The sequence below is a fragment of the Pyrus communis genome, chromosome 1 (assembly GCF_963583255.1).
Source record: "Pyrus communis chromosome 1, drPyrComm1.1, whole genome shotgun sequence".
NCBI classification, from domain to species: domain Eukaryota; kingdom Viridiplantae; phylum Streptophyta; class Magnoliopsida; order Rosales; family Rosaceae; genus Pyrus; species Pyrus communis.
Window position 1 is genome coordinate 16432310 of NC_084803.1, and position 141574 is coordinate 16573883.

A 141574-nucleotide genomic window follows, 5' to 3' on the forward strand; every position below is an offset into this window, starting at 1 on the left:
CATTCATGTTATTGGTTTTTATATATAACCACGGCCAGTCCAGATACTTTTGAGGTCTAGGGCGACGCCAAAAAATGTGCCCTCACTTCATTTAAAAAAATTCTTTGTTTTTACACGTAAGACATCGATAAAATTATATTTAGAAAAGCACTTCAAACTCAGTAATTTAGAAACACAGAAAAAACTAATTTATTTTGTATCGAGAGAAGGAAACCAAAAAACTTCAAGCTTACAAGTAGATAGATTATGAGTTTTGTCTTCCATCTAAACTTTTAAAGTGTTTTTGTATAAATCGTGAGGTATTTTTTTTCTTATTTACTAACCTCATCAATATAAGACTAAAAAAATAATGATATTTTTGAGTCTTTAAGGATATGTATAAGTAATGAATGGGCACCAAATTAAACCTTTTGATGAGACGTCATATGATTTGCAAATTTGGTCTAAAAATTTAGTCTACGCATTACCCTTTGTTGAAGATTAGACTTGAATTGGAACGAATGTTTAAAAATATCAGCCCACATAGTTACTAGCTAGTAATTAAAAATAAGTTAACAACCAAACAAAAATTCTTAAAAATTGAAAAAAAAATAAATATGCACATAGCATGTCAAATTTAGGACCTCTCGTTAAATTTTAAATACAAAAACCATTGCTTCTAATTAAATTTCTAATCATTTAGCCAAATTTTATAAATTTATAATGTTATGAAAAGAAATTTGTAAAAATTAGAATTAATTAAGCACACATGGTGTTTTGAACCCAAGCCCTCCTTGTTAATTTCAAACAACAAAATCACTAGTTCTAGTTAAATTTCATTGTCATTAAACCAAATTTTATAATTGTATACTCTTATGAAAATGTATATAAATATGTCACACTAATAATTTTGGCGCCCCTAATTTTTTGGGCCCCGGACAGTTGCCCTGCCCGCACTAGGCTTGGGACGGCTGTGTATAAAACTATATGTATCTTTTTAATCATGTGGTCACTAATTCTATAATATAGATGGATAAATTAGGTTCTCATCCCTTCTTTTACTATTCCATTGATTAAAACCTTATTCATTTTCAATTTTTGATCAAGTTCCTTGAGTATTAATAACATCATTAATTATTTCAATAATAAAAAAAATTTATAAATATTTTAGTGTTAAAAATGTTACAATTAGTATATTTATATTATGGCTAAATTTTTTATTATATATTTTTATTTTTAGTTTGCACCCATTTTTAATTTGTAAACCTTTTTTAATTTGTACTAATTTCCTTTTCAGTTTTAATTTGTATCCATATGTTAATTTATTTTTGTGCCCATATTTTTTAAAGTTTTATTTGTATTTGTGCCGATGTGTTTACCATCACGTGATATTGTATAATTAATCAATGATAGAAAAATTACATATGGTATATTTATGTTTTATGGCTAAACTTTGTATCATATATTTATATTTTTAGTTTGTACCCACTTTTAATTTGCAACCTTCTTTAAATTTGTAGTATTTTCTTTTTCATTTTAATTTGTACCCATGTATTAATTTCTTTTTGCGCCCATATTTTTCAAAATTTCATTTGTACTCATAATTTTTTAATATTTTATTTGTACCCTAATTTATTTATAATGTACCCATTCTTCTTTATTAAGGTACCATTTTTTTTTTGTAAAATGTTCCATTTTTTTTAACACTATGGATACATTCTTTTGCCATTTATTATTTCTTATTGTTACATAGTTTTTACCCATTTATTCAATCAAAATGTTTGAATTTTTTTTATTGTAGCCGTTTCTAATAGTATTATAATGAGGGATTTTAAATTTATAGGATAATAAATCTTATAAAATATCAAACAATTAATGTCAAAACTATAAAAATATAAACATTAATAGTAATATAATGAGGTGTACAAAGTCAAGAGACTTTGATCAAACTTTGAATACCATTAAGGTTTTAGTAAAAAAATGTTAGGAACTAGGGACCGCATCCAAAATATTTCATCATAGATAAATCATATAATTCTTTTACCATTTATTATTTCTTATTGTTACATAGTTTTTATCCATTTATTCAATCAAAATGTTTAAAATTTTTTATTGTAGCCATTTCTAATTGTATACAACTCGTAACACATTTTATTGCAAAAATGACCAAGGGGGGTAGGTATGCATGCATGGACACTTGCCTAAGTATTCAGAAGAGCACGTAGGCACGTTTTTGGGCATGTATGAAGTTTCTGACCTGACATATGCCACATGCCAGACTAGCCAGGTAAGTGTCAAAGTATATCTGTTAACTTGGATGTCCTATTCACAGCTAACTTCTTTCTCTACGTTTAACAACTTTTCGGTGTACTTGAAACCCTATCACGAAACATTATTATTTTTAAGTTGTAACATGTAGAGTATTATTATTTTTTTAATTAATGAATCCTAAAAATAAGGCTTGTCGGCCATATCGTTTATTTTTTTTAATTAATACAACACGTCACTTGTGTTTCCAATACCTATCAAACATTTTTTTCCTCCATGACTTGATTAAAATAACAAATGAAGCAGCTTTCTTGGTCAAGTGAACAGGATTACAGGGAAGACAAGTACAGAGTTAGTGCTGAAGAGTACCTACCAATACACCATCTTTTATCCAACAAACCCACCAAAAGAACATAGATAAAAGAAGAAGTAGTGCACCCACTGTGGACGCAATTTCAGGTACTTTCTCACTCGCATCGTTACCAGAATTGCAAATATTCCACAATATTATTCCGGGTGTTTTAATTAGTGGTACAAATACAATGAAATTAAGTTTTAAAAAGTAGTTCGAGGTTTGAAACAATATCAAATTAAAGCAGTCCAATATTCTCCTTATAAAAAGTAATTTTTGCACTTCTCTTTTTCACTTTTTGCACCTCCTTTTTTTAAATTATGTTCGTTAATTTGTTTTTTCCGATCATTCAATCTAACGACTAGAAAAAAAATAGAAAAAGAAATGCATATCACTTCCTTTTTGCATATATTCAAGTGTGAATAAACACCACCACTAATTACTTAAAGCATACACATCAATCTCTATGGATACGTCTCACTCAAAAGAAGGAAAAAAACAAGGCATTTTAATTTTTAGGTAGAGGAAAGCGAAAGCACATTTGTCTTTAGGAAAATCACATCAAAATGTATTTAGAAAAAGCGTATATGATGTTATTACTTACAATTTTTCCGATACGTATTAGTGATAGTCCGATAAATTAAAGGATCTATATTTTAGGGTTAAATACAAAAAATACCTAAAGTCTCAACCTTCTACGACATTTCAAATAACTACTTAACGTTTTGAAAATTAAACATCTAATAGGTCACGAGGGACATTACCGACATTAAGTGATTCCGTTGCTAGCATTAAATGATGAGTGAACAAACACTAAAGTTGGTTTTCACTGATCGATGTCTTTGGAGTTCTAATCCCTCAAATTGACCCATTTTAGCCAATTTAAACCATGAATTTGCATAGCGAAATGGCGTCGATTTAGAAATTCAAATATCCATAGATGACTTGAGAGTTAAAACAAATTTAATATTTGTTCATTTCATCACTTAACGCTAGTGTGAACTTAATGAATGTTCATTTTTCAAATCTTGAGGTTATTATTTGGAATGTTTTAAAAGGTTATGACGAATTTGAAATCAACCATAAAGAGGTTAGATAGTATAATTTTAGGGCAAAAGACTGTTTACTACCCTCATGTTTCGTGGTTTTCAACATTTAGTACATCAAGTTTTTTTCGTCCCAGAGTCATACCTAAAGTGTAAATTTTGGGATAGTCTCATACATCCGTTAGTCAAATTGTTAAGTCTACTGCTAACTGTGACGTGGGGCCCATGTGGACAATAACTGGGCACCACGTGTCATCGACGTGGAAATTAAAAATAAATTATTTTATAAAATAAAAAAAATTTATATATATATAAATAAATAAATAAAACAAAAAAAAAAAAAAAAAACTTTCTTCATCCCCAAATCCCACCCATGCCCACCCTCCCATCACCCACCTCTTCGTCTTCCCTAAATCCCACCCTCATTCGCACTTAGCCAGCCTCAATCAAACCCCCCAAAATGTCCAATCTGCAACTAAAGACTTCATGCCACAATCTTCAACAAACCCACATCACCATTTGTGACTACCTGCGCCCAGCCTCCCATCACCCACCTCTTTGTCTTCCCCAATTCAGATTTCAAGCTCTCTTTCCCCCTCAGATTACAAAAACCTAATCCCATGTGAATCTGATTTTAAAGGGAGACTACTTAACCCTTAATCTCAATCCTTAATCCGCTATGAATTTACATTGACAACCCAGAAAATGCCACCCCCCATTTCTCATTTTTCCAATCTCTACAAATCTCCCAATTTGTAGAAAGAGAAACAGAAATGAGAGAGAGAGAGACAGACAGAGAGCTTGATGGTGAACGCTGGAGTGGGAGTGTACAGAGGCTACTCGACGGCCAGTTCGACCAGGCCAGGTCGAAAATTGCCGCTCATGTTGAAGTTCCATGGTGGCGGTTGGGTCAATGGAAGCAACGACTTGGTGGCCAATGATATATTCTGTTGGCAGATCGCGAAGCTATGTGATGTTGTCGTTTTGGCCGTGGATTATCGTTTCGGGAGTGAGCTTGGATCTGAGGGAAGAAAGAATGGAAGGTGCGGGTTGGGGGAGACTGGTTTTGGTGGTGAAGGAAGGTTGGGGGAGAAGGTGCAGGTTGCAGAGGGAAGAATGACGGTTGGGGGAGACTGGTTTCGGTGGTTAGAGTAAGCTTGGGGGAGGTTTTGGGGGAAAGGTGGGTTGCAGAGGGAAGAAGGAAGGAAGGGGGTTGGGGGGAAGTAGAAGACGGGTAAGTGATGGAAGGATGGGCACAGGTGGGATTTGGGGAAAATGAAGGTTTTTTTTTTTTTTTTTTTTTTAAATATAAATTTTTTATTTTATTTTATAAAATAAATTATTTTTAATTTCCACGTGGATGACATGTGGTGCCCAATCATTGTCCACATGGGCACCACATCACAGTTAACGGGAGACCTAACAGTTTGACTATTGGATGTATGATTCTAGGACGAAAAAAACTTGATGTACTAAATGTTGAAAACCATAAAACTTCAGGCTAGTAAACAAAGTTTAACCCATAATTTTATACAATAATCCAATAAATCTTGACAATAGTTAAATCTTCCATAACTTGTATCGATACTACTATATAGTATGTACTAATATAGCAAACCTTTTTATTTGATGGATTTTAAAATAATATCTATAAAGATCCTCCATATAGATTTTTCTTCTTAAAAAAATGTAAAATAAAATAAATCACATCACACATGTGACACGTGCAACGTTTTACGATCATTAAGGAGACCAAGATCATGACAGGCAACACCCCAGCGACGGCGAAGCACTGCTAAGGCTGCCGATTGACGGTCCGCATGAACGAAGATGGGCCCACCGTGTGGTTGTTGGTGCGGGGTCAGTTCGAAGATGCATCGGTGCATGGGCTTTTGCATTATTACCTGAGGTTCTAGATCAACTTCGCCCCGTTTTCACACCGTCACCCACCAAAATTACTTAATGGGTGGTGTGCTCTGATTGGCTGGGGACCCTGCATAATCCTCATTATGTTAACATCAGTGGAAACGTTTCCCGTGATCGTTCGTTCTCATATGGGAAAATTCTCTCCATGCTTCTTTCCCGCACGCACCATATATGGCTTGTAGCCTGAGGTGTCCTTGTATGACTGGGTGAGAATCTGAGAAGACGAATATTATTGGCTGCTGAGGATTCTCTTTGTGAGGATCTAGGAAATCCTTTAATCATGTTCACTCATTGTAAATTTTGCGATCAATTGTCATTAGGCACTATTTGTGTTTTAAATAAAAAATTAAAAATGATTTATGAACTCACAAAAAAACTCCGGAGAGGATCCTCATTCATTATTGGCTATTTCAGCAGGCTATGTCGCGCGTATCTAAGGCGTGTCTTAGCAAGTAATAAAGATCTAATGAAACAATGTATATTGTACCCAATATGATTTCGAACATTGTGCAATCAGTTTTTGTCAAGTACTATTTATTTTTATTTTTAAATAACAATATTTAAAATGATTTCGAACCACACGATATACGATGAATGGACACGATTCACGGATCTCTCGGATCCTCACAAAGAGGATTCTGACTCGTATTTTACCGTTAAACAACAAATGCATCAAAGCAATAAGGGATCTATTTTGCATGCATTGCCTTGCTGCTACGTGGTTGGCTTGGCCCTCTCTCCTTTTGGTAAACCTCAAACCTACGACTATACTAAGGGGATGTTAGAGCAACTCCACCGTTGGAGTTTGCTCGGGGGACAAGCCAGGAAAAAGGGCCCGATAGCTGGCTTCAATGCTCTAGCGTGGGGAGCCCGATGGATAAGCCAGGCCCGAGCTCCGAGCCCGTGAGGAATTGTCAGCCCGAGTGGATGTGACGAAAGGGTTGACGTCAGCCCAATTTTATATTTTTTTCTGTTAGGTGCGTGCACCTCACTCGCGCGTGGGAGCGCGTCACCAGACACAGTTTTAGCTCTTGGGGCCTACGGCGCAGTCTGCCGAAGTTACCGTTGGGAAGCCACATGGCTTCCCACGGTCCGTTCGATCTCAACGACTCTTTAAATTGGATTATCCGATTTCCAACGATAATAAAAATAGAAAAAACTTATTTAATATCAACCGTTGGATCTGAGATCAATGGTTGATATTGTTCTGCTTTATAAATAAATAAATAAAAGAAAAAATAGTTTTAAAATTAAGAAAAGTTACCGTTGTGACACATGGCACAATATGGAGCGTTGGTATTCAATTTTTTTTAAAATCTAACAGCAGAGACTAATTAGTTCAATAAAAATTAAAAAAAAATTTGTAAAAAATCCGAAAAAAATATGAATTTTTTTTTAAAAAATTGTTTTTACTTTTCTATAAATACCTTCTCATTATCATCTACCTTACACCACAATTTCATATTTTCTCAACTACTTTCAATCAAATTCCTATATTTCTCTCAAAGTTTCAATCTAATTTTTTTTCAACAAAATGACTACTGATGCAGGTACGAACTGGACGCTTCTTGAAGATATTGCATTGTGTGCTAGCTGGGTTGAAATTACTCATAGTTCACTTACGGGTAATGATGTCACATCCCGGCCCGGGCGGGATCACTTCCCGGGCCCGACTCTACCGTAGCACGATATTGTCCGCTTTGGGCCCCAGCACACCATCATGGTTTTGTTCTGGGAACTCACACGAGAATTTCCCGATGGGTCACCCATCCTGGGAGTGCTCTCACGCGTTACTCGCTTAACTTCGGAGTTCCCATGGAACCCGAAGCCAGTGAGCTCCCAAAAGGCCTCGTGCTAGGTAGGGATGGGAATATACATATAAGGATCACTCACCTGGGCGATGTGGGATGTCACAAATGAGATGCAGTTGCGAGAAATGTGAAGTCTTATTCATACCAATTATCTTGAGATAATGGGTGGGAAAAGAACCAAAGAATCGATGTCCAGTTGTTGGAAATTACTTAGCCAATCGTTTAGTACATGGAGAGACGCCTTGGCACAAGCCAGAAATAATATTCGAAGTGGGGAAAATTATGCGGATCAGGTAACAATATATTATTTATTTGTTACCTACTTTCATTATAATTATTTGTTTGTATTATTTATTTGCTAACTACTTTCATTATAATTATTTATTTGTTACCTGCTTTCATTATAATTATTTCTTATCCCGCATTGTGTAGCAACTTCAAGTACAAGCTTGGTATGGTGCCAAAACCAAAACCAAAAATAAATCATTCAACCGGTGAGAATGTTGCAATATTGCGCAACGAGTACGATTAAAAATCTTATCGAAAATCCATCACCAATAATTGTCTTTGTGGATTTTATGACAAGTGGCGCAACGAGAACGATTAAAAATCTTATCCGAAATTACAATTAAAATTATTTTGCATTATTTTATAAATAAATAAAATATTAATATTTTATTGCCTATTGCCAGGGCTATTGAAGTGCAACGGTGGAGATGCAAAAGGTGATTACTCCCGTCCCGGATTTTTCGTACCGTAGGGGTAAAATGACAGTTTTGCCCCTAGTGTGTTTGTTTCGTTGTGTGGTCGTTTTGGGGTTTTGGTTGACTGATTTTGGACCACACACACACACACACCCACACTCATCCTCATCCTTTCCCTGTCCCATATCTGTCTCTCTCTCTGTCTCTCTTTTTCCCTTTTTCTCCATATGTACGGACGAGAACCAAAGTGTTCGAAAACGTGGTAGATCGAGGAAGCAACCTACATAATTGTGCTTGTGAGGTTCTTAGAAGTTCAACCATACCCATTTCAGGTAAGGGAACCTTCATTTTCACGTCAAACCCGAGATGTTCAAATCAGGGTACTGTTCATGCACACGTAAATTCATGTGTTTTTGAGAATTTCAACTTTGTAGGAAGCTTGGTGAAGTCCTTAAGAGGCTCGGGGTGGTTCGTTTGAAGGTTTTGGACGTCGGGATCGTGAGTTGCAAGTTTGGCCGATTTTGGTGGAGTTTTTCCGGTGAGATTCCATTGGTTTTAGTGCTTGAAAGTGGTAAGGATTTGTTCCTCTAGTTGTAAGCTTCATTTTGGTACCAATTTCGTGAAATTTGGGTGAAAAACGAGTGAGATATGAAGTTTGGAAAATTTCCCGGTTTTCCGGCGACGGCGACAGCATCGAAGTTTGGTCAGAGAAGACGACGGAATATTCCTTCAGTTTGGACGGAATATTCCTAACGGCATTAATGGAATCTGTCAAACTTAACGGAATATTCCTGACGGCGTTAAATGACACCATCAGTGTGCTAGGCACGTGCCTGCACGTGGGCGGCGCGTGGGGGCGCGTGCGGTGTCAGAAAATTATTTTTAAAATATGGGGTTACGACCCTTCTACATACCAGTGAGTGGGCTTTTGGTTTTCCGTATATACCTATATACTTGTGATTTTCCCAGAAAATGAAATTAAACGTTTATATGTTTTATATGTCATGCAATATGTTTGCCCGTTTAGTTATGCATTATTAGTTGCATATATACATATGTTTGGTGCTGCGGATGCACAAGTAAGTGTCAGATAAGTTATGGTTTATGTTTATGTTAGTAGTGATTTGAGATGCATAGAGAGCTCATAACCTGCACCCCCGGTGTTAGTGCTCCTGCCCATAGTACGGCACAGTCTTTCATATGATGTTCACCTCCCGCACCACACGCTCATTTTGGATCCATGTTAGGTGAACAATCTTGTCGTACAGACCACTATAGGTGGTTCCGACTCGTAGGTGACCCGCGATTATTCGTCCAGTCTTCACGTGATCGTAGCACTTGAGCGTACTTATTTACACCCAGTCCTGTCGTACATACCACTTTAGGTGGTTCCGACTCGTGTGCAGGTGTAGTTAGTGGGTTTGAGATTTGAACTCTAAATTCAACCGTACAGGTCACGTTAGGTGACTCCAGCTGACAGATTTCATGGCATTGATTTGACATTACCTGAGTACTTGCATTTCTATGTAGAGGCATTCGACGTGGCATATTTCTGTGCATGAGTTATATATGAGTGCATATTCTATTTCCTGAGAAACTATACAGGTTTTACGGCGAGGGGTTAGTACTTTTGATATTGAATTGATTTTGAAAAGCTTTGTTTTTGCCCACTCACACTTTCTGTTTTGCGCCCCTCCAGGTTCTAGTTTGGATAGCTTTGTTGGTGGCTCTTGAGGGATTCACGGCATATCTGACAGATTATGACCAGTGTAGGACCACCTTTGGGTGTGTTTATTTAGTGTTGTTTCTCCCGGACTGCACTAGGTCTTCCGTGCTCTGAATATTGTTTTTCACACTTACGCTTGCACATGTATGTTTTCTACTTAGTGTATAGCTTGATTTTTATTTATTCGTACTTTTATTATTATTTCTTAGCTTCCGCACTGTGCACATGGTTACGTCACTTCCACGTGACGGCCAGCATGCCCTGATCTCGGTCAGGGTGTGTCAATTACTGTTCACTAAGGGCAGTTACTGTTTACTGGGTGATAGCATAGTGTATTGCCTGGGGATTTCACACGCTGGAACTGCTCTTAGGCAGACCACATTTTATAATTTGAAATCTTTCTCATAGAGGTAAGGTCCATAATATAAGTAGGTCACATCTCTATTAGAATTCAAGTGAGCTATTTATGGTTGATCTCACTTTGTGAGTTCTGCAAACATGAATGATAGAAATCAGTCCAGACACACGTGCCACAAGTTCTAGTATTTCCCAAATCACATAAACAAGATCCATCTAGTTAGTAAGGTAATCAAGAAAACATTGTTGCTCCAAAACCTCAAACACACTAAATCTTGTAATTCACATCTATGACTTAACGCATTATACTTCTAGTACGACACAAATACATCACAAAACACACCATAAAGTTTACCTCTAGTGTTGCCACTCGTTAAAAGCAAAAAAGGAAAAGAAACCCAAAAGGTATAACTAGGAAAAGCCATTCAAGACACACAATCTAACAACAAAAAGGAAAAAGGGTAATTGAGTCGTTAAAACAATGATTAGTAAGTAGTAATTAAGCACATGAGCTCCAATCACGCTCAAAAGCAAATTAAGATTGTGGCACCAAATCCAAATACCAATTGCATAATTTCCATGCACGAGTTGTGAAATGTGGAATCTGATTCATTCGGGTTTCGGATTCCTTCACCCACAAGTCTTACTTTGGACAATCCACTTTTTGAACCATTCTTAGATGTTGGCCTTCATTATTCTTAAGGTTGTATGCACGCATAAATTTTTCAGTGTACTCGAAACACGGAGTGGTACATCACATGTTATTATAAAAATGAAGGAAAATTTTACTTTTTAACTGTCATTTCACTTGTAAAATGACATATAATGTACCATCTCATGTTCCATGCACACTGAAAAATCTATCTTATGCATGGCTTAATGGCATTGTAACATCAACAACCACTCCTTGAGTCTAGAAGCTAATCATTTATTGTGTTCCACAATTGCTTCAACAAGACTACACTTTGTAAAGTAGATATTGGATACCTCACTTTTCTTATTTCCTTGTCCTGCGGGACATCATCAAACGACTTAATAAAAAAACCGTTCCTTAAAGTCATTTGAGTGATTTTTAGCCATTGTGTGGGGTTAATTTTCATGTGGGGTTAAAATCTTTTGAGCTTAAACTTGTAAACTAGATCAACATACGTCCATTTCCTCATATTGTTCATTTTTATGCATTTGAGAACCATTATCAGTCAGCACTTCAACACAATCACCATGCTTTCATTTCTCCTTCGTCGTGTTTTTTCTTTCACTATAAAGAAATGTGTTCTAACAACAATTTTAAAACATTTTGTTGGAAAATATAAAGGAAAGTATTTTAAGAGATTTGATTTGATTTGGTCTAAATTTCCTTGTCCTGTGGACAAATGTTTGATTGATTTATTTTCTAATATTGCTCTATTGTATTTTTATAAATAACTCCCTATAAAAAAATATTATTGAAGTTGTAATTGAAAATTGTGAGACTGTAAAAAATTCTAAATTTAATAAAATAAAAAAACCCTTTTAATTTCAATAATACTTCACTGCTTTCTGTCGGTGCCCTGCAGGTTAAGGTTGCATATTGCCATATTGAATTCGAGTGAGTCTAAATGATCATGTCTCTTGTGACCAATGCAAAATAACTATGTACGGGGGCACATATTTTTTTTTCGGTATCAAAACAACAAGGAGTGATTCCGCACATTGCTTTCATTTTATTTCTGACTATTGAATTGAACAAATTAAATGATAATCGAGAGGCATGAAAAAAAATTAAAAAATTGCAAAAGGAAAAAAATGAATGTGAGGAAATCATTCCTCAAACACAATATTGACCACAACAAATCAGGAATTTCAATAAACCAAACTAAATCGATCATGTAGGGTTGACTATACTTCGGCCAAATCATTACCAACACGGTTAGTTCAGTTTACAGTTTAGGTCATAAGTTGAAAGAAACGAATAATGTAAAGCTACGTAGACAAACAAAAATAGCACATGGGTTTCATCTATATTAGAATAGATAAGAGGTGAGCAACGTGAGCTGTTTGTCGTGTGTTTAAATTTAAGAAGTCTACAATAGTTGTGACAGAAAGTATTTTGGGCCCAAAAATGGCCCAACACTTTTCCAATCCAAAACCAAACTCAGATAGCCCAATTTTTGTTCGAGTTTGGGTCACACGGTGCAGTTGCTGGCCCAATAACAAATTAGCAGTCTACCTCTCAGTTTTTAAGTTTTCAGTGCGGAAGCCGAAACTCCCACCGAAGCAACTGAAATTTAAATCTCAACGGTAATATGCTTCGACTCCTAAAATCTCTTTCTGGACTCAGCCCCAAGCTACGTTGACTATGGCAGCTGCAATTGAGTTCCAGGTATCGCTGCCACCCGAAAACTGATGGCGGCGCCGATAGGGCTTGGAAACGGAGGAGAAAGAGGATGGTTATATGCAGTTACACAAGAGCAAAGGGCAGCACCTTTTAACCGAACAACGGAATCTCGACAACATTGTTCGAAAATCCGCAATAAAACCCACCGACACCGTCCTCGAGATCGGACCCAGCACCGGAAATCTCACGCTCAAGCTTCTAGAAGCCGCCCAGAGCGTCGTCGCCGTCGAACTCGATAAGCGGATGGTGGAGGTTCTCCAAAAACGTGTTGCGGAGAGTGGTGTTCAAGATCGTTTAACTGTAAGTTTAATGCCGCACCCATGTTCGATGAAATGCCTGAACGAAGTTTTGAGCTTTTAGAATGAATGACATTGGTTAAGGCGTTTGATGATTGGTCTTTTTGTAGGTTATCAATAAAGATGCATTGAAGGCGGAGTTTCCTCGGTTTGATCTTGTTGTGGCGAACATTCCACACGGAATATCTTCGGCTCTGGTAGCTAAATTGGTTTACGGGGCGAGGCCGTTTCGTAGAGCGACACTGCTGCTGCAAAAGGAGTTTGCGAGGAGATTGTTGGCTAAAGCCAGACGACTCGGAGTTCAACTGCTTGGCTGTGAATGTGAACCTGTTGGCCGATGTCGAGTTTGTCATGGATGTGAGCAAGAGGGAGTTTGTTCCGCACCCAAAAGTTGATTCCTCTGTTGTTATAATCCGCCCGAAAGCTGAAGTTCCGAATGTTAATCTGGACGAGTGGTGGGCTTTCATAAAAGCTTGTTTCTGTAAGAAGAACAGAACGCTTGGGGCAACATTCAAGCAAAAGAAGGTGATGGAGCTACTGGGGATGTCCAATTTGGCAGGCTCAAATGGTGAAAGCAAAGATTATATTAGTAGCAGCGACAACGCGAAGATGAAGGAAAGAGTGATGAAGAGGAGTTTTCTCCGTCTTCTTGCTCGCAAATAGGGGCGAGTTCTTTCAAGGAGAAGTTAATTGGGGTTCTGAAATCAGGTAATTTTGAAGACAAGCGGCCTTCAAAGCTGTCGAATGAGGAGTTATTGCATTTACTGGCAATGTTTAATCAAGAGGGAATTTACTTTCATGATCACTCCTAAGAGTGGGAATGCAGAGAATGAAACATTTACTGTTGCTTACACTTGATAGCTATTAGCTTAAACTATTTGGAGGGAAATTCAAACCTTGAGTGTAGAGAAAAGCACACAATTCTAGTAAATTTGGCCACGTCCATACTTGCGATTGCTATTAACCTATTAGCTACATGGTCTCACAATTTCACTCATTAGTTGGGATGTCACGTTTTGGGGATTCTTGAATCCAATCAAAGAGCACATCTCGCTATTAGTATCTGTCTTGTCATGTGACGAGAGAGCTATCCCGATTACATGTTAGAATTTTTTGACATTTTGAGGCTCTTGCACCGAATTATAGGAAAATTAACGTTAATATGACAATATTCTTATGATGCTTTCACAAATAATTGTTTATAGTTTTTGTTTTAGCGAAATTGGTTGAAATGATAAATACCCAAATCTCAATTGATGAAGCAATGACTTTTTTATGTTTTGATTGATTTGTAGTCAGTAATTGATTTTGACTGGTTTAGTGCAATTATAATTTGTAAAGTTGATGATTTCAGTCAAAGTTCCTTGCGTCTATTCCTTTTCGTCATTTTCACCGTAGCTATACCACAGGCCTTGGGAAAATAGATCAATTTATTAAGGCTTTTAGCCAAAATGATCCCTGAGATTTGCATAACACATCACTTTGGTATCTGAGATTGAAAATCAATAGGAATGGTTCCTGAGATTGTCCACCATCCATTATTTTGGTCATTCCGTTAAAAACTCTTTTAAGTGTCTCGGAGCTCTTGGCTGGAAGTTTGGGCAATTTTCAAAACTTCGTGACTCAATTGTATCTTAACCAAATTCGATCCATAATATATCAAAATGAAGATAGGAAAGTGTAGAACAAGATTATACCATTTGGAAGCCAAATGGTTGTCGGAGATGGCCAGAAAATAGCCTAAAAGGTAACTGGTTTGCTGGAAAACTGGCTAGAAACTGGGTAGATTTTAAACATTTGTAACTTCTTCAATACTGAACGAAATCAAGTGATTCAAAAATGAAAATCATACTCTTGACAAGATGAAGAGAATGGTACCTTTCTTGATGGCTAAATCACCGTGGTTTGGCCGGAAAATGACTCGAAAATTTCTGTCTTGGTCTCGAGCTACCCATTCTCTTCGTCTCGTTGAGAAGTATGATTTTCGTTTTTGAATCACTCAATTTCATTGAGTATTGAAAAAGATATGAATGTTTAAAGTTTACCTAGTTTCTGGCGAGTTTTCTAGTTTTCCCGTGGACCAGTCATCTTTCAGGCTATTTTCCAGCCATCTCGGCAATCTTCGGGCTTCCAAATAGGTATAATCTTGTTCTACACTTTCCTATCTTCATTTTGATATATTACGAATCGAATTTGGTTAAGAAACAATTGAGTTACGAAGCTTTGAAAACTGCACAAACTTTCGGCCAAGAGCTTGGCGACACTTAACAGAATTTTTAACGAGAATACCAAAATAATGGATGGTGGACAATCTCAGGGATCATTTCTATTGATTTTCAATCTCAGGGATCATAGTGATGTGTTATGCAAATCTCAAAGACCATTTTGGCTAAAAAACCATTTATTAATTCTCAGGGCACTTGAGTGTTCCTCAAATTGAATGTAAATTTAATCTCATGAACCAAAATGATCAAAGATCCATTTGAATGCTTGATATAGAACATTATTGAAGCTAAATTCATTCCATCAAATTAGCAATTGGGGTTGTTACTCGTACGATTTTACAATCACGCGGAGTGCTTCGACGGGTCATGGTCACCTTGTTACAATTATGGTACTATGCGTGGCTCCACCAGCTTAAAATTAATGGAACGGCGGTACTGGCACTGAAGGCTGCTGTATGCAGCTGAATAAGACCAAAGGCAACATATCTTTCTTGGAGTAGATAACCACCACTCAGCCCAAGTCATCGGATGAATGCAAACAGAAAAATTAATGGATGGGGACTTAGACAAATCCCCACTTGTATAATTGCATTCAACTTTTGAAGGGCAAGATAAAGGAGCCTGCCAAAGGGCCCAAAAGCACCAGCAATTTACAAGATAGTGACAATAACTACCCTATAATACATATATAGGCCATCCACCTAACATGGGGACTTGTTAGATACCATGATTGGTCTTTTATAGTTCGGAAAATGCTAGAATTAGTTGCGCATATACGTGTTAGCAACTCTAACCATACAAGCTTGTGACGCACGGAGTGGAAGCCGGTCCTGACAGCTCATAATACTTGCGATGCCGCACATGTGACCAATATTAGCAACTCTTTGTTTATTTAACAGGTTATGATTTGTACAGATAAAATTAAACATCCTAAGTGCTTATGGATGTGACTGTAATGGGCAGCTTCCTCTTCATCTTGACGGTTGGAAAGTGAACAATGCCATCCTTCTCAGCTACCCATCTGAATTGAAGAACAAAAAAAATATCAGCAAGTGGAAATTGCAGCAATTGGGTTTTATTTAACAATCTTTTAATTAGGAACAATTTTTATACCTATAATTAGTGACAAGATGATGAAGAAAGACTGATAATTCAAGCCTGGATAGCTCCAAACCAGGGCAAAGCCTCTGTCCTCCACCAAATGGTGTAAAACTAGTGTTGTAGTTTACAGCAGCTTCTAATTTCTGTCAAAGAAAACGTATAAGCATAGAACATTTAACAAATTAGAAACCGGTCGTTCTACTTATAATTTGTTGGCTTTGCAGTACAACTAAAGGTCAATAGATCTGATCTTTGATTCGACTGACACCTGATTGGATCATCATTACACCAACTATCCATCTTGCCAGCGCAAATTATCTCGAGTGGAATAATTTGGGCAAGTCAACGGGATAGTTGGTGCGATCCAACTTGACAGTTAAAGTGTTGGAAATTGTTGGCAGTGCAAGGGAGTCTTCGGTATTGGTAAAAGTGAATTGTAAAGAAAATGTGCAGTGTAAATGTTCTTAATCACTCGAGCTACAGGCTCTACGAAAGTTTAGTGGCTGTTGCATTGTATTTAAACTTAAATTGAGCACATCAGATCAGAATTACAAAGTGTTGGGATCTAGGTACACCGTACAAGTCTAAGAGATAACTAAAATGATTTGCAGGAGAATTATCAAGTGATATCAACAGGATCAGATCAATTAAAACTAAAAAAAGAAAGGAGTTAACCTCCCATCTCCATGGATCAAACTGATATGGGTTTTTGTAGTTTTCTTCATCCATATGAACAGAAGTAAAAGAAGCCAAGACACACGATCCTTTTGGTATCAGATAACCTGGAAGAAAAAAAAAACAAAAAAAACCAGCACAAAATCATAAGCAAAACATAAAAAGAGAGATTACTGACACTTGAAAAAAGTCGTCTTAAAATATAACCTGATATATACCTTTGATTTCAACATCCTTTTGAGCTTTTCTCCAAACAGCATTGATGATATTTGCCATTCTAAGAGTCTCACTTATCACCTTAATAAAAACAAATTAATAAAAAAGTTAGGGCAATTGGCTAAAATGAAAACTAAATCTTGACTGTCAAAATAATGATACGTTTATAGACTCATCATTTCACCCTTATAGACCCATCATTCTTTTGAGATGGTTAGTATAGCACTTAAATGTTGTAGAATCATTAGAACAGTCCATTCCAAAAAGTTGGCAACTTCAAATTTAATTTTTAACATAAAAAAAAAAAAAAATAATGTAGGAAATAATATGAAGAATCATTTTATATTCTCTTTGAAACAACTTGTGACTCACATTTTGAGTAAATGGCAAGGACATGTAATCAGTCCATGCATAATTTTCCGAGGAATCAAACTTGTTCTTCTGCCTCTTGAATTCCATGTTCTCCTCCTGCAAATATAAATAAATAATAACAAAAAGCACGCAACAGAAGCTTTCACTTTTAAATCGAAACAAGAAATTGAAGAAAAGCAAGTTCATCTGTTTCCTTTCACTGAAATGTTCATCAATTCTTACGCATATATGGAAACCTACTTTTGTAGATATACAGCAATGATACTAAAAATATCAAACTCACTCAAAAGTATTTCACTTTTTCACCCCCTTTCTCAGCGTTTCTTATTGCCAAAGAGAAGAAGAAGAAGAAAAGAAACAAAAAGGTTTTATTCTGTGACAATGTACAGCATCAAACAGTTGTTAGATTCATCTTCAACGGTGTTCTTCTTCAAATGAACTACCTTTAGCCCTACCCATGCAACCCAACTCTTTTCCGAACTTTTTTGTCATAACTCTCTCGCATGAAAGTGAGATAATCTCGCAAACATAATATATATATATATTGTCTGTGTATGAATGTTGTGAATTAGTCAATATTCGTTTTTTGCCCGAACGCGCGTTCTGGATTCTCAGTTTGACACTCATATTGAACTTTCGCAATGATGTACTTCATACGGTAGGTATATCATGGACTATAAACACTATCAAAATTTAACTAACAATACGGCAGCTGAGCCCATCTAAGGGTCGTATAGTGAATGTATGACTATGCCTGAGTGGTCGAAATTCGCACAGAACCCCCACCCAAGTGGTGGCAATGCTCGGGTGGATTAATTATTATTGGATGACTTTAATTTTGTAATTTGTGCCTATTTAGTACATAAAATTCAAAATTAAATCATCATACTGTGATAAATAGGATGATGAGTGTTCCATTCACTCGAGGATGAGAATATTCATGTTTGTAAGAGTGGTCCTCACCACTCACCAGCAGCCGTTGGATTCAAATCTTACGGCTAAAAACCGTTACATCCCCACAAACCCTCCGTGTCTCACTCAGTGCATGCATTCGAGTTTCCAAATGAAACGAAGGGAACTTTTATAAAAGAAGTCGAATACTTCAGAGATAAAAGTGATTGGGCCCACAGACCCAGTATAAAAACAAATTCTAGCCGTTCGATTAAGAAGCAATGAAAAAGCCTTGTGATGCCAACTGATGCGATATACGTACGTACCCGTAATTTGTCTAACGCCACAGGGCTGTCACTTAGGAACTTGACCGCTAGGGTCATGGCCATGGGAACAGTCTCCTCTCCTGGGATCATCATCTCTATTATATTTCCGGTGATGAAATCCAACGGCAGGCCATGAGTCCCGTTGTTTTGTTCACCACCTTCACGTAACAGCACATCCATTGCGTCTTTGACTGGAATTGTATTTTGGGTACAATTTGTATTTTCCATTGCCATCTTTTTCACCTCTAATATTTTACCCACCATCTTCAACAATCGCTCTCTAGCCTGCCAGCATATGGATTATGATATATCCACACAAATAAGACCAATAATTGAAACAGAACCTAGCCTAAGTATGAGTAGTGGTGGAGTAGCGGAAATCGAACTTGAGATCACGGATGCAAGAGTGAATCAACTGAGCGACAAACCCGCAGTGATAGCCATGCACTGTGAACACATATAATACACGCGTACTTTACCTTGAGAGATTTATACAGCCTAGTTCCAGGGAGCTTGATAGGTATGCAAATTAAACCTTTGATGAACTCTTCAAATTCTCTCTTCAGAAGGTTTAAATCTTCACCAGGATCAACGCTCATTAATACTTTAACCAAAACTTCAAATGTAATCTGAAATGCCCAAAAAGAAAGTGTACATTATCACTGTTCTCACACGTATGATGAAAGAAGAGTACTAAAATACAGTTAGTTGCTAATGCACGCAAACTGATCTCGGTTGTTAATACATGCCCAAAATGCATCAACCCCAAAATTTGCACATGCAATTGGAGGACTTACATTTGCACTTCTCTATGTGAAACGCGTAATGTTTTGTTATCCTGTATCTAGCAATGTTATGTTGTAACAAATTAATATGGTTCTTTTATTATTATTTTTTTTAACCAATTAATATGGTTCACTTTATTCAAAATTTTACTTCGGCATATAAAATGTACTACTTGATCATAGAGACATAGATGGGGGACCTTTTGGGTTTCATCTTGGACGTAAATGGGAGACTGCATGTCTCTCCAAAGAGCCAGGTTGAGATTGACTGAGTTTTCGATGTCGGCGGTGATTCGAGCTTTGAACTGTGGTGATTTCAGATAACCAGCGATGAGTCCATGCACTCTCTTATGAAGGCTTCCATTTATTTGGAGAATTGAATATTTTCCCATCAGTTCTGTAATTGATTTCGGATAAGCAGGAAAGAAAGTATTTCCATGGTTTTGCATTACCACCTTGTTCACCTCAGCATCCGTAGACACTATGATAGGAGTCCCCAAAATGTTTGTCTTGAACACCTTTCCATACCTATACATTCAGAGAGGGAGATTGTTACTCAAAAATTCTAGCATGCTCCGGCTTATGACATGCATTGTATGAACACAGAGTTGAATATACTATACAGTTAAGAATTTGAGCAACCAAGAATCTAACTGTAAAGAATTCCAATACACTATACAATGATGCATATTAAAAAATCAATTAAGAATTTGAGCAACCAAGAATCTAACAGTAAAGAATTCCAATACACTATATGCTGATACATATTAAAAAATCTTATTGCGAGTACATATACACGATCATGTATGTCAATGTATACCATATACTAATGAATACCAGAAAATCACATTGTGTGTACACTATATATTATCAAAGAGCCCATTGCATACTATATATACACGAATACATACTAGAAAATCCAATAACTCATGGCAATTAAATTTGCTACTTTTGAATTGATGACATGATATGTATGGTCATTTTTGTTGGGAGGTTGAAATCTATGGAGAATAGGAAGTGTTGTTAACTTATAATTAGTATAGAAGTGCAGAAAACAATAGAAGTTGGTGGAAGGTCTAGTTTCTAGCTAATCAGTGTATGTAGCAGGCTTTTTTTTTAACTTCTTTAAACTTCTTGGGGTTGCTCCCTTCCCACTCTTGTTTCCTTTTTTCTGCTATGGTCACCATCAGCCATGAATGAAGAAATTCCTTTCTTTTATTTCTTTTCCTTATTTACATAGTTGTTGGTAACACTCTCTGGTTGCCCTGCCAGCCCAATAATTTCTTACTTCCTTTGTTTTTAAATTTTTTAATAAACAATATTTTATTCTGTACTTTTTTTAAATTAACGGTAAGATGTGCATTTAAAAGCGAGAACAAACAAGCAAATACATTACTCTAACCAACTGATCCAACAATTATTTTTTAAAATCATTTTGGGTGGTAAACAAATGTTCTTTTATATGCAATATTTTACTTGAAAAAGGTGGAAGACACATCTGACTTATTATAATAATTAAATATCGAACTTATCATTTAAGTGAATCGAAATTGAGACTTCCTACTTATATGTAGAGAAAAACAGTTGTAAGGCGCAATGTAATGGGTGCATTATTTTTCTTTTTTTTTTTTTTTTTTTTTTTTTTTGTATTATTAAGAGATACTTTGTAAAGGGAAATTTTAACTTAAAACTTGGGGTGGAAAAATAAATGTTATTAATAACAACTTTTAGTTATACCAGTGGATTTTTATGGTGAATACGGTATTACTCTTCAACTCACTGTATCACGAATTTAAACCTTTTCCTCTTCTTAGTGCAGCTTAAAATAATAATATTTCTTAAAAACAACTTTGCTATAAAATCATTATTTCATGTCTCGTCGTTGATTACCACTTTATAATTAAAATATATATATTTGAAAAGAAAAAAAGAAACCCTAAATCATATATATATGGGAAAACGCTAGAGAGACCAATTTTTAAAATTAATTCACAAATCAAACGACGTGTCATCAATAGAAAATAAACATTAATTAACACTAAAGTAATAATTCAATCATCAACATCAATGTCATATAATTTAAAATATTTGATTTAAAATTTTGATCTCCATAACATTAGCCTATATAATGTTTGTAAGTTTCCATCAGTTTTTTTTTTTTTTTAGTTTATTATTATTAATTGGAGTAAAGATGGTTCGAAACTATTACAATAATTTAAAGAATAGAGAATTTCAAATCTGGAATGCGTGAAAACTCAACACTCCATACAATAATATATTGAACCACTCGGTTATCGTTATCCTTTTCTTTCTTCTTATCTCTCTTTTCTGGTACATGTTAAATGATTCCCATTAAAAGCTATACCTTTACCAACTTGAATCTCTTTTACCCACACATGAACCGATCCAACCCTTAACTTTTAGGGAATTAAAAAATATATTTTTATTTATTCAACATCAATTAATCATGGTTGAATGGCTGGGAAAAAAACTACACAATTGAAAAGAACATCATCAAAAAGCAGGAGTTCGTTTTAAGTTCATTGAAGTACAATATAATTAATTGATCTCATGCTACTTGTAATACTATCTCTATCATTGAAAGCATAAGCAGGAGAGAACGTATCTGTTCATATGATCTGAGAGAGATGTGCTTTTAATTAGAATATTTGGATACTTGATGACCATAATTCCCTGATAATAATAATAATAATAATAATAATAATAATAATAATAATAATAATAATAATATGCAGAAAATAGGAAATAGTATTTTCTGACAAAATAATCTAATATTAGTAAGGGTAGAGAAAAGGGAAGAAGAAGAAAGAGAGAATTCTTACAGAGATCTGCGTTTTTCCATGAAGCTGACAGGTCGAGAGGTGTAGCCACAAGCAATGAAGTCAATGGTTTCTCCTATCAAAGGCCAACCTAACTTCCCTTTTGGAACCTGACCCTTTTGATTTTCCCTCTCGTTCTTGTTCTGGTTCTTCTTCTTCTTCTCATTAAACCAGAACAATGATCCTACAAGAATTCCCACCAAAACCCAACATCCCAAAACCCATCCCATCCTCACAAAAAGCAAAAGAACCTTTTGGTTCTCTCCTGAACTCCTTGTGATGTTTGTGTAAAACCCTAGTTGTAGAAACCTAGCTAGATCAAACGTTCCAAACCCTGGAGTAAGCCAAATGGCGAGGATGGATAGAACGATAAGTAGGAGCAAGCTAGGTCCAGAATCCGTAGCGGAGTAACCCTAGGATATTTTGAGCAACTCAACTGCTGCTTATGAGTTTCTCACTGTTCCATGCAACTACAACTAGCTAGCGCTCTCTCTCTCTCTCTCTCAAACACTACAGTATATATATATACACACATAGAGAGAGAGAGAGATTGACAAGTCAATGGAGAAACTACTTGTTTTCGAGGGGTGAAATGAATGAGGGGGATCGACACATATAGAGAGAGAGAGAGATTGACAAGTCAATGGAGAAACTACTTGTTTTCGAGGGGTGAAATGAATGAGGGGGATCGAGGTGGATCGAGTGAGAGATTCGGAAGATCTATGAGGTCTCAACAGTCATTAATGCGGTGGTCATATTATTGTCTTTATTGGGTGCGCCAAGTCCCACGCTTTCCATTTGGTTCTTTCCCCCTAAATATTTATAATTTTATAGAGTGACGATATATAACTAATTTCCCTATCATTTTATATGAAATGGACTAGCAAATAATCTCCCTATTATGCTTTTTCATTTTTACTTTTTGGAAAAAAATTTCCCTCTGCTTTTTCAGGTCATACAAATTTTCTCTCTTATTATTTTTATTCATTGATTTATTTAATTTGAAGGCAATAAGAAAAGAAGGATATCTTAAAGAAAAGAAATAATAGAAGTGCAAAAGTAACTTTTATTTTTTTCTTTTTGACTTAGAAACCAATAGTAGGGACAAACATAAGACAAATAAGAGTAATAGGGACTTTAGAATGATTTTTAGACTAGTATTGAATTACTTTAAGCTAATTTAAAATACGAAAAAAAATCAGAACTAAAACTATAGCTCTGGGATGATTATATATTCTTTGGTTTCTGTAACACTCAGTCTTCACCTTTTTCAAAGAAATTAGTAGTTCAAAATCTCATAAAAATAGTTGTTAAAAGAGTCAAGATGTCACATCTCGACCCGGGGCGGATCACTTTCCGGGCCCACTCCACCACCGTAACACGATATTGTCCGTTTTGGGCTTACCATTCCCTCACGGTTTTGTTTTTGGGAACTCACGAGCAACTTCCCAGTGGATCACCCATCATGGGATTGCTCTAGCCTCCTTCTCGCTTAACTTCCGAGTTCCCACGGAACCCGAAACCAGTGAGCTCCCAAAAGGCCTCGTGCTAGGTAGGGATGAGAATATACATTTAAGGATCACTCCCCTGGGCGATGTGGGATGTCACATTCCACCCCCCTTAGGGGCCCGACGTCCTCGTCGGCACACCACGGCCAAGGTTAGGCTCTGATACCAATTTGTCACATCCCGATCCGGGGCGGATCACTTCCCGGGCCCGCTCCACCACCGTAGCACGATATTGTCCGCTTTGGGCTTACCATTCCCTCACAGTTTTGTTTTTGGGAACTCACGAGCAACTTCCCAGTGGGTCACCCATCATGGGATTGCTCTAGCCTCCTTCTCGCTTAACTTCCGAGTTCCCACGGAACCCGAAACCAGTGAGCTCCCAAAAGACCTCGTGCTAGGTAGGAATGAGAATATACATTTAAGGATCACTCCCCTGGACAATATAGGATGTCACACAAGACATGTGTTCACTTGCATAATAAATTAATAATTCAAATCTCATATAACTAGTTGAGTGATAACATGATATCGACATATTCATAGCTCCACACAATTGATGTAATTTAAATCTCATAAAATTATGTTTATGTTATGTTATCACTCCACTAAGTTTATGAGATTTGATTACTAATCTTATTACTCGTGTGACCTAAAGTACCAAACGAATTACTATTTGTCTGCTAATTCAAATCATGTCACTTTGGATGTTTTTAATTTTGTTTCAATATTTTATCTGAGTTAAGTCGGGAAATCTCTTTACATATTCTAGTTAGAATTCATCCCATAAAGTATAGTAGTCTTTATGTTTTATATGAAAGTAAAGTTATGGAAACTAAATTTGTAAATAAAATTTTATAAACTGAATGACATAGAAGTTGATGGTTTGATTATTACTTAAGCGTTGATAAACGTGCTCATTTATAATGGTAACATTATTTAATTTGTAAATTTTATTTATAAATTTGATCTTGTTAGCATTACCATTTGTATAAAGTTGATGATTTGATTATGGAGTATGCTATCCACACATCTCATTTTACTTCTTACACAAAATTTGATAATTTGTGTCCATTGATCTTTTTCAATTCATCCGATCTGACAATCGAAAATTAAAAAGGTGTGTGAGAAGTAAAATGGGGTGTGTAGATATCATATCCATTGATTATTACTTAATTGTTGATAAACGTACTCATTTCTAATAATGATATATTATTTAATTTATAAATTTTATTTATAAATTTAATTTTCTTATCATTATCCGTATAAAATTTTATAGTGTTGCTACAATACTTCATGATTTTAAGGGCGCCTATATATTAGTATTTGATTTGTTTCTTTAAATATCGCTGATTCATTTGAAATTGTAGGGCAGATATCCCCAAAGTTTTATATCATTCGCATTTGGCAATTCATTTTAAAGTTGCCAAACATGAAACATGTTGATTGGTATGAAATAAATTATGTAAAAGAAAAGAAAAAAAGGAGAAGGGAAGGACAAGGGTGATGACAATTGAGTACTGGCTACTGAGTGCGGACAGACAGGTGTCTAGTCGATTGGACATCAGTAACACTGCTATTATTTTGACAAAAAAAAATTCAATATAAAAAAGACAATAACAATTAACAATGGTAGCACGTACAAACGCCTTTAGAAAATAAAGAAAACGAACAAAAAGTTTAAAAAAAAAATTTAATTTTTATGGAAAAAAATAAATAAAGGTGTAATAAATAGTAACAGATAAAGGTAAAAATATGATTTTTCATTAAAAGAGAACAATATCATAAATGTTTCGTTAAAACACTGAAGAAAATATGGGTTGAATCATCATCATCAACCTCATGTTTATAGTGTGAGAATTGTTAATGGGTTGTATCTTTCTTTATTTAGAAGGAAGATGTCTTAACCACTTAATACTATAATTTAATGGTATTTTTTCACTTATAAATGGGAGATCTTAAGTTTAATTCTTTCTAAAAGCAAATTTGAATCTCATTATCGCTACTCTATTATGAGGTTAAACTCATTCCCTCTCCGTTAATGTAGATAATATCGTTTGTTAAAAAATAAATAAATAAAATATCTTAAATTCAAATTTCAAAAATTAAGAATTTACAATTATTTTATTTCTCAACGCTTTAATGTTGATGTATATCGTTGTATCAAATAAAAATATTGTCATCACACGCTTATTTGTTTCTTTTTAAACTAAAAATAACTCAAGTAGATAAATAGCAGCTTTCGACAACTTTCGAGTGAGTCTATCTTTAGATGTTGACATACAAGAAATTTTAAGATGCACACAAAAGCAATGTCGGATGCTTTCGATTTTCACTCGGCCATTTTATTAAACACCTTAAGTGCATAAAATGGTTACACTCAGACGACCAAGGAGTAATGGGAGGCAGTCCCCAACAATTTTTGAGCCACCACGAGGTCAACTGATTCCGTAGACCTCAATGTGGATCTTCAGTGGTTTGTGTGTTGCCCACAATCTTGTGCATAAGTTTTAAATGAAATTTAGAACGAGTATTTTCTAATTGCAATTACTAAAATGATGATTTTCAATATGTTGTTAATGTTTGCTCACAACAATTAAATATGGATGATCCTATCCACATTTATTTTTACTTCTACATAACCTTCTTAATTTTCGATTATCGAATCGAATGATTTTAAGAAAATTAATGAATAAAAATTAACAAAGATTTCTAAAAAATAAAAGAAAAATGTATGAATAGCACTTTAAATTTAGGGACATACTAAAAAGTTGACTATTTTGAAATTTAAAAAAAAGGGTAAATTACATTTTACCCCTTCAGGTTTGGGATCGATTTCAATTCCTTATAACATTTTTAAAACATTTCAATTTCATACATTTACTTGTCATTTTATTTCAATTTCATACATCTGTTAGAAAATTTGTTAAGTAAACCATTAGTGATGACGTGGAAAATAAGAGGTCCCCATTTGTGTTGACGTGGCTACCACATTTATGCCACGTGGCTAAACACTTAATAAAAAATTTAAAATATTAAAATATTTAATTATAAAAATGAAATAAAAGTCAAAACCTAGTTCGTCTTCCCCACCTTTTTCTGTCACATCCTGGCCCAGGCCCCCACCATATCCAGGGCTCAACTCTACCGTAACACGATATTGTCTGTTTTAGGCCCCGACCATGCCCTTACGGTTTTGTTTTTGGGAACTCACACGAGAACTTCCCATTGGGTCACCCATCCTGGGAATACTCTCGCCCTAACTCGCTTAACTTCAGAGTTCCAATGAACTCCGAAGCAAGTAAGCTCCCAAAAGGCCTCATGCTAGGTAGAGATGGGAATATACATATAAGACTTACAGGATTCACTCCCCTAGGTGATGTGAGATGTTATAATCTATCCCTTTTAGGGGCCCGACGTCCTCGTCGACACACTTCCGACCATGGATTGACTCTGATACCAAATTATCACATCTTGAGCTCGACTCCACTGTTGCACGATATTGTCCGCTTTGGGCCCCTACCACACCCTCACGGTTTTGTTTCTGGGAACTCACGAGCAACTTCCCAGTAGGCACCCATCATGGGATTGCTCTAGCCCAAACTTGCTTAACTTCGGAGTTCCGATAGAACTCGAAGCCAGTGAGCTCCCAAAAGGCTTCGTACTAGGTAGAGATGAGAATACATATATATATATATATATGGCTTATAGGATCCACTCCCTTTGGTGATGTGGGATGTTACAATTTTATTGCTTTAGCCCAAACTCGCTTAACTTCAGAGTTCCGATGGAACTCGAAGCCAGTGAGCTTCCAAAATGTCTCGTGCTAGGTAGAGATAAGAATATACATATAAGGTTTACAGGATCCACTCCGCTAGGTGATGTGGGATGTTACACTTTTCCCCACCCAAGCACACCCCCAACCATATCCTCTATAACCACCAACAAAATCCCTCTGTCACTATTAACACTCGACACCACACCCACATACACTACCAAATCGCAGTAATTGAAACCCAGCAATTCAAATCTGTGTGGTTTGAAATTGGGAATTTTATGGATCCGTCGAAATCGAAAGCCTACGCGGTTGAAATAGGGAAACCTAATTCGTTACTTTTCTTTCTCATTAACATCGCAATGAAGCTAGTTGGGTAGTTCATATATCTGCTCGATTTCAACGCCAGTTGGGTCTTTCAGCACAAAGAGCTTTGAATCCTCAAAAACCCAAAACCATAAACCAAAAAAAAAAAATCTAAAATTTCCCAGTGAGGAAGACGCTGAGGTTGGGGTGGACTATGCATTTCCTAGTGTTAAACAAACCAACCGTTTCTAAGGTAGACGGCGACGGACGACACGCATTAGAGATCGGAGGTGGCCGCGGCGTCAAAGGAGGTGAAGGCAAATAAGAGGCTAGTTCTTGAGGAATACCACAAGATTTTTGAGGCGATGAGGACATTGGATTTCTAGATTTTGTTCGTGTCGTTTTTGTGTTGGGTGGGGACTGGGGGGGAGGGGGTTGCAGGGGAGGTGGGGGTGGGATAGGGGGTTTGGGTTGCAGGGAAGGGGTTGGGGAAGGAAGGAAGATGGTTTTTTGTTTTTTTTTTTTATATATATATGTATATAAAAACTAAATTATTATAATATTTGTAATACATAAAAAATTTATTTTTTTTGCCACGTGGCACAAATGTGGCAGCCACGTCAGCTCTTAACGGATCAATAAATGGAAAATGTAACAGATGTATTATATTGAAATAAAATAGTACTTGAGGTATGAAAATGAAATGTTTTGAAGATGCTGTATAAAGTTGCAATAAACCTCAAACATGAGGTGGTAAAGTGTAATTTACCCTAAAAAAATGATGGCAAAATGAAATGAATGGGTGCCAAAAGAGTGATGGTTTAGGGTCGGTAGCATGTGAATGCAACTAGTGGGTCAGTGCCACTCATAAGTAAGTCATCACCCCTTTTTTTTGCGAAGTATGATTCTTTTCTCTCCTATTCTCATACCGTTCCCTCCCCTCTTCCCACATATTGTTTTTTGTCTTCTTCTGACTATTAAAAAAACTAATACAAAACGTTGACGTGGCTTAACCGTAACCGTTCAAATAAGAGTGAAGGGAATGGGAGGGAGACTAGGAGGGGAGAGAATCATGTTCCTTTATTTGTTGCTTGTATTATTATGACTAGCCTTCATGCACGCGCATAAGGCATTTTTTGAATCACAGCATGCTACACACGACTTACATGTTTTAAATGTATTTATACGCGTAAATTAACAAAAGGAAAGTCAAATATTTGAAGTAAATGAATAATTTTAGATCATGTTAGAAGAAATTTCTCATAAACTAATTAAAGCAATTGAATTCATATAATAAAATTGGTCTCTATATAATTTACATGAAGAATAGAGAAAATAATATTTAATAAGCAATTGATTGAATCACATTATTACTAACCCATTGTAAGACTAAGCCCACCCCTTCTTCCTTAGTGTAAATAATATCGTTTGTTAAAATAATCATTTGACAACTAATTTGATTACATTATTATCCGCGTGCGAAAGACCTTTTTTATAATCGGCATTATACGTCTCTTAAGATGTTTTGAATGTGATTAAAAATAGAGAAAATAATATTTAATAAATAACTGATTAAATCACATTATTGCTAACCCATTGTAAGGCTAAGTGACACACCCCGATCCGGAATGTCCACTAGAACTCCTAATCGAGTTGTGCTGGGTGACATCAGGAAGGTGATGAAGCCATAAAGTGTGATGATGTGGGAAAATGTGAATAAATTTAAACCTAATAGTGCTTAAATACTAGAGTGCACTGGTGAGCAGGAATGAACCCACTTCACACGTGACGTTAAAGCATAAGTAAGTTCAATGGAGTGGATAAGAATTATACCCTCAAAAGTAACCACTTATTCTAAGATTTGCCAAGAATCTTCGTCGATACGAACTTTCAGCAATTAAAACTTGGAGGGGCGTAAAACAGAAAGTGTGAGTGGACAAAAACAAAGCTTTTTAAAAACCATTTCAATTATCAAAGGTAGTAACCCCTCGCCGTAAAACCTATATAATTTCTCAAAAAATAGAATATATACATATATCGAAACCATACTCGAATTAGCAAAATCCACATATATGTCATGCCTCATGGTTTATACTTAGATTATGAGTTAGTATAGTATGCATAAATGTGATTTGACGTTGTGGACGCTCATGTACCAAGTGAGTTGTAGATTGTTTATGTAAATTGATGATTATGTGAGATGTGTTGAGAGCTCATAAACCTGCACCCTAGTGTTAGTACTCCCGCCCGTGGTTAGGGCACAGTCTTTCACGTGATGTTCACCTTTTGTACCATACGCTAATCTTGAATCCAAGTTAGGTGCACAGTCCTGTCGTACAGACTACTATAGGTGGTTCCGAATCGTAAGTGACCCGCGATTATTTGCACAGTCTTCACGTGATCGTAGCATTTTAGCGTATTTATTTACACCCAATCCTGTCGTACAGACCACGTTAAGTGGTTCCGACTCATGTGTAGGTATATTTGTTGAGATGTGTATTTGAGCCGTATAGGTCACATTAGGTGACTCCGGCTATATGGATGAGCTTTAGATTCAGTCGTACAGATCACGTTAGGTGATTCCGGCTAACATATCATTTGCATTGATTGATATCACCTGACTTACATATTTTATGCTGAGTTTAAACTGACACACCCCGATTCAGAATGTCCACTAACACTCCTAATCGAGCTGTGCTGGCCGACACCAAGAAAGTGACGAAGCCATAAAATGTGATGATGTGGAAAAATGTGAATAAATTTAAACTTAAGAGTGCCTAAATAACAGAGTGCGAAATCAAGGTGTGATGCCCGTCACGTGAGGGTGACGACTAGCACGCCTTGATTTCGGTCGGGGTGTGGCACTAAGCCCACCTCTCTTTCCCTTAGTGTAGATAATATCGTTTGTTACAAATATATATATATATATATATATATATATATATATACTTGACAACTAATTTAATCACATTATTATCTGCGTGCGAAATATCTTATAACCTGCATTACATATCTCTTAAGATGTTTTGAACGTTTTTAAAAATAGAAAAATTGAATTACTTTATCGCTAGCCTATTGTGATATATTAATTATTATTTAAAAAAAATCTACCAAAAAAATAATTATTAAAAAAAACACTGTTAAAATGACAAAAATGTTCCTGCATTATTTGACGCATTATTTTAGGATGTCTTTGAAGGTTTTTGTCTTAGGGGCATTTTTGTCCAATTATTTTGTTGAAACTTGGTGACACCAAATCACTGTTCACCTTTTGCATTCTCTTTATATATAGATTCATGACACTTCGATGTCACCTGTTACCATATTCAATATTGATTATGATCTTCATGAACATGTAATCACACGATTGGACTAAGTTTCACATAACAAAAATATCTTTTACAATCAATGCATAATTTTAATAGTTTGTCGTGAATTTAAATAATGTAGCGTCATTGATTGCATGAGAATATTTCTCAAAAGTCCGGATCACATTATTTTCTAACTGCTTTCACAAGTGATTGGTTTGTACATCATTTACTGTTGGGGGCTTTGGGTCACTGTTCTAAAAATCTTCGCCTAGTGCCGCCTAGGCGTTAGGCAGCTGGCTACCGCTCCAATTAATGCTTAGGCGTTTAAAAATAAAAAAAAATGCGTCTAGAACGCCTAGGCACCCGCCTAGCCTACCTAGACCCACCTAGGTCGCGACTCACTTAAACAGAAAATAGATAACTTTCATTTTGCATATTATTATTTTTCAATAAATTGTAAGAGACTTGTTGCATATTTAAATGAACATGCATTATATCCTTATTCCTCATGTTTTCATTATGTTCCAATACTTCATAATATATATGTCATATTATTTTGTAGTTTATGATAAATTATATATATTTTAAGTATAAGTAGACACTTATTTACACAAAATATAATAGATTTACTTAAATCTGTCTAAACTCTGCCTAACCGCCTAGGCACTAAGCTCCAGCCCGCCGCTCGACTAGTGCCTAGTGTATTTTAGAACCTTGTTTTGGGTCAAAAGGAAGTGTCGGAGTTTGGTAGAGATATGAAAGGGTACCACAAGTTAAAAAGTGTAATCATTTAAGAATTTGCTATTGCCAGAAACACTTGTGCTATAAGAGCTTTTATCAGAAGCATGTCAACCTCAATAAAAAAAAAAAATGCAGATGCTACTTAGAAAAGAGATTTGGATCCCATCCGGATTCAAGTTGTGAAATCTTAAGGATTCTCACATTCTAACGATTTATAGTATATCGTGCGGTCAGAAATTATTTTTAATTTATTTATTTAAAATTAACATAAATAGTACCTAACGAAAACTGATAACACAATATACGATGAACGACCATAATGTGAGGATCCCTATGATTCTCACAAAGAGGATTTGGAGAAGATTCTCATCCTTAGAAAAGCACTTGAGAGCACTTTAACATGGACAATGATTGTCTGCCCTCTCACTTCCAGTGCCTTCCTATTTTGTGTGGTCACAGTCAACATTTTATATTGTTTTTTTATAGAAATAATAAGACAAAAATGAATAGTAATATAAAATGTTGACGTGGCTTAACTGTGACCACACAAACAGGAGGACACGAGAGGGTAGACACTCCTTGTCCCTTTAACAGATGCCTCTTATAAAATTTTACAATCCCTTTTGTTTGCATAAATCGAGAAAGGCTTTTTAGCCAAAAACGGTCCTTAAGATTTGCATAATTCTTCACTTTGGTTTTTAAGATTTGAAATCAATAGAAGTGATCCTGAGATTGTTCATCATCAATCATTTTGGTTCATCCATGAAAAATCTCCATTAAATAAGAATAAATGACAAAAAACCCTCAATTTTTTGTCAATTCATTTTAGCATATTGTTTGTTAAATTGAGGATATTTTTATCATTTTGATCCTCATTTAACATAATTTTTTAGGGAATGACCAAATTGATTGATGGTGGACAATCTCAAAGACTACTTCTATTGATTTCAAATCTTAAAGACCAAAGTGAGGAGTCATGTAAATCTCAAATACCATTTTGACTAAAAAAACCATCCAAAGAAATGATCTATTGTGAATAATGATGCAATGTATAACGGCCCTGTTGAATTCACACATTCATGAAAACCAATGGAAAGGCTATTTCAGAACTTCCTGCCACACGAATGCCGCTACAATGATATTTATGTTGTGAGTTGGTTTCTATCCTATTTTAAGGGATTCAAATTTCATAAAAAGAAATTGTAGCAATAGTTTATCAACTTTAACCCAATTGAAATAATGATCCTTTAACTAAAAACTCATGATCATTGATCCCTTAACTCTATAAAACGTGCAACTATAGTCATTTTCTTCAATTTCGTTAAAACTTTCATTAAAATGAGTTACGTGTCACCCCACATGAGGCTGAATTGAGGGCAAAGATAGAAAATCAAATGAGAAAAATTGTAGCAATAATCCTTCTACTTTAACTCAGTTGTAGAGATGATCATTCTTACATAACTCAATTTAACATAATTCTGAAAGATTTAACAAAAGGGACCATACTTGCATGTTTTAATGAGTTAAGAGACCTATGGTCATGAATTTTTAATCAAGAGACCGTTGCTCCTATTTGGTTAAAGTTAAATGACCATTGCTACAATTTTCTCAATTTGATAAATACCAAAATGCATGTATTTTCATCAGACCGTTGTATCAATACATGCATCAATGCAAACAGTTGCATAGCACCCTAACCCTAAACCCTAACCCTAAACCTTCAAAGAGGGAGACGAAACGCCAATTTGAAACCGATCCTTGTTTTACCAGCATCCACAAATTCTCAACTCCCACACAAGAAGCAGCTGCAAGGTCACCATCGACAAAACATGAATAAACTAATCCGTAGGGATATGCTGTGTAAAAAAGTAAACCTAGGGCATCCATAAAAAGCTCGGTTCAACTTCTACTTCCACAGGCGGCAACAACTTCTTCATCCACATTGTTGTAAAACAAGCTCAATTTACTTATTGCAACAGCCTCTCCAAATAATGATGCTCTTGTAGATTTCAATATACGAACTTCAACGTAATCACCCACTACGGGATTCCTTTCCTCATTTGAATCAGCATCTCGACGTGGTAACAGCACGTTAGCAAAAGAAACTCTATGACCTCTATCACTTTTGCCCATGAGTTCTGTATCTGGAGCTCTCTTGTTAGGTCCTTCTACTAAGACAAGCTGGGTAGTTCCCACCTGTGAGTCGTAACACTGACCTGTGCTCTTACGGAAAGCCTCGATAAGTTCAGTCAGCCTCCTCTGCTTCACATCCTCTGGAACATCATCATCGTAGTTTCTATTTGCATGGGTTTTCTCCCTCATGCTATACGCAAACATGTAAGCCATGTCGTAACCAACAGCCTTTACAAGACTAAGTGTGTCTTCATGGTCCTCCTCCGTTTCCCCACAAAACCCTGTAACAAGAAATAAACATGTTAGATGGGGAAACAATGCATACGCTGAAAGAAAAATGAGATATTGCAGCTTACAATCATCTGGTAACCATAAGAACATGCATAAAAACAATCTTGGGCAAAGAAGGCATGCTAGTGAATACATGTGGAAAATTAACAAGAACCAACAATTCTGCTTTTAAGTTCAGATTTATAAAATCTAGATCAAGAACTGAAAGTCTACTATAAAATTATGTAAGGACATTGAAAAAAAGTGAGAATACGATGCAATTCCTGAGTTAGACAGTAACCATTTTACAAAAAAAGCAAGTAGCATAATCTTAAGAAAACTAGAAAACAATCCACATGAAAATAGGACAAACGTAATTAACAGGTTTGCTGGTGGGATTCCCCAAATGTGGATACAAGAAGTGGCTGAGAACTCTGAACTTTAGTGTAAACAAACATGAACCCACAGGTTAAACATCAAAAGGGAAAGAAAAAGGCATGAGTCTAAGCTGAGCCCGAAGGATCAATTAACTGATCTCATGTGCTGGTAGCGTCCAAAATAAAAAATCGAAGTTGGTCATAAAATTCTGATATCTCATAACAACCTTTAAAGAAAGAAACTAGATGTTGCAAGTAAAGCCCTCCTTTCAAGAATATTTGATCGCTACTATTACCTTGTAAAAGATTTCCCACTGGGCACCACAAATCACACATACAGAAATATAGTAGACATAGAAAACAGAAGCTGAAAGTTTCTTCTCACCGAAGGTTGATTGCAAGTTTTGTAAGCAAGATTACCAAAATATATAAAACATTGATAAGAACACTTGCCACATATGAAATCACTGCTGATGCCCACATCTGGGATAATTCTCCGTATCTTCTGCACAAGATCTAAGTATGCCTCGCGGGTATAACCACGACGCATCCTTTCTAGCACTGCGCTACTCCCAGTTTGTGCAGGCAAATGGATGCTTCTGCAGATATTAGGTCTGTCTCGCATTAAATACAGCAACTCATCAGGGAAATCTTTAGGGTGTGGGGATGTGTATCGGAACCTCATCTCTGGATATTCTGTGGAAAGTCGATCCAAGAGATCAGCAAAACGCGAACCAACTTTCTTCACCTTGCACATGCTGGAAAAGCCTTCACTGTATCTCCAATTATTTCCTGTTTCAACTTCCTTTTCATTCTCAGAGGCATCATTGTAGCTGTTTACATTCTGGCCTAGCAGTGTTACCTCTTTCACGCCTTCATCCCAAAGCTCTCCCACCTCCCTCACAATAGATTCCGCAGGACGTGACCTCTCTCTGCCTCTTGTGAAAGGAACAATGCAAAATGAGCACATATTGTTGCAACCCCTCATAACAGAAACAAAAGCACTAATTGAATTTTTGGAGATTCGAACTGGACTAATATCAGCATAAGTCTCTTCCAGCGAAAGAAGAGTATTGATTCCTTTCTGACCATAGTCCACATCTTCTAATAATCTTGGCAAGTCTCTGTACGCATCAGGCCCGCAAACCACATCAACCATTTTGTCTGAATCGAGTATCTTGTCCTTTAACCTCTCCGCCATACATCCCAAAACTACAACTTTTGGAGGACGTTTGGACTGCGACCTCCCTATTTTAACATTGTCCTTCCATTCCCTCTTAAGAAACCAAAAATAATTAAGCCGATGCCACACCTTCTGTTCCGCATTGTCCCTGATAGCGCAGGTGTTAATAAAAATAACCTCTGCTTTCTCAGGAACATCAACGACTTCACTATACCCAGCATTCTTCATAATAGACAGAACGATCTCCATGTCATTAATATTCATTTGACACCCATAAGTCTCGTGATAGATACGACCTATTGGAGCAATTTCAGCTGCAGTATCATTCACATTCCTATACATGAAAAGAAAAAAAAAATAAAAAAAAAAAAGGAAGAAAAACATAGAAACAAAAGCTAAGCATGAGATACAGTGTGCACGACATATAATTCGGGTGCAAGAACATCGAAAGACATTGATCAACTTTCCTCTATGAACTATCCGGACAATTTCTCCTACAAACATGGCAAAACATCACAAATGCACTAGCATTGCTCACATAAAAATTTCAACTTGAACTTGTATCTCTTATAACTCCACAGCCAGCTAATTTTGGATGTTTAAAAAAGCTGCTTTTGTGCAGCAGATTGTACATCAAAGATCATTACTTTAAGCCTTTCTAAGACAAAACAATTCGAATCATTGCATAAATTCCTAAAAAATTAACAACAACATTGTAAGACACTGTGTGTGGGCGTGAACTGTGGACTCACGGAAGCTGGGCTTCAGCACCGGCGAGAGCAGCTTGAGCGACGAAGTGGCGGAGGCTGGGGCCACCGGACTGGACGGAGAGAGAAGCATTGGTGCTGGAATTCGAGAAGTTTCTGGAGATACTGCGGCCAAGACTCCTCCTTTGCGGCTGAGGCGGCAGCTGCTGGCGGTGGTGGAAACTGGACTTCTCCGGTCCCCAATTGAGGAACCTCAGAGTGAAGCGGCACGGCCTCTGGAACTTGAGACGGAGAGCGCAGTGCGGCTGGTTCAGGATCGAGGACAACGACGACGCCATCGACGACGCCATAGGTGAGATTGTGTTCGCGCTTCTCGGTTTTATGCGTCAGAGAGAATTGGATAGGGCCATAGGGGTTACGAATACTGTCAGGAACCCGGTGATGGTGTGAGAGACGACATGTCGTTTCAAATGGGCCGGCCCTACAAGGTTTCTCACTTGTCACTTGAGAATATCATAAATGGCACCTGAACTTTCAGTTTTTTATAATTACCATATGAACTAAATCTTTTTTACAAATAAACATTCAAACTGATAAACTTTATAGGCCATGTAGGTCCATCACCAACATAATCGATATTGTTTTAAATTAATTACCTTTTATTAAGTGGTGGATAATCGTAGTTTGTCACCAGTTGTCCCTCTTTTTTAAAAAGAACAAAAATCACCTATTACTGATTGGATATTAAGTGTTGGGTTTATAAAAAAAAAGTCTTAGTGATATTAGGGGTAAAAACTCCTATATATTGATTGGATATTATTTCGTTGTATTATCGATGTGTGATCCAATTATTATCCAACCCAAACTTCATATTTTGTTACGTTTTGGCATCCAATCTGCTCGATCACCTTATCTATTGTGCCACACGTGACACGAAGCTCAACTTTTTGTAGAAGGGGATGCGACCCGCTATATGTAAGACTTTCCTTGTGTTATGGTCTTTGTTTTTCACTTAAGAGTGATATTAGACGATTAAATTTGTAAACAAAATTTTATAAATTAAATAACATGAAAATTGATGATTGGACTATTACTTAAGTATTGATAAATGTGCTCATTTTATATTAATGACACAACATTTGGTTTGCCAATTTAGTTTAAGTGGACGTGTGACATAGGTGCCGAAGGGTACAAGGGTCTAAAATTTGAGTGCTTAATTGCAAAATCTCCTGATTTCATGTGGTAATTTCACAAAAATGAACATGTTTTAGGTGCTATTTCTGCAAATCTTCCAACATGGAGTATACCAAAATCATTTCCAACTGGAAGCTCAAACTCAGAAACTGAAACAGAAAAAAACTGAACAAGTCACAACAATGGAGAGGGTGAGAGCCAGTAATCGTCTCCTCAGATACTCCTGCAATAAGTCACTCTTTGATCGTCAATATAATCCCAGTTCTCAGAATTCAATCCACAACTCCCCTTCGGGTAATTCACAATCCAAAAGCTCCAATTTTTCTTATCGCTAATTTATTTATTTATTTAATTTTTGATGTTCTAGCTTTTTTTGTTAGTTCGTTTATTTGTTTATTGATGTTCTAGCTGAAATTGCTATGAAAAATTTAAGGCATGTGATTATTTACTATGGTTGAGAAATGCTTCATTTGGTTGATCGGGGATGGCATTGAAGAAAATGTAAAGATGAATTTTTGTTTTGTTTTTGGGTTATTGGAGTTCAAAGATTGTGCTTAATTTGTTAAACTAATGATTTTTGGATTAATTTCTTGTAGAAATAATAAGAAATTGAACTCTTGAATAGGTTATTCTCATGGTTTTGTCAACAAGTGTGGAGATTTCCATCTCTACAATGGTAATCACAAGTGGAGTGTCCAGACATGTTTCGGATTCTTAAGATATCGGGGAGAAACTTTTCGGGATTCTGTCGAAAAGCGTCGTCTTGACTCCCGGTGCCGAGGTTTTGGTTCATTGGCGGCGAAGGTTGAGAGGAACCCGTCTTTTTCCACGTTGAATGCTGATGATATCAGCTATTTTAAGGGAGTATTAGGGGAGAAGACTGTAGTTCAAGAGGAAGAGAGGCTGGCCATTGCAAATACAGACTGGATGCACAAATACAAAGGCTCGAGTAAGCTTCTGCTGCAACCTCAGAGCACTGAGGAGGTTGACTTCTTCCTCTTCAGTAGTCTTATTATTACCATACAAGTTTCCAGGATTCTTTTAACTTTTAAACTTTTAAAAGTGGGACCGGCCTTCTTCCTACCATTGTGGTGAAGTGTGGAAGCATGAATCCTCATTGTTGTGGGTTCGAAGGCTGGTATCCTCAATGGAAATATGATCATACACGTACACAAATCCTTGTTCTTCCTTCCAATGAGGTATTACAAAATACCTCTGTTTTAAAAAGCCACTCAGTACTATGGTCTAGTGGTATTCCTCTTCACTTGTAAGTGGGAGGTCTTAGGTTCCATTCTCGCCAAAGGCGAATTTGAACCACATTATTGCTAGCCCATTGTGAGGCTAAGTCCACCCCGATATTGCCTTCTGTATTTTAAAATATATTACCGAATTAAGGGGTTTTATGCATTTATTTCTTCCTTGCAGGTGTCACAAATTCTTAAATATTGTAACTCCAGATGCTTGGCTGTTGTTCCCCAAGGCGGAAATACTGGTCTTGTGGGCGGAAGTGTTCCAGTTTTCGATGAAGTAATGCGGTTTGTTCTGCTTATTTGATGAATGAGTGGTTGCTGATGGAATTTTCTACCATCTGCCTATATATAAAAAACGAAAGCTATATCTGAATGTTTTGTTGAGACAGATTTTTATAGTACGCATAATCTGTGTGGTTTCGTAAAAAATTTTCACCTGAATAACCTTCGGTGGTGTTATTTTGCAGGTCATTATCAATATGAGTTTGATGAATAACATTATATCTTTTGACCAGGTAGACATGCAGTGATATTTATTTCTTTTTGGCGATCCAACAAATTTTTAAGTCAATTTTACCGATGGTTGCGACAATGGAATGCATGCTTGTAAAGTAATCTTCTATTGCCAACTTTTCAGGTGAGTGGTATACTGGTATGTGAGGCAGGATGCATATTGGAAAATCTGATTACTTTTTTGGACAACCAAGGGTAAGTATCTATAATTTATAATTTTCTTTGCTGATAGGACCTGCACTTTCCAAATATCTCTACCAATATGCTAGGATCAAATGCTATAGAACAGAGATACAGTTTTTATTTTTTAGTTATATCCTCCCTTATAACCTCGTCCTGACCTGCCCACTGCCCTTCGTAATTAAATGCTTCCTTGTAGAATTCTTACCTCTGGTTGCGCAACTTGCTTATAATTTAGTTTTGGCATATATACTGTTTTGAACTGTTAGATTGTTATCAGGCACATTTCCCCTCTTTTTAAATTACACCTGATCAAAATCTTGGTAGTTTTATCCTTGTCATATTTAAGCACTTTATGCTTCCATTCAGATTTACTATGCCACTGGACTTAGGTGCAAAAGGAAGCTGCCAGATTGGTGGAAATGTTTCAACCAATGCAGGTGGTTTGCGCCTTGTTCGCTATGGATCACTTCATGGAAACGTACTTGGTAAGAAACACACATAACTTTGATGTTTGACATTCATCTGCTTCAAAAATCATTGTTTATCTGAGTTTAGAATCCACATAACTTTAACCAATAATTATTGACTTAGGTTACGAATTCTTGTTTTGACTTCTGAAGTATTTTAGAGCTGCTAGAAACTTGGTCATGGTTAATTTTAATGACCTGGTTCTTAGTAATTCTTTTGTCAATAGTTGTTCTGCACTGAAGTATATTTTACCGTATCTTGCAGGTATAGAAGCTGTTTTGGCTGATGGTAATGTTATTGACATGCTTGGAACTTTACGCAAAGATAATACTGGGTATGACCTAAAGCATTTGTTCATAGGTATTTACTGAACACTTCATTTTTTCTTTCTATGTAGAAGACTGCAGTTCTTTTAGTGAGGGTTGCACCTTATAATTTTTGTTTATCACTGACACAGGAAGTGAAGGATCTTTGGGTATTGTGACCAAAGTTTCTATACTTACCCCTCCAAAGTTATTCTCAGTAAATGTAGCTTTCCTTGCATGCCAAGATTACTTTAGCTGTCAAGTAAGATAGTTTCGTTGCACTGGAAATTCTCATCCTTCTTCATAAGTGTTACTAAATTAAACCCAGTAGGATGCAGATGTTGATACCCAGTAATTGTTTTCCCTCGATAATGTTTATCAGAAACTTCTAGTGGAAGCAAAGAGGAAGCTTGGGGAGATTCTATCGGCTTTTGAATTCTTGGATAGCCAGTCACTGGATTTGGTCAGCTTTCTGTGACCAACTACATCTTTTCTTTACTAGTGCATATCAGGCTTTCATCTTCAGGCTTCATCTTTCTTCGCATTTTTGAATTTTGAAGAAACGTGCAGTTAACATATCTATATTTGACTGCAAAAGTATATTACCTCTTCTATTTTGACTTCGATGACAATATGCTCCAGTACAAATATCAAGTGCATAGCACTGGGAAAGTTGGATAATTTGTGCAACGAAATTTGGCTGTTTTTGGACATAGCCTGAAACATTGACCAAAGAAAAAGAAAGCATAACCTAGAAAACCCTGCTGCCTTATCACTGTTTCATTGAAGCTTATTATACTTTACGTAACAGGTTCTGAATCACTTGGATGGCGTCCGGAATCCATTACCTCCCACAATGCACAACTTTTATGTTTTGATTGAGACAACAGGCAGTGATGAAACTTATGACAGGTTGGCATCTTTTTCTTTATTCACCCGCGTGAGTGACAGAGCTTTTACCCTCACTTGTATTATTTTTTTTTTAGCATTGAGGTCTAGTTCCTCACATCTAATTTTTAAATGAATTGTGGTTAAAAATGACGAGACTGACACGCCACTTAAAATATAATCTCCACAGTATCTTTGGTTTGTAATTAACAATAAGCAGGATGCGAATATTTATATAAAACTACGTGAGTTGTTTGGATACAGACAGAAGCTTGAAGCCTTCCTACTACATGCAATGGAAGCTGGTTTGGTTTCTGATGGTGCTCTAGCACAAGACATAAACCAAGCATCATCATTCTGGCGTATTCGTGAGGTAATATTTTCTCCTATTGTGGTTAACGAATGCGATGCTTTGCATTCGACAGTCAGGAGTCGATACGTAATGTTCATATAGAAACTACTTTTTTTCTCTCTGCTAAACCTGCATTTTACTGTCTGTTCCCAGCTATTGTTGTTGACAGTTGATACTAAACGTTCATTTTTCTGGTTGACTGTCTTTAGCTCAATAAAAAAATCTCTATCATTTTCTTGTCATTAACAGCTGTTTAGTACAAGAAGCAATAATTTCAGCCATCATGTCATTAAAACCTTCATGGATAGTCTTTGCCTCAAATAATTTTTTCATATACACAAAGAAGCAAATATTTCCATCTTTTCTTAAACATCTTAAGTATGTCCTTCAGTCGGTCTTCTATTTGTGGTGGCAGGGAGTGCCAGAAGCTTTGATGAAAGCTGGAGCTGTTTACAAATATGATCTATCATTACCTGTTGAAAAGATGTATGATCTTGTCGAGGAAATGAGAAAAAGACTTAGTAAGTAAATGCATCTTGTTTGCTTACGATATGTGAATTATTTCTCAGCTTCTTGCTGCAGTGGCCATGTGACCTATTTAGGGTTGGGTGGTTAGGTTGTGGGCGTAATGTGAACTTGCGATATCTATATTTCTTTGTATTTGGAGGATAGTATTTTATATAATTATTTTTAAGTTTTAAGTTTTTGTATTTTAAATGTTTAGGTGATTCAGCTAACATAATTGGATATGGCCACCTTGGAGATGGTAATTTGCATCTCAATATTTCAGCTCCACAGTACGATGATAGGGTAAGTTCCTTCTACCATTAGTCAAAGAGCTACTTATATATTCAATTTGTTGCGGTGTATTTAATATCGTCAACGAATTAGCAGATTTTGACGCAAATTGAACCATTTGTCTACGAGTGGACTTCTAAGCACCGTGGGAGCATTAGTGCAGAGCATGGCCTTGGACTGATGAAAGCTAATGAGATTTTCTACAGCAAGCCAACTGATACGGTGAGTGTTATTTAAAATGAGATGGAGAGTGACCTGTTTGGTTTCCCTCTGTTTCCCGCTTCGAAGATGTGCAGTTTCTTTATAGAAGTGTGTAAACATATGATCTACATGGACAGGTGACACTGATGGCTTCCATCAAGAAAATGCTGGACCCGAAAGGGATACTCAACCCGTACAAAGTTCTTCCGCACTCCTTTAGTTCCAGCTGAATTAAGGTTTGTGAATAATCTTTTCCGTTCTTAATGTTTACACAATCATTTCCTCAAGACTGGTCTTGCATTGGTTTGTGAATCTAATATGTGTAGAGCAAAAATGGCCACTGACCGACTCAAAGCCAAAACATGGAATTTTAGAGCTGACAAACTATGATGGACAACATTTTCCAGAACATTGGATTCGATGTTCTATAAAAATCTTATGTAACTAAAATTGAGAAACAAGATATCCAACTTGCTACGAGTCTTATATCCTGAATTGTAACTGCTTACCGAATAATGTAGCTCAAGCTTTTAGAGTTACTTTGTGCAGATGAAACCGAGGCTTTCATCATCTTTACCCTCGAGTTGTCTCTTGTCCATTGCAACTTTACACAGCTAACTCATGTTTATGTCAACAGTTCAGTCGCTCTGGCACCCTCGAACTCCTGCTGCTAAATTTCAAATCCTAGCTCATGGCGCTCGCAAACCAATATCACAGGTTGAATCTTCCCAACAACAATTGCTTCGAATTGGAATGGCTTGTTCTCGTATTATGGGATTATGCTTAGTGCATGGTGCTTGCACTTGAGGATTGTATGCTTCATTTCTTGGTGTGAGTTAAGGCCTTTGCCTTTGGTTGTCACTTTCGTTGTACCAGTAATAAGTGGGAGTACTTAGCTTCCGAAAATAATATAAATCAAAAGTTATTGGCTATGGCAAAGCGCGATGCCTTTAAACATTACACGATTCTGAAATCGCACGGAAACATGACACGATTTGATCGCTACTCTTAAGATAATTCTGATCAATGGTTATGATGAGGAGAGGAAAAGAATACTTGTAATAGGTGTTAAGAATCAAACATTGGAAGATTGAATTCCTAATGGACAAATTGTCCGGGAACATTCCATTAATCAAGGTAGTAGTATGCTTGTAACGACTTGTCCTCAGATATTTCGGTTTTTATAATTTTATAGTGTGAATTTAAGAAAATGTCCTTCGGGGAAAAAACGTTGATTTTTGTTGACCTTCATGTCGTGTCACGTAAGGTTCTTTTCCTTGGCGTATTCTTGTAGTACTTGTTGTTACGAACACGTAGGTGTGAACATAATTGAGTTCGGAGTAAAAACGAAGCTTCTAAGAATTTTTGAACGTAAGGGCATTTTGGTAATTTTCCAAGTAGATATATTTTCCACTTCGGACCACTCCCTGGCTGACACTTGGTAGGTTTTCTCCCAGGGTGCCCTTTTCTCATCCCATGACTTCTCTCTCCCTAGAACTCTCTTCTCTCATCTTCGCTCTCTCTCTTACTCTCAGCCTTTTCTCATCTCTCTCTTTGCAAATGCAGAGATCATGCCACACCACACCTTTCTCCTGTGAGCCACCCTAAAGACCACCACCTCAACTCAAAGTTCTCTCTCTCACTTTAACTCTCTCAAATTCTCTCAGCTACCTCTTTCACTCTCATTCTCTGTAAACATACACGCCACATCACTACCACCATTCGCTATTCCGATGAGTACCCCCACTTCACGGACTCTCTCCCCGATGATCGATGATGGACTCACGAACCCAGACCAGGCCGAGAAACCCCTTGTTTTCCCTCTCTCCCTCCTTGCATAGTACCATCACTATGCAAAACCGAATCCAACGAGTTATCGTCATCCTCCACGAAGGTAAGTCACAAACCATCCTTCGATCTTCTTCCCACGTGGTCTAGATTACATAGTTGTTGAATAAAAATGATTTTGGTGAAGGTTTAAACACGAAAACAACTCGGGAAAGTGTTTTCCAGATTTTCCGGTGAGGTCCGATGGCTTTCGAGCCATTTTCCGGCCGCATCTTATTCCCATTTAGGTATATTCCAAATCTATGTCTTCCTAGCTTTAATTTGGTTTTTAAATGGTGAGTTTTGATTAAGATTAGAAGCTAAACAGAGTCAGGGAAGTTTTCCGGCCAAAATTTCTAGTTTCCAAGTTTCTTCTTCGTGGGTTCGGCTAACCCGTGAGCCCAATCGGATCCAACCCGACCCGCAACCCATGATCATACCCAACCCAATAACTAGACCTAATCCAATAACCTGACCCAAACCTTTAGCCTATGTAAACCAAACCCTTGCCTCATTAACACTAACCCGGATCTAACCCAGCAACCGGCCCAACCCAGCAACCCAAAACCCAGATCTGACCTGGATCTAACCCAACCCAAACCTAATGCCCTGTTGTCCATGGTCAGCGTGTGGGTAAGTATGGCGGGCTATCATGGCCAACGCGTGGAGCACACACGCCTTCGTCGAAGGTACTGTGCTCCGCTACGTGGACGGTGGTGTCGGTGAATTTTTGGACAACTTTTCAGGCGACCCATATTGGTACTTGCACTAGCGTGTAGCCTCCTGAGCCGCCACTCCGTGGTGGCGCATGGGGGAACCTGAGGTCCTTTCTTAGGTTTTTCGACGTGCCAAATCCGAATTCATTGTCCGTTTTCCCAAATTTTATCGTTTTGATAGAGTTTTAATAAATGGCCTCCATTTGTGCTTAGGTGCGTCGGTGGGAATTAACACCGTCCTTTCTAGTTTGAGCGGCTTTCCGGTAACAAAATATCTATGAGTGGACCCTTTCTTAACTTGCATGTTTTTATAAAATGCTAGGCTTGTATTCACAAAAAGCATGATTTCATGATTTTACGTTTTATGCATTATTTATGATTTATCGAATTTACGTTTTATGAAAGGTTATGAATTATTGGATTTCCACTTTATGAAATATTATGGATTTACGAATATGGTTTATGATATGATGCTTTGAGCTTTTGAGCTCCGATGATTTGACTTGGAAGGATTATGTTTTACGTTTTCGGTGCTTATCTAATGGGTTATCATACAACACTTACACACAATCGAGTATGTAGATGTATATGGCCATAGGACATAGTTGAGAATATTTATGACATACTCCCAACTTCACTAGCCACGGCCAATGTCGGTGTGTTATGTATATATATGTATATTTCTTCTCTGATGCAACCTAGAGTCGTACAGCTTCACCTTCGGGTGATGGACCTCTATATTTCTTCTCTGGCGTAACATAGAGTTGTACAGCTTCATCTTCAGGTGATGGACCCACTATATATACATATATATGTTTCTTCTTTGCTATAACCTATAGTTGTACGGTTTCACCTTCGGGTGGCGTAACCCGGTGTCATACAGCTTCACCTTCGGGTGATAATTATGCCTTCAAGCCACTATGATACCCCTAGTTGAGTACATCATTGATGTGATTTACAGATGTTCTACAGATTTTCCTTCAGGCAACTAGATTACCATTATTAAGCACTGGTTTACACGTACATGTTTTATGAATGTTTTTCATGGCATGCTAGAGTTTTCAGAAAACCTACTATGTAGTACCATATATGTGTTTTCAAAACAGAGGGTTAGTATGTTCAGAAAGAAAATGATTTTCATATTACTAGTACTATTATTATAAACTTTGGTTCACTCACCTTTTGGTTTTGCTCCCCTTTTAGGAGTTAGAGTCGAGGCACATGATCTTGGCGTCAGGATACATCCGCATAGATATCTTTGAGTCTTCTCGATGTAGAACCCACTTTCTTTGTAATGTCATTTATTTTAAAATATTCCTTTTGTACTCTTCTTGATTAGTTGTATGCTCTGAACACGTTCCTGCAATTGCATACTTCATTATATTCAAATTTACATATTTTACTTACGTTCGTTCTTTTTAAATATAACTTGCATGCATGTTGAAATGGCTTCGTCACCCTCGGGTGTTGACCAGCACGTACCTACCCTGGTATATGGGGATATCAGGGTCGCGGTGTGTCAATGCTAATCCTAATTACACACATTGGTTTTCTTTACATGGTAGAAAGATTCAAGGATACTAGTCTTTTTAGGGTTTTATATTAAGGGCTGGTTTGATATTGTTGTGATTTGAAAAAAAAATTGCTTCTGTTGTGCTGTGAGAATAAACAATTGTGAAATAAAGTAGTAGAGTGTTTGGTAAACTTTTTTCTAAAAATGCTTTTGGAGAAAAAAAAAAACAATATTATAGTGTTTGGTAAACTTTTATGTAAAACAGCTGTGACTGTGTGAAATGACCAAAAAGGGTATAATACTAGATGTGCCATTAATTTAATTTTCTTAACAAATAAAGGTGAATTACTAACTATACTTTATTTTTAAAAGAAAAATATTTATAAACTTTATCTTAAACATATAATCCAACGTTTAACAAGAAATCATAATCTAACATTCAACATATAATCCAACATTTATAATATCTGTTGATGCACAAAATCGGCAGGGACTTTGGTACAACAGAAAGTGTCAAGTTTGTGACCTTCGTTAGGTTGCTCTGGTCATTAGTGTGGATAAGTATGTAAATGAATAGAGATAGGGAAGCAAACAACACAAGATGTACGTGGTTCACCCAGATTGGCTACGTCCACGGAGTAGAGAAGTTCTCATTAGTTGTGAAAGGTTTACACAAATACATAGGTTCAAGCTCTCTTTTAGTGAGTCCTAGTGAATAGTTTAGTACAAATGACATTAGGGATTATTGTGGGAGAATGATCCCCTTTTATAGAAGAGAGTTTCTAGCTTTGTTCTGACATTGACACGTGTCGTGTTGTGATTGGCCTCTGATATTGACACGTGTCGCGCTGTGATTGGCTTCTGATACCGACATGTGTCGTGTTGTGATTGGCCTCCTGGTTGGAGGAAAAGTCTTGTGGGTCCTTGACGGTATGTTGTTGACCGGTACTTAGTAGTTTCGGGATTGGTCAAGTATGGTACAAACAATATCTATTTACTATACAACTATTACTCTTTATCTTTTCTTTTATTATGGAATTATAATTTTTTATTCTATTTTCTTCTCCAAGATTCGATTCTCCTCTTTTGCAAAACCTGTATTTTCTTTCCTCCTTCGCCACCCATTCCCTCTCTCATCCTTTTCTCTTTGTCTCTCTTTGCCATATCTTAAGGAAGGCTGGGTTGCCGACATATTCCGCTCCCTTATTGAAGACCACCACCGCAACAACACCAATCACAATCCCTCGAACACAATCCCTACTCTCTCGATGGAGATTTGTGAGAAGCTTGGTGACTAACTCGATGAGCGACTCAGTTGTCCATGGATGTGAATCGTTGACTTGAATTGGAGAAAGAGAGGATCTGAGTCTTCGGCTATAATCTAAATTGTGTATTGACTGGATATGATGGGTGTTGTGAGGTCCAAACTCGAGAAGGCTCTCGGTGACCAATTTCCAGAAGGCGAGTGATACTTCGGACTCGAGAATTTTGGCAATACCTGCTATTGTAACAACGTTTTGCAGGTTTCAATTCTGCATCCTCCAAATTCAATCGTTTTATTAGTGAAATTTTGAAATTAGGGTTTTGATTTTATCGAAATTGTGTAAATTAATGGTAGAACGAGAATTACGTGCAGCATATGCAAATTTTGAGCTGTGGATGTTTTGAAATTAAGTAACAGAGAAGAGATGGGTGAGGGTAGGTTTGGGAATTTGGAAGTTTCATTTAATGAACACTATTCATCCGTGTTTTGGCGAAAAGAAGCCGGTCTTTTAAAGCTCATTTTTTATGCTTCACGTTTTCAGCTTTTTTCACCCAAAACTGTGAAAATAAGCTGTTTTTAAGTGTTTACCAAACATCTTTTTGAGCTCATCTTTTTTTTATACCAACTTTTTATAAAAACACATCAATACCAAATCAGTACTAAGGAGTTCTGACCTTGTACCTAGTTTATTTCTACCCACCGTCGGCATTAGGCTAATCCGAATGGCTTAAAGAAACTGATCTTCCTTTAACTGCTTAGTGTGGAAATTCAAACACTACTAAAAGCAATTTTCGAGCAGAAAGTTGCCTCAGCTGCCCCTTAGGTTTGATTTGGTTTTTAATTCGGCCGACCATGTAGAATCATGGTTACAACAATAGTTTAAAAACCTCAATGTTAAAAGAGATTTCAAGTTCGAATCTTTCCAAGCCGCTGACAAATAATATTGAACCTAATACATGAAGTTGGGTGAAAGTGGAACCTTAGTTAATAAAATACACAAACTGCCTTTCGGCTTTTCACTTTCTAAGCAAAGTGGCCACTGGCCAAGGCATATACTGAAATAAGAAAGGATAATTTGCCACTTTGGTCTGATGACAACGAATCACGTACAAAGTTGTCACATTAGGATCTAATTCCCAAAATTTATTGAAAAAAAAGAGTTTTAACGAAAAATTCATAGTACTGTTCACTTTAACGAAAAATCACATTTTTACACTAAAAAATCAATCATGGTACCATTCACTTTACCCTTTATTTTGTCCTTATCATTAAAACTCAAAATTTTCAAACCATTTTCATTAGTTTTCCTTTAAAAAAAAGGTCAAATAAAAACTAGAGAGAGTAACCATCATGGCTGAGTAATTGGAAACGAATTTCAAGTTCGTATTACACACGGTACGTCTTAGATTCAATTCATGGTGCTGGTGTATCACATGGTGGTGGTTAGGGAAAGCTGAAATGTCTCTATGAGTCTTCTCGACCCCCAAAATGATGAACTGCCGTGGCGAATAACTGGTTCTCTTATTAGAAGACAAAACAACATCGTGTGGCGAGGCACGCATCAAGAGAGCCTACTTGGCGAAGAAAACATATGCGAATAAAGAATGGGAAGTGTTATTGGCACTTCAAAAATCTCATTTTACACTCCTCACAAGTGTATTTTTCTTTCATAATATAGAAAGTTTGAAATGTAAAATGATATTTTTGAAGGCTAATAAGACCATCTTCAATGGTTGAGCTAAAAACCAAATATTTTAGCCTGAAAAATTTAGCTTTTAGCCCAGAAACAGCTTTTTTGCTCTAACCGTTCTAGCCTAAAATTTTAGCCCAAGATTATTAAAGAATGAACTTAGGCTATTTTTTTGTTAAATTAAATTAAAAAAAATAAAATAAATATGTAGACTATCGTAAATTAATTTTATGAATATTTTAATCTAAAAAAATTTAAATTCCGATAAATATTGGATGGAGTTTACTTCGATTTCTAGGCTAAATTTTGGGGGGAATTTAGCCTTGGTTTAGCATTTAGCCCAAAATTTTCCCTTGGGTTGGATTGGATTTGGAGGAAATTTTGGAGAATAATTTGGCTTTTAGCCCACCATTGGAGTTGGTCTAACAATTGGCTAAAGAATAAGAAAGATATAAAAGTAAAGAAATTGGACATGGGGAACACCCAACACCGGTTGTGAAACCAATCGTGGCCGCCCCGTCCCCTCCCTTTGTCCCTTTCCCCGTCTCCCCCTCTCTCTCCCTCGTTAACACCTCCACATTCTCTCTCTCTCTCTCTCTCTCTCTCTCTCCAAGCATGACCAGCTCCTCCGCCTCCGGCCGCAAGGTTTGCCCTAATTTCACACCCAATCACTTTTCCATGCAATTTCTGTTTCTGGGTTTTGTTTTTTGATTGGGTTTTTGGGTTTTGGATTTTTCAGACTTTGAGTAAGATTGCTTGCAATAGGCTCCAGAAAGAGCTTCTGGAGTGGCAGGTCAATCCTCCCGCGGGCTTCAAGCACAAAGTCACCGATAATCTCCAAAGGTCTTCTCTTTTATTCTTCTACTTTCTGTTTGTTTATCGAGAAAGGATAATTCATTGGAATTGGAGGAATAGTAGGATTCAGAATTTACATAGTCTTATACTTATTGGGTCTTTGGTTTTGGGTTTAAATTACCCCCTTTTAAACTGTTTTGACGAGGGAGATTGAAATTCAACTGCTTAGGGTTTATGTTGTGTATTTTTGCCTTCAATGTTTGTGTTTTTCTGCTGCAATTACTTTGGTTCAATTCAATTACTGTGTTTTGGGGATTTGTGATCCAAAAGGTGGGTGATTGAAGTCAATGGAGCTCCTGGAACTCTCTATTCTAATGAGACCTTTCAGCTTCAGGTTGATTTTCCTGAGCATTACCCAATGGAAGCCCCGCAGGTCTGTGCAAATCCATCTGATTGTGTGATATGAATTTGCTTCAACATATATTTGCAAATTAGTTGTCTTGCGTAGTTTTGATTTTCATAAAGCTGGTGACTTAACTGGTTTTGGTGTGTAAACTTGTGGCGGCTTGAACAGGTTATATTTGTCCCTCCAGCTCCACTACATCCTCATATTTATAGCAATGGTCATATTTGTCTAGGTAATCTATGGGTTTCATTTAAGCTTTTGATATCTGATTTGTATTTAATTACATCACAAAAATCTTTCTTTTGCTGGATTGCTTCACTCACTCATTTGTTGAAACTTGTCCTTATAATGGACTTACATCTTCCGTTGTTGCTTCTCTTTTTTTTTGTTTAATGCATAATTTATCATCATTGTTTGAAACATGTGGTAAGTGTTGCCTGAAAGTGTTGTACCTTTATCTCAATCTCTTGCTGCAAAAATGTAGTTTTCAGCTAGCTAAACAAATTTTGTTTGAGATAATAAATTATTTTTCTGGTATTGCCTAGTAAAGCTTGGCAATGGAAATCCAACTGAGTATTGATTTTTGCTGTAGGTTTGGTTGGTCACTGCCTTTCTGAATATGTTCAGTCTGTTAACTGAGCTAAATTTGTATTTACCAGAGATTTGAATAATTATAGTAGATACTAAACCGGGGATGGTATACCTTAACAACATCTTTAGGTTGTCATTACTTACTGCGTGCTGTATCAAACAGTATCTTGAACCATTATGAATCCAATGAGTGAAAGTTTTAGTTATACTGTATTTAAGACAATATATTGTTTCATTTTACCCTCACGGCCTCACATGATGTGATCTATTGTTGATATGGAATTTTGTAGATATTTTGTACGATTCATGGTCACCAGCCATGACTGTTAGTTCCATCTGTATTAGCATTCTCTCCATGCTATCAAGCTCCACCGTGAAGGTTTGTGTTGTACTTCTCTAATTTTTGCATTTTTGGTGATTTCAGTTCTTTTAACTAGCAAGCTAGATCGTGTCCCGTCATTTATTCTGCTAAAACATTCAAACAGGGAAATAACCAATCATTATTTTGTGAAAGATGGACATTCTGATTATGAATTAAATGGTCTAATAGATTGTGAATATTTTGGGGATGCGTATCTGAAGCCCTTTTGTGTATGCCTGCAGCAACGCCCGGAAGATAATGACCGGTATGTAAAGAATTGTAGAAATGGCAGATCTCCCAAGGAAACGAGGTGGTGGTTCCATGACGATAAAGTGTAATAACCATGCACTGTCTTCCGTCATTTGTCAAGAAATTAGAGTAATTGGCTTTCCTGTTCGAAGGACAACGAAGACAAACGAAAAGAAGCAATTATCCCAATTGCTGAGTAACTCTTATAAATTGACAATGCCCGGTACTTGTAAAGAGAAGGGAACAATTTGTGTTTCGACTGATTTGTAAGGAACAAACTGAGGTCAGAAGTTGGTATAAGCTTTCATAATTTAAGCCCCTTTTCTTCCTGAGTGTTTTTTCTAGACTTAAATGCTCGCCTCTCGTAAGGGAAGTGATTACTGTTGGCATGTGTCTTCCTGGATTGTTATACCATACTAATACTGTCGTGTGTTGAGTGTTTTTCGTGTGTTTTCATAGCAAACGCTTTATTGGAGGCGTTCTAGCTGAGTATTTTCAGTCTTGTGATTGTGTATGATTAGTCTACGTATACTCGTCTCACGAAACACATTTGCTGCTTTAGGGATTTGTTACCATTGATGAGAAGTGATGCTGCTTTTTAGCTTTAGGGATTTGTACCAATTTGTGTGCAGTATTCAGGTTAAGTCGTTTATTTTCTGAGCAACTCTGGAAGTGAAGATCTGTGAATCTCTTTCGTCTTTCAAGGTATACAATTTTTCTTGAATGTGCAATATTCAGGGAAAGTTGTTCAATTTAGCACACTGCCTTGCTGTAAAACGATCAATCTCTTCTTCCTTACATGCCCACGCACACGCATGATCTCGTTCAGCAGCCATCAAAATTCCATCTTTATACTTGAGAGCCACAACAGATGTACCTGTTACATATGGGTACCTTCAAGCAAAAAAATTTTAAAAAAATAGCAACACAAAAAATCTAAAATTAAAGGATTGAAATTTTCATACAAAAAGCTAAATCCTCAAAACCCCAAATACCCAAATCCCCATACAAACCAAAATACACATGAAAAAGTAAAAATGAAACATTAAGAAAGCATACAGGGTTCTCTGCGAGCCTTCAGGATTGCACAGTAGGCCGGGTTTGGATTGGTTCGACTCCACCAGCTGCTCAAAGATAATTAGAAAAGTTAAATCAAACTAACTAAGCAAAAATCTGGGATTTGGGAAATCGAATGGGTGCTTGAAACTTACACTCATTTTTGTTTAGGGAGATTTTGAAATCGCAGCTTTAAGTTTCCCGCACCTCCGTTCTGTAGTAATTTGCTCTGGCCTGCGATGTGGGCTTCTTTGGTACATTTGAATGAGTTTGTGACCAAAAATACAAAGAAAGAGGGTACAAAAAATTATTATTTTCTTTTCGCTCAATAAATTGCAGGTTAGTCCAGGTGGAAATGGACTGAAATTTTAGGCCCAACAATATTTTATGACCAGCCCAGTTTATATAATCTGATAGCTTTGAGTCTACGTTGTATTAAATTAATAAAATAATTAAAAGAAAACAACCCCACATTGGGAGAGTTAATAACCATTTAAAACAAAATCATAAACTAAAAAAGAGCAAATTATGCGTTGCCGCAAGTTAACGCTTGTGGGAAGAGGCTAGTGATAATAATATTTGAATCTATGTCACTAACATTTTGGTAGGGTTTCGATCTGTTAGTGACTTGGTGTTTAAGAACATTTGGGTTGGCTTAAGTAGCGTGGGAATTTGAGATTGTTGAGAATGAATATCAAACTGATGAAATGAGGGACTTTGCATGTGTTTATAAGTAATTAAGTTACTTTTTATATTGTCAATTGATTGATTTTCTGGTAGAATATCAACTTTTGTTAGGGATAATGATAAAGAATTACGATAGTTCTAGAATTTAATTTTCTCGTGGTTAGTTTGGCCCTAATACAGAGAGTAAGAAATTTTCCTAACTGACGTGTTATCTTAATTTTAAGAACATATTTACTTAACAAAAATGAAAGAATAGTAGAACTTAATTTAAATTATTAATCAATCTATTACATTTCGTCTTTCCGTGTATTTAACATTTCTCTCACTATCCCATCATTTTTTTTATTCTACATCTTTATTTGAATATGAAAACAATAACTATAAACTTTATATTTTTGCAAAGGGACATGACCTACTCAACGAAGGACTGGAACGGCTCAAACTACAAGTCTTGTTATGTATCTCAAATTCAATAAATCACATATTTATAGTCTGCGAGCCTTGGTGTAGTGGAAAAGCTGCTTCTTTGTGAACGAGAGGTCATTAATTTGAGTCATATAAGCACTTCTTTTTTTTTTGCAAAATAAAGGTAAGACTGTCACATCCCAGACTCCAACCTCTCGGATATTGTCCGCTTTGGCATTCTGGGCCTGGACTATGTCGCAGCCACCCAGCTACCGCACGGTTTTGTTCTTGTGGACCGTAGTCCACAAAAGGCCTCTCTGAAGTTAAAGCTCTGGGCATGGATATATAAGGCCCAAAGACCACGCCCTCACGGGCGATGTGGGATACTACAAAGACTGCGTACTGTAGACGTTCCCCCCCTCCCCCTCCGACTCTCGCACAATAGAAAAATTTGTTGGATTGATATTGTCCTTTTTAAACATATTTAAGCCCTACAGCTTGCTATTGCTAAAACTAGTTTTGTAGTTTTAGAATTTTCAGTTTAACCAGCCTTTTATTACGAGCGAAATTACTACTCTAAAAGCTAAACTAAGGGATGAGGAGAGTATTTGAATCTAGAGTGAACTGAATTGAAAAGAAATTCCATATTCATCAAGGCAATCCACCATTTTTTTTAACAAACAATAATATCTACACTAAGGGAAGAAGGGTAGAGGAGTGAGCTAAGCCTCACACTAAATGATATGAAAGTTGATGATTAGATTATTACTTAAGTATTCATAAACGTGCTCATTTTTATCGGTGGCATATAATTTAGTTTGTAAATTTTATCTACAAATTTAGTCTATCTAGCATTATTCTTTAAATATTATTTATAAATAAGAAATAACTTCGATTGATGTGCTCGAATGCAATTAATTAAAAAAAAATTGCAAAACTAATAAATGCAATTAATATTAAGTTGCAAGCTCCATTTTTATTCTCTCTCAAACATTAATAGGAAAGTAATTTTTATACGCCTTTTAGCTGCTCATGGACTTTTTTAAATTTTAGTCTTCAAATTAGATAAACTAAATGAGCATGATATACCCAATTAAACAGGTTAAAATGAGGTGTGTTTATCATTTTCTTATTAATATATTGCCAACCAATTAAAATTCTTTTCCAAGTGCGATTAATATTGTCCTCCTATATATTTCCTTAAACAAATTTTTTTCTTAGTTGTATAAGCTAATTACATACTCGATTTGCAATTTAATTGGTGAGCACGCAAATATTTTAACCAAAAGGCCAAGTCGTATCAGGATAGGATTTTGGGGTTTTTGGCTTGGGCAGCAAGTATAACCAACCCATCAGCACCTCTATAAATCGGGCTGATCAAGGCATCAGAAACCCTAGCCTCTCTCTGTCTCTTGGTATTCAGCAGAAACCCTAGCAAACACTTTATTCACTTTCTTTGTTTCAATCATGGCCCAGTTCTCCAACTCCTTCGAACTGTTGGGTGCCAGAGATTTCCAGCAACTCATCGTTGTGGTTGATGAGAGGACTGAGGGCTCGTTCCTGGAGGAGTCGAAGAGGAAGGCGGCCGAGGAGGAGAGGAGGAAGAAGGAAGAGGAGAAGCAGAAAGTGCGACTCGATATTCAAAAAAAATTATGTTACGGAGGACAAAGGAATTCTACTACTGGATCCTACGACAGCGGGAATCGGTATAACCAGCAGCGGGATTTCAATTCACATAGATTTTCTTCTAGGCCTAAAACCGAGGATGCTATATCTGTGTCTAGTACTACTAGTGCTGTGTCGCAGATATCTTTTGGGACGGTTAGTAATGGCGGTTCTGGCGTTGATTTGAAGCGAAATATCAATGGGGTGGAGAAGGAGGAGGCTGAAGCTGTTGTGGAAATCCAACAGGAAGAGCAGGGGGATAAAGCCCCGGAGCAGGCAGATAAAACCCCGGAACAGGGTGACAAAACCCAATTGGAGAGTAATGGGGTCAACGAAAGCAGTAGCAAGAAGAGTTCTGAAGGATTTGTGAGGCGAAAAATAAATGGGAGTGTACGGAGGAAGATGAAGAAGACTAAAAGCAAAGGATGCGAGAATGGAGGAGCTGCCAATGATTCCAGTGCCGCTGCAACTGCTGCTGCTCCAACTGCTCCCCATGAGAAAAAGTTTACTCGTGTACTCACTTTGAAAGAGTATGAGAAAATGAAGGCAGAGAAGGACAAACCCACCGTTGTCCAGCAGCCCTCGAAGTCTGAAGATCAACAACAGCATCCTCAATATCGCCAGCAGCACCCTGCATATCATCAGGACCACCCCGCATATCATCATCAGAACCACCCTACACACGATCAGCAGAACCGCCCTAAATATGGCCAGCAGTATCCTGCATATCAGCAGAACCGCCATGCATATCACCAGAACCGCCCTGCATATAACCAGAATAATGCAGGTCAGTTTAATAAGCAGAATGACCGCTCCTGGAATCCAGAGAAGGATCGAAGAGGGAAGCAAGGGTTTGAAGGAAATCGTTCACGGCAGGCAAAGCCAAAGGCTCCGTTCGAGTTGGATAATATTGCTGAATTTCCCTCCCTCAAAAGTAAATAGTTTGTATTCCCTCAGGAGGAGAGGGAACTGCGTGAGGATTTCCTAGATGACGGGTAGAAGTGCTAATAGAGGCACGATTTTGGATTGTGACGAAAACTGGTTCACTCGAAATAAAAAGCTTTAGCAGTTTTGCCTTACTAATTTTCTTGTTACATAATGTGTTTTAAGCTTTAATTCTTTGGCCAAATCAAGATGGTTTCAAATCCAGCCACAGTAGCAAGAGTTTTGCTCTAATTAAAACACCTAGTTCTTTGCTGTTGATCAGGTTGCATCACAAATTTTTCTTTATTTTAAGCTTTCATTCACTTCATCAGAAATCATCTTATGAAGATTGATTGCTTAGAGAATTGAAACTATCTTTGTATGCAGATAGAAACCAAATCGAAAGGTATTGCCCGGTTAGTGACAGCTAACTATTCAGTACTCATAAACTGAGGTCGTTTCTTAATATTATCCAGACTAAGATTTAAGTGAACGTCATTTGTTTTGGCTGATTTTACAACCTGATAGAGAAGTGAACTTAGATGAACTTGAGGATTGCATCAGAGGGATGTGGAAGGTCATAAACTGAATGTTGTCACGGCGTTTGGACTGGATTTCTTGCCATGCCCAGAGCTTAAGTTTTCACCTTTTCATCTCTTTTTCTCTACTGAATTTGCAGTATTCTATTGAGCAATTGTCAAAGTTTTATCTTCCAATGAATTACTGACCAAGGGAACTATTGAATATGTAAACTCAAATTCTGCCTGACCTACTGTTTCCGCTGTAACAACTGCACACCCTTGTCTCTCACTACAATACACTAAATCAATCCTCGGTTTTTAATTTGTTCCGTCAGAAAGAGTAACAAAGGTTTTCGATTACTTATATTCTCTATCCCTTATGCATATAACCAGAAGTTCATTCAAACAATGAACTTGGTATGCAATCCAGATCCTCAATAGTGAGTGTGTTATTAATTTGTTTTACATTCTAGGGAGAATATATGAGGGATAAATATAATTAACATGCTAAGAAAAATCGCCCGGATGCACTTGAGCGATTAAACACACATTAACAGTTGACAACTCTAGCCCGTTAGTTGGCAAGTTGTACACTCAAAGCGGATAATTTTCATCTTGTATTTGACTTCACTGCACATCGTATTTTTGCAGGCTCTTGACTTGTCACGGGTATGCAAACATTCAGACATGCCAGCAGAAACATCCATTTTTTTTTGTTTAGATTTTGTAATAAGAATTTTCAGAATGAATAAATGCATTATTGTAGTTTATCACTAGGATATTGGACCGCATGCACTTGAAATGCAATTAATTGTATACATATTTGATATAAGATTATACTATTACCCTTGTATTTGAATTATAAAGTTTTTGTAACATAAGTGACCATAAAAGCACTTTTTGAATTGTGACCAAAACTAGTGTAATTGAAATAAAAGGTTTTTGCATTATTTTCACGAAGCATACAAAAGTGATTTTTTTTTTCTTGAACAAAACCAAAAGTGACATTTCAGAATTCTCTAGTTTACGAAAAGGGTAATTCTAATCCGAGTGCGAGGAAGCAAGCACATTGGTGACTTTTGCAGAATTTTCAAGGCTGCCTATATTGTGGACACATCAGTAAGGGTACAAGGTGTAATTAACCCTTAAAAACAGAGCAATCATAGAGATGATAAAGTACAAAATAATTGTTTTTTGTAGTGCTAAACCAACCAGCTCAAATTTATCTTCTTCGACTATTACACTATTGCCCTCAAATCTACCAACCGCGCCAACCTTTTGTCGAATAAACATTTAAATTATGTACAAACCAATCAACCATTTGTTGAATAAACCGTTGATTGAACAATCTCTCTCTCTCTCTCTCTAAACCATGGATTTCATGATAGAGGTGAATCACCAGAGGATCAAAACCAATGGAATATGGCTTCATGTAGCAGAAAAAGGGACAGGTCCTCTGGTTCTCTTGCTTCATGGCTTCCCTGAGCTCTGGTATTCCTGGCGCCACCAGATCAAATACTTGGCAGAAAACGGCTACCACGTGGTGGCGCCGGATTTGAGAGGCTACGGTGACTCTGACGCTCCTCTCAACCCCAACTCCTACACCATCTTCCACATAGTTGGAGACCTCGTTGGCCTACTTGATCATTTTGGTCAACAAAAGGTGAGAAGCTTTTTCCCTGCTGGAAGTGATTCCCGCACCACCCTTTTCTCCCATATATATTTCTGATATTTGGATTGAATAAATCAAATAAAAAATTAAGAAAAAAGGAAAAAAGAATAAAGAGAGGGAAAAAAGGAGAAAAGAGCTGTGCAGAAATCATTTTCCTTTCTCGAACCCAAATTAAATTATGTATGTGGGGGGTTTAAGGATTTTTAATCTTATGTTATGCTGTGATTTGAGAAGGCATATGTGGTGGGACATGATTGGGGAGCAGTTGTTGGTTGGAATTTGAGCTTGTTTAGGCCTGATAGAGTGATAGGGCTGGTTAATCTATCAGTTCCATACTTTCCAAGATCTCCAACAACCAAAACTACCGAAGCCATAAGACAATTTTTTGGTGATGGAAGCCATGTCATTCAATTCCAGGTACTTACCTGAACGTGCGGTCGAAATTCACTATCTGACAAATATATGTATGCATAAGTCACTTAATTTTCGTTTCTTGGCTGAGAAGGAACCAGGAAGAGCAGAGAGAGCGTTCGCGAGGTATGACTATATGACAGTGATGAAGAAGTTCCTGCTGGTAACCAATAAAATGATAGCTCCTCCAGACATGGAGTATATCGATTACCTGGAGACACAGTCGTCATTGCCGCCATGGCTAACTGAAGAGGATATCCGGGTCTTCGCTGAAAAATTTGAGGAGTCTGGATTCACCGGTCCTTTGAACTACTACCGCGCAATGGACCTGTAAGTGTACAAAAACTTCCCCATTTATTCCCAAGCTAAATTGTTCTTCAAAATATGCTTAAGGTACAAACATCATATGGTAGGAGACATATTTTATTCCAGTAGGCTATTAGAACATAATCAAGTTGAGCCTAGAGAACTATAGAATATTTTTTTTATTCGACTTATCTAAACTACGGAAAGAGAGATTCAAAATTGGGTGCAGAGGGAGAACACACTTGCCTACGCCCAAATTTGCAAAGAAAGTATTTTTCTTTAGTAAAATGGAGCCAGCTCAACTGCCTGCATTATGTTTTAGTCCATGTGTTATGTTGGCTAATACTTGTGGTCATGATACACAGAACTTGGGAGCTTCTTGCGCCCTGGCAAGGATCGAAAATCATGGTACCCGTGAAGTTCATGGTCGGGGACAAAGATTTCGGGTTTAAATCAGGTGGAACAAGTGAATTTGTGCAAGGTGATGAGTTCAGGAGCCTTGTTCCGGACCTTGAGGTGGTTATTGTGGGCGGCCACCATTTCATTCAACAAGAGAACCCTCAAGACGTCTCCAGCCAAATACTTTCCTTCCTCCGTCAACATCCTGCAGATGAGTGAAATTTTCGTACAAGTGTGTTTCTGCTTGAATGATAGCTTCTGCATTTTTTATAACTTTTTGTTTTTCTTAAGACTTGTACAAGATCTGTTCATAACCTCATGTGATAAACTCTGGATTTCGGGAATTACACTTGGCATGCAAAACCGAAGCTACCAACTGGATTTCTTTTTTGTAAGGCCCTACTTGTGTGCTACTACGTCATCTGATTAGTAAAACTTTTCACGAATTTAAACGGCACGGATAACATTGATGTGCAGAGCACAAGATTGACATTGACAATGATATTGATGGATAAGTGAAAAGTTTCGTAAACATCAAAAACTACTTGCGATAAAAACTCAACTAGTTCAGAGGAAAAAAAAAATTGTGATGTAAGCGGAATTCGCATTTCCAATACAATCACAAGGGAACAGTGAAAGCACAAACAACCATATAACCAAGTCACCACTTCCCAATCATTTTACTACAAATTATACGGATCCAACTTTGGAACTACGTAGCATTTGATGCTACGACTTTTTGTTGAATTATATCGGTAGGTTTCTAAAAAATTGTAGGAGTTACCAGTTTTTTATGGGACCCCACCATTCAGTGTTTTGTCAAGAAAAATGGAGAGGTATTTACATGCTTTGCCAAAAATGCTTTCCATCATTTTGGTCAGCAGGCTACTATTTCAGATCAAGTCCTAAAGTCATGCCAACAAAGCCAAATGGGCGCCACAACCCCTACACTAGTTAATCTTACCATTGCTATTTTGCCATCGCTATTGATACAGATTTAGGCGGAGCAAGGGAGCCTTTTTCTATATCGGATTGGGCCGTATAATGGATCTCATTTTTTCAATAATTAGAATTTGGGGAATCATTCGAATGACTTTGAAAAGTCGACTCTAGCATAGGGCAAAGTAAGCAAGCCCCATTTCCTTATTCGAAGGTTTCCACTCAAATAATGTTGATGTAGAAAGAATTGATGAAGAGAGAAGCCTTATTCATTCGTTCTAGCCAATTTTAGAAATTTCAGTACGTTTTCATATACAATAAAAGTTATTGAGGCAGCAGGAACATTTTTCAGAAGATTTGGTGTGATGCCCTTGTAGAAACCTCGAACGCCCTCAAACCTACAAGCCCCAGCAGGAAAATATGAAAAGAGAGAAGTTAGCATCCATGACAAAACCAAAGGGGGTTTTGTCGAATAAGAGCAACTTAATGCCTGCAATAACTAGTTTTTTTTCTTTTCTTTCTTACTTTCATACAATATCTGCACAATCACGGGTAAATTCCATCCTTACCGTGCAGTTTCCCTCACTACATGGCAGCTATCCATATATCTTGGAATTCCTTCACTGCTAGGTCGTTGCTGACAAACGAGACATTAGAAAGTTCCAATCATTAATAAGAATACGAGCGAATAAAACAAGTAGAATCAAAAGGGGCAACTCCATAAGTTATGAAAAAAGGGATTTCGGTAATCTCTTCCCGAACCCATCGTGATAATAAAAGCTCAAACTGTTTCAGACTGGAGAACTTGCTCAAATTGAGACCACGTAAAGAGGAAAAAGATATGGACATTCCAACCTGCAATCGAGATCGTATCACCTGGAAAAAAAGAGAAGAAAAAACAAGATCATTAAAGCTGCACAAGTAATAATCTAACAAGGAAATGAACATCTAGAAGAATTTTGGACCAGTGCTAATAATATGCATTGATGCATGCCTGGAATGGATATGATAGAAGAATGGCCGCAACTTTAGATGATCCCCCCAATGCTGCATAGTCAACTTAATTCTGTGCAGAACCAATGGACCATAAGATTCCGTAACTAGATTGCTTAATTTGCAAAAGAGCCGAAAACATAATATTACAATGCAACAAACATAATTATCTTAAGAGCAACAGCCACATTTTTTTCTCTTTTACACAAATTTGTACATTCCCCTACAATTCTTTACAAATATGGGATTTCTTCATTTGGAGCGGTAAATCCTAACCAACAAATTTTCCAACCTCCGAATTGGACCTCTATAGGGAACTATACATGATATGGGAATGAAATTATAGATGGAAATAGAGCCATTCCACAAAACAGTAACTGCAATAACAGACATATACCAGCACTGTATCAGCACTTCCAGAATGCATTCTGCTTTTTTTAGACTTGAAGTTAACAACGATTTTACGGAGTTCTTCGTATGGTGTGAATTGAATAGCACCATGAGAAACCTGCTGAAACAATAAGATGACCTGTAAGTTGCAAATTCTGAAGCATGAAAGACTGAAAACTTTTTGGCACGATCGAGACATGTGTATACTATAATGTACTTAATGTCTTAACATGCGATCAAATTTAGAAATACACAATAATCGCCAGAAGCACTTCCATCTCTCCCTTTGGCATTGTAAATCATCAGATATGTCAGATACCCCCATATTTTCGATAACAAATTCTTTGCATGTTTTTTCAGTTTCGTTTTACATTGATTAACTAAAGTATTTGACAAAAAACAAAGATTAGCTCCGAAGTATAATTTTCCACAATCATTGCATGACATCACAACTATGAACATGGTACTTTTTGTAGTGAATCAGTGATGCACTGTTAGGTGTCTGTGGGTAGATATACAAGCTGTACAAAGAGAGTCATATTAAGAATAGTATAAGATCATAGACAATATCATACCAGAAAAAGACTGGGAAGAAGACCTTTATAAAGTGCAGCCCACCCTTCCTCTCTGATTATGGTTCTTAACGCATCTGGGATATGAGAAAAAAGACTTAAAAAGTGAAGTAAAACAAAGGTTACGAACATAAGCCTCATACGGTGCCCTGCAAGCCCAAGAAGCCATCGCAGCACAAGGAATGCCTGAACAACGACAAGAACTTGGACAAGGTTGGTCTTATGGAAATTATGTACCTCCTGATCTCCTGCCACCAGTTCCAAGACTCTGAGACTCCATTCAGTTTCAAGAACCTGCTGCTGCCCTACACGCCCAAGAAGCCATTGCAGCACGACAAGGCATGCCCCAACAGACACGAGAACCAGGCATAGGTTTGCACTACAGAATTTGCAACTCTGTCTCTTGTGATCTCCCACCATTCACAAGCTTTCAAGAACCTGCAACCTCATATGCTGCCCTGCAAGCCCAAGAAGCCACTGCAGCACAAGGAATGCCTGAACAACAACAACAAGAACTTGGACTAGGTTGGTCTTATGGAAATTATGTACCTCCTGATCACCTGCCACCAGTCCTGAGCCTCCGAGACTCCACTCAGTTTCAAGAACCTGCTGCTGCCCTACATGGCCAAGAAGCCATAGCAGCATGACAAGGCATGCCCCAACTGACACGAGAACAAGGCATAGGTACGCGCTATGGAATTCGCAACTCTATCTCTTGTGATCTCCCACAAATCACAAGCTTTCAAGAACCTGCAGCCTCATATGCAGCCCTGCAAGCCCAAGAATTCATTGCAGCACAAGGAATGCCTGAACAACAACAACAACAACAACTTGGACAAGGTTGGTTTTATGGAATTTATGTAACTCCTGATCACCTGCCAGCAGTCCTGAGCCTCCTAGACTCCACTCAGTTTCAAGAACCTGCTGCTGCCCTACATGGCCAAGAAGCCATTGCAGCACGACAAGGCATGCCCCAACAGACACGAGAACGAGGTATAGGTTCATACTATGGAATTCGCAACTCTGTCTCTTGTAATATCTCACCATTCACAAGCTTTCAAGAACCTGCAGCCACATACACTGCCCTGCAAGCCCAAGAAGCCATTGCAGCACAAGGAATGCCTGAAGAACAAGAACTTGGACTAGGTCGGTCTTATGGAAATTATGTACCTCCTGATCTCCTGCCACCAGTCCCAAGCCTCCGAGGCTCCAATCAATTTCAAGAACATGCTGCCTCTCATGTCTTGCAAGCCAAAAAAGTCATTGCAACACAAGGCATTCCCAAACAGCCTCCAGAACTAGGACCAGGTTGCTACTGTGAAAATCAGAATTCTGTCCTTAATGATGCCCCATCATTTCCAAGCTTCAAGCACTCAATTCAACTTCAAGAACCTGCAATTCCACAAGCCCAGCAATCCCAAAAATCCATTGCTGCTGAACAAGACCTCAACTACAAAATTGTCAACTGCGTCCCTCCTGATATCCCACCAGTCCCAAGCATCCAACACCTGATTCAAATATGCAGCAAGCCTTTTGAGAAGCAGTTGATGCAAAACGATGTGACGCGAGACTTAAGGCTGAAGGATTGTGATGTAGAAACGCATATCTTGCCGTTGTTGAAACCATCTGAAGACCCTAAACAAGGCATCTGGATCACAGCATACGACATTGCTGGTAATATGTACAAGATGAATTTCAAGGCCACAAAAATTAGCAATTATAGTTATGCCCTTACCCGTCTAGGTTGGAAACACTTCATGAAACATCATGGCCTGGTAAAGTACCGAGATTTTGTTACCCTATGGGCGTTCAGGAATGCACAAACTGGAAAGCTCTGCTTTGTCATCTGTTCGAGAAAGTTGCCAGTTACAAAACCCATCAGAAAAAAGAATAAGGCAGAATTGAGATATGGACTGCAAATGAAAAGGTCTAAATGTCAATGAAATTTCATTCGGTTCGATCCAGTTGTAAATTTGAGGTGTAAACATGGATCAAGTTCATTCTGTAAAAATGTTCCTTTCAGTTGACATGAATTTGGTTTGAAGAAACATGAAAAGTTCATCTAATTAATTTCAATTTTGTGAACACATTTATCAAAAATGCTAGATGTACAACAGCTGATGACAGTATCAGTATCAAGGTTAACAGCTGTTTAGCCGCTATTTAATTGCGCCGCTTAGGCGATACTATTTCAAGGTTAACTGGTTAGGTGAGCCACATTTTTATGAGGTGCGGCAGCGCAACCAGTATCATTCTAAGCAAAAATAGAAATATAGCTCATTTATGTCCGTTATGCAAAAGGCCACTGCCAATGATGTGCCCAACAAACCACCAACTCAAGTTATTTTCCTTCCAATTCTTCCACGACATTATCCTGGTTTATCTTTAGCACTAGCTATATAAATAAACAGAATAAGTAACCTCTAGCATGAAATGATTTACTAAGCGAGCCAAACGAACTAAGAACGGAATACTACAGACACTATCAATTTAAGGTAAGATACGAAGCAGACCGTAAAGCCTAGATTACGATCGAGTTTGATGAAGAGGAGTTTGAAGATGCAATCTTGGTTTTACTAGACACAGATACCTGACAAAATCACAATGTTGCTATAACCTATAGGTTACCATAAAGTTAACTACTCTCTACCTTCTAAAACCATTTGAATCAAACAGCGAGCGGTAATATTTTCCTCTAAAGTTCTAAACATCATTGCACCAAGAAAAACTAAATAAGCGGTCGAAATTGGAGAAAAAACTGGTTTTCTATTGCAACACCTAAAACTGATAGCAAGGATCGTATCAACATATCTTCTCAACAGCCATATGATTTCATGGTTTTAGTTCACTCATAACATTCTTCAGCAAACAAACCACCAAAAAAAAACCCAAATTGAAAGCAACCCAATTACAAATGCATTGAAAAAGTGGAACCCTTTTGGTTTCCTGGTGAAAATTTATCAAAAAACAAAACAAAACAAAACAAAAAGTTAGTGTTTGCAGGAGAAATCCGGCAGGCTCATATGCTGCCCTGCAAACCCAAGAAGCCATCGCTGGGGCGCATGGATCGTTGGATGGAGTTAGCAGCAATGTCCCTCATGATCTCCCACCAACAGCAACTGGGCCAAGCCTCAAACATTCGATTCAATTTCAAGAACCTGCAGCTCCACAAGCCCTGAAATCCCAACAAACCATTGCTGCTGCACACAAAAAACCAAAACTGGAACCGCGATCTTATTATGAACTTGACAGCTACGTCCCCCCAGCAATCCCACCAGTCCCAAGCATCCAACACCCGATTCAAATACGTAGAAAGCCTTTTGAGAAGCAGTTGGCACATGGCGATGTGACGCAAGACTTACTAAGGCTGAAGAATTATGACACAGAAAGGCATGTCTTGCAGTCGTTGAAACCATATGAAGATCCTAAACAAGGCATCATGACCAGAGTGTATGACATAGCTGGTAATGAGTACGATCTGATGTTGCCAGTTTTTAAACCCCTCGGAAAAAAGATAAAAGCGGAGTTGTTGAGACATGAACTGCTGCATGAGAAGGTCTACAAAGTCAATGACATTTCTTTCAATTCGATCAAGTTGTATACAAGAAGTTAAACTGTTCCTGGAAGTTTACATAATTTGGCAACGTAAAAATCATACTCAACTTTGTGAATCCATTTATGAAAATGCTAGGTCTACAACAGTTGGGAAAATAAACATAATGAAGTAGCCAATAGGACTGATTGTAACAAATCGAACAAAACTTCTGCAGATACATTATTCTAACTCAAAGAAAGATATCTAAAGCAGCTCTATCATTGAATGCTTTCAAAAAAATGAATGCTTTCCATCATGAAGATCTCCAGTAGTCTTCTAATAGACTAGGTAAACTGCACTTCCACTGTGATGAATCACTATTTTGCTACTCTACATTTTAACAATCCTTGCTACCCGAGCCTTGAATTTCTTCACGCTTCTCTCCTCCTAGAGAGCCACCAAAAGAAAATGCACACGTTAGGTATTGAAGTTGCATAACCACAATGAACCAGAAAAGAGTGCGGTAACATGCAAAGATAACAAGTGCTGTCAAAAGCCATTTCCTGAAACCATTGACAAGTAATTTGGCTGCTTAGATGACACTATTGTGTGCTTATGTGTGTGCTGCAAAACTGCGTGTGTAGCCGTATGCACATTTGGACGTGCTACAATTGGGCAACCAATATCATTCTACACTAAAACATATATAGATCTTGCATATTTGTGCCGATATATCATTTAATAAGCCACTTCCAATGATGTATGATGTACCTAACAAATCACTCACTCAAATTATTTTCCAAGGTAAGCACAGACTTTCCTACTAATTCTTCCACGACATTCTCCAGCTCCCCAACAAAGTCATGATATAAAGCCCCAGATACAAAGGAAATCTATTTACTAATTAGAGACTGGATGAAAACGGGATTCGGGACACGACTTGAAACTCATAGTGCTTATATAGCATCCTTAAAGTCTCGGTGACCTTTACAAAGGAACAATAGCCGAGAGGTTTCATAACTTTCATTAATGTGAAAAATCAAGCAAGCAGCTTTGTTAAGCCCCATTGACAAATTCATCATTTCCCGCATTTTTGTTAATCATACTACGACAACTGGAATTGTAAACCAGCATACTACGAAAACTTTCTTGGGTTTAACGATACCCGAAAAAAAATGAAAAGCTCAAAAAGGGTTTATAGCTCCTAATGCCAAACTATAATGCACACCACACATTCAAATTCAAAATCACAAAACGCAGGAGCAGAATTGCAGAAATTACCTCACTCCATAGAAACTTTGGCACCAACTTCCTTCATCTTGGCAACAATCGATTCGGCCTCCTCCTTCGTAACCCCCTTCTTCAACAGCGTAGGTGCCTTCTCCACCAAGTCCTTGGCCTCCTTCAGCCCCAAATCCGTAAACGTCCTCACCTCCTTAATCACCTTGATCTTCGCGGCAGCATCGAAAGAATCGAGCTTTACATCAAACACCAACTTTTCGGCCTTCTCCTCGCTTTTGGCCGCCCCCGCTCCGCCCTTGCCGGATCCTCTCAAGCCGCCGAATCCCATCCCGGGCATCATCATCACCATCGCCGGCATCTCCTTCACGCCCAATTTCTCCCTCAGAACCTCCGTTAGGTCCGAGACTTCGAGCAAGGTGAGGCCCGAGATCTCGTCCGCGATCGCCGATACTGCCTCGGACGGCGGCGGCCTTTGCTCCGGTGCAGCGGTCGTGTAATTGTACACTACATGAGAGAAAATCTGGGGTCTCGATTGGAGAGATGAAATGGGATTAGGATTTTGGAGGTTTACGGTTTTTTGAATGCGGGAAAAATGTGGGGAAATGAATCGTAAATATCTCATTTTGCTGGGGTCGGGAGTGCGATTTTAGGAATTTGAGGAAGTTATCTGAGCATGGCGGTTGTGGGAGGAGCATAGAATTTCAGAAGGTTGGAGCGTCCATGGCTTTGAAGCTCTGAGAAGAGTGAGAGAATGACTGGTATGGCGCGAGTGGGAGTAACCCGAAGAAGCCTGCAGGCTTAAACCCTACAGGGACGAAGGCTTAAGTTTGGGCTTTGTGAAGTAAAAATCGCTTACGAGCCCAAATCCGTTTTTAGGCCCAAGAGCATCACGTTCCTCTTTGTACGTGATATCCGTTCTTTATTGAAGGACTGACTATCCATGTGGTGTCAAATAAGAGAATTTTAACGAAACACTTTAGTACTGTTTACTTTTAACGAAAAATCAAAATTTTACTTTGGAAAATTTTATATGAACTCACCTAACCTCTTTTTACACCCAACTTAAATTTTAAATGTGAAGTTTCTTTTTTACCTTATTGCATAATTACCATAAAGTACAAGATAAAATTAACTATAAAACTAAAATTTATCAATAAACCCACACCTTATATTACTCTCACACAATCTTTCTCTTATGTTCTATTTTGCCTAAAATACTAGGATTCTCTCAGATAAAATAAGTTATTTTCGATTTGTGCAAGTTTTGTTTTTCAATTAATTCTACATTAATTCCGTTTGTAAGATTTGAAGGTATAAACTCACTAGAATCTAGACAAAGTAAAAGTGGCAGACTAGAAGATCATCGGTAAAATGTTTCTTTTTTCTTCGCACGCTTGTTCGTGCCTCTCCTGGTTCAACTTGATAGGCAAATTTTATATGCTTTTGTTGGAGTTGTAATAATATTTTTTTGGTTATGTCTGTGAAATTGTAGAATTGGTGATTTTATTGATACAGCGAATACAAGGATTTATTGTAACAACCCGTCCTGAATTTGGCGAATCGAAAGGGTAAATTAGTAATTTTCACTTTGGTTGTGGGATATTTGTTTGAGATGTTGCTTTATGGCCTTAATTGGTGTGCCCAAGAGGGTGCCACCCTTTGAGTTTGTCCCCCAGCCCACTTGTTCGTCCTTTCTCCCCCTCATTGTGACACTCTCTTTCTTTCCCCCTCACTTTATCTATTCTCTATGTCTCTCCCTCATCTTTTTTTCTCTCTTCGAGCTCACCACACCTCACACAACGAACTGTTAACGACGACACTACCTCATCAGACCTGCACCACCGTCTGAACCTTGTTGTCTCAACCCCAGGCCAAATCTGTAGACCTCTTGCAGTGGTGGAGTCGTTGTTTCTGGTTTTCCCTACACACTCTCGTAGTAGGAAGGTGCTTAGACTCCTTTGGGTTGGGCTTAGGGTTTGATTAAGGTAGATTTTAAGTGGTTTATACTTGTTAAATGCAGAAACGGCTTAGGGAAGAACTTCCCAGTTTCCGGCAAGGGAGTCCGAGACTTGTAGGCCGTTTTCTGGCCACATGATAGGTACAACATATTTCCTCTCCTCTGTAGCTTCATTTTGGTCTATGGTATGACGTGTAATTGTGGAGTTTTGGGTTGACTAGAGCTTCAAAGCTCCAGCATTCTACTTCGTGGAGACCGACTGACCCATGGCCTGAAAATCGAGTTAACTCGACTCGTGCACCCCCAACCCAGCTTCCTGGCCCAAACCCGATTACCTTAAACCCAATCTAACCCAACACCCAGCCCAACCTAATTACCTAGCCCAACCCAACATCCCTCAGCCCAACCCTTATATAATGTAGCTGGCCCACAAACCCATGTGTAACTAGGCCCAACCCAATTGTACTCAGCCCAAAACCCAGTTTGGAACCCAGCCCAACCTAGTTGGAAACCCAACCGACCCGACCCACAACCCATGACTATTGACTTGACCCGTTGATTGGATCTAACTTGTTGATTGTTGACTGGACCATTGACTTCTCAATCAACGTTGATCGTTAATCGATCAACGTTGACTTTTGGTTGACTTTTTTGGATTTTTGCCTGGGACCTCTCTTAGGGTAATTCGACGTCCTGAATCCATTTATGTCGTCTGTTTCCTGAAATTCAATCGTTATGGTAGAGTTTTATTAATTGGTACCTTTATGTGCTTAGGTGTAATTGTTTATGGCGTTTCCATCATCTCTAGTTTGCACAGCTCTTTAATGGCGAAGTATCTATGAGTGGACCTCTTCTAAAATGCATGATTTTACTATTAGAAATGCATACATGAAAAGCATGATTTATTGGTTACATTTTATGAAACATTTATGAGTAAATTGGTTTTACGCTTTATGAAATATCATGCTTTATCGACTTTACATTCCTTGTAGTATATATGATTGATGACTATATACATACTTGTGAACGTGGTTTTACGATATGATGTTTTAGCTACTAAACTCCGATTAAGATATATATATATTAGAAATATTATGTTAATGTTTTTATGTACTTACTTAGTGGTTATTCATACAATTTGACTACAGGCGAATGATACTGCCTACAGGTGAATGATACTTATATATGGCTTCGGCCGAGCATTTATAGGTGGCTTCGGTTGGGCATTTGGTTGGTGCCTACGGGCGGAAGATATTTATATTGGTTACGGCTCAACGTTGGTTGGTGCCTACGGGCATAAGATATTTATATTGGCTACGGTCGGGTGTTTGGTTGGTGCCTACGAGCGAATGACACTTATATATTGGCTTCGGCCAGGCGTTTGTAGATGGCTTTGGTTGGAAGATATTGATTGTGGCTTTGGCTGGGAGATGTAATGCCTTGGGACGAATGAAGTTATATATATGCCTCATGCTACTACTAATAAGCAACCTATATACAATATATGTTTTATGAAAGGTTTTACGGCATGCTAGGGTTTTCGGAAAAACCTATTACTTATTATGCTATACAAGTTTTTTAAACCTGGGGGTTAGTACGTTAAAGATTAACTGTTTTATTACTACTTATATATCAACTTGGTCCTTTTATGTTTTGTTTTGCACCCCCTTAGGATTTAGAATCAAGGTGTACAATCTCGGCGTCAAGGCATTCATGCATCAGCATCTTCGAGTCCTCTTGGTGTAGGACCCATCATTTTGTTCATTCAATATTATATTATTCATTTTTAGTGTCTCAGATTAGTTGTATGCTCTGAACACGATCCACAATTGCATATTTATTATAATTAAATTTACAAGTTTTATTTATGTCGGTTAATTGTTTTTAGTTCGCATGCATCCTAATATGGCTTTGTCACCTTTGGGTGTTGGCCAACACATGCCTACCCTGATGTTTGGTGAATATTAGGGTCGGGCGTGTCATTTATACAAACAGTTGGAAACTATTCCAGGTAAAAGAATCCTAATTGGAGATTATGTTTAGAGTGGGAATGTGATAGATTCAGTTTCTGAACCTTTTATATACTGTGATTTGGTCAGTTGTGTTGCTCTTTAATCTCCGAACTTTAAAATCCTAGCTTTATTTCGTAGTAACTTCATTCATTTGAACCATTTCAGTACTGGCTTCCTATTTTTGTCTGTTATTCTTCTCGCTTTCGAAACTTGCCTGGCTCTTGTTCGAAAATTTGGCACGATTAATTTGCCATTCTGGGTTCATATAAATTGGATAATAGCATGTTGTTTCTCTTATCTAACTTGTCTGAATTCGGTTTTGGCTTCAAAAGATTCAAAACCTAGTCCCCAAGATTGTTTATGCTTGTTATTGTCCACATGGACAGTTCAACGGTTCTAAATTCTGATAAATTTGTGTTTGATGCTAAGAGTGGTGTGTTCTTGCAAAGCGATGGAAGATTGAAAGAAAATGCAACGGATACGTCGGAAGGTAAAAACTTTAGAGGAGAGAATGTATGCTTTGAGTTTTATTTTTTTATTTTTTGAATGGGTATAAAGATAATTTTACATATTGATTGGGTTTGTGAGGGTAATTTAGGTAGTAAATTTAGGTTTAAAGAGATATTGAGAGTATAATTAAAAATAATATGGGTGTAGAGAGTAAGTTGGGTATAACGAGAGGTTATGTGGGTTTAAATAAATTTTTCCCTTTTACCTTTCCCTGGTACTATTCACTACACCTTTATTTGTCATTTTTTATTAAAACTAAAGTTTTTATGGATTTTTCATTAGTTTTCCTGTCAAATAAGTAGTGGATATAATTGGTAGATACTATTTAATATCAAAACATATCAACGTATTATTTATATGAGAATACGTAATTTTCGGTTTGTCCTTCCAAATTTGTATTGAGTTGTCAATTTTCTCGCTAAACTTTAATTTTAGCCGATTATCCCTATGAACTTTTATAATTAGCTAATTTCCCCTCTAAGCTTTAACTTTATCTGATTAACCCTAAAATTTTATAAATAGCCAATTTGACACACCCCGACCCAGAAAGTCCACTTGGACCCTGAATCGAGCTGTGCTGGCCGACACCTGGAAGGTGACGAAGCCATAAAATGTGATAGTGTATAAAAAGTGAATAAATTTGAATCTAAAAGTGTCTAAGTACCAGAGTGCGCTACGAGTGGGAGCGAACCCATTTCACACGCGATGTCAGAGCATAAGTAAGGTACAGTAGTATGGGTAAGAATCATACCCTCAAAATATCCATTAATACTAAGATTCACCACAGATTGTTGTCGATACAAACTCAGCAGCTAAAACCTGGAGGGCACCAAACAGAAGGTGTGAGTAAGCAATAAAACCAAGCTTCCCAAAGTTATTACCTCTCTAAAAGTAATGCCCTAATGTAAAACCCGTATCGTTTTCCATAAGACAGTACAACATATATACATATATCCAAACCATACTCAGAAATGACCAAAACCACGGTTTGCCATTAACTCCACCATACATTAATAAGTAGGCCAAATGAACTAAATCAATACAAAGTGATATATCAGTCAGAGTCATCTAAAATGACATGTACAACTTATCCGTATCTCATCAATCATGGCTAGCATATAAGTCGGAGTCACCTCTAGTGACCTGTACGACTTATCCATATCTCATCAATCCTGGCTAGCATATAAGTCGGAGTCACCTATAGTGACCTGTACGACTTATTCATATCTCATCAATCTTGGCTAGCATATAAGTCGGAGTCACCTATAGTGACCTATACGACTTATCCATATCTCATCAATCCTGGCTAGCATATAAGTCGGAGTCACCTATAGTGACCTGTACGACTTATCCATATCTCATCAATCTTGGCTAGCATATAAGTCGGAGTCACCTCTAGTGACCTGTACGACTTATCCATATCTCATCAATCCTGGCTAGCATATAAGTCGGAGTCACCTATAGTGACCTGTACGACTTATCCATATCTCATCAATCCTGGCTAGCATATAGCTCAATAAGTATACCTGCACACGAGTCGGAACCACCTAAAGTGGTCTGTACGACAGGACTGGGTGTAAATAAATAAGCTCAAGTGCTACGATCACGTGAAGACTGGGCGAATAATCGCGGGTCACCTACGAGTCGGAACCACCTAAAGTGGTCTGTACGACAGGACTGTGCACCTACCTTGAATCCAAGGTGAGCATAAGGTGCGGGAGGTGAACATCACGTGAAGGACTGTGCCCTGGCCACGGGCGGGAGCACTAACACCGGGGTGCAGGTTTATGAGCTCTCAATGCATCTCAATATAACATGTGCAACACATGGCAACCAGTACGACAGTATCGAAGTTGCCTAACACATAACTGTAGTCATGCTATAACGCAATCGATTCAACTAGTACCATAAACTCACCTGAACTTACCTGGGTGTCCTGAGTTCACCTTTGCACTTGAAAGCATTCCCAATAATTATATGCAAGTAATATACATATTGATATACTATGATGCAATCTAATACTCAACCATGTCGTAGCATGTTCAATTATAAACAATACAGTGAGAAGTGTACAATCAATAACGCATTACTCCCAAACTACTTATTTTCAGGGATAATTATCCATGACGACCCAATTAACACTAATTTAGCTAACTAATTCATAAAACTAAAACTTGCCTTTACCAATTTCTTTCGCCTTACTCAATTTCCCAAGCAAGGCTTTGGTCTCAAATATTTTATGGCTGCATCTAACGTCTCGTTAGACTGCCTACGTACCCTAAATAGGGATCAAGCCATTCGTAGTTCATATCGTACTTCAAGCATTCACAATAATTAAATATGAAAGTAATATACCTAATCAATTTAAAATTGTCGATAGAAGTCTCAATAATATGTACGATAAAAAGGAAAAGATCCACTTACTTGGAGTCCACGCTATGATTCTCTAGCGCACACATCGAGGCGTCCTGAATGATTGGTCCCTGTGACCAATTATCAAATCACATCTCAGAACTCTTATCCGAAGAGTACGTAATTCACATAAAACACAACCTCAACGACATTCTAAAATAGTTTGATACCCATTGACCACAAGTCAACCGTCGATCAAAGATCGATGGTAGGGTTTACAACCCTGTATAACTTGACCCGGAAGATCCGCATATCAGATTTCCAATCCGCAACTCCCAACGATCCACAATATGTTTCAAGAATAACATACTAAAATTTCATTACGATCCAACGGTCAGATCTCCGCCAATTGCCTAAAACAAGTGGCCATGAACATTTATTTTACTAACTTACAAATCCAATTCAGGAAGATCCGTAAGTCGGATTCCCGATCTGTAAATTCCTATAATCTTTAAATATTACGTATTATAATATATCCCATTTTGGTGATGATCCAACGGTCGGATCATCGATTCACATTTTTATCAAGTAACGTATCGTAACGAATTTAGGTTCCAACTATCAACCTACGTCATTCAAATGACAAAACTGAATTCAAGACATTTGACATAGCCTAAAAATAGCATTGGCGGCCCACTGGCCACGCGCCGCCGCACGCGCCGCCGCGGGTGGCGGTCGGCCGCCCCGACTCGCCGGAAAATCCAACTATTTCCAAAAATTCTCAAACTTCACAGAAATGAAGATCTCAGTGAGTGGAGCAACTTTCATACCTGCCACGAAGTCCAAAAGTGGACGGAAGATGGTCAATTTTGCCCACGAAGCCGGCGGATGCCTAAAACTTCCCGACGTCGATTCGTCGTCTACGGTGGTCCAACGGGGTCAAGGTTGGTTGGGTTTTGCTCCTGGGATGATGGGCTACAAAGCCCAAGTGGTGGCATCGGCCATTGCTTTGCCGATTTGCCGGAAAATCGAAAAGGGTGGCCGGAGCACCATTGATTTTCGTCAACTTTCGTGGCCTCAAACCGCCTCATACCATGGTCAATCAAGGTGGTTCTTGGGTGGGTTTTGTAGAGGGGAATGAGAGCTTCAAGATGGTGGTGGTGGCATCGAAAAACTCCACCGGAGTTGGCCGGAATCGGCCTTGGAAGATGGTCTCGTGGTGGCGCGGGTATGGGTGCACGGGAAGCTCTCTTCCCTTTTTTTTTTTTTTTTTTTTTTTTTCTTTTCTTCTTTCTTTCCTCCCTCCGTTACTGATTTTGGGCTTCCCCCACAAAGTGGGGGTTTAATTTAAATACACACTAAACCTTGAATAACCAATTTCGAACGTCCGTAACTATACCGTTATAATCCGGACGCGCAAACGGTTTTCGCCTATACGTTCGTACCAAAGAGTACTACGAGGATATGCTTAAAGAATAAGTCCCACACCTCTCAAGTCGATGGTCAACGGAAGTCAAAATCCTTGCCTCTAGGGCAATTTAGTAAATTCACGCTTTTAAAATAAAATAAAAACGTAAAATTCGGAACGGGTTGTCACACAATTCCCCCCCCTAGCGTTAGATTTAAATTTTTTTTGTCCCCATATGGTTGTCATGTGTTGTCTATGTGATCAAATAAAAACATTTTAAAATCTAGCGTCAAGGACGAAATTAGTTATTTATAAAAATTCAGGGGAGTAATCAGCTAAAATTAAAGTTCAATGAGAAAATTGACTAATTATAAAAATTCAGGAGGGTAATCGGCTAAAATTAAAGTTCAATGGGTAAATTGACAGCTTTATACAAGTTCAGAGGACAAATAAACAAATAGAATGATACATTATTTATTAATAAATTACGGACGTTCAACACAAAAAACTTTCTAATTCATTAATAAATTACGGACGTTCAACACAAAAAACTTTCTACTTCACTTTCTTCTTTGCAATGTTTGAAAACATTACAATACTAACCCTCAAAATACATGCTTGAAAGATTTGTCAAAGAAAAATGTTGGTCTGCATACCTAATTTTATACAACTGTGTGTCTTTTATAATGTAGTATTTAACTGTCACGTTGATGAGTAGATACATAGTTAACTAGGGGAGTTGCAACTTGGGCAGGTTGGAAGGTCAACACAATCCTAACTCAACTTTTACAATTCGGACGGGTTCGGATTCGGGTTGGGTTTCATTCAAGTTCATTTGGGCTCGGGTTTAATTGGGTTAGGGTTTACTTGAGTTGGGTTCGGGTTGCCCAACTTTTTCAAGTTTAACCTTGTAGCAAATTAGTTTCTAAAAATTCCTAAAAAAAATTAAGCTAAGTAGCATCAAATCTAGCTAACTTTAATTTCATAAATCAATCTACCATAAAGCTTTAGGATTTAGAGACTACGAATATGAGTTGACTAATCAAAGCCTCTTATTCTCTAAAAACTTAAGTAATTATAAGGGGTAATTTATTAAAAAAATATTAGAAATGACGTTGGTTTTTGGACTTGGCTCACTTGGGTGTAGTATGATCATTAATTGATATGAGTTATAATATGGTTAGATTGTGTTTGTTTAGTAGGGTTGGGTTGGGTTGGGGATGAACGGACAAATGATTAACCCAATCAATGAACGGGTTGAAATTGGATTAGGTTCGGGTTGGTTATAACTAAAAAAAACCCACTTGTTCGGTTGGATATGAACGGGTTCGAATTGGCCTAACCCAAGTTGTACCCCTATCTAAAACTGAATAAAAAAAAAGTTACTCTGTGATAATATCATGTTCACATCCTAGTCTTGCATAGTCCAGCACTATGGCAATGCTTACATTTATGTTTTTATAAATTATACTAACTCGAGGTAAGTAGCACACAAATATTAATGTGTTTCAAATTTCCGACCGAAGTTTTCTCTTTTTTTCTTGCATGGGGCTTTTTATGAAATTTTTTCTCATGGTACATCAAATTGTTTCATGTGAGTTTTTATCTTAAAGTAGTATTAATGTGTTTCAAATTTCCGACCGAAGTTTTTCTCTTTTTTTCTTGCATGGGGCTTTTTATGAAATTTTTTCTCATGGTACATCAAATTGTTTCATGTGAGTTTTTATCTTAAAATCTTAATCGACCTCAATCCTCATGCTTATCAATTCTTTAGTCCTAAGTCATGAATCTCATTAGATGCGATTTTTCTTTAGTACCTATAGGCATTTAGTGCCGATGCATATTTGATAGTTAAATATGATCTAATTGCATAAAATAAGTGTTCAAAGACATTTCTTTAACAAAAGCGATGAGAGTGTTTTATTACTAAGAACAACAAGTACCGGAGTTGGCAAATGAGTACATATTCTTTGTTGACGAATTTCATGATTCATAAATGCTTCATACTGTTTTAAACACCTATACGGTTTCCATAATAGACCACTAGGATTAGTAACAATGTTCTAAAAATCGGCCTAGGCGCTACAAGGTGCCCAGCTGCTCCGATTAGCCCATAATCAAGATAAAAATCGGCAAGAGGATTAGGCGGGCGCGGAGGCAACTTGGTCGGTGCTTGGCCAGCCTAGGCGGTCTGGGCCTTTTAGACATTTTGTTGTTCCAGAGAGTTGTGTTCTTGTTCTGGTACTGCCTTCTGCGTTTCAAGAAGATGAAAGAAAGAAGAAGAAGACGAAAGGAAGAAGAAGATAGAAATCAGTCTCTCTCTTCCCACTCCCCCACGTGACAGACATGACCACTCCACTTTTTGTTTTATTTTATTTTTAAATTAATTAACTTCTAATCATAGATAACATACATCGAATATTGTGTGGTGTGCCCCACATCCCTTTTTGGTGTAGTGTTCCCCACCTCCCTTTTTACATACTACAAACCACAATGTTTACACATTTACATTTTTTTAAGTTCATTCACTATATAATAAATAATCTTTAAAAAATATTTATTAAGTAATAAACTTTCATCTTATACCATCTAATTCATTAAAAAAAAAAAAATCCTATCTATTGGAGAGACATTGTTGGATACTCTTTTGCATTTTATCATTCTTTTATTATCTTATCTATGAATTTTATACAATTATAATTTTTTATAAGTGTCAATATGCACTTATTTACAAGATATGCAATAAATTTACCTAAATCCACCTAGACGTCCGCCTAAACCCCGCCTAGGTGCTAGGCGCTAGCCCGCCGCCCAATTAGCGCCTAGCGTTTTTTAAAACCTTGATTAATAGTATCTTGAAGTAAATTTGTAACAAAAGACGAAAGACATGACAAACCTAGCATTGAGACCCTCATAAAAACCATAGCAAGGCCACAATAGATCGCCTGGTCAACACAAACCCGATTTAAGCGGTATGCGAAACATAAAAACTAAACTAAGTTACTAAGCTAAAGTCGCCGACGTGTCCATGGACGAGACCACGGGCATGCGTTTGCGGAGGAGACCACCGATACAGAGGTGGCAATAGGCGTGGGTAGCAGGCCACGGCTACTAAAGTAAAATTCCAAAAAGCCAAACGAATTAAAGAAGTTTGACAAATGAAGAAAAGTTGGTGCAATTTCCATTAAAATACACCAACACTAAATTACATCATGGGATAATAATACCCACAATTTATCCTTGAAAGCACAAAATACACACAAAAAAACGCAAAACTGCATACAAAAATTACACACCCTTAATCATAACTAAGAGTTAACCTTCCTGCACCGCTTCCTAATCTCTCCCATCGACCCAGTAAGCGGAGAAAGATTCCCCATCTTAACCATGGACTTCGCAAACTGCTCAAAGAAAAGCTCGTTGTTCTCTGCATACTGCTGCACCAACTTCTTCGACACCTCATTTTTCGTGACCAGAACTTCGTCCGAGCTCAGAAGTCCCTTGGAGGCCAGCAAGTTCTTGAAGTAGCTGTTGTCGAACTTTGTGGGGCTCACAAAGTCCAGGAAGAACAGGTTCTGGTCCCCGCCGGATCTCGGGCACCGCGTTCTAAGCTGGGCGGCGTAGGACTGGTCGAGGGTGGAATCGGCCAGGCCGTTGCCGGACTGGTTGTAGAGCCTCTGCCTGAAGGTGGTGCACCTGGCATTTCCAATGGTGTGGCTTCCTGCATAAGCAAAGTTTAGGGCACCAAAGTCTTTTGAGATAGAACCCAACATATTTTGGTAATTTTATGATTTTGCATGTTGGAGTTGTGTGGCTAGATACAAATTAAAAGTTGGTGATTACTAATAGCATCAAAGTCTTTTGAGATATAAACAGACATCTAAATCCGTATGGAAGATTTAACACAACCTAGCAAACCTAGGTGGGCTCCAACATAATGCAAAAATTGGGTAAATGAATTATTGGTGCTGTTCTTATAAAGTTCATCCATTTGATAAAATTAACCTACCCCACCTTAGTAAAAATTGGCTTACTCCACCCTAACGATACTTAAACAAAGTCAATCACTCAGCCAATATAGACAGTAAAAGGAAAAATTATAGTCCACCCATGTGAAATTCTCTTACTTTATCTTAAAAAGTTAAGTTGGAGATCAATATCAGTGCTCAATCAGGTTCAATGGTGGACCCACACCCATATTTTGCAAAACAATATAGTCACATACAAAATACTGTGTTGGGAAAAAATTTACCAGATAGTGCAACAAGATCAATAATGTTGAGCTTTTTCAACTTGAACTTGGTGAGAATAGTTTGGAATGTGTTGTTTGGGGCTGGGATGTTGTTGTTGGAGCCACTCAAACTTGCTCCCATTGAATCTCTTCTTCCTAGTGGCACCTCCCAGCTTGGCCCCCCGGTCTGAAATATTATGCAACAATGGACAGTCAGCATAGAGTTTAGGCTTTTGTCACACACCATGCAACATACAAAAAGAGCTAAAACTTGCCAGAACAGTTGAGTCTCTAGCAGCAAGAGCCAAAATATCAGCACAAGACACAGTGCTGGGGCACTCCTTCTCCAATGCAGACTTGACTTCTTCGATCACTTCGAACCCTCGCGCTGAATTCTGGTTCGGGACAGACCTCTTTTCGGAGATTATGTTCTGGCTACTGTCCAGCAGAAGTGATGCATCACAACCCTGCAAAATAGTTAGCAACACAATTTATAAGTGCCTCGGTCACATAAAATGTGTAATTAGAAGTTTTTGTGATCGGAGACCTTCACGAAACAGTCATGGAAATGCAGTCTGAGCAAAGAAGCCGCCATTCGGGCTTCTCTTGCAACGGCTTTTGCAACAACGGACTTGACTATCTGTTTTGCTCTGGGGCAGGAGTGGTCATAGAACTGTGGGTAGAGATACCCACCAGGGGTTTTGTCACACAAACATAGTGGAAATAATGCAAGAAGAGAAAGGGCTAAAATGAAGCTCATAGACTGAGCCATGATGTAGTTTCTTGGAGACGAAGAAAAACTTGAAATTTGAATATTTTGGTTTGCTGAATCCCTTGGTTGGATTGATGAAATTTATAGAGGAGATTTGTGGAGAGAGAGAGAGAGAGAGAGAGGCTGGAGTTGGTAGCTTACTATTGCAAGCTGCTACATCAATAGACAGGATCAAAAGAGAAGGTGAGAGTTGGTATGTAGCTTTCATGCTTTTGGGAAATTGACTAAATCATAATTATGGTAAATGCGTTTCTAATTAAGATGATAATTAGTTAGTAGGTCAAAGCTTAGGGGGTGTATTCATATGGGATTTTAATTCTTTTAATAAATCTAGGAGTATTTTATCAGGATTTTAAGTGATTTTCTGAAATTTAATGTGTATTCAATCATGATTTTAAGATAGTTTATTAAAATCCTTAGAAATCTGAGTGTATTCAATTAGAATTTGAATTTAAAGAATTTGAAAAAGTTGAGGAATTAGAGGGAATTGGAGAGATTTAGTAGTGTATTTTAAGCATCCACAAATCTCACCTCTTCCCATGAGATTTTGAGGGAATTAAATCAAAATTTTACATGAAGTCTCTACAAATTAGTTAAACTCTATAAAATTCATGGATTTATGAATCTATTAAAATCTCTCAAATTTCCACTTGAATACACCCCCTTTATTTTAGAGGAACAATTTTTTTTGACTCACAATGCAAGTTTGCTAGACAGAGAAAAAAATGTGAATATATGGACCTGGCCTTTGATGCCATCTGTACTATAATTACACTAATTGATTGCAAGACCACCAGATCTCAACAAACTTATTATGCAATAATATTAGAATATAATCACGTGGTATAACCAACTCACATGTTGCAATATGAACGGACGACTAGATTTTTAAAATTGATTGGTTATAGTGTCAATCAAATATTCACATTATTATAATACGTTAACAGGTATACCATATAAATCGTTCTAGATCTTGAATTCCAAAAATTCATCTAGAATGACATGCAAGTATTAGAAAGAAACAATGAACCCTCTCACTCCACTAGGAGCTTTGCATCTTTACATCTTCAAAACAAGAAATACTTCAATATGGGCGTCGATTACATCATTTATAGGGCACTTCTCACAAAAACAAAGAATTCTTTATACTTTAGTTCTACTTTACCTCCGTAAAAATTGTTTTAATTAGACAGTCCTGCCAAAACTTCTTTCCTTCAAAACATTATTTGATTGAAACTAGTGTAATTTTTAAATTGAACTGTAAAATTTTGTTGGGTAATTCTTGTCACGTAAGTTACACGAACCATGTTATTGGATTACAGCGGTGATTGACCAGGGGCTCCATGTGGGACAAAATTTGTTAATTGTTTTAATTGTTTTGCGATGACAAAGAAGAGACTCAACTACTCTGTTTGACAAGACCAAATTGTTACCCAAAACCACATCACTCGAAGTTTCTGATTTTGTCAATGTCTGTAAAAGGTCTCGACAACCTTGGAATCTTTTTCCTCCCTCTTTCACATTGATAAAAGTTTACTCTAATAATTACAACTGACTTGTAGTTCGAGTTGTTTAGTGCGTTAATTTTCGCATCCGAGGTTATGTAGTCATCAATGGGTCAAAACGTTAATTTCTGCGTGTCTATTGTCATCCAATATTCTGTTTAATACATCAATAATTGAGATTAAAATACTAAAAACACATTCATTTATGCTTCACCTTTGATATCAAATCCAAGAGTTAAAGATTATGCATTCATTGGCCATCTGCTAACCAATAAAACATTTCTATAATATCTGCACCCGAGGCCATGTGTTCAATTGCCGCCTCCTCCCCTACCGTTCATGTCTTGTATTCTTGATTCCAAGAAAAAACGTTCATGTCTTGTATTCTTGATTCCTTTTGCTCCCCCTACTATTTCATGAATTGACATTGATTCCTTTATTTGGTTAATCATTAATCTTTTCCGTTGTTCATCACGCTTTTATCCTCGTGGCTTTTTGACAATAGGATCTATAATATTGAATATTTCATAGATAAATTTTTGTCTTGCGTTCAACGTGTTTTCTTGTTACACGTGTTTTGGCATATTAGAAAAAGCGAGACTAATCCAAATTCCAAAGCATGTGATAACGGGAATATTAGGTTAAATCTGGACGGTCCAATCTTTGATAAAGATAATATTTGTAGGCAGGGTAGGACAACTACTCCTATAAGCCTCCCTTAATCGCAAATTTGCAATTGACATCTCACAAGTCTAAATAAAGCATATGCCATTACATATAGCTAGAATATCCCTAACATTGCACGTGACATATTAACGAACAAGCGTATGACTATGTGGTCTAGCCACTGTCAGTCTTTGCCTTTGCTAGACGAGATTCCGATTTCAAATCTCATAAATGATAATCGTTGATTAAAAAACAGATATGAAATGAATTCATTTGAATTACAATATTACCGTGATATGAAAATTTGGCCTCGTTGAAAGACAAACATGTTGCAGTAAAACTTCAAACCCCTCGTGTGTGATACTGGTACAAGTTAGCTGATATTCACAGGGTCATAACGTTCAAATTGCACCGTATCTGCTTTCATTCGGCTTCGATGTTCCTTTAGTTGGAGGAGCAGGAGAAGGAGAACGTTCCCAAGAGGCTTCACTGGCAAAGGCAGTATTAAGATCTTCGTGTCGGGTGTAGCTTTGCCCTGTGTCACTCACCTATTTTTGTATCCCCAAATTAAGAACCATTAGAAAGTATACAGAGGATATGGGCACTGATCAAGCTCAGTTGCTTTGTAAGGTTTCACTACAATTTAAAACTAAAGCATCTTGCCGGGTCTATTTGTTCCTAAGAATTTGAGTCTCATAAAAATGGTCTAGAATAATGCAGGGAAATTGCCGTCTTAACAATCAGAAGAAAGCATGATGATTGTCTATGTAAAACCTATACGTTTACCTAAGTAATGGTCCACAACATGTTTCGGCATTCATCATCATAAGAATATCTCTGACTAAATAATATCGTATTTCAGCCTCAAAGGTAGTTTAAATTCGTAAGCCTTTCATGCATAAGTCATAAGTCAATCAAATATTAGTCATTTGCTAAATCCGAGGCATATAACATATATCTTAATGCTAGTGATGTATACTTACAGTTTCTAAACAAGCAGATAGAATTGTCATGCCAGGCAATGCGTCTATCCCACGCTGCATATGATCAAGCGTAAATATTAAATATATAATTGAAGATATACCAGTTGAGCCTTATGATGAAAAACTGGAAATTACAAAACCATCCAAGACACTGAAGCCAAAGGAATAAGGTCTACCTTCTGTTCAACTCGACTCTTGTAAATAAACCCTCCACAACAAAACAGTGTTGATGATACAGTGAATCTGATCCAAGACAGATCGTTCAAACATCAACTTCAGTTAAAAATAGAGAAATACTGGATTGATATATAACTTTTCCCAAATAAAAGGTAGAGATTGATACTTGAGTTATAATTTACTGATAACTTGAGATTACACGTAAAATTAAGATTAGATAATCTGTTTGTTGCCAATCAATACGGCATATGATGCAGGTGCTCAGATCACATGTTTTGTTATCAAATTTCAGCATGCAATAACTATTTTTAGCATGGATATTTTTCAGTACGAACTGGCTTACATGCAGGACAACACCCCAAATGTAGCCCATCCGGTCGTACTCTCTCCACTCTTCTCCTGCCTATGTTCTGCAATTGAGCAAACCAAGCTCTTTCAGTTGATATTATTGCAAACAACTACCGGTATCATATTTTCAACAAATTTACACACTCAATCAGCCAATCACATTTCACCAGCAAGTTCTAGTGCATGAAGCATCGCCTTAACACAATTTACTAAATTGCATCTCCAGAACTTTTTCTATTAAGATTGGTTATGTTTCTCCATTGTTTGAAGTTGAAAGAGGGGATTCTTAGGAGACAGCAATATGAGCTTACCACACATTTTGGCAAGAAAAAACTGGATGGGCTCATAGCCCTCCACTGGGATAGTGATATTCACTTCATACGGAGTATCACGTGCCCTTTCACCTGAAAAATACAAATAGGAATTAAGAAGATTTTATCATTAAGGGATATCAACACCCACTGCAGTAAAGATACCCTTACATCTCCATTCAACATTTAACATTGTCGGTGACAAAGTTGTAGGCGCGCTCCCAGTTGCTCCCGACCCCGATAATTTAATCTCCAGGCCACTTTCTGGTAAGACCTGCAAATATTTAAACAAACAAAGCACATATAATTTGACCATTTTATTTAATTATAAAAGGTTTTGCATGTATCAAAGTGTAAGGAAGTCGAGTACCTTAATAATAGACCTTTGCACCAAAGTGGAAAGGGAAGCCATTGCAGTCATATAAAGGGTTACATGTCTCTGCTCGGTCCCAAAGCTGCAAAATGCACTTTATAGGTCAGATTGATCGAGACTACTTTTCCTTTTCTGGGTTAGGGGGAGGGGATGTTAAATGACTCATCCCATACCTAAACTCATGGTGAGATTTTTCATAGCCTATTTGGGTCATGCCATCATAAACCTGCAAGTTCATAAATAATTCATTCAGTATATGATTTATTTTTGCATCAACAAATTAATATACCTCCGGGAGAATGACATCATTCTTACAAGCTCCCATGACCGTGGATGGAAACCTACAGTGAAGCCCTTAAATACGCGGGGTCCTGGTTTCTCACATGGAATGGCCAGCTCTAGAAAAACTCTGCAACATTTTGAAATAGAAACATAACTAGGGAACCAGATCATCTCATTGCAAATATTATCTGGAAAGACTGTCTCAAATTTCATAGTGCAAATCAAACTATAAAGTGATCCTTGATCTAATAAGCTTAAGCTGATTGGAAACGGGCCCAAAATATAAACACAATACACACAAACACGCTCCCTCAGGTATAATGACGACCCTATAAATGTGAACCAAATGCAGGAATACATGATTTGAAGGAATTATTAGAAAAAGGAGTTACTAAGAATCAAAAGAAAGATACATATTCATTCTTAAGCTAAAATTCAACATGCAGTATATGTTGGATTGGCAACATGGATGTACTGATTAGCTAAATTAACAAATATTTTAGCACTACATTTCTATATTAATGCCACAAAAGTGGAAACCAAAGAACGTTTAAAAATACCTGCAAGTTGACTCGTAAGTGACATTGCAGATGCATCCAAGTCCACCTGAAAACAAATGATAATAATAAATCAGCCTTAAATTACAGCAAATGTCATAGTGTCACAGGTGCAATACAAAATTGATGGTTTTCCTTGAGATAAATAGAACTTTATTTGAAGTTGAAGCTAGAGATGCAATATAAGAAGTAGAAAATTGTAAGAAATGTAGTTTTTGACTTTTGATGGAAAGCAGGATGGAGAAATGAAACCTAAAGTCTGTCAATGGTTTAATTAAGTATGAAATGTGAGGTTTGTGAAAGCTAGTTGGAGTTTCCTACGACTTTCTCTCTTCCTCCCACTCTAGTGTTCACTTTCTCAATGAAACCATCAGAAACTGTTTCCCATTTGTAAAAATTGTGAGGAAGTCCTACTAGTCATACTTTAAATCGTAATCCGGAAACTCAGATTTTTCCTCCTTCTCTATGTTCGCCTGGACTTCTAATTCTCACCACCTTTCTTATCAGAAGCCTCCTTTAATCACAAGTGTTCTAAGGGTAACCGTATAAAATTTATCGACTGAGCATTCAACCAAATACATTTCAAATATTGTGCAAGATTACAGATCTCCATATACTCGAAAAGACACTATCATTTCCTAGTATATCTGGCGACCATGCACGAACGTAGAAATGAAAGGTACACAAACCTTTGCATTGTCCATTTAAACAACTTCCACATATAATGTTTACCTGAACTTACAGAACAAAAAAACAAAAAAACAGAATCATGAGAAGTAAACTGACGGTGATTGCAAAATAACAATGTCTTAAAAAATTTAAACCTCTGAGAATAAAGAAGATGCTAGAGGGTGGGAAAGTTTTCCAGCGTAAACCAACCTGAGCTGTTCGTCCCAGTTTATCATAACTGGTCTCGCAATTTGCCAGGTCTCCATTGTAAAACCCCTACATATATCCAGAAGTGAGATAATTATTTATGAAAACTCGGCTTCCCTACAACATTAAAGGAACTGAGCTCAAGTACTGTTTACAACCAAAAGCAAAATCTCACTTGAACATAGTCTACGTGTCCTGAACCAGAAACAAAGTTGTTGTACTTATCAAATCGACCGAAATCTACATATCCCTGCATTACAATGAGGCACTTGTAAACAAATGAAAATGTCGAACCGAACACCAACTGAAATTACTCTTATCTAACCAAAGTGGCAACTTAATAGCAAATGCAGCTGTTAAGCTTATAGATACAGAACAAGCGTATACAGGACCAGTTACATTATGGATTATCGAATGTCTTACTCGATAAATTAAACAGATAATTAGTAAAAATAAGAATAAAACGGCAATGGTAAAGTACTTGAGAAGATGGTGGATATATGGACTACCGTTTGTGATCTACTCTCCACATCTTTGCAAAACCGAATCACCAAGTCGGTTTCCTGATTCATCGAAGCAACAAACTTAAAACCGACACCTTCTGGATTACCAATATGAACTATTACAGTAACACTACAAAACACATGATTATATATATGCAACAGAATGAAATTGGAAATTTGGAATTACCCCTCCGTCGTACTCAAACGGATGCCCAATCCAGCTGCTCTAATTAACAGATTAAGAAAAATAACACATCATTTCATCAAAAAATCATTATTAAAACTCCAAGGCAGTGTATAATTAAGCATAATCAACGCTGTTTAATACTAATTAGGATACAAAATCGACAAGGCGGCTAGTGTTATCGAAAACGTAGCAATTGGATCGCGGTACTACAACTGCAGAAGCTTGAAGTGCTTGCGACGCAAGAACTGTAAAAATAAAAAAATAAAAAAATTGGAAGCTTATTTACGAAGGGCGGAATTGACAAAGCAAGGCCGCCGTTAATTATCGAAAACATGGCGGATTGGAGATTGGCAACCGACCTGTAAGTAGGGCAAGAAAAGTGCGACGCGAGGAAGAAGGAGAAGAAGGTGAGGCGAAACGGCGTCGACGGCTCTGCATTGCTCGGGATGTGCTGTCTGTTGGTACCGGCCCCAAGGGGACGAAGGCTCTACTCGTATACTGTTGGGCCGCGAGTGTTGACGTGTTAGACCCGATTAAAAATAATAATAAAAAATAAATAAACAATGGGTCCTTGCCCAAACTAGGGAGATGCATCTGTTTGAGGTGATTGCGAGTGGAATTGAAGATAAATTAAAGTTTGGAAATAATGCAAGGATATAATGGGTAGAAAGTGAATTGATAACGGGTTACTTTGGTATAGTAATATTTAATTTCATTTGAAAATAAGAGGTTTTAGATTCGATTTTCTTCAAAGGTGAATTTGAACCACGTTATTATAGCTCACTTATTATGAAACTTAACCCACTTTTCCACATTTTAGTGTAGATAATAATGCTTTTCAAATTTTTTTCTTTTAGGATATTGTGTAAGACTCCCTGTGTTTTTATTTTCCATATAATTTATTATAGACAAAAGTGATTCTGACACTTTCCTTCTTCATCACCATTTGAAATCATCAATCAAATTAAATGTTGTTTAGTCGTTCATAAATGACAATTTATAAGATGATTTTATTGTCACTTATCATTGATTTGTTTTAACACATATTTGATAAATAAACCATGTCTCTAGTTTCATTAATTTTTTTGGATAATTATCTTCAAAATAGTAATTAAAAATAATTAATTTCAATTATGAAATATGTAAAACAAAATTCCGTTAATTACAACTAAACAGACAATAACATGGTCAATAGGGGGTCCACCTAAGGGAAAATGATTCTCGCCGCATCATATTCTTAGAGATTTAGGGAATTTCGTGATCATGATCGTTCATCGTATATCGTGCGGTTAGAAATTATTTTAGATTTAAAATTTAAAATTAAATATAAATAGTACCTAACAAAAATTGATTGCACAATGTACGATGAACGATCATAATCAAAGGATTCCGGATCCCCAAGAAAATGGATCCTTTTCCCCACCTAAGTACTCTGCACACCGGAAAAGGGTAGAGAAATTTTTACTATTTTTCAAAAGTAAAAGAAGAAAAAGAGAAAAGTGAAAACAAACAAGTGTTCAAAATTGGAAGAAAAGGGGAAAAAGAAAAAAAACCCAAAAAAGAAAAAGTCGCAATAAACCATATTCCAAAATGTCATATCACATTCCCAAATTCCTAAAACAAAAAAGCTAAAAAGAAAAATGTATTGGAAATTCCCAATAAAAAAAAAAAAAAAAAAGGGCCGAAACAAAAAGGCCTCCAAATTCAGAGAGAAGCAGCAGCTCTCAACCTCGAGCTCCGCGCCCGATTCTCTGCCAAAAAACACAATCGAACTGAAGAATTACGATTACAGCTTCGAACTTTCCCATTAATTTCACAAAATTTGAACGCCAAAATCCAGCTTCGAAAAAAAACCTTGAGATTATTATTATTTACAAGTGTGCTCGATCGCAGTGAGCCAAATGTTCGAACCCCACCGGCCGCAGTCGAAAATCCTAACCCTTGAATTATGCCGCATGGACTCGTACTGACGGACCCTTCAAACCCTAGCGATGGCCAAGCACTCCGTCGGGTGGGTCGCTGGGCAGAAGCGGTGGCTTCTGGCTTTCCTCGTCATGCTCTCCGCCTCCACCGTGATCGCCTTCTTCATCAGAGCCGCCTTCGACACCTGCGATCGCGGCGGCCTTGACGTCGTTGATAAAAGGGTTCCGTTGGGTGCGTCCATTGGTACCAGTCCTAGCCCCCTCATCTTCATGAAGTCCAAGCTCGTACTGTTGGTCTCCCACGAGCTTTCTCTTTCTGGTAATGTCTCTGTCGCCATTATTTTATTATTATTATTATGAATTTAATTAAATTTAATGCATCTTTTGATATTTATTACGTGTAAATTTATTGATTAGATGTTCATCAGCTCAGCGATTAGCTTAATTAGTCATGTTAAGATTTTTATTACTGGTTTAGATTATACAAACATGGAAAGTTAGCAGCTTTAGATGAAAGCACCACTGTATTAGTGGAATCTGTGAGCATTAAGTTAATGGTTTTCGATAACCCATTTAACAATCAGTTCTTTCCTGTGCCTCATTACTTTAAATTTCCTCTTTTAATCTAGTATTTATGGAGATGGGTGAAGCAATACCAGCTTGCTTGTTCCTTAGCGTGTTAATGCTTTTTCATCTCATTGAATTTAATTTGTTTGTGAATTTGGAAACACGGCCTGGTGCAGTTGCATGCCTTTCCATTTTGTTCGAGCTTAATCAATGATTTCATTCGGGATTTATGCGATATCAAGATTATAGAACGGAAGAATACCTTACTTTCTCTGCTAATATTGATTCTTATAACACGGCATCTGTATTGTTCTAATATTCGCGTATTACGTTGTAACTTATTTAATTCAATAACTGGATAAGCAGGGTTGTATGAATTATTTGTCCAGAGGCCATAGGCCCACAAATCAGTTATGTACTGATGTGTGCTTTGCTTTCAGGTAACAACAAAAAAAGACCAAAAATTCTGCCAAATCTAAGCATTATATACTACTCAACATGAAAATATTTGTCGTCTTTTGAATTTAACCTATTTGTTGGGATAATCTTGTTTTTGAGTTGTCAACGCTAATGGACTGCATTTAGTAATGGTGAAATAATTCCAAACATTTTGTAGTACAATGTGTCATTTGAAGAATGCTCTTTTTTTTCTTTTTTCTTTTTTTTTTCAGTTGAGAGACTCTCCTTGGTTAACTTATTGAGTCAATATTTTGTCAGGCGTCAACAGACAAGCTTTTATTAATGTCGATGCGTTCTTTCTGTTATATTTACATGCACTCGTCGGCATATTGAAATAAATGGAGTAGTATGCATGTTCTGGATTTTTAGGCTAGCACAACTCACGAAAGCTACCTTCCTCCTTAGCCATCTATTTGGATGAAGAGTATATTGTTTCCAACCAATTTCTGCTCTTTATATTTTACAAACTCTATTGATGGGATGATATATTGAACATTCTTCCAGGTGGACCTTTGTTGTTGATGGAGCTAGCATTTTTATTGAGAGGAGTTGGCACTGAAGTTTGTTGGGTTACAACCATGAAATCGTCAGATACAGATGCAATGACATACAGCTTGGGGCACAAGATGTTGGACCGAGGAGTGCAGGTACAAAATTCACTTTTAAGAGATTATTTTGGACGCTTCTTTTGCAGTCCAGTTGTTGTCTTTGTTATACGTAGGTATCTTTATCATCTCAATATTTCATGATCTTCGTAAGCATTCTGTTGATCAACCATACTATATTGGCCACTTGCAAAGGAAACTATGCTAAGGCCTGGTTTGGTACTGAGGTGATTCTGAAAAAAGCTGGTGTCAAAAAAAAGCTGGGAGCTGTTTTTGTGTTTGGTAAACATTCAGCTTCAGGTTTTTTTCACAGTTTTGGGTGAAAAAAAGCCAAAAACAAGAAGCTGCAAAACCCAACTTTGAAAAACTGGCTTTTTGTCACATCTGTTTTACATAAAAGTTTACGAAACACTATAATACTGCTTTTTTTTTTTTTCAAAAGAACTTTTACAAAAAAGTTTACCAAACACTCTGCTGCTTTATTTCACAACTGCTTATTTTCACAGCATAGCAGAAGCAGTTTTTTTTCAAAGCATAGCAATATCAAACCAGCCCTAAGTAAATATATCTCCCTATTTGATTTGATCTGTATTATGGCCTTGTCTGGCTTTGGTCTTCTGTGTGCCATTTCTTGTTTCTGATAGGTTAGATTTCTGTAACTTATCCACATGTCTAATACTTTTTTTTTATACATCTCTAGGTCCTCTCTGAAAATGGCCAAGAAGTTGTAAATACAGCTCTCAAAGCTGATTTGGTTGTATTGAACACTGCGGTTTCTGGGAAATGGTTGGATGTTGTTCTTAGGGAAAATGTTCCCAGTGTTCTCCCGAAAGTGTTGTGGTGGATTCATGAAATGCGTGGCCATTATTTCAAATTGGATTATGTTAAGCATCTTCCACTTGTTGCAGGTTCTATGATAGATTCACATGTAACAGCAGGATATTGGGAGAATAGGACTCGAGAGCGTTTGGGGTAGGCTTCATATATTTGTCCTTTTTCTTTTTTATTTTATATCAAATTTTGGTTTACTATTTGCAATCATTTTCTCGCTTCAGCATTAAAATGCCAGAGACCTTTGTCGTTCACCTTGGAAACAGCAAGGAACTTATGGAAGTTGCTGAGGACAGTATAGCAAAACAGGTTTTGCGTGAGCATGTCCGGGAGTCTCTTGGAGTGCGAAGAGAAGATCTTGTATTTGCCATCATAAACAGTATGTATTTTGATCTGTTTTGGTGGTTTGAATGAATTTGGTTATAATGCTTCACCATGAATTCACCAGTTTGTGTGCTTTTTATCTTTATCTTGTTGTATGCTTGTGAAATTTGTGTTAATTTCCATTGGGAAATAAAAAATAGAAAGTAGTGTACTGGTTAGTTTATGCACAAACACAGTGAGCACTAAAGTACACTTCATGACTATAGGCGTTTCACGTGGAAAAGGCCACGATTTGTTTTTGCGTTCCTTTTATGAAAGCTTGCAACTGATCCAAGAGAAGAAGCTGCAACTGCCGAGAATGCATGCTGTAATTGTGGGGAGTGACATGACTGCTCATACCAAGTTTGAGCATGAGTTACGTAACTTTGTAGCGAAGAAGAAAATTCAAGATCGTGTTCATTTTATAGACAAAACTCTGACTGTAGCTCCATATCTGGCTGCAATTGATGTCCTTGTTCAAAATTCTCAGGTATTAGAAACATTTTCCGTTTACAAAATGCATTTGATATCTTGTTTGTACCAAAAGTGGCAGATAGAACTTCTGATGCATAAAGAGTTCTAAATCATAGTTTTTAATGTCAACAAGTTCCCAATTAGCTGATCAGATCAATCATAAAATGCAAAGGCAATGGCATTGCTGTCTTTCTCTAGCAAGTCTCACCCTAAGGCCTTGATCTTGCTAATATGTTCATCTTCATTTTGTGATATCTTTTTACCCTTCCAAATAGGCACGGGGAGAATGCTTTGGTAGGATAACTATTGAAGCCATGGCATTTCAGCTGCCTGTATTGGTAATGAACCTTCCTCTTGTTATTTTGCGTAATATCTAATACCGGTGCTGCTAATCTTGTTGACTCGTGTAATTGACATTTTTTATTTATTTCCAGGGAACAGCGGCAGGTGGCACAACAGAGATTGTAGTGAACGGAACAACAGGCTTGTTGCATCCTATTGGGAAAGAAGGGATCGCTCCTCTTGCGAAAAATATGGTAAAACTTGCCACTCACGTTGAGAGGAGGCTTACAATGGGGAAGAGAGGATTCGAAAGAGTTAAAGAAAGGTTCCTCGAACACCACATGGCAATTAGAATTGCTGCAGTTCTGAAGGAAGTATTGCGCAAGTCGCAGAGCCACTCAGATTCATAAACATACTCTATTCTCCTCCTGATGAAGATGAACTACACTATAATGGTAGGTCGATTTTCCTTTTATGGCGACATAATCGTCCCTCGGGGTTCTCTTTTCTATTTTCCAATAGGGCTGTACATTTATGTACATATTAAGACACCAAGCTAGTGGTAGCTTGTCCAAAAGGTCGACATGAAAGACCTGATCGATTTTGTTAAAGCATGGGATTGGAAAAATTGACATCTCATTGAAATGCTTCGTGCTAACTCTGTTGTTATGGGTTTCTTCATGGTTTGTCGAAATTTTTTTTCCTACGCTCATTTCATGAAACGGGTGTTTCACATATAGCTCAAATGCCTCTCCTATGATACAGCAAATGTGAGAGAACTGTTCAATGAAACGGGTACAAGCAAGTTTTCCATGGTTTTGCCGGCTTTTTATTTGATGAGTTTTTTAAACGAACATCCTGAACAAAGCTTTGCTTTTACTTATCCTTCCATTTTGGTATTTGCCGGTTCACCTTGAACTACTAAAATGAGGGATTTATTGAGTTCGAGCTCGCTGAGTCGTATTGGTTAGAGTAGATGTGCTTTCCTATGCATTGGAGTTCGAATCTTCTTGTTTATAACAATTGCTTGGATTAAAAGTAAAATTAAGAATCACTGACATGTTAAAAAGTAAAAAGAAAAATTACAACTAATAACTTAGATTAAGTTTTCCATTGCAGCAGAACAATTCAATTTTTTTTATTACAACTCAGAACAAAACTGCTGAGCTAGTAAGAAAATCCACAAGACTTCAAGGGGACTTGGGCTGTGGAGAATCACTTCCTGGCTTTGGCTTCTGCTTGAAGTTGTTGTGCCTTGTAAACCAAGTGGTGTACAGAAACTGCTTCTGAGCCCCTACTTGGTTGCATATCAATCTGAGCTTCTGCCTCTCCCTCATCCACCTCAGCACTATCTTCATGTGCCTCTTGCTCGTCAATCCTCTCAACCCAACTTGCTGAAAACACCGTTCAATCATTTCATCAAACACTTGGTGCGCGTATCAGAATCACTGCAAAGGGGGTCGGAGATTACCTTGACGTGATCCCAGGTTTCGGAAATGGTGAGAGGACCGTGCTCCTTGACGATGTCGAAGATGGCCCTGGTGATGGTCTGAGTCTGCTCAGGTGGGGTATTGAGCTCTATGGGTTTCATCGGAGGTTTTGGCTTCCGAGCAATGCACCTGATCGCAGTCCCAAACATGTTGCCACTCTCTCTTTTTGCAAAACCCAAAATATCACTTTGCTAGGTATAAAAATGTACCACCACAAAGAAAGTGGGTAAATATATAAAACCGATTACAAATTTTTAATAAAAATAAAACTAGAGAATATATAACCTATATTGAGTGTCCCTCTCGTTTTATATTTGATAAAAATTCGTAAGCGCAAATGGTCTTTATTTGTTAAGTGAATGACGCTCTTTCGAAAAGAAAAGAAAAAATGTGGTTAAGAACATTCCCTCTTGTACTCGAGATTTGTATGTGATTAGAGCTTCCCACCAACGCGCCCCCCCACCCCCCCCCCCCCCCCCCCCCCCTCTCTTCCCACCACCATGCCTTAGTTATATAGCAACAACTCAAGTCCTGAGATGCTTATTTTCCCCCATTTCATCCAACTAAAATTGTATCATTGTGAAGGTTGAAGCAATAACCTAAGAGTCCAAAAGGAAAAGATTACAGCAGAACCAAATTATCAGAGAAAAAACATAATCTCAGAGACCAAATGATATGCTTAATTAAAAGAGAGAATCTATATTACATCTTCTGTCAAAGAAGAACAAAATAGGAAACTCAAGTTTCCAACATCTTACACAAGTGTAATTTTTGGCACAAAACAGCAAAACCTTACACATTCTCTCTTTCCGGTTTCGCCCAACTACCTTCACTTATCAAGCACATCATGAACAAATTAGTCATCGACTTTGCTCAAATTTCCCACCATGGAAGTAGTTACCTCATCACTTTCAAGTAACTTCATCGCTTCCTCTAACTTTTGTCTGACGATTCTTGTTCCCGAATCACATAATGCAGCTACACTGAAAACATTATTTGCTTCATGCATCAATGAACTTAGCCGTGACGACTGGGAAGATTTCCCCGTTTTGTATGACGACTCAAATGAATCACCACTCACTGCAACCCTTTTCTTTGCCCCTTTAGTCCATCTCTTCATTATGTATTGGGGTGGTAAGCAAGTGAAGTTTTTTAAGTCCAATACTTTTAGGGAATGCCGGCACAAAATCCCCATGGATTCAAATAACTTACAAGAACACAAAACCATGGCAGTAGTGGAGTTGTAGTCAATCATGTAGGCTCTGTGATTACCTTCTTCGATTGCTTCGTAAATATATTGGTTGCCATCATTACCAACTTCTATCATCCTCACCGCAAAGATACTCATAAGCTCATTTTCAAAGTATGAATACATTTTGACAGTGTACTCAGCAGATGCATGCTTAAAGATACCACTATTTACTCTAAGATGAGGCGTACCATTTTTACAACGAAAATCCTCCTCCAACTCTGCTGTGCGCAGCGCTCTTGTTTTTTTCTCGTAATGGTGGACAAGACCAATGAGATCCATTGTTTTTGTAGAAACTTGATGAAAAGTACCAGTTATGCTCTCGCCTCTATGGGGGGATCTAATATTCGCTGTGTAAGTATCTAAGCTAAAAGCAGGGCACCATTTTTCCCGAAGTGAATATAACTTTTTCAGCCACGCATTACCTTCAAGGTTGAACTTAATAATCATGTCATTCCACGTAGCTTCAAATTCAGCTTCAGTGAGACAATCATGAAAGCATTTGTTAAAGTGCTCCTTGAACTCCGGATTAGTACTATGAGATCCAAGATACTGTGCAGCGTTCTTAGAGATGTGCCATATGCATAGTCGATGGCGTGTCTCAGGAAGAATACTCGCCATTGCATTTCCCATTGCAATATCCTCATCTGTGAATATAGTTTTCGGTTGTTTATTTCCCATTGACACCATAAATGTTTCCAGCAACCAAGTAATTGAGTCAGCACTCACATCCGACATAAAAGCACAACCAAATAAGACATTCTTGCAGTGGTGATTAACTCCCACAAAAGGAGCACAAATGAGATTGTATTTCCTGGTTCGAAATGTGGTGTCAAAGCATACAGCATCTCCAAAGCAATCATAATCCAACTTTGATCTACTATCTCTCCAGAAAAAATTGGTCACCCGGTTAAATTGGTCCACTTGAACACTGTAAAAAAAGTTTGGATCCTCCGCTTGTTTATGCCTAAAATAGTTTAATAAACTTTGTCCATCCCGTCCTTCTAACATTTCTTCATTCTTCCTTTGCAAACAATTATGACAACCCTTATTAGTGGACCCAACATTCTCAGCGCTGCCAGAGTCTTTTCCCAAGAGGGAATACGATTGTGTTGGTTTTGGACTCCCATCAACCACAGAGCTAACGAGTGCTGCGCGCACACCTGGTATATGTCTACCTGATCGTAGAAACTGTCTTTCTTCAGGCCTAGCAAACTCGTGATTATGATCTGGGTTGAGGTGACTGATCTTCCACACGTCATTGTCCACAGTGAATCGAATCATAGCCTTACAGCCAGTTCTAGTGTCTAGTCTCCTCACCTTCTTCACTTCACACAAATCTTCATCCGGTTGAAACCCTTCTTTTGAACAAAAAAAGTCACGCTGCCGGACATTATTGTGGGAATCTCTTCGAATATTCCCTTTACGGATACTAAAACCTTTCTTAAAGGCATATATGTTGCATAGATTGTAAGCTTCAGCTTCATTACTCACCTCCATCCCCACTTTTAGTTCATCAATTGCTTCAAATATTTCTTCCTTGTCATTTTTCTCTAATACTTTCCCTCGCCAATCGTTATCCATTACCCAAAATAACTCCCTAATCATAAACAACACATTCTTCAATACTTGTATTCAGAAAATAGAAAAATCCACATCTCGTATGTAAGCATGAAGATTGGCATCACATATCTGCAAACAAAAGTTTTAATTTACATTTATTCAATAACCTCAGCCTATAAATTACCTAAACTAAACAGCCAAATTTATGTTATGTGCTTTATTTTTTACCCAAAGTTAAGATTCATATACTACATTTGAAATCCAAAAATCCAAAACAAAACCCAGATTAACAAATTGTATTTACGTAATTAGAGGAAGCAAAGTTCAAAACTTCAGCACAAAAAATCAAATCAATTAAAAAAATAAATAAGAAAAAGAAAAAACAGAACCCAAGAAATATCAATTGAGAGCGCAAATGCAACATTTACAAAATTCAGAGTTTCCACAATTTTGTTTAAGCAATTAGAATTCATTTTCTGCGAAATTATCAATTAATATACATAACCAATTAGCATCAAGTTTTCACAAACGAAGTACCCATCAATCCAACACAAGTAATCATATCAGAAAAAAAACCGAGAGATGAGAGAGGAGGTACCTGATACGGCGCCGTTTAAGGGAGGCTACGCGGCTGCGAACGGGAATTCGGGTCGTCGGGAATAGAGAAGAGGACGTTGGAGTCTGGGACTGGCCGAGGACTGAGGAGTGCTGTCACTGACTCGCTGTTCCAAGACATTTGTCTATGCTCTATAGAGATGAACACAACGCTGCGTTTTGGGCTTATCTTTGTTAATTTTCTTTATGGCGGGTTTAAACTAACGAATTGTCATCTATCTGTTGAAAATATCAGTAGGTAATGAATGCCTACAGTATTGAAAATCTTGTCACAGTATTGAAAACTTTGGCAGAATATTGATATGTGAAGATCATTTATCAAAGGTGTAGTGTAAATATTCAAAATGTAATAATACGGAGTTGCTCTATAAATAGAGCACTTCGATTGCTATCAATTGATATAGTAGAAGAGAACGAGAGAAAAGATCAATAACATTATTTATTCCTCCGTCTTTTATTTGTTATCCTCTTGTGTTATAATTTCAGTGTGACATTTTACACCTGCTTTACTCCATTTACTAAAAGGTTATCTCTCTAAGTTTTACCTATTTATAACATGTTATTAGCACGAGTCTCTAAATATAATTATTCTCTCATTTCTCTTCGCCGAACGAAAGAAAGAAAAAATGTTTCCTCTAAGATTTTTACTGTTCATCTTCTTCCTCTGCCTCAACTGCGCGGTATACCCTCGCGATGAACTGTTTGCTCCATGCTTGCTCTTAGTTCTCAACCTAACGACTACATACATCTTTGATTTCTTGTTTGGTTTGGATATTGATTACTAACCCAGTGTTTATTTATGTTAATTTTACTGCAATCCAAGATGGTGCAGTATAATCGCCCATCTTGAACTACAAATTTATTCTTACTGCGATCCAAGACAGTGCGGTATCATCGCCTATCTTAGACTGCAGATTTAATTTCATTGCAATTTTAGGTGGAGCGGTATAATTGTCCACCCTACCCTGCTTATTTAAATTTGTCTGCTGTTTAATTTCATTGCAATTTTAGGTGGTGCGGTATAATCGTCCACCCTGCTCTGCGTATTTAAATTTTCCTACTGCTTGAGTGGTGCGGAATAATCGTCAATTATATGTTACATTATTTCAATGAGAATGATGCGGTACAATCACCCTTCTCATTTACCCTGAAAATCTCGAGCCAGAAATTTCGAGTGCTTATCATTTTGGCCTAAAGATCAAAATAAAAAATTTGTAAGAACCAGAAGTTCTAACATTATATTCCTCTAGGAATACATATTATTGCAAGTTCTTATACATCTTATTTTCTTTCAGAAAAGAAAATGGCGAACTTGGCGAAGCTTGAATTTGATGCCCTGGATATTACCGAGAAGAATTACCTGACCTGGGTACTGGATACCAAGATCCATCTGAAAGCAGGGAATCTTGAAGATACAATCAGGGAAGAGAGCAGCTCATCCTCTCAAGATCGGGTAAAGGCCATGATTTTCATTCGTCGTCATCTTGATGAGGCGCTAAAGAGTGAGTACTTAACGGTTGAAGATCCATTAGCTCTCTGGAATACCTTGAAAAACAGATACAATCACCAGACAACGGTGATTCTTTCAAGGGCCCGCTATGAGTGGACTCATTTGAGGATCTAGGATTTCAAGTCAGTGGCAGAGTACAATTCTGCGTTGTTCAGAATTACCTCTCAGATGAAGCTCTGTGAGGATACTATTACTGAGGAACATATGCTGGAAAAGACTTTCAGCACATTTCATGCCTCTAACGTGCTCCTGCATCAGCAGTATAGAGCGCGAGGCTGCACTGAGTACAACTAGCTGATATCTGTGCTATTAGTAGTTGAACAGAACAATGAGCTCCTGATGAAAAACCATCATTCCCAACCTACTAGATTTGCACCATTCCTAGAAGTGAATGCTGCTTCCCTCGAAAATAAGGATGTGGCCACAAATAAGGTCGGTGGAACAGGAAAAGCAAGAACCATGGAGTTTAGTTTCACAACCAGGTTCCGAGGCATAATTCAGGCTTGAGCTTCAAAAATGTGAATCGCCACAAAGGCAAAGCTCATATGAATAATGCTCCCAGAAACTCTGAATGAGCCTACCACATGTGTGGTGGCAATGGGCATTGGGCACGTACTTGTCGTACCCCAAAACATCTAGTGGATCTGTATCAAGCCTCCCTCAAGGAGAAGGGTGTCGAGACCAATTTTTTGAACCAGGCTAGACCAATGGATATACATGATCCAGTGTTTGACTTATCAGGACAGTTGAACACAACCCACCTAGATGTTCCAAACTTTATTGTGGAAAGGGGAAATGAAGTATACCGGTCCGTTTGAATCATTGATGTACTTTTATTATGCTGAACTTGTAGTTTAAAAGCATTTCAGATTCAATAAAAGTGGCATGTAAATTTCTTGTTATAACTTGTTTTTAACTCTGATTCTCTTACTCAAAGAACATGGATAAAAACTGTGGTCATTCTCAGAACATGAGAAATGACGGAGATATTTGTTTTGCAGATAGCGCAACCACGCATACAATACTTCGTGATCGAAAGTATTTCTCATGCTTAATACTTACAAGAGTAGGGGTAACAACAATATCAGGACCTTCAGATGTAATTGAGGGCTCAAGGAAAGCTCAGATTATGTTACCAAATGGAACAATATTGTCCATACAGAATGCATTGTATACTACTCGATCTACTCGAAATTTGTTGAGTTTCAAAGACATACGTTTAAATGGATACCATATTGAAACGAAAGTGCATAAAATGTGGATTATCTATGCATTATCTCCAATGATACTTAGAAGCGTATATTGGAGAAGTTACGTGGTTTGTCGAGTGGATTGTATTATACATACATAAGGACAATTGAATCACATACTGTCATGAACCAGAAGTTCATTGATTCAAAGGTTTACATGTTTTAGCATGACTGCCTGGGTTATTCAGGATCTACCATGATGCGTATGATCATTACCAACTCTAATGGACATACATTAATGAGCAGACACATTGCTATCTCAAATGATAACCCTTACAAAGCTTGTTCTCAAGGGAATTTGGTAATTGGACCATCACAACTAAAGGTCGATGCTGAATCCCCATCATTTCTGCAAAGAATTTAAGGGGATATTTATGGGTCTATTCAACCATCATGTAGACCATTTCGATATTTTATGGTTTTGGTTGATGCATCTACTCGATGGTCACATGTTTGTCTCTTGTCTACTAGGAATGTAGCTTTTGCAAGACTTCTTGCTCAGATAATTAAATTACGAGCATAGTTCCCAGATTATCCCATTAAGTTAATTCTCATACTCAAAATGGTTTAGTAGAAACATTGATCAAGCGGCTTCAATTAATAACTCGCACTCTGCTTATAAAAACCAAATTGACAATCTCTGCATGGGGACATGCCATCTTACATGCTGCATCATTAGTTCGATTGAGACTTATAGCCAACCATCAATACTCCTCAGTACAACTTGTGTTTGGACATTAGCCAAACATTTCATATTTACGAGTTTTTGGTTGTGCTGTTTATGTGCCTATTGCACCGCCGCAACTCACTAAAATGGGACCTCAGCGTAGATTGGGAATTTACGTGAGTTTTGATTCACCATCTATCATTAGATATTTGGAATCCTTGACATGTGATATGTTTACAGCTCGTTTTGCTGATTGTTACTTTGATGAGACAGTCTTCCCGTCGTTAATGGGAGAAAAGACCGTTCTAGAAGAACGAAAAAAGCTAACATGGGTTGTTCCCAGCTTGTCTCATTTTAGTCCTCGAAGCATTGAATGTGAAAATGAAGTGAAAAAGATCGTTCATTTTCAAAATATTGCTAATCAAATGCCAGATGCATTTAATGATGTTATAAGAATGACAAAAATCACATATACCAACTGCAAATGCACCTGCAAGAATTGATGTCCCTGTTGGACAAAATAAAGTGGCAGCGAATGATTCATCTGGTGCACGCCTGAAGCGTGGTAGACCCCCAGGTTCAAAAGATTCAGCCCTTTGAAAAAGAAAGTCGAAAGCACAACTGAATCCAAATGAAATCCTTCAGGAAGAGAAAATGAATGATAAATCCATAATTCATGATTCTGAAATTCTAGAAAAAGAAAATGTTCTTGATAAGACACATGTCCCTGAAGAAACAGAAGTACATGAAAGCAAAGAAATCTCCATAAATTATGATGTACAAATGAATTGTGGGATCAGAATGAAATAATATCGATGATATGTTCGCATTCGCAGTAGCCACTGAAATCATCTTAAGTGATAATATTGAGCCTTACTCTATTAATGAATGCAAACAAAGACAGGATTGGCCTAAGTGGAAAAATGCAATTCAAGCATAATTAAATTCCTTAGAAAGGCGGAATGTTTTTGGACCAGTAGTCCAAACCCCGCCTAGTGTAAACCTCATAGGTTACAAATGGGTATTCACAAGGAAACGCAATGAGAAAAAAAAAATTGCAAGATATAAAACATAACTCGTTGCACAAGGCTTTTCTCAAAGACCTGAAATTGATTATGAGGAGACATACTCTCCTGTAATGGACGCAATTACGTTCCGTTACTTAATAAGTTGAGTGGTTTCAGAAAAACTTGACATGCGACTTATGGATGTCATCACGGCGTATCTATATGGAGAATTAGATACTGACATATATATGAAAGTCCCAGAAGGATTTAAGTTGCCTGAAACAAGTAACAAACCACGAGGTATGCTCTCGATCAAATTAAGGCGATCATTGTATGGGCTAAAACAATCTGGACGAATGTGGTATAATCGTCTCAGTGAGTATTTGATCAAAGAAGGGTATATCAACAATGTCATTTGCCCTTGTGTGTTCATTAAGAAATCCAATTCTGGATTCGCTATAGTGGTAATATATGTTGATGATATGAACCTAGTTGGAACTCCTGAAGAGCTCAATAAAACTGCTGAATATCTAAAAAGCGAATTTGAAATGAAAGACATTGGAAAAACAAAATTTTGTCTCGGCCTGCAGATCGAGCATTGTGCTAGTGGAAATTTGGTCCACCAATCAGCTTACATTGAAAAAATTCTGAAGCGATTTGGTATGGACAAGGCTTATCCACTCAGCACGCCAATGGTTGTTCGTTCTTTGGACATTAAGAAAGATCCATTCCGTTCAAAAGAAGATGATGAATCGGTCATTGGTCCAGAAATACCATATCTGAGTGCAGTAGGTGCTTTGTTGTATTTAGCACAATGTACTAGACCAGATATAACCTTTTCATTTAACTTGTTAGCAAGGTATAGCTCTGCTCCAACAATTCGTCATTGGAAGGGTATCAAAGATGTATTGCGATACCTTCGTGGGACAACAAACATGGATCTCCTTTACTCAAAGAACTCCACAAATGACCAGGTCCTTGTTGGATATGCAGATGCTAGTTTTCTCTCTGATCCGCATAAAGCCTGCTCGCAAACTGGATATGTGTTTAAGAATGGAGATACAACAATCTCATGACGCTCAATCAACCAAGCAAACTTTAGTTGCTACATCTTCAAATCATTTAGAAATACTTGCTTTACATGAAGCAAGTCGTAAATGTTCTTGGTTAAGATCAATGATCCATCATATTCGGAATTCATATGGTTTAACTTCGAAGACAGATAATCCAACTGTCATCCATGAAGATAATGCAGCTTGTGTTGCCTAAATGAAGGAAGGATTCATCAAGGTTGATAAGACTAAACACATATCTCCAAAGTTTTTCAGTGCACATGAGCTTCAGAAGGCTAAAGTTATTGAAGTCAGACAAATCCGTTCTAATGAAAATCTGGCAGATTTGTTCACCAAATCTCTACCAAAATGCACGTTTCAAAGGTTAGTGCAAATCATCGGATTACGTTGACTTACCAAACAGCTAAATTTGGAGAATGCGGAATCAGGGGAAGATACATATCAAGGGGAGCACCTATGATACATGCATGTTGTACTCTTTTTCCTTCGATTAGGATTTTTCCCACTGGCTTTTTCCTATCAAGGTTTTAACGAGGCAACATAAGCTTATTTAACATTATATCAACAATCCATGAAAATTTGTACTCTTTTTCCTTCACTATGGTTTTTTCCCACTGGGTTTTTCCAAGCAAGGTTTTAACGAGGTAACTGATGTTGATATGTGGGCATTTAAGGGGGAGTGTTGAAAATACTAGTGGGTAATGAATGCCTATAATATTGAAAACCTTGCCACGATATTGAAAACCTTTTCACAGCATTGAAAACCTTGACAGAATATTGATATGTGGAGATCATTTGTCAAAGGTGTGGTGTAAATATTCAAAATGTAATAATACGGAGTTGCTCTATAAATAAAGCACTCCGACTACTATCAATTGATATAGTAGAAGTGAACGAGAGAAAAGATCAATAACATCATCTATTCCTTTGTCTTTTATTTGTTATCCTCTTGTGCTATAGTTTTAGTGTGACATTTTACACCTGCTTTACTCCATTCACTAAAAGGTTATCTCTCTAACTTTGACATATTTATAACACTATCCAATTTTTCATTCTTTTTATCTCGATAAAATAGTCATGTGTTGTGATTAAAATAGATAAAAAATTAGATGAAATTTTTTAAAATCCAGCATCAGGAGAGAATTGGCTATTTATAAAAATTAGGTTATTATACAAAATGGTCATTGAGATTTGCATGATCAATAAAAATGGTCATTGAGATTTGCATGATCAATAAAAATGGTCCCTGAGATTAAAAATCAATAGAAGTGGTCCCTGAGATTGTCCACCATCCATAATTTTGATCATTCCGTTAAAAACTTTTTGGGCAATTTTCAAAACTTCGTAACTCAATTGATTCTTAACCAAATTCAGCCTATAATATATCAAAATGAAGATTAAAAAGTGTAGAACAAGATTATACTATTTGGAAGTCCAATGATTGCTGGAGATGACCGGAAAATAGCCTGAAAGGTGACTGGTCCGCAGGAAAATTGGAAAACTCGCCAGAAACTGGGTAAATTTTAAACATTAATAACTTCTTCAATATGCAACGAAATCGAGTGATTCAAAAAGGAAAATAATACTTTTCGATGAGACGAAGAAAATGATATCTTTCTTTACTGCTAACTCGTCGTGGTTTGGCTGAAAAGCTGCTCGAAAGTGGCTAACTTGGTTAGCCACTTTTGAGCCGTTGTCCGACCAAACCACGACGAGTTAGCCTTCGAAAAAGTTACCATTCTCTTCGTCTCATCAAGAAGTATTATTTTCATTTTTGAATCACTTGATTTGGTTGAGTATTGAAGAAGTTATGAACATTTAAAGTTTACCCAGTTTACGACGAGTTTTCCAGTTTTTCCTCGAACCAGTCACCTTTTAGGCAATTTTCCGGCCATCTCCAGCATCCATTGAGCTTCCAAATAGGTATAATCTTATTCTACACTTCCCTATCTTCATTTTGATAAATTATGGGTTAAATTTGGTTAAGAAACGATTGAGTTACAAAACTTTGAAAATTGCCCAAAATCGTTTTTAACGGAAAGATTAAAATCATGGATAGTGGACAATCTCAGGGACCATTTCTATTGATTTTCAATCTTAAGGACCATTTTTATTGATCATGCAAATCTCAATGACCATTTTGTATAATAGCCCATAAAAGTTCATATGAGTATTCGATTAAAATTAAAGTTCAAGAGGAAATTGGCTAATTAGAAAATTTTAGATGGGTAATTGGCTAGCAAATCAACAAATATACCATATTTTAAAGGTAGAGGGGATTAGGTGATTTTATTTGACTATAAACTTGTTTACGACGTGAGATTGATTCTCGTAATTTTGTGAAAAATGTCGTACTAATGACATAGTCGAGGTTTGGCATATCATCCCAAACTTTTTCTCATTAAATAGACCCCACGTCAAAAGCTTGTTTATAAACTTGTTCGTAATGTTTTGTAGGGCAATGTGTTATACAACTTAATCTTTCTAGCTACTGATCGAACTTTCGTCCGCTATTTGACAAATTATTATTCCATCTTTAAAGAAATTGGGATCACTTACCATTCAATTTTAATTCAATAGTGAAAGAAAAACTAAAACGACACAAAAATTTAAATTTTTTTTTTTTATTCTTCTTCAACTTTGAATCAAGATCGAACTGTGAAAATTATAAATTTGGATGCTTGGTTAAAAGTCCGTAGAACGTAGGAGATTGGTGAAACGAGGTGTTTAGTTACAAGTGTGATGTCATATTCTTAATTGAAATGGCTATAAAAGGTTACGTTTGCCATTTCAAAATTAATGTATGTTGATATCAGCATAAAATTAACAGAACCTTAACGAAAGATGTGTAGGGGTTTTGGAAAATAATTTTAAAACATCAAAAAAATATTTGTGATATGTTCAAAACCTGAAGAATTTTGCGAAAACGCAATAAACTTCAAAAGGCTGTATGTGTAATTAACCCCTAGAGATAAAAGTTCAATTCCGATCCAACCGTCAGAAAATCATTCTCTACTTTTCATGAAACGCAGCGTCTTATCTGGGTAGCGGGGCTTTCACTTCTTCATATCCATTTCTCAGAGTCGCGCGCAGCAGCAGGAGGGCTCGGATAGTCCAATGCAAAATCTTTCTCGCAAATTCTCGACAGTCCCAATTCACAAGCTTCTACCTTCGCAGCTTCACCAGCACAGACCACATCCGGCCGAAATCTTCTCGGAGTTTCAGCAGAGGCGGAAGCTCTTGGAGCACAAACTCGTCGCCGTTCTAGATGGATGCGCCGGCCTCCGCCAAGTCAAAGCGGTTCACGGTCACCTCCTCCTCCACGGCCTCGGCCAATGCTGCTACGTTCTCACGAAGCTCATCCGCACGCTCACGAAGCTCGACGTCCCCATGGACACGTATCCGCTCCTAGTCTTCCGACAGGTCAAGTACCCAAACCCGTTTCTCTGGACGGCTATGGTCCGCGGGTACAGTATCCAAGGACCTGTTTCGGAATCGCTGAATTTTTATACTTGTATGAGGAAATCGGGTGTTGGACCGGTGTCGTTTACGTTCTCCGCGCTTTTTAAGGCCTGTGGGGATGTGCTTGATGTGAATTTGGGGCGGCAGATTCATGCCCACACGATTTTAGTTGGTGGGTTCGTGGTGGATTTGTATGTGGGGAACACTATGATCGATATGTATGTGAAATGTGGGTTTTTGGAGTGTGGGCGTAAGGTGTTTGATGAAATGCCTGAGAGGGATGTTGTTTCTTGGACTGAGTTGATTGTTGCTTATACCAAGGTTGGGGATATGGAATCAGCCCGGGAGTTGTTTGAGGGGTTGCCTGCAAAAGATATGGTGGCGTGGACTGCAATGGTTAACGGTTATGCTCAGAATGCCCATCCGAGAGAGGCTTTGGATTGCTTTGAGAGAATGCAGTGTGCTAGTGTAGGAACTGATGAGATTACGTTGGTTGGTCTCATTTCGGCTTGTGCACAATTAGGTGCATCTAAATATGCTAATTGGGTTCGGGACATTGCTGAGAAATCCGGTTTTGGGCCTACTGAAAATGTTCTTGTGGGTTCTGCATTGATAGATATGTACTCCAAGTGTGGAAGCTTGGATAATGCATTCAAGGTTTTTCAGGGAATGAAGGAAAGAAACGTATTTTCTTATAGCTCAATGATTTTGGGGTTTGCAATGCACGGTCGTGCAAGTGCAGCGATAGAATTATTTCATGAGATGTTGACGACGGAGATAAGACCTAACAAGGTTACTTTTATAGGGGTGCTGACAGCTTGCAGCCATGCTGGTATGGTTGATCAAGGTCGGCAGTTATTTGCAACCATGGAGAAGTACTATGATGTTGTTCCAACAGCTGATCATTACACTTGCATGGTAGACCTACTTGGTCGAGCTGGGCGCTTGGAAGAAGCTCTTGCGCTTGTTGAAACAATGCCAATAGATGCCCATGGAGGCGTGTGGGGAGCTCTACTCGGGGCATGTCGTACCCATGGGAATCCCGACATTGCTCAGATTACTGCTAACCATCTTTTTGAGCTTGAACCTGATAGTATTGGAAACTATGTAGTGCTCTCGAACATTTATGCATCAGCAGGAAGGTGGGATGAGGTTTCAAGAGTGAGGAAGTTGATGAGGGAAAAGGGTCTGAAAAAGAAACCTGCATATAGTTGGGTTGAAACAAAGAAAGGCGTAATTCACGAGTTCTGTGCAGGTGAAACAACCCATCCAGAGTTCACCGAGATTAAGAAGACGTTGGAGGACCTTCTGGACAGATTACTGGCTAATGGCTACCAGCCTAACCTGGATTCTGCGGCTTATGCTGTGGGAGATGATGAAAAGACGCGTATATTAATGTCTCATAGTGAAAAGCTAGCTTTAGCGTATGCATTACTCAGTACAGATTCTGTTTCCGCCATTAAGATTATGAAGAACATTAGGATTTGTGAAGACTGTCATTCGTTTATGTGCGGTGCATCCCAAGTTACGGGGAGGGAGATTGTCGTGAGAGATAACATGAGATTCCACCACTTCCACAATGGGACATGCTCTTGCGGAAACTTTTGGTGATTGAACCTGCAGATGAAGATTGTTGGAAGAAGATTACAGAGCAATGATTGATAAGGCGGAAGGCCAGGTTTCAAGCAATATGATCATTTATGGAACACAATTGGAAATTAGTCTTGCTCCTTAGGCAAATGTGATAGCCAATGCCGTCGAAGTTCAACCATCATTTGGATTTTGGAGCAAAGATTTTGCTGGTCTGCTGCCGTGGTATTGGAGGCTTTCACGACGTAACAGAGTTTTAAGAGATATATTATAAGTACATGAAGCCTCGAAGACTTGCAGCTATGACAATTCAGAACCGTCGCTGGAGCCCTCGGCATTTCATTTCACATACGAAGAATATTTGAGTATCTCCACTCTATTATTTTATGTTAAAATTTTGTTTCAATTCAGCCTTTCGGAATAAGAGAGTTTGTATGTACAATTTTGAAACATCAGCTGAACAATCGTATCATGTAGCATTGGAAATTATTTATATACTAAAGCTCAGCAGAAAACCAATGTTCATCCTGTGAGAGCGAGCACTGTTCACCAGCAGTGAACTCCCAAGCTGCCCTTCCCATTCCTTCCTTCCCGATTCTTTTCTCCCTGTCTGCTGCAGTAAAATGACCTTCTTGCCCTCGAATGCAGCGTTTGATTTTTTTTTCGGCCCGAATGCTCTCCACGTGTTGATCATTGCTTCGGCTTCTCTTTGTCGTTCCCAATTTTTCCTCCTCCGCACAGTGGAATGACGTCCATCCTGTCCACGCGTCGATCATCGTCGAAGGGCTCTGCTTCGACTCCTTCTTGACTTTTCCTTCGACTCTCCTACACTTTGCAGTCTTCTCTCATCTCTCACTCTTTCTCATGCTTTCCTTCTCTACTGAAGAAGCCTTCCATCCATTTCGATCTCTCCCACAAACCCTTATGTTGCCAAAGCTTGCCTTCCCTCGCTCTATGATCTCGACTTCTCTCTCTCACTTTCCTGCTGAAAAAAGACCAACCCAGTAGAAATTTCTCCAGTTCTCTCTTCAAAAACTACAAATCACAACGGCCAAAAAGAAAAAAAACAAAAAATCGAATTCGAAAAGCCATTTGCTTTTCCTTGGATTTGGGTTTTCCTTCGATTCCTACACTGTCCAAAACTTTGCCTCACGGCGTGGATCAAGCTAGGGTTTTCTCTGAGCTCCGATTGCACCTCTGTCCTCTGCCGTCCGTCACTGTAAGTCTTTTTATTTTTTTCTTCCAGAATTTTCAATGCATCGTTTTCTCTTTGTGTCTAACTTTTGTGTCTCTGTTATAAAATGTTGATGCCGAAGGTTTGTTGCTGAAAAATTGCGGCTGCAAGTTTTTTCAGATTTTCCAATTTCGTTGCAAAAAAAAAAAAAAGAAAAAAAGCTCTGACGACCAGCGTTTAATGGTGAGTTTCCGGGTTTTGTCTATGCGCTTTTTTCTAATTTTGGATTTGCAAATGAGTATTCTTTTTTCTTTGATCCTTCGTGACTTGCATGCTGCTATATAATTTGGTTCTGTTTTTGTTTGTTCTCAGAGTTTGGTGTGTGGGAATCCGTTAGTGCTTCATTTTTGCTCTGCACCAAGAGTTGTTTTCTTCTTTTTTATGGCTGTGAATATATATATATATATATATATATATATATATATATATGTGTGTGTGTGTGTGTGAACATATAATACCTTCGTTTGGACTGAATCAAAAAGCTTACTACGATCAAATTATATTTTGTGGTACTTGAATAGTAGCCCATGGTATAATCAGTTTCTACTCAAAGTCTAGAAATCAAAGGACACCAAATTTGCTAGAAAACGAGTAGAGGTTGGTTGTCCTGCAATCTAACCTCAATAATTATGGTTTAAACTTTATAAATTCTGGATTTTTTTAGTTAATTGTTTGGACCTTTGAATTGGCAGATGAGGTTATATTGAGTTTTGAACTTTGATTTTTGTTTTGTGTGATTGCAGAGCAAGGAGAATTGATCCCAGTTAGCTCCAAGCTTGCGGTAAACATTTCTTTTTGTTTAGAGTTATGAGAATTCTTATAGAAAAAAAAAATTAGAAAAACTCAAATTATAATTTTTGGTTTAAATATGTTTTTAATTTGGTCCACCATGTTATGTTTGTTAACAGGAACCTAGAAGGGTCTCAAATTCAGTTTCGAACTCTGACTAAAAATGGAACTTGGTGCTATTAAGCGATCGTCCTCAGCCCTCAAAATTCAAGTAACCCCATGATTTTTACATTACTGCGTTCGTTTTCTCTACTAATTATTGTTATATGAATTGTATTCTTCTATTAAAAATGATTAATTAGACTGCCCAGGAAAAAAAAAAAAAAAAAAAAACCTCTGGCATTGCAGGTTTGGGATGATAGTTTAAATCAATATGCTCATTAGCCAGTCAGAGAACATAATTTGGGAAGTAGGTTTTAAAGTTTCAATAGTTTCGTTATGTGTAATTTTCTTGCTTTGCCTACTAAGAATCTAATAACCAAATGCTTGGTTATATTCTCCAAATGGTTTTCAATTTGTTGTAGGTAAACGAGAGCTGCTCTACTGTTTATGCAGCAGGGGAAGGGAAGGGAAGTAAAAATTATAGGGAAATGTGTAAAAGTTACAAGCTTCTAATTAAAAATAGAAATGGAGTGACACCAAACAAAAAATAGGTAAAACTGACCACTACTTTCTTTATATTTAAATATAAATCAATTGATTAAGTTTGTGTTTTTACAAGTTTAAAATGAAGTTATGTGTTGATTTTAAAAGAACTATGCATGCTGGATTTTTATTGAAGTGTCATGAAAGTTTTATACCAAACTTTTTACAGGAATTAAGTTGATTTAAGTATGGGTGGTTTTGTATTTGAAATCTGAAAGAAGAAACATAAATTACAAGAAGAAGAGGAAGACTGAATTCCGATCATGGCCTTCTCTTCCTGCCTCTTATCCAAATCCTGACAAGTTAGGTAATCAACTTTCATTTCTCATTCATCTCTTTTTTTTTATTTATTTTTTATTTTTATTGTTTGGCTTCCGAAATTTGAGAAAATTAGGACATTTAAAGATTTTGATTTCATTTTAAATTTTCTTAAATTTATTGATTATTAGATGGCATAATTTGTGATATACTGTAATTGATATGAGTGATTATTATTAATTTTAATTTTTCATGGTTAAAGCGGCAACGCGATGAAATGGGTATGAATAACATCTTTTGTGTGTTTGAATCCTCAATGAAGTTGTTTACTACAGTAATTGGTTTGTTTGATAATAGGGATCTTATTGAAAAGCAAGGAGGAAGAATTGAATTAGATTATTGTGGGGCTCAGGAAAAACTATGCTTCTTTGCAAGAGAAATTTACGAAATAAGAGTTGGATAAGATGGTAAGTAGATGGGTTTGATATTCAATGTGGCTGAATTTAGTTAACTTCTGTACATTATTAAATGTTTGAATATGTCTATCAGGCTGCAATGGAATCTCTCATTAGGGAAAGAGAGGCTAGACTTGAAATTGAGCAACGACAAAATTCCCTCTCATATGAGCACAGGAGAGTTCAAAGAGAGCTTTTAAGTGCTACTTAGAAGGTAGGCTTCAAGTGCAATTGTTCTTTGCTATTTAGGCAATTTCCTGGAACATTGAGTAGAAAAACAAATTAGAATTTTGTTAGTTTTTTCTGATTAAGTGTAAGCGTTAATGCATTTCATCCTAATATGCAAGTGCAACTTTTATTAGTATTGCATTTTGAAAGGTTAGCATCTCAAGTGAACCAAATTTACCATTTTCCATTTAAATGAATTTTAAGATAACCTCCAGTCCAAGTTTGTTTAACAATTTTTTATAATTCATTATATAGTTTTCATAAAGATCGTGCATAATTCTTGCTGAACTTGGTTTGGGTTTCTTTTGTTTACAGATGGAGTGAGTTAATCATAGTTCTATCTGGTTAGTCATGTTCCCATTGTTGCATGACTTTATGTCCAAAGCGATCTTTCTCTGCATGCTGACTGTGTGTTGATTTTTAGGGATAGTTTAGTGAATGGGTGTTTCTTCTTTTTGGCCTTTCTCTATTATCATATATCTTTTTCTATTCTCGGGTATCAGATCAATCGAAACAAAAATATTTTAACTTTAATTTTGCAGGTTAAGGTTGGGTTTGAGTCCAACACGATATACACTTGGACAGAGTAGAGTAGAAGACAGTATGCAAACTTGATTTAGGACACAGTTTATGTCACATCCCGGCCCGTGCGGGACCATTTCCCGGGCCCGCTCCACCACCGTAGCACGATATTGTCCGCTTTGGGCTTACCATTCCCTCACAGTTTTGTTTTTAGGAACTCACGAGCAACTTCCCAGTGGGTCATCCATCATGGGATTGCTCAAGCCTCCTTCTCGCTTAACTTCGGAGTTCCTACTAAACCCGAAGCCAGTGAGTTCCCAAAAGACCTCGTGCTAGGTAGAGATGGGAATATACATATAAGGATCACTCCCCTGGGCGATGTGGGATGTCACAATCCACCCCCCTTAGGGGCCCGACGTCCTTGTCGGCACATTCCCGGCCAGGGATTGGCTCTCATACCAATTTGTCACATCCCGGCCCGAGGCGGATCACTTCCCGGGCTCGCTCTACCACCGTAGCACGATATTGTCCGCTTTGGGCTTACCATTCCCTCACGGTTTTGTTTTTGGGAACTCACGAGCAACTTCCCAGTGGGTCACCCATAATGGGATTGCTCTAGCCCCCTTCTCGCTTAACTTCGGAGTTCCTACGGAACCCGAAGCCAGTGAGCTCCTAAAATGCCTCGTGCTAGGTAGAGATGTGAATATACATTTAAGGATCACTACCCTGGGCGATGTGGGATGTCACAATCCACCCCCCTTAGGGGCCCGACGTCCTCGTCAGCACATACGCGGTCAGGGTTAGGCTCTGATACCAAATTGTCACACCCCGACCGAAGTCAAGGCATGCTGGCCGTCACGTGAGCGTGACGTAGCCATGTGCGCTGTGCGGAAGCGATATTTTATAAGAAAAGTACGACTAATTAAAACCAAATACGATAGGTTCTAATGAAAGTTTAAGTGTGATTACACAACCAGAGCACAATGTCTAAGTGCAGTCAAACATAAGATGTACATATTTAACAACACTCGACGATGATCCTACATGAGTGGTGGTTTGTCAGAACTTTCAGCTGGGCACCTCGAGACTCATCGATATACGCTACCTAGAACCTGGAGGGGCGCAAAACAAAGTTGAGTGGGTCAGCAAAACGAACGTATTCAAAACCTTCTTTTCTCTTTTGAATATACTAACCCCTCGTCGTAAAACAAGTATAGTTTCCCAGAAGTAAAGTATATAATCATATACGTAATATATATCAAATCATGCTGAACAATATGAATGTATGTCATGCCAAATATCATAACTGAATGCTCAACATTTCTATGTGAATCTGAGGGAATAACATATAATCAATTCAACGCTAGGCTATAAATATAATTCATACTCTATCATCATAATCAACTCAACCCTTGGCTGCATATATAGCTCATAATCATCTCATCTCATCATGTATATATATGTATAACCTGCACACAATCAATACCACCTCACGTGGTCTGCAATTCATCATCGTATATAACATAGTATGCTCTAGTTCTACAATCACGTGAAGCTGTGCGATAAATCGCGGGTCACCTACAAGTCGAACCCACATAAGTGGTCTATACGACAGGCTGTGCACCTAACTTGGATCCAAGGCGAGCATGCGGTGCGGGAGGTGAACATACACGTGAAGGCTATGCCCCTATCTCTGGGCGGGAGCACTTATATACATGTGCAAGTAAATGAGTTTTCAATCACAACTCAATCATATCACAATTATACCTCAATCATAACTCAATCGTATCACAATTGTATCTCAAACATATCTTAATCACATTTCATACGTATATCAATTGTATTTCGTACGTATATCAAATGTATATTATACGTATTTTATAGGTATATCAAATGTATTTTATACGTATATCAAATGTATATACTCACGTATTTCAAATGTATTTCAATCATATGTACTCACATGTAACTTACCTAGGCCTTCTCAGCACCATGCAACAATATACATAATTATAGTAATGCACATTCTAAAATATGATGCATACATGATAAGTTACTTAAATCGTATTTCTTTTAAAATACGTTTTCTAGGAAATACGTCAAGTATACGTATATATATATACTGAAAAATAACTGCCCACTCACTGATAAGTAGCCGGTTCGTAACCTCCTCGCCTAGATTGGTTACGTTCTTCGTCTGTATAATTTTCACCTATACAAAAATAATTATAAAACATCATTTAAACGCACATACACAAACATTCGTCAATAACTTTCTCTTACGTTGCTCAATTTGGGTATGTGAATATACCACGGTGATCTACACGACGTCACGAACACGTGACAATTTTCAGAACTTGATTTGGGTCTCTCACGCGCCCTCACACGCCACTTCTACGCGCTGCCCACGCGCGCGTCTTCTTCCTCGCGTCGCTGGACTGGTTTCGCCGGAGGTGGGTGTTTTGCCGGAATTTCTGGGTAAACTTCAAAGTGTCATAACTTCTTCATTTCTTAACCATTTTCGACGTACTTTATATCAAAATGAAGGTATTGACGAGACGAACACATCCATACCTGCATTGACCCCTAACTCGGCGTGGATTCACCAGAAAAAGCCCCGAAACCTTTGTCCAAACTTTGAACTTGTCGTTCTCCGTGTTCTTACGTCCAAACACTTCCAACGAACTACTCCAAGCCTCCTTAGGACCTCAAGAAGCTTCCTATAAGCTTGAAAAGTCCTAAAAATCAACCAATAAAAAAGTTGATGAATAGTACCTAAACTGGAGTTCGTATTTTCAACGTGAAAACGTTATAGTTCTTACCTGAAATTGGTATGGTTGGACTCGTATCGTCGAAACGAAGAAGATGGTGAGTTTTGTTTCGTCGATCTGTGAAGTTTTGATGAACTTGTTGTTTTGGCCGTGAGTTTTTGAGAGAGAAAGAGAATGAGAGCTTGAGCTTGACGAGAGAGATGAGAGTTGAGTGAGTTTGAAGGAGCTGAGGGAAAAAGAGAGAGTGAGGGACAGATGAGAGGAAATCACGGAAAAGAAAAAAAAAGAAAAGGTAAGGTTTCCTGTGCAATCCGTGTGTGCACAGTGAAACTTAATCATTCTTAATCATCATAAACGGCCGAAAACATCTCTTTCATCCAACTTTAATAAAGATTTAGGGTAATTAAACACACTTCACACACATGAAAATGTTATTTCGGGACGGGTCGTCACAATTGTGACATCCCACATCGCCCAGGGGAGTGATCCATATATGTATATTCCCATCTCTACCTAGCACGAGGCCTTTTGGGAGCTCACTGGCTTCGGGTTTAGTAGGAACTCCGAAGTTAAGCGAGAAGGAGGCTTGAGCAATCCCATGATGGGTGACACACTGGGAAGTTGCTCGTGAGTTCCCAAAAACAAAACCGTGAGGGAATGGTAAGCCCAAAACGGACAATATCGTGCTACGGTGGTGGAGCGGGCCCGGGAAATTGTCCCGCACGGGCCGGGATGTGAAAATTGGTATCAGAGCTCTAGGTTGCAGTCCTGCATATTTTGTGAAATTCCCTAATTCTTTCTGGTGTCTTCTGTCAGAACTATGCCGCCTCGTAGAAATCCACGAAATTCTTCTGAGCCTGGTTTTCCCGATATCTCTCAATTAGGGGAAGCCATAGCCGATGCCATTCAAGCTTCACTTCGCCCTCCTCCGAAAACTCCGTTAGAGTCAGTGTACAACTTGAAATTACCTACTTTTAGGGGTGATGAAGGACATGAAGGGTCCGAGCGTTGGCTTGAGCATGTAGAGAAAACTTTTTGAGTTATGCAGAGTCAAGGTAATCTCCATGCTGAAAGGTGGGTTGAGACTACCGCTTGGTTTCTAAGTAAAGAAGCTGCATCTTGGTGGGAACAGGAATCTCAAGGATGGTCGCCTGAAGAGGTAGCAGACTGGAAGAATTTTAAGGATTCGTTCTATAAGAGGTTTATTCCTCCAGCCTATCTTGATCGGAAGAAGCAGGAATTCGTCAGTTTGAAGCAAAGAAAGATGTCTGCTAATGAGTACTATCGGAAATTTACTGACTTGTCTCGATATGATTCTGATATTGTTGCTAATCCTGTTGAGATGCTCAGACGTTTCAAGAGGGGTACTAAAAAGAAGTGGCGTTCCATGGCTACTATTGCAAACTGTACCATTTATCAGGAATTTTATGAAGTTCTGTTGAACGTTGAGGATTCGGAGAATTTACCCAGTGACAGTGAAGAAGAAGAAAAAGACAAGAATCAGAGGCGAAATGATAAGGTTAAAGGTCAGCTGCATCAGGGACCTAAGAAAGCCCAAAGTTTCAAAAGAAATGGTATGGGTTCGAGTTCTTCTAGTGGAGGTTTCAGTTTCTCAGATCAGCGGCGAGGAGGTAGATTTTCTGGAGGCCCTAAATTCCAGGGACAGAGAAATTTTGGTGGTTTTGGAGGTTCAGGCGTTTCTCTTTGCCGAAGGTGCAATAATCGACACTTTGGAGGATGTCGTCAAGGTAACAATGGGTGTTTTAATTGTGGTCAGATGGGACATATGGCTAAGTATTGTCCTCAAAGCCAGCAGAGATTTCAACAGCCTTTTGTGCCCTAGCCAGCTCCGACTCAACAATTTTCCAGACCTGGTGGTTTCACTCAGATGGGTCGTGGTAGCGCTTATCACCTTCAAGGGGATTCAGTTTCTTATCCCTCAGGACAGTATCAATATCCTCATGACCCTTACCAGCAGAATCGTTTTGGTCAATCTTCAGAAGGTTATATGCCTTATCAGCAGAACAACTTTGGTCAGCAGTTCTCAGCTGGTGGATCGCAGTGGCAGCCAGGAGGACAACCACAGCAGTCAGATATGGTTGCTAGTAGTGGTGGACCATTTAGGCAGCCCATTCAGTCCGGTCAGGGACGTGGTTCACAGGGCAGAGGTGTTCATGCCAACAGAGGTCGAGGAGGAAGACAGCAAGCCCAAGGACGTATCCACAACATTTCTCTGCAGGATACTCAGAATAATCCTGACTTGATCATGGGTACGTTAAATATTCTTGGTTATCGTGCTAAAGTGTTGATTGATTGTGGTGCTACACATTCAGTAATTTCTCATATATTTGCTCAATTCACTCAACCTCGATCTACGCCTCTAGGGTTTGAGTTAGAGTTTGCTATGCCTAGAGGGGAAAAATGTTATGTAGATTGTGTATATCCAGGGTGTCCAGTGATGGTCGAGAATGTAGTTATGTCAGCTAATCTTGTCCCGTTAGATATTGTAGATTTCGATGTGATATTAGGCGCGGATTGGTTGCATTTCAATCGTGCCCAAATTGATTGTTACTGGAAAACAGTGACTTTCCATCGTCCTGGATTACCTGAAGTTACATTCGTAGGTGAGCCTAGTGGATTAAGGCATGAAGTTATTTCAGCTGTGAGAGCTGAAAGATTGTTAGCAAAAGGTTGTCAAGGGTACTTGACTCATGTGATATTAGATGATGTTACTCCTAGTAGTGTGGAAGAAGTGAGAGTAGTCAGACATTTTCCTGACGTATTTCCGGATGATTTACCTGGATTGCCGCCTGATAGAGATGTCGAATTCACTATTGACTTGCTTCCAGGTACAAATCCTATTTCCTTAACTCCTTATCGTATGGCTCCTACTGAGTTAAGAGAATTGAAGATTCAATTGCAAGAATTGATTGATAAAGGCTTCATTCAACCTAGTACTTCACCCTGGGGAGCTCCAGTTCTGTTTGTAAGAAAGAAGGACGGAACCTTGAGGTTCTGCATCGATTACCGGCAATTGAATCGGGTGACGATTAAAAACCGTTATCCATTGCCGCGTATCGATGATCTATTTGATCAACTTCGAGGTGCCTGTGTATTCTCAAAGATCGACTTAAGGTCGGGTTACTATCAGTTGAAGATTAAGAGTGACGATGTTTACAAAACGGCTTTTAGAACTCGTTATGGTCATTATGAGTTCCTGGTGATGCCGCTTGGATTGACGAATGCACCAGCAGCTATTATGAGTTTGATGAATAAAGTATTCCAGCAATACTTGGATAGATTTGTCATTGTTTTTATCGATGACATTCTGGTGTATTCCAAGTTGGAAGCAGATCATATTCAACATCTTACTCTGGTGTTGGAGAAATTGAGAGAGCATCGTTTGTATGCTAAGTTTAGCAAGTGCCAATTTTGGTTAAATGAAGTGGCATTCTTGGGACATGTCATATCAGCTCAGGGTATTCTGGTAGACCCTCAGAAGATAGCAGCTGTGGAGAATTGGGAACAACCACGAACAGTCACCGAGGTACGAAGTTTCCTTGGCTTAGCAAGTTACTATCGATGGTTTGTTAAGAATTTCTCAGTTATCGCTTTACCACTTATCAAGTTGACTAGAAAGGAAGTCAAGTTTGAGTGGGATAGTAAGTGTGAGCAGAGTTTTCAGCAACTTAAGCATTGTCTCACTCATGCACCTGTTTTGGCACTTCCTGACGACGGTGGTAATTTCGAGATTTACAGCGATGCTTCGTTGAATGGCCTGGGATGTGTGTTAATGCAGCATAGTAGAGTGATTGCTTATGCTTCACGTCAGTTAAAGCCTCATGAAAAGAATTACCCTACTCATGATTTGGAATTAGCAGCCATTATATTTGCCTTGAAGATTTAGAGACACTATCTTTATGGAGAAAAGTGTAAGATCTTTACGAATCACAAGAGTCTTCAGTACATTTTCACGCAGACAGAGCTTAATCTTAGGCAACGAAGGTGGTTAGAGTTGCTTAGCGATTATGATTGCACGATTGAGTATCATCCTGGTCGTGCTAATGTTGTGGCTGATGCTTTGAGTAGGAAATCCCAAGGTCGGGTTAACGCTTTGTATGCTTCTCGTGTTCCTCTTCTTGCAGATAAGAAAGATCTCAATGTTCATGAATCTGATGACATGCTTATGCAGGATAAGCGGATGTACGTGTCAAATAATGCGGATTTGAAGAAAGAGATTCTTGATGAAGCGTATATTTCAGCATATGCAATGCATCCAGGAGGCACTAAGATGTATTATACCATTAGACCATTTTACTATTGGCCAGGTATGAAAAGAGAAATTGCAGAGTATGTCCGTAGGTGTGCAGTTTGTCAGCAGGTCAAAGCTAAAAGGAAGAAACCGTTTGGTTTGATGCAACCGCTTCCCGTTCCACAATGGAAATGGGAAAACATCACTATGGATTTTGTGTACAAGCTTCCTCGTACACGGAACGGTTATGATGGCGTTTGGGTGATTGTAGACCTACTTACCAAGTCAGCGCACTTTATTCCAGTGAGAAAAAAGTATTCTCTGAATAAATTGGCTGAGCTGTTTATCACTAAGATTGTGAAATATCATGGGGTTCCAGTGAGCATTGTTTCGGATGGAGATCCTAGATTCACTTCTAAGTTTTGGACAGCTTTTCAGGAAGCTCTTGGTACGAGATTGCTTTATCGTACGACATATCATCCCCAGACAAATGGTCAGTCTGAGAGGACCATACAGACTTTGGAAGATATGTTAAGATCTTCTGTAATGCAGTTTGGCGATGATTGGTATGCAAAGTTGGATTTAATGGAGTTTGCTTATAATAACAGTTACCATTCCAGCATCGGGATGGCACCGTTTGAAGCTCTATATGGAAAGTCGTGTCGTATTCCTCTGTGTTGGTCAGAGGTCGGTGAAAGAGTTTTGGTGGGCCCTGAGATAGTGGAGGAGACTACTCAGAATGTCCAAGTGATTAAGTTTAACTTGAAAGCGGCCCAAGATCGGCAGAAGAGTTTAGCGGACAGGCATGCTACTGATCGAGTGTATGAAATTAATGATTGGGTATTCTTGAAGCTATCGCCTTGGAAGGAAGTTGTAAGGTTCGGGAAAAAGGGTAAGCTAAGCCCTAGGTATATCGGACCTTATCAAATCACCGAGCGAGTTGGTGAAGTTGCATACAGGCTTGAGTTGCCTTCAGAACTGTCTAAAGTGCATAATGTATTTCATGTTTCGATGCTTCGTCATTACATTGCAGATCCATTGCATGTAATTCCAATTCAACCTTTGGAGATTAGCCCGGATTTGACTTATGATGAAGAACCAGTGACTATCTTGGATTGGAAAGAGAAAGTTCTGAGAAATAAGACGATGCAGTTGGTAAAAGTATTGTGGAGGAACCACTCGGTGGAAGAGGTTACTTGGGAAACAGAGGATCGGATGAGAGAGATGTATCCGAGATTGTTTTATGACTATTAGTGTTGTATTTTGATTATGTAAATTTTGGGGACGAAATTTCTATAAGGAGGGTAGGTTGTGACGACCCGTCCCGAAATAACATTTTCATATGTGTGAAGTGTGTTTAATTACCCTAAATCTTTATTAAAGTTGGATGAAAGAGACGTTTTCGGCCGTTTATGATGATTAAGAATGATTAAGTTTCACTGTGCACACACGGATTGCACAGGAAACCTTACCTTTTCTTTTTTTTCTTTTCCGTGATTTCCTCTCATCTGTCCCTCACTCTCTTTTTCCCTCAGCTTCTTCAAACTCACTCAACTCTCATCTTTCCCGTCAAGCTCAAGCTCTCATTCTCTCTCTCTAAAAAACCCACGACCAAAACAACAAGTTCATCAAAACTTCACAGATCGACGAAACTAAAATCACCATCTTCTTCGTTTCGACGATACGAGTCCAACCATACCAATTTCAGGTAAGAACTATAACGTTTTCACGTCGAAAATACGAACTCCGGTTTAGGTACTATTCATCAACTTTTTTATTGGTTGATTTTTAGGACTTTTCAAGCTTATAGGAAGCTTCTTGAGGTCCTAAGGAGGCTTGGAGTAGTTCGTTGGAAGTGTTTGGACGTAAGAACACGGAGAACGACAAGTTCAAAGTTTGGTCGGAGCTTTCGGGGCTTTTTCTGGTGAATCCACGCCGAGTTAGGGGTCAAGACAGGTATGGATGTGTTCGTCTCGTCAATACCTTCATTTTGATATAAAGTACGTCGAAAATGGTTAAGAAATGAAGAAGTTATGACACTTTGAAGTTTACCCAGAAATTCCGGCAAAACACCCACCTCCGGCGAAACCAGTCCGGTGACGCGAGGAAGAAGACGCGCGCGTGGGCAGCGCGTAGAAGTGGCGCGTGAGAGACCCAAATCAAGTTCTGAAAATTGTCACGTGTTCGTGACGTCGTGTAGATCACCGTGGTATATTCACATACCCAAATTGAGCAACGTATGTGAAAGTTATTGACGAATGTTTGTGTATGTGCGTTTAAATGATGTTTTATAATTATTTTTGTATAGGTGAAAATTATACAGACGAAGAACGTAACCAATCTAGGCGAGGAGGTTATGAACCGGCTACTTATCAGTGAGTGGGCAGTTATTTTTCAGTATATATATACGTATACTTGACGTATTTCTCAGAAAACGTATTTTAAAAGAAATACGATTTAAGTAACTTATCATGTATGCATCATATTTTAGAATGTGCATTACTATAATTATGTATATTGTTGCATGGTGCTGAGAAGGCCCAGGTAAGTTACATGTGAGTACATATGATTGAAATACATTTGAAATACGTGAGTATATACATTTGATATACGTATAAAATACATTTGATATACCTATAAAATACGTATAATATACATTTGAAATACGTGAGTATATACATTTGATATACGTATAAAATACGTATAATATACATTTGAAATACGTACGAAATACAGTTGATATACGTATGAAATGTGATTAAGATATGTTTGAGATACAATTGTGATACGATTGAGTTATGATTGAGGTATAATTGTGATATGATTGAGATGTGATTGAAAGCTCATTTACTTGCACATGTATATAAGTGCTCCCGCCCAGAGATAGGGGCATAGCCTTCACGTGTATGTTCACCTCCCGCACCGCATGCTCGCCTTGGATCCAAGTTAGGTGCACAGCCTGTCGTATAGACCACTTATGTGGGTTCGACTTGTAGGTGACCCGTGATTTATCGCACAGCTTCACGTGATTGTAGCACTAGAGCATACTATGTTATATACGATGATGAATTGCAGACCACGTGAGGTGGTATTGATTGTGTGCAGGTTATACATATATATACATGATGAGATGAGATGATTATGAGCTATATATGCAGCCAAGGGTTGAGTTGATTATGATGATAGAGTATGAATTATATTTATAGCCAAGCGTTGAATTGATTATATGTTATTCCCTCAAATTCACATAGAAATGTTGAGTATTCAGTTATGATATTTGGCATGACATACATTCATATTGTTCAGCATGATTTGATATATATTACGTATATGATTATATACTTTACTTCTGGGAAACTATACTTGTTTTACGGCGAGGGGTTAGTATATTCAAAAGAGAAAAGAAGGTTTTGAATACGTTCGTTTTGCTGACCCACTCAACTTTGTTTTGCGCCCCTTCAGGTTCTAGGTAGCGTATATCGGTGAGTCTCGAGGTGTCCAGCTGAAAGTTCTGACAAACCACTACTCATGTAGGATCATCGTCGAGTGTTGTTAAATATGTACATCTTATGTTTGACTGCATTTAGACATTGTGCTCTGGTTGTGTAATCACATTTAAACTTTCATTAGAACCTATCGTATTTGGTTTTAATTAGTCGTACTTTTCTTATAAAATATCGCTTCCGCACAGCGCACATGGCTACGTCACGCTCACGTGACGGCCAGCATGCCTTGACTTCGGTCGGGGTGTGTCAGTTTACCTATCTGTAAACAGTGTGTGAAATATTATTAGTTATGAACATCCAATTTGAATCCCCCACATGCTAAATTAGGCACCATTAAATTAGTTTTATGTCCTTTTTTTTTATTTGAAAGCTGATCTTATTTCTCTGTCTTTATTAAGATTCTGGGGAGTGCTTTGGATTTGCTACATGTGGTCATATTTTTTGTCATTGGCTTTTTGTTATGCTTAGTTATTTTTAATTGAGTGTTTTATCTGGTATTTCATTTTGTTTTTTTTTTTTTTCCTTTTTACGTTTAAATGTTTTTTTTTTCTTTCTAAATTTGGGCTTCTGGGAAATTCTTGCTCACTGTTTGGATTCCGAGAAAATTTAGGGGATGTCCAGTAATATTCACATCCTGAAAACTTAGTGAAAATACATACCAATTTATGTGCAGCTGAAAATTTTGTTATCTGATTCTGTTCTAATTAACATGATTTATTTATTTATTTTAAATTTTAATTATTTCGTATTTATTTTGTGATTGCAGATGTTTAAATGATGGAGAGGTTAGCAAAGCTGTTACTCGGAGGAGACGTGTCTGGATGAAGGAAAGGTGTCTGCACTGCCCTTGCTATCTCAAATGCCATCACCAATCTCTCTGGTTAGTCACATTCCTCTTGGAATATGCATATTCTTATGTGATGTTGGTTGATACCTTGGTGAATCAACTTAAGAAAAAATGTGAGATGAGCAAATTGAAAAGTCTACTTTCTTCTCATATGCATCCTTTAACATATGTCAGTTTTAATTATTGATGAGCAATTGAAAATTTAGTTTTTCTTCTCATGGTACACTTACATTGGTAGATCAACGTATGCTTGTTTTTAACATAACTTATTAAATGCATTTGAGAATCGATTGAAGAAACTATTCAGTTCTTTTAGCAATTAAGAACAAGGTAAACATAGTTGTAAATATGTGTAAATAAGATAGGAATTTTGATGAATTTATGTTTTTTCCTCCGTTTTTCAGTGTTTTCAGGCATTGAAGCTAAATATGGAGAGGGTTTTGAGACTTTTAGACCTATTGGACCTCTCAAGGTTTGCGTGGTAAGGAATTTATGGAGTTATACGTATAGTAGTCATTATATTTTAGGTTCTATTGAATTTAATTTAATGGTTATCACAAAATAATTCCACCTTGGACAAATTACAAGGTATGCCGCAACTTGTGCTTTGATTAATTGCATTCAAATTGATACTGCTTAAGAATGCATTTGAACATGTTGAATTTCACACCCGCAGCATCGCGCTGGCAGTATTGCTAGTAATATTCTATATTGGAATTATTATTGCTTTTGCTGTCAAATCACCGATCTTACCCTTACATAGTTACCAGACATCCATGGAGATACACATCACAGTATTTGTATGTTTTTAGCTGGAATCTTATTAAAAATGGGAGCGTATGGATTGGCTCGGATCAATAAGAAATTATTAACCCCACAAGATACTGTCATGTGACGTTACCATTTTAGGCGACAAATCGGTGACATTACCATTTTAAGAGACTTACACTTACCAAAATTTGAAAGGAATAATATGACCGTGGTAAAAAAATGTGCTCATCTTTTAAGGGGAATTTTGTGTAGCCATCACAATCCAGCAAATGATATTGATTTCCTTCTATGTTATGAAAGATCTCACTCACAATCATATGCTTATGAAGATGGTTGATGAACTTTGTACATGATTGCATGCTCAACTCGATCAATTGAGCTCCATTACCTACATGTCTAACTGCACCAATACTAACTTTAATTTAAGGAGTGTTATTCACGCACATCCTTTTACTTCTCACACCCTTTGTTAATTTCTATCATTTAAAATTCTTTGATTCAGTCGATTCAACGGCCGTAAATTAAGAGAATGTGTGAAATAAAAAGGAGTGTGTTATTCACACATCCCTAATTTAATCAATGATCCACATTGATGAAAAAAAAAAAAAGGTAATAATAATCAGTGATCCACAAAAATTAAGGCATATTTGTGACCTCTTTTCCATGCGCCAAATGTATTTCAAATAGGCAGAGCCAGGCCCCCGGCATGTGCCGTCACTGTATTTCAAATGAATTAACCGTTAACACCACTGTAAATCTGGCCACGGACTTTGGTTTGTGTCTTTTGTCTCTTAGAGCGACGCCCACTCTGGATGATGATGAGAGTCGTTTGTTTCCTTTGTTGGCGTTGCTGAATAACATGTTCATGTTCTTGTTATTGTCACACCGTACACACAATTGTAGGATGCTATAAAACCAATTCTGCAACAATAATTAAACCAGAATCACTGTACTGAGACTAAATATATAAACATAAACGACAAAGTTACATATCACAAAGACAAACGACACTGAAGTGCTGAGCTCGCACTGTTGGAAACTATTAGCATTGCTATTCATATTATATTTTTATATTATATTTCTATACAATCTTAAGTGGTATCTGATGTGCACAGCCAAATTATTTGAAAAATTTGCAAAACTCAAGGAAAGCAAGGAGAAAGATTTCTTGTATACCACAATCATCGTAATTATTTTTTTTAATTATTAGTTTATTAAATAATGAACTAAATTTAAAAATCTGATTAATTCAAATAATGTGGTTGTCTAAATCAAATACTACTTAAGGTAGTATGAAAATGTGGTACAAAAATATGATATGAATAACATTAGAGTTTACTTTAATGTTTGGTTTCTTGGGTTTAGCCTGTTAGCATTAGGGTTAGGATTAGCTTATTATAAATAGCGTGCTTAGTATCATGAATATATTAGTCATGATGTAACTTTTTGAAATTTTGTAGTCGTTTTGGTATTCCCGCTTTGTTTAATAATATTCTTATTATTTTGTAGTCTTGTTCGTTGTAAACTCTGATATTTAGCAGGTTTCATCCTTCGGGATATAATCTGCTTTGGGATGGTATCCGTTTGCTTGTGTCCGTTTGTTGTTCTTGTTCAGATTGTCTAGTTGTGTTTGACAGTTTGCATGGAAAAAAAAAAAAGGTGTGTTTAATTTTTTCCAGTTGTGTTGACGGCCTTCTGCTCCTTCCCCGCCTTCCGTATTCGTCTCTGGTCACCTGCACGTTTGGACGAAGCTCCGACCCGAGTTCGTGCCCACTTGAACTCCTGCAGATCAGATTTGATAAACCCGCCGTTTATGTTCCGCACCGTACTTGCCATCTCCACTGCACCGAAACCTGATCAGTTCCGTCCACAACCTGCACCTCACCACCAGACCCGTGAACTCGTCTACCCACCACCGTGCTGCCTTCGCACCGTACCCGTATCCTCGCCGCTGCTTTGATCCGCACTTCACCGCCGTTGCTATCCCATCGCGTCCAGAATCCCAGAATTGAGATCCCATACCTGCACTCGGATTTGTTTTCTCTGGAGAACACTTCCCAGAAAGAGAGGTTGAAAGGAAGAGGGAAAAAAAAGAAAAAGAAAAAGAAAAAAGACGTGATGTTAGAAAAGAAAAAAAGAGAAAAAGTGAGATAGGCCCACATGGGCAAGGAGAAATATGGTTAGTTTTTGAGTTTCTGAGAGGCCCACATGGGCAATGTGGCCTGTTGTTAAAATCTTTTGTTGTCGGTGTTGGCTTGTTTGAAATTGTTTTGTGACCGTCATTAGAGTGTTTGGAGTTGTGATCACTTAAGTGATAGTGTTTGTGTTTGCTCGTTCGTTGCTACAATTGAGATATGGAAATCTCATTCGTTTAGTGACGGGTTCTTTCTATACTCTCAACACTAGTCAGTTTGAATCAAAATTAGTTTGTCAGCAAAAGTTAGTTTGTCAATCCAGTCAAGTCCAGTTCGCCAGTCAAGTCAAGTCAATTTTGCCAGTCAAGTTAAGTCAAGTCAAATTTGCATGCCTACCAATCCGCTTAATGGAGCAAGTCTGCATCTGCTTGTTTGTAAACCCATGTCCTATACCGCCATGAGTTTGACGAGGATGTTGGAAACTATTAGTATTTAGGTTTACTTCAATGTTTGATTTTTTGGGCTTAGATTGTTAGCATTAGGATTAGGGTTAGCTTATTATAAATAGCTTGCTTGTTATTCGGTAGTGAATATGTTATGTAGCCTCTTGAAATTTTGTAGCCATTTTGGCATTCTCAATTTGTTTTATAATATTCTTATTACTTTGTAGTTTTGTTTGTTGCACACTTTGATATTAGCCATCGCTATAGCTTATTATATAATTAACAACGCTAAACCACTACATTATACTGTAATTGACTTATTTTACAGGAATAATATTATAATCACTAGTGATGTCTGCCGGGAAGCTTCTCTTTGATGTTGTCCGTAATCCCCTTCTTTTCATGGAGCTCCTCCGTGTAAGTGGTGACACCGTAAGTACTGGTGGTCGAAGTGGTATGTGGTGTTGAGTGGTAGGGGTCATCCTTGTGGCCCCTCGGCAGCTTGTCCTTGATCTTGCCCATCATCTGTTAGAGTAAATGTATAATTTTGGAGAATAATCCGAATAATAACTTTGAGATACAATTTGAATTGTTTCCTTAAAGTGTTATTTGTCCTCACTCAAATGAGTTTGCTAAGGGGTTCTTGGCAAGTCACTTCCAGGATACAACAAAGTATGAAATATTCGATTAGCAAAACCGAATTGTATTCCCTTAGAAATAACTAGAAAGAAATTGTATGAATGTGATGGAGAGAGAAGAGAGAGCAAAGAAATTGTGTAGACAACAAATATAATTGTTGGGTCAATGACCCAACTTCCCGTCAAACACCGCGCCCCCCCTCCCTCATATCACCAATATATATAGGGAGAATTACACCCGTTCGACACATCCTGTGATTTGAGTATGTCTGATACAAAACACATTGCAACAGTATGTCTAATTGATATATCTGATACAAAACACCTCTTACCCAAAGGTCATATACGATGTCAGATGCCCAACCAATGGGTATGTTTGTTAGCAAAAAAGCTGCAATGCTTCGAAAGATATAATTGTTGAGTCAAAGACCCAACTTCCTGTCAAACACCGCACCCCCCACCCCCCCCCCCCCCCCCCCCCCCCCAAACACACACACACACACACACACACACACACACATATATATATATATATATTATTTTTTAAAATATTCAACAATCTTTCCCTATTTTAAAAATATATAGAAAATCTGCAATGCTTCGAAAGATATAATTATTGGGTCAATGACCCAACTTCCCGTCAAACAACCCCACACACACACACACACACACACACACACACACACATATATATATATATATATATATATATATTGTTTTTTAAAATATTCAACAATCTTTCCCCATTTTAAAAATATATAGAAAATGATATTACAACTCTCTCTTTATAATTATCACAAGCATACTGATATACTCATGCATACAATAAAGGTGTCTTTCGAATTAAACCTTTAATTAGTGTAAGTAATTCAAAGTTATAATGAATGCGATGATGACCTAAGTTTAAACCACCTATTCTTATGTTAAAACCGGAATCACTACACACATGACTATGTCTTATTTCCTTAAAGAAATTTCTGAACTAATTAAGCACTATTACGGCCTTGTGCTTCATCCTGGTTTCATAAACATTTACAAAAGAAAACCCAACTCTTGGAAGAAGCGGCACCACTTCTTATGTTCATATAGGTGATGTTCCTTCCCATGTCCCTGTTACTATAGACATAATTACAAATAACCTCATTAAGAGATAAAACTCATCCTCCTAAATGTAGCAGTCTTGCACTGATCATCCTGGAATGAGCTATATATTAATTTTCAATGTTTTCACAACCACTTTTCAATAACTTGTTATTACCCATTAAACTTTTAAACTAGTGATGTTCTAGAGAAAGTCGGGTTACCATTATTGGTGGCTAATTTTTAGTAAAGGGTTTTAGCCCCATTCCACTAGATGTACTAACTACCAAAGCTCTTGAAAGTGCTTTCGTTAACGGATCCGCCAAGTTATTACTTGATTTAATATAAATAATATTGATAACTACATCAGTTATTAATTGCTTGACCTCAAGCTAATATGTCTAGACTTTCCATTGTATACCTTATTGTATGCTCTAGACAAAGTATCATCACTATCACAGTATAAAGAAATGTATGGCATTGGTTGTGGCTGCAACTCTATTTCTAATAACAAATTTCTAATCCATTCTGCTTCTTTACTTGCTGCTGCTAATGCTATAACTTCAGATTCCATAGTTGAATGTGCTATACATGTTTGCTTCTTCGGAGCCCAAGATATTGCTCCTTCGGCAATTGTAAAAATCCACCCTGATGTAGACTTATTATCATTAGCATTTGTTATCCAACTTGCATCTGAAAATCCACCCTGATGTAGACTTCTAGAAACTCATAATAAGTTAAACTCAGGTTTATAGTTCTTTTAAGATAACCAAAAATTCTATTTATTACTTTCCAATGAGTAGTACTTGGATGACTAGTGTATCTAGAAAGTTTGCTTACTGCAAATGCGATATCTCGCTTGGTACAATGCATGACATACATTAAACTTCCGATTACACTAGCATACTCAAGCTGTGCAACAAACCTACTAGAATTATTAAGCAAAGTTTGACTAGGGTCATAAGAGGTATTTGCTTTTTTTATTTGTAGATACTTAAACTTAAGAAGCAAATTTTCTATATAATGTGACTGACACAAAGCGTAACCCTATTATACTTCTTTACTTTAATTTCCAAGATAGTATCTACTTCATTCAAGTCCTTCATCTTAAATTTTGAATTTAGATACTCTTTAGTTTTAGATACACCGTTCATGTTTGTACCAAAAATTAGCAAGTCGTCGACATATAAACATATAACAACACCATAATCATTTGTGAATTTAGAGTATATGTATTTATCAGCATTGTTATGTCTAAATCCATATGATAAAATGACAAAATCAAACTTTTCATGCCATTGTTTTGGTGCTTGCTTCAATCCATATAATGACTTTACTAATTTACAAACCTTTTTTTCATTCTCAGGGAAAACAAACCCTTCTAGTTGTTCCATATTGACTTCTTCATCTAAATCACCATTTAAAAAAGCAGTTTTCACATCCATTTGATGCACATGCAAATTATATAAAGATGCCAATGCAAACAATATTCTAATTGGTGTGAGCCTAGCTACTGGTGCATACGTATCGAAATAGTCTATTCCCTTTTTTTGCTTAAAACCTTTGGCAACCAGTCTGGCTTTAAATGTTTGAATAGACCTGTCTGTATTGTATTTTCTTCTAAATACCCACTTACAACCTATTGCTTTTGATCCTTGAGGCAAGTCTACTAAAACCCATGTCTGATTAGATATTAATGATTCAAATTCATCATCTATTGCCTCTTTCCAAAAAGCTGCATCTCTTGAAGTCATTGCTTCGCTTAGACTTTTAGGATCATCCTCAACATTCAACAATATGGGTATTTTTTTAAGAACCTTTGTTCTATTTCCTTCAACTAAAAATACAATAGATTGAGATGAAATAAAATCAAAGCCTAGAGTCTTTTTTTTTTCTTACTCTTTGACTTTTCCTTGGTTCATTAACAATTTCAGACTGTTTTCTTTTCTCACCTTGAGAATGACTACTAGTCGGATTAGAGAAAAGTGTTTGATCATTCTCTTTTCCAGACATTGAGTAGTCGTTGTAGAATTTATTTTCTATAAATTCGATATCTCTAGACTCAACTATTGTATTTGAATCTAAATTAAGCAACCTATATGCCTTTGAATTTTCTGCATATCCTACAAATATGCTTTTAATTCCTCTTGGAACCAATTTGGATCTCTTAGGGTCCAATGTCTTGTAAAAAGCACACAACCTCATACTCTCAAATATGACAAATTTGGTTTTCGTTCTTTCCAAATTTCATATTGTGACATATGTGTCTTTGTAGATGTAATTCTATTATGTATATGACATGTAGTAAACAATGCTTCACCCCATAAATATTTTGGAGTATTAGCATTAATCATCATAAAATTAATCATTTCAGTGAGTGTTCTATTTTTTTCTTTTTGCCAAACCATTTTGTTGTGATGTATAGGGTGTAGTTCTTTGATGTATAACACCATGCTCTTCACAAAAAGTATCAAATTCATGTGAAAAATATTCACTACCTCTATCACTACGAATGCATTTAATTTTCCTTCCTTTTTGGTTTTCAACTTCAGCTTTATAGCGCTTAAAACACTTAAAGGCTTCATCTTTATTAGACAATAAATAAACATAAGTGAACTTAGAACAATCATCTATAAATGTGATAAAATATCTTTTTCCTCCTCTTGTTAAAACACCATTAAATTCACATATGTTAGAATGTATTAAGTCTAATAAATTTGTATTTCTTTCAGCAGTTGGAAAAAGGTTTCTTAGTCATTTTTACTTGAATGCATGTTTCACATTTATCATTATAATCATCATTACAAGCAATTAAAGCAAGTGTGCGCATATATTTTAAAGATCTAAAATTTATATGTGCTAAACGTAAATGCCATAAATGAGAGGAAGATTCAACAATATAAGCATAAGAATTCACTTTATTATTAATATTTAGTTTGAACATCCCATCACAAGAGTATCCCTTCCCAACAAACATTCCATTTTTTGACATTATTAACTTGTCGGACTCTATAACAGTCTTTCTACCGTTCTTATATAATAAATTTGCAGACACAAGATTCTTTCTAATTTATGGAACATGCAGTACATTAAGCAACGTCGATTTCTTACCAGAAGTAAACTGAAGTTCAACGGTTCCTTTTCCTAAAACTTTGGTAGAATTATGATTCCCCATTAAAACCTTTTGATTGTTCGTTGATGCTTCATATGTCATGAATTGTGCCTTGTCATTGCACACATGTATAGTAGCTCTTGAGTCGAGCCACCAATTAGAGGATTTTATTGTCGTTGCCATATTCAGTTCGGTAATCATGCCAATATGCATCATTGATACCATTGCAACAATGTTATCAATTCTAGAGTTTTCCACCATATTTGCACTATTGGTTTTATTGGTATATTCCTCACTTGCTTTTCTGTGTCTACAATCACGAATGTAATGGCCTTTCTTTCCACAATGGTAGTAGACACCATTTGCATTCTTTTGATTGTTGGAATTGGTCTTCTTAAACTTCTCTTTGTCAATTTTGACTTTGAAGTTCTTTTTGTATTTGTTTCCTTCGACAATGTGAACTTTGGAGAAATCTTGATTTGCAAAATTCTTATCATGATTTTGAGTTTCTTCTTCAATTTGAATACCCTTTTGCAAATCCTCCAAACTAATATCTTTCACCATGTGTAGAAGTTTCTTTTTATAATTATTCCATGTTTGGGGTAATTTTGCCATAATAGCCCCAACTATCATAAGATCCGGAATAACTATTTTATGTTCACGAAGCTTTGAGACCAAGACCAATAATTCATGAACTTGGTCTAGGATGAGTTTGTTATCAAACATAGTGAACTCATAATATTTGAACATTAAAAATTTATCGGTACCTTTTTTCTCCGTTGTGTACTTGTGTTCGAGTGCTTCCCATATTTCCTTTGGAGATTGAATGTGTGCGTACAGGTTATATAAGCGATCAGATAATGTGCCCAACATGTGTCCTCGACATACCAATTCATCTTCTTCATGCTTTTTTCGATCGGCAACTATTTTGTTCGAGTCTTTATCACTTGGTTTATGAATAGGCTCCAATTTAGGGTCCAACACATATATGACATTTAGGACAGTAAGTATGAAACGCATCTTCTCCTTCCATCGGGTGAAGTTTGATCCATCAAATTTGTCTAACTTGTAGACATCTTGATTGATAATCTTCAAAGTCATGTTATTAGACTTGTTCTCCATGACAAAAATAACACTTTAAGATTGTTAGAGTAAATGTATAATTTTGGAGAATAATCCGAATGATGACTTTGAGGTACGACTTGAATCATTTCCTTAAAGTGTTATTTGTCCCCACTCAAATGAGTTTGCTAAGGGGTTCTTGGCAAGTCACTTCCAGGATACAACAAAGTATGAAATATTCGATTAGCAAAACCGAATTGTATTCCCTTAGAAATAACTAGAAAGAAATTGTATGAATGTGATGGAGAGAGAAGAGAGAGCAAAGAAATTGTGTAGACAACAAATTTTTGAATGAATCATTTTCTACTAATATCACCAATATATATAGAGAGAATTACACCCGTTCGATACATCCTTTGATTTGAGTATGTCTGATACAAAACACATTGCAACAGTATGTCTAATGGATATATCTGATACAAAACACCTCTTACCCAAAGGTCATATATGCTGTCAGATGCCCAACCAATGGGTATCTCTGTTAGCAAAAAAGCTACAATGCTTCGAAAGATATAATTGTTGGGTCAATGGCCCAACTTCTCGTCAAACAACACCCCCCCCCCCCCCCCCCAACACACACACACACACACACACACACACATATATATATATATATATATATATATATATATTATTTTTTAAAATATTCAACATCATCCCCTTCTCCTGGTGGTGCCTTCCGGGGTAGGTGGTGTCGGCGGTGGTGCCGTATGTTGTGTCAGTTGTAGTTGAACCTGGGAGCTTCTCCTTTATCTTCTGTTTCAGCCTCTTCTTTTTCCTCCTCCCACCTAACCCATCATCCTCAGATGACTGCACCACAATAATTACATACCCAACATATATAAATTCCAGGAGAAAATGTAAGTTAAACAGTTTCAAGGGAAATTTTTTTTGTCTCTTGAAATATTAGGAATACCACCTCCCTAAAAATATACTAATTCCAGGAGAAAATATAGTTAAACAGTTTAAAGGGAATTTTTTTTTTTGTCTCTAGAAATATTAGGAATACCACCTTCCTAAAAATATTCTAATTTGAGATGATACAAATAAACAATAATTGTAGTAGGATTTCACACACACGTTCACTTGTGTGAAAATAATGTGACAAATAAACAAAATCTTATGTAAAATTAATGTCACATTTTTGTATGCGGAAGAGAGATTACTTACAGAGCTCGAGTTTGAGCTGCCAGAGCGATGAAGCATGCTAGTGGCACCATGGTGCTCTTTCCTGCCATAACCGTGACCAACCGTGTCTAGAGCACTGTATTCTCTGGTTGTGGCTGGAGTGATGCCAGTATTAGCACCATGATGGCTAAGAGGGTTTCCGTACTTGTCCACTCGGGGGCCCACCGGGGTGTCGTACTCGTCAGTTGCCTGGGTCGGGTTTCCGTAGGCGTCGGTCGGTGGTGGCCCGAACTGGTTATGGTAATGTGCCATTTTTCAATAAACACAATGAAACTGTTTCTTTTTATTTGAAAATTTTGAATGTACTTTGATCGGATTTGATGGATTCTGGAGCTAAAAGTTTGGATCGGTTTATATAGGCAAATGACCAGTCATGCATGTCACACTGGAACAAATTTTCAATGTGACAGGAATACGGATGCTACTGCATGTGCTTTTATGTAAGTGGTAAGAAATTTTATTTTTTAAGTTCTTAACTTTTTAACACACATATCCCACCATTTGTATAATGACACGTAGTGTACCATCCCGTGTGCCGATCACATTGAAAAATCTCTCGTCACAGTAGGGTTCTTACTTGTTACACGCACGTGAATAGTGACTTTGGTGCCCTGTTAACACGTTGATTACTGAGAAACGTGGCAGTGTGTGCAAGGGAAAAGTGTATGTTGATTCGGCATAGAATATTCAGGACTCCAGATCTCTTCCACCAAAACTCACCAATCAATTAATCCGGATCGTTGAAATTTGATCTAACGGCTAAAATTATTATAACTTTTAAAGGAATCCTCCATTTGTAGCCATTAGATCAAATTTCAAGGGTTCAAATTAATTAATTTGTGGACTTTGATGAAAGAGATCCGGAGGAAATCCCTTCCGAATATTCATGGTTAACATGAGATGAGTCAGTGTCAATCTTGTTCGGAATAGGATTTCTCTTTTCTCTAAATTTTCTATTGTTTAATCTATTTTGTTTAAAAAGTCACAATTAAGCAACATTAATATTTCATGTGACTTTTTTATAAGCAAATAAATACAATAAAAAGGTGAGAAAAGAGGAAGGCAAAGGAAGCGAAAATTTGGAAACTTGAAGGCGAGTCCTACTATGTCTTGTCATGGAGATGAAGAGCTCGAGACACTTCACCGCGTCTGTGAACTTGAAGATTTGTGGCACGTTTACCTAAAAAATAGGGAGAATTGGATCGATGAAGAATTGAATTAAGGAAAAGTCAGAATCAGATTCATGTTGAAACTGTTTACTTGAATGTTTTGAAATCGGAGCATGAATAAAATTGAGTTCATATAAGTTGTTTGTTAATTCACCTAAATCAAAATAAAAATCAATATGATTACTAAAGTGCCCTTGTTCTTTTTTGTTTTATTCAATGTTCTAAAAGCCGTTAGGCGTTAGTTGGGCGACAGGAAATGGTCTAACGCATAGGCGGATTTATGTAAATTTATTATATATTTTGTAACTAAGTGCTTATTGCACTTAAAAAAAATATACTTATATGGATAATAAAAGAATGATAAAATGCAAAAATAGTAGTAAAAGAATACACAAAGTACATCCATCCAACAAGTTCAATATTTTAAAAACAGTAAGCATATAATCATAATGAGGACTATTCTTGGAAGATAGACTAAATTCTTCTAGTTCATGATCCTTGCATTGGATTAGACTTAGACTAAATTATTTCACCTTGTTGTGTCTAGTTTATTTTTTTTCTTTGTATGTATCCCCTCAAAAGTGCTCCAATTCATTTCACAATTGGATGAACTTGTAGTCAATCCATCCTTTGCAAATTAGGTACACCATTTCCATAAGTATACCACCATGAAACTAAAAAAATTAAAAAATCACACAATTAATAAAAAATAAAAAAATAAAAAAATAAAAAAAACCAAACCGCCTAGCTCCAGACTGATTTTTTTCGAAACGATTTGCCCTAAATCACGGTGGGCCTTCACCGCCTAGCGCCTAGGCTAATGTTTATAACACTGGTTTTATTTTATGGAACTTTAACGAAAAGCTTCATGTACTGTTCACTTTAACGAAAAACCACATTTTTACACTAAAAAGTCAATCATGGTACTATTCAATTTATCCTTTATTTTGTCTTTATCGTTAAAACTCAAAGTTTTCAAGCCATTTTCATTAGTTTTCCTTTTATTTTATCCGTATTTTATTTTTAATAACATTTTAATTAGCTATTGTAATTAGTTTTAATTATGCCCTTACTCCAAAAAAATTAAATTTGTATACAAATTTATTGTATTACCAATATTAAAATATTAAGCACTTTAGTAACAAATCCAATTGAATAGAACACTCCTCCCCTCTCTGCAAGTTTGCAAACCTTTTCTCTCCTGGCCCTCACGTCCATCTTCCCCACACACCCTACCCCATAACCACCACCTCTTTTACTTGCGAAGTATTTCATGATTTCTGAGTGATTGCTTCCATGGATTTGTGGGTTTGGATTTGGCCTTGAATTGTTTATTTTATGGGTTTGGGTGGTTGATTTTTGAATCTGATTTGGGGGAGATCTGGCTGGGGTTCTTGAGCTAGTGGGTTAGGAAGTGAAGCATGGTCGCATGGAGAGGTGGAAACTGGAAAGTGAGGCGTAGATGCATAAAGGCAGGGTGCGCTGGGAGCGATGGGCTTGTTGGGTTAAGTGGCAAACTTGAAATTTTAGAAATAATGAAAGGGTCATAATTGGTAGAAAAAAAGTACATTCCTAATTCCCTCATTCTCTTGGAATCCAAATACCTCACGCATCTAAGGAGTCCAAATCCTCCAATTTGGGGAGTTGAATTCCTTGTTTCGTGTGGGCCCCACCTGTAATGATCCGTTCCGGATTTTACGGAACGTCAAAGGCAATTTTGTAATTCCACTTTGGTTGGGAGATATTTTAAATGGTTGCTTTTGGATCTTGTTTAGTGTGCCATATGGGGCCCATGTTTCATTTTGGTTCCCCCGCCCACTCTCTCTTTTCCTCTCCCCCTTCCCGTGACTTTCTCTCGGTCCTCTCACTCCATCACTCTGCACTCTCTCTCCCTTTATCTCCAAGAAGGAACGACCATCATTCCTCTTAATTCCGACCAAGCTAGTCCCATAAATCCTTATTTCAAACCTTTGGGACGTAGGGAACATGACTACATCCTCGCTTGCATCGTCAGAGCACCATTTGAGTGATCCACCATTAAAGTTGAGAGCTTCAAGCTTCCATTTCTCTAACCCAGGTGCAATTGTTTATGGCATTTTCGTCATCTCTTATTTGCATAGCTCTTCGCCAATGGTGTAAGGTGAGTGGACCCTATCTAAAATGCATATTTTACTATTAGAAATGCATACATGAAAAGCATGATTTAATGGTTGCGTTTTATGAAACGTTTATGAGTAAATTTGATTTACGCTTTATGATATTCATGGTTTAACGATTTTACGTTCATCATAGTATATATGATTGATGACTATATACTACGAATAGGTTTTACGATATGATGTTTTAGCTACTGAACTCCGATTAAGATAGTTATATATATATATATATTAGAAATATTATGTTAATGTTCTTATGTACTTACTTAGTGGTTATGCGAATGATATCTATATATTGGCTTCGGCCAGGCGTTTGGTTGGTGCCTACGGGCGGAAGATATTTATATTGGCTTCGGCCGGAAGGTATTTATATTGGCTTCGGCCGGAATACAATCCCGGCGTCAAGGTACTCTCGCATCGGCATCTTTGATTCCTCTCGGTGTAGGACCCATCTCTTTGTTCATTCAATTTTATATTATTCCTTTATAGTGTCTAGGATTAGTTGTATGCTCTGAACACGTTCCATAATTGCGTAATCATTGTATTTAAATTTATAAGTATTGTCTATATTTATTATTTCTCATGCATCCTAATATGGCCTCGTCACCTTCGGGTGTCGGCTAGCACATGCCTACCCTGGTGTTCAGTGAATATCATGGTCTGGCGTGTCAATTTACTCTTTTGAATCCTCCAGAATTAGTAAATGCTTCAATATTCTGTAATCAGAATTCAACTCCTTATTTTAATTCCGATTACGGGTACGTAAACACACTATTGAAGTCATTAATCGAGAAGGACCTCTTGTATCAGTTCAAAATTGAAACTTGGGAAAAGCATCACACTGTCGCGTTTTTACACATGGCTTTGTAATTATCTTAAATTTATTTTTACAAATGACAGAATAATTTATATTAAATTATAAGATAAATTAAGTTTTAATCATTATTTTTTTATTAATTGATTTTTTTTTAATTAAGGTCCATTAATTTTTTTCTATATTAATTTTTGAATATTTAAAATGGTGGCTTCGTCCCTAATTTTGCGGTATTTTTATTACTAAAGGAGTGAATCTTAGAGGCGAGAATTTGACTTTCATTGACCATCGTGTCTTGAGATGTATGACTCATTATGTTAGTATGTCCTAGTAATACTCGATATTAGAGCGCATGGGTGCAAGCAGAATCGAATTTGGAGCTACGATGGAGATTTTACGGACTTACTAAGTTGAAGCGCATTTTAGTAAACTCACTATTTCGGATATTTCCTCCATTATTTTATTGTTTTAATTATATATTTTTTATTGTGGGTCGCACGACCCACTTCTCCCCCTTTTCCACATGTCATTTTTCCCCAACTCTCGGAACTCTCTCGATCTTTCTTCTTCTACACTTAATTTATCAAACTCTCTCATAGTTCTCTCTCACTAGAACTCTTTCTCCCTCTCTGTAGATCACATACCAACATCACCACACCCTAGAATTTTCGATGAGCATCGCAACCCCCAGACTCTCGCAGTCACGATCTCATACCAACAGAAGTCTCTTTATCTGCACAGTGGTACCCTCTGTTTTAAACTTTTCTCTGGCGTGTTCTCGCCGTTCCCGGTGAAGGTAAGTATCGAAACAGATGTAGATTGTCCTAGATCACAGTTTCGTGTTATTTCTGACCTCATGGTGATGTTTGACGCAGAAAATTAACTTGGGAAGTTAATTCCCAGTTTTTCGGCGATGGTCCGACGACTTTCGAACTGGTATTCGAATGGGTATATTTTGAATCCTTATCTCCCTAGCTTTAATTTGACTATTCATAACCTGAATATGGTTGAGTTTTGACCTCGATCGGAATTGGGATTTTTTTCGGCCTTCTCTTTCGTAGAAATCGGCGAGTTGCAGACCTAGTCAACCCAACCCGATAACCTAGGACCTGAATCTGACCCTGACCTGTTTACCCAGAAAATCAACCTGTTGACCATACCCATTTCTAGATGGATCCGAATATTCTCTGGAATAATCCAGTGTTGATTTTTTGGACTTCGTCAAGACTCCTCCTATGCTAATTGTGATGCCCCGAATATGTTTTTGGCATCCGTTTAGTGAAATTTCAAAGTTTTTGTAGTGGACCGCCTTGGTGGCTTAATTGACTTTTTAGTTGATCGTTAACTTTTTCGTTGATTTTTTACGAAATTAGCCTGGAACCCTTCTTAGTGTATTTCAACGCGCTGATTCCAAATCCGTTGTCCATTTTTCCAAATTCAAACATTTTATTTGAGTTTTACTAATGGTTCTCTATATTATGCTTAGGTACGATTAGCATCATTGATCCTTACTTACTAGTTCGAACAGCTACGATCTCGCAAATAACTGAGAGTGGGTAATAATAAATTTTCTACATGATGCACATTTATGCATAATTTTATATGATGCCAAAATTATACGTATGTGTAGAAGTACTATTATAACATTGAGAATTACAAAATTACCATGGCATGATTACAAATATAATCCCTTCTCGATTCCGCACCTTTACATGTATTTGAGCTTAGCTTGAGGTTTGTATAACAATTGGGCTTTGAGACTTGATTGGGCTTACATGTGACATTTGGGCTTCAACAAAAGCTTAACTAGCATTAACGTTAACACGGTCATGAAAACACAATTCACTTCTCGATGCCATTGTGACCCCTAGCGTGATATCCACTTCACGATGTCTTTACAACTCCTGATGCGAGTAATTAGGTCACTGATGCTATAACTAACCCAGGGAACAATAATACTCCCATTGCTGGAACCCTTCCAGCCATGGACTAGATTTAGAAAACTTTACACTTATGTTGATAAATTGCAGAAAACCTACATCGTTTGTCAGGCAGAGAACCACATAAACCCAAAAAAGCAACCAATCATGCCAACCTCTGCTCCGACCCCAGTCGAAGTTTCTGATTCGAGCACGAGTGACCTTTACAATGGCCAAATTGTCAATCACTCATCTGTACGCGGGATCCAAGTTCGGTGTGACTCCCGTCCCTTGGACACTGTATAAACACCTCCCATGGAGCCCGATCGTTTGAACTTTGATAACCCAGAGTGTGAAGCCGACCATTGTACCGGGAAAATCCTAGGGACGCGGAGGGAAATTCAATCTAGCATTCCTTGCAAGACTATCACTAAGGTTAGAAGCCTTTTTTCTTCGGCAATTGAGTTTACACCTCCTCTTGAGAAATTCTCCTAATCCAGATTCAAGTATTTCTGTGGAGACTCAAACCCAGATTACCACATCATGCATTACGAGAACGTCATAGCCTTATACAACAACAATCATGCTTGGATGTGCAAGATCTAGTCCATTTTCAGGGGAACTACCAATAGATAGTTCTCGTAGTTACCAGCCCGCTCCATCAACTGT

General features: G+C 37.5%; 14 protein-coding genes, 1 long non-coding RNA gene and 2 pseudogenes across 26 annotated transcripts; 8 read left to right on the forward strand and 9 right to left on the reverse strand.

Moving 5' to 3' along the window:
• The first annotated feature begins 12462 nt into the window (after positions 1-12462).
• On the forward strand, positions 12463-13693 carry LOC137725021 (ribosomal RNA small subunit methyltransferase, mitochondrial-like; annotated as a pseudogene).
• Positions 13694-15604: 1911 nt separating this feature from the next.
• On the reverse strand, positions 15605-22819 carry LOC137742701 (3-epi-6-deoxocathasterone 23-monooxygenase CYP90C1). The gene is made up of 9 exons (XM_068482640.1): positions 22277-22819; positions 19634-19961; positions 19128-19277; positions 18649-18933; positions 17432-17527; positions 17062-17140; positions 16844-16950; positions 16181-16311; positions 15605-16088 (listed from the first exon to the last, which is right to left on the reverse strand). Exons 1-9 carry the CDS (start codon positions 22501-22503, stop codon positions 15998-16000), a joined length of 1494 nt encoding a protein of 497 aa, XP_068338741.1. The 5' UTR covers positions 22504-22819; the 3' UTR covers positions 15605-15997.
• Positions 22820-33368: 10549 nt separating this feature from the next.
• Positions 33369-36986, reverse strand: LOC137743122 (CDK5RAP1-like protein). Its single transcript, XM_068483027.1, has 3 exons — positions 36627-36986; positions 35145-36208; positions 33369-34325 (listed from the first exon to the last, which is right to left on the reverse strand). Exons 1-3 carry the CDS (start codon positions 36929-36931, stop codon positions 33811-33813), a joined length of 1884 nt encoding a protein of 627 aa, XP_068339128.1. The 5' UTR covers positions 36932-36986; the 3' UTR covers positions 33369-33810.
• Positions 36987-37905: 919 nt separating this feature from the next.
• On the forward strand, positions 37906-43665 carry LOC137730965 (D-2-hydroxyglutarate dehydrogenase, mitochondrial). Of its 4 annotated transcripts, none has more exons than XM_068469988.1 (16): positions 37906-38069; positions 38401-38759; positions 39201-39302; positions 39493-39540; positions 39663-39733; positions 40088-40206; positions 40454-40549; positions 40647-40756; positions 40877-40957; positions 41306-41406; positions 41647-41755; positions 42150-42255; positions 42459-42544; positions 42629-42754; positions 42871-42969; positions 43283-43665. In XM_068469988.1, exons 1-15 carry the CDS (start codon positions 37958-37960, stop codon positions 42961-42963), a joined length of 1719 nt encoding a protein of 572 aa, XP_068326089.1. In that variant the 5' UTR covers positions 37906-37957; the 3' UTR covers positions 42964-42969; positions 43283-43665. The 4 variants fall into 4 exon arrangements, with proteins under 4 accessions (XP_068326089.1, XP_068326099.1, XP_068326105.1 ...); XM_068469998.1 differs by having other exon boundaries at positions 43371-43665; XM_068470004.1 differs by having other exon boundaries at positions 43376-43665.
• Positions 43666-50225: 6560 nt separating this feature from the next.
• On the forward strand, positions 50226-52474 carry LOC137730989 (probable ubiquitin-conjugating enzyme E2 18). The gene is made up of 6 exons (XM_068470024.1): positions 50226-50388; positions 50483-50586; positions 50869-50971; positions 51113-51176; positions 51826-51914; positions 52139-52474. The coding sequence occupies exons 1-6, from the start codon at positions 50359-50361 to the stop codon at positions 52232-52234; spliced, it is 486 nt and encodes a 161-aa protein (XP_068326125.1). The 5' UTR covers positions 50226-50358; the 3' UTR covers positions 52235-52474.
• A 3286-nt stretch (positions 52475-55760) lies between these two features.
• Positions 55761-56900, forward strand: LOC137712868 (uncharacterized). The gene has a single exon (XM_068452084.1). It carries the CDS (start codon positions 55761-55763, stop codon positions 56898-56900), a length of 1140 nt encoding a protein of 379 aa, XP_068308185.1.
• A 1819-nt stretch (positions 56901-58719) lies between these two features.
• Positions 58720-60569, forward strand: LOC137730998 (uncharacterized). Its single transcript, XM_068470035.1, has 4 exons — positions 58720-59066; positions 59310-59492; positions 59581-59816; positions 60158-60569. Exons 1-4 carry the CDS (start codon positions 58776-58778, stop codon positions 60408-60410), a joined length of 963 nt encoding a protein of 320 aa, XP_068326136.1. The 5' UTR covers positions 58720-58775; the 3' UTR covers positions 60411-60569.
• Positions 60570-61395: 826 nt separating this feature from the next.
• Positions 61396-66425, reverse strand: LOC137712955 (folate transporter 1, chloroplastic-like; annotated as a pseudogene).
• A 316-nt stretch (positions 66426-66741) lies between these two features.
• On the reverse strand, positions 66742-68622 carry LOC137731008 (uncharacterized). Its single transcript, XM_068470047.1, has 2 exons — positions 67902-68622; positions 66742-67067 (listed from the first exon to the last, which is right to left on the reverse strand). The coding sequence occupies exon 1, from the start codon at positions 68482-68484 to the stop codon at positions 67903-67905; it is 582 nt and encodes a 193-aa protein (XP_068326148.1). The 5' UTR covers positions 68485-68622; the 3' UTR covers positions 66742-67067; position 67902.
• A 4318-nt stretch (positions 68623-72940) lies between these two features.
• On the reverse strand, positions 72941-76206 carry LOC137748912 (uncharacterized). Its single transcript, XR_011070197.1, has 3 exons — positions 75524-76206; positions 74766-74824; positions 72941-73160 (listed from the first exon to the last, which is right to left on the reverse strand). It is a non-coding gene; the product is annotated as an uncharacterized lncRNA (long non-coding RNA).
• Positions 76207-79260: 3054 nt separating this feature from the next.
• Positions 79261-81170, reverse strand: LOC137709961 (peroxidase 72-like). The gene is made up of 4 exons (XM_068448940.1): positions 80880-81170; positions 80608-80799; positions 80354-80519; positions 79261-79822 (listed from the first exon to the last, which is right to left on the reverse strand). The coding sequence occupies exons 1-4, from the start codon at positions 81102-81104 to the stop codon at positions 79410-79412; spliced, it is 996 nt and encodes a 331-aa protein (XP_068305041.1). The 5' UTR covers positions 81105-81170; the 3' UTR covers positions 79261-79409.
• A 2330-nt stretch (positions 81171-83500) lies between these two features.
• LOC137743858 (uncharacterized) lies at positions 83501-88416 on the reverse strand. The gene is made up of 17 exons (XM_068483796.1): positions 88232-88416; positions 88026-88117; positions 87873-87911; positions 87692-87745; positions 87358-87432; positions 87186-87251; positions 86996-87038; positions 86310-86355; positions 85783-85876; positions 85641-85693; positions 85465-85549; positions 85266-85368; positions 85095-85187; positions 84779-84845; positions 84435-84501; positions 84259-84312; positions 83501-83823 (listed from the first exon to the last, which is right to left on the reverse strand). Exons 1-17 carry the CDS (start codon positions 88308-88310, stop codon positions 83677-83679), a joined length of 1257 nt encoding a protein of 418 aa, XP_068339897.1. The 5' UTR covers positions 88311-88416; the 3' UTR covers positions 83501-83676.
• Positions 88417-89576: 1160 nt separating this feature from the next.
• Positions 89577-94050, forward strand: LOC137740507 (uncharacterized). The gene is made up of 7 exons (XM_068480362.1): positions 89577-90113; positions 91325-91467; positions 92126-92397; positions 92481-92635; positions 92847-93109; positions 93369-93431; positions 93528-94050. The coding sequence occupies exons 1-7, from the start codon at positions 89864-89866 to the stop codon at positions 93783-93785; spliced, it is 1404 nt and encodes a 467-aa protein (XP_068336463.1). The 5' UTR covers positions 89577-89863; the 3' UTR covers positions 93786-94050.
• A 1485-nt stretch (positions 94051-95535) lies between these two features.
• Positions 95536-98448, reverse strand: LOC137714377 (protein FAR1-RELATED SEQUENCE 5-like). Of its 2 annotated transcripts, none has more exons than XM_068453615.1 (2): positions 98276-98448; positions 95536-97714 (listed from the first exon to the last, which is right to left on the reverse strand). In XM_068453615.1, exon 2 carries the CDS (start codon positions 97696-97698, stop codon positions 95722-95724), a length of 1977 nt encoding a protein of 658 aa, XP_068309716.1. In that variant the 5' UTR covers positions 97699-97714; positions 98276-98448; the 3' UTR covers positions 95536-95721. The 2 variants fall into 2 exon arrangements, with proteins under 2 accessions (XP_068309716.1, XP_068309712.1); XM_068453611.1 differs by having other exon boundaries at positions 95536-97806.
• A 1147-nt stretch (positions 98449-99595) lies between these two features.
• Positions 99596-100096, forward strand: LOC137713042 (uncharacterized). The gene is made up of 2 exons (XM_068452314.1): positions 99596-99868; positions 99971-100096. The coding sequence occupies exons 1-2, from the start codon at positions 99596-99598 to the stop codon at positions 100094-100096; spliced, it is 399 nt and encodes a 132-aa protein (XP_068308415.1).
• Positions 100097-106704: 6608 nt separating this feature from the next.
• Positions 106705-125546, forward strand: LOC137731082 (pentatricopeptide repeat-containing protein At5g44230). 8 transcript variants are annotated; one of them, XM_068470175.1, is made up of 8 exons: positions 106705-110070; positions 110168-110268; positions 110829-110866; positions 110994-111085; positions 111223-111527; positions 111689-111821; positions 112135-112244; positions 112327-112446. In XM_068470175.1, exon 1 carries the CDS (start codon positions 106917-106919, stop codon positions 108870-108872), a length of 1956 nt encoding a protein of 651 aa, XP_068326276.1. In that variant the 5' UTR covers positions 106705-106916; the 3' UTR covers positions 108873-110070; positions 110168-110268; positions 110829-110866; positions 110994-111085; positions 111223-111527; positions 111689-111821; positions 112135-112244; positions 112327-112446. The 8 variants fall into 8 exon arrangements, 7 of the variants coding, with proteins under 7 accessions (XP_068326276.1, XP_068326269.1, XP_068326261.1 ...); XM_068470168.1 differs by lacking the exon at positions 110168-110268 and having other exon boundaries at positions 111689-111826; XM_068470160.1 differs by lacking the exon at positions 110168-110268.
• A 1348-nt stretch (positions 125547-126894) lies between these two features.
• On the reverse strand, positions 126895-135099 carry LOC137731142 (dehydrin Xero 1-like). The gene is made up of 3 exons (XM_068470245.1): positions 134830-135099; positions 134318-134469; positions 126895-128233 (listed from the first exon to the last, which is right to left on the reverse strand). Exons 1-3 carry the CDS (start codon positions 135097-135099, stop codon positions 128053-128055), a joined length of 603 nt encoding a protein of 200 aa, XP_068326346.1. The 3' UTR covers positions 126895-128052.
• Between the last annotated feature and the right edge of the window lie 6475 nt (positions 135100-141574).

What these genes read in the sequence shown, in the direction of transcription:
- LOC137742701 (XM_068482640.1), bottom strand. Translation starts at nt 22,503, where the DNA reads ATGGGATGGGTTTTGGGATGTTGGGTTTTGGTGGGAATTCTTGTAGGA. An exon ending in CCTTGCCATTTACTCAAAAT is followed by an intron (nt 17,141 to 17,431) that starts GTGAGTCACAAG and finishes GTTTTTATTAAG; the next exon opens with GTGATAAGTGAGACTCTTAG. An exon ending in AAAGGATGTTGAAATCAAAG is followed by an intron (nt 16,951 to 17,061) that starts GTATATATCAGG and finishes TTTTTCTTCCAG; the next exon opens with GTTATCTGATACCAAAAGGA.
- LOC137743122 (XM_068483027.1), bottom strand. Translation starts at nt 36,931, where the DNA reads ATGGCGTCGTCGATGGCGTCGTCGTTGTCCTCGATCCTGAACCAGCCG. An exon ending in GGTGCTGAAGCCCAGCTTCC is followed by an intron (nt 36,209 to 36,626) that starts GTGAGTCCACAG and finishes TTTCATGTATAG; the next exon opens with GAATGTGAATGATACTGCAG. An exon ending in CAGCAGTGATTTCATATGTG is followed by an intron (nt 34,326 to 35,144) that starts GCAAGTGTTCTT and finishes TTCTTGTTACAG; the next exon opens with GGTTTTGTGGGGAAACGGAG.
- LOC137730965 (XM_068469988.1), top strand. Translation starts at nt 37,958, where the DNA reads ATGGAGAGGGTGAGAGCCAGTAATCGTCTCCTCAGATACTCCTGCAAT. An exon ending in ACTTTTTTGGACAACCAAGG is followed by an intron (nt 39,734 to 40,087) that starts GTAAGTATCTAT and finishes GCTTCCATTCAG; the next exon opens with ATTTACTATGCCACTGGACT. An exon ending in AAGATTACTTTAGCTGTCAA is followed by an intron (nt 40,757 to 40,876) that starts GTAAGATAGTTT and finishes AATGTTTATCAG; the next exon opens with AAACTTCTAGTGGAAGCAAA.
- LOC137730989 (XM_068470024.1), top strand. Translation starts at nt 50,359, where the DNA reads ATGACCAGCTCCTCCGCCTCCGGCCGCAAG. An exon ending in GTCACCGATAATCTCCAAAG is followed by an intron (nt 50,587 to 50,868) that starts GTCTTCTCTTTT and finishes GTGATCCAAAAG; the next exon opens with GTGGGTGATTGAAGTCAATG. An exon ending in TATCAAGCTCCACCGTGAAG is followed by an intron (nt 51,915 to 52,138) that starts GTTTGTGTTGTA and finishes GTATGCCTGCAG; the next exon opens with CAACGCCCGGAAGATAATGA.
- LOC137712868 (XM_068452084.1), top strand. Translation starts at nt 55,761, where the DNA reads ATGGCCCAGTTCTCCAACTCCTTCGAACTGTTGGGTGCCAGAGATTTC.
- LOC137730998 (XM_068470035.1), top strand. Translation starts at nt 58,776, where the DNA reads ATGGATTTCATGATAGAGGTGAATCACCAGAGGATCAAAACCAATGGA. An exon ending in GCCATGTCATTCAATTCCAG is followed by an intron (nt 59,493 to 59,580) that starts GTACTTACCTGA and finishes TTGGCTGAGAAG; the next exon opens with GAACCAGGAAGAGCAGAGAG. An exon ending in TACTACCGCGCAATGGACCT is followed by an intron (nt 59,817 to 60,157) that starts GTAAGTGTACAA and finishes CATGATACACAG; the next exon opens with AACTTGGGAGCTTCTTGCGC.
- LOC137731008 (XM_068470047.1), bottom strand. Translation starts at nt 68,484, where the DNA reads ATGAGATATTTACGATTCATTTCCCCACATTTTTCCCGCATTCAAAAA.
- LOC137709961 (XM_068448940.1), bottom strand. Translation starts at nt 81,104, where the DNA reads ATGGCTCAGTCTATGAGCTTCATTTTAGCCCTTTCTCTTCTTGCATTA. An exon ending in TCCATGACTGTTTCGTGAAG is followed by an intron (nt 80,800 to 80,879) that starts GTCTCCGATCAC and finishes ACTATTTTGCAG; the next exon opens with GGTTGTGATGCATCACTTCT. An exon ending in TGATCTTGTTGCACTATCTG is followed by an intron (nt 79,823 to 80,353) that starts GTAAATTTTTTC and finishes TTGCTTATGCAG; the next exon opens with GAAGCCACACCATTGGAAAT.
- LOC137743858 (XM_068483796.1), bottom strand. Translation starts at nt 88,310, where the DNA reads ATGCAGAGCCGTCGACGCCGTTTCGCCTCACCTTCTTCTCCTTCTTCC. An exon ending in CTAGCCGCCTTGTCGATTTT is followed by an intron (nt 87,912 to 88,025) that starts GTATCCTAATTA and finishes TCTGTTAATTAG; the next exon opens with AGCAGCTGGATTGGGCATCC. An exon ending in TATCTGCTTGTTTAGAAACT is followed by an intron (nt 83,824 to 84,258) that starts GTAAGTATACAT and finishes ATACAAAAATAG; the next exon opens with GTGAGTGACACAGGGCAAAG.
- LOC137740507 (XM_068480362.1), top strand. Translation starts at nt 89,864, where the DNA reads ATGGCCAAGCACTCCGTCGGGTGGGTCGCTGGGCAGAAGCGGTGGCTT. An exon ending in TGTTGGACCGAGGAGTGCAG is followed by an intron (nt 91,468 to 92,125) that starts GTACAAAATTCA and finishes ATACATCTCTAG; the next exon opens with GTCCTCTCTGAAAATGGCCA. An exon ending in TGTATTTGCCATCATAAACA is followed by an intron (nt 92,636 to 92,846) that starts GTATGTATTTTG and finishes TCATGACTATAG; the next exon opens with GCGTTTCACGTGGAAAAGGC.
- LOC137714377 (XM_068453611.1), bottom strand. Translation starts at nt 97,722, where the DNA reads ATGATTAGGGAGTTATTTTGGGTAATGGATAACGATTGGCGAGGGAAA.
- LOC137713042 (XM_068452314.1), top strand. Translation starts at nt 99,596, where the DNA reads ATGGCGAACTTGGCGAAGCTTGAATTTGATGCCCTGGATATTACCGAG. An exon ending in GATACAATCACCAGACAACG is followed by an intron (nt 99,869 to 99,970) that starts GTGATTCTTTCA and finishes ATTACCTCTCAG; the next exon opens with ATGAAGCTCTGTGAGGATAC.
- LOC137731082 (XM_068470175.1), top strand. Translation starts at nt 106,917, where the DNA reads ATGCAAAATCTTTCTCGCAAATTCTCGACAGTCCCAATTCACAAGCTT.
- LOC137731142 (XM_068470245.1), bottom strand. Translation starts at nt 135,099, where the DNA reads ATGGCACATTACCATAACCAGTTCGGGCCACCACCGACCGACGCCTAC. An exon ending in GCAGCTCAAACTCGAGCTCT is followed by an intron (nt 134,470 to 134,829) that starts GTAAGTAATCTC and finishes ATTGTGGTGCAG; the next exon opens with TCATCTGAGGATGATGGGTT. An exon ending in AGGCACCACCAGGAGAAGGG is followed by an intron (nt 128,234 to 134,317) that starts GATGATGTTGAA and finishes TTTACTCTAACA; the next exon opens with GATGATGGGCAAGATCAAGG.